The 144,179-nt window shown below is 38.4% G+C and overlaps 7 protein-coding genes and 3 pseudogenes across 17 annotated transcripts; 1 reads left to right on the top strand and 9 right to left on the bottom strand.

Moving 5' to 3' along the window:
- Window positions 1–38,822: 38,822 nt before the first annotated feature.
- Window positions 38,823–38,941, bottom strand: LOC117240749 (annotated as a pseudogene).
- A 3,941-nt stretch (window positions 38,942–42,882) lies between these two features.
- LOC117240737 lies at window positions 42,883–43,413 on the bottom strand. The gene has a single exon (XM_033506778.1). The coding sequence runs from the start codon at window positions 43,411–43,413 to the stop codon at window positions 42,883–42,885; it is 531 nt and encodes a 176-aa protein (XP_033362669.1).
- A 237-nt stretch (window positions 43,414–43,650) lies between these two features.
- On the bottom strand, window positions 43,651–44,249 carry LOC117240736 (annotated as a pseudogene).
- Window positions 44,250–57,939: 13,690 nt separating this feature from the next.
- On the top strand, window positions 57,940–59,375 carry LOC117240735 (annotated as a pseudogene).
- Window positions 59,376–78,964: 19,589 nt separating this feature from the next.
- LOC117240733 lies at window positions 78,965–80,958 on the bottom strand. 2 transcript variants are annotated; one of them, XM_033506773.1, is made up of 3 exons: window positions 79,707–80,958; window positions 79,561–79,632; window positions 78,966–79,482 (listed from the first exon to the last, which is right to left on the bottom strand). In XM_033506773.1, exons 2-3 carry the CDS (start codon window positions 79,606–79,608, stop codon window positions 79,069–79,071), a joined length of 462 nt encoding a protein of 153 aa, XP_033362664.1. In that variant the 5' UTR covers window positions 79,609–79,632; window positions 79,707–80,958; the 3' UTR covers window positions 78,966–79,068. The 2 variants fall into 2 exon arrangements, with proteins under 2 accessions (XP_033362665.1, XP_033362664.1); XM_033506774.1 differs by having other exon boundaries at window positions 78,965–79,482; window positions 79,561–80,958.
- A 3,247-nt stretch (window positions 80,959–84,205) lies between these two features.
- LOC117240727 lies at window positions 84,206–103,939 on the bottom strand. 7 transcript variants are annotated; one of them, XM_033506763.1, is made up of 5 exons: window positions 103,693–103,939; window positions 94,420–94,542; window positions 85,134–85,256; window positions 84,552–84,761; window positions 84,206–84,448 (listed from the first exon to the last, which is right to left on the bottom strand). In XM_033506763.1, the coding sequence occupies exons 1-4, from the start codon at window positions 103,747–103,749 to the stop codon at window positions 84,600–84,602; spliced, it is 465 nt and encodes a 154-aa protein (XP_033362654.1). In that variant the 5' UTR covers window positions 103,750–103,939; the 3' UTR covers window positions 84,206–84,448; window positions 84,552–84,599. The 7 variants fall into 7 exon arrangements, with proteins under 7 accessions (XP_033362654.1, XP_033362657.1, XP_033362655.1 ...); XM_033506766.1 differs by having other exon boundaries at window positions 84,552–84,640; XM_033506764.1 differs by lacking the exon at window positions 84,206–84,448 and having other exon boundaries at window positions 84,510–84,640; window positions 84,716–84,761.
- Window positions 88,247–90,241, bottom strand: LOC117240729. Of its 2 annotated transcripts, XM_033506770.1 has the most exons (3): window positions 88,989–90,241; window positions 88,843–88,914; window positions 88,248–88,764 (listed from the first exon to the last, which is right to left on the bottom strand). In XM_033506770.1, exons 2-3 carry the CDS (start codon window positions 88,888–88,890, stop codon window positions 88,351–88,353), a joined length of 462 nt encoding a protein of 153 aa, XP_033362661.1. In that variant the 5' UTR covers window positions 88,891–88,914; window positions 88,989–90,241; the 3' UTR covers window positions 88,248–88,350. The 2 variants fall into 2 exon arrangements, with proteins under 2 accessions (XP_033362662.1, XP_033362661.1); XM_033506771.1 differs by having other exon boundaries at window positions 88,247–88,764; window positions 88,843–90,241.
- On the bottom strand, window positions 94,944–99,514 carry LOC117240726. Its single transcript, XM_033506761.1, has 5 exons — window positions 98,262–99,514; window positions 98,116–98,187; window positions 97,680–98,037; window positions 95,263–95,604; window positions 94,944–94,997 (listed from the first exon to the last, which is right to left on the bottom strand). The coding sequence occupies exons 2-4, from the start codon at window positions 98,161–98,163 to the stop codon at window positions 95,396–95,398; spliced, it is 615 nt and encodes a 204-aa protein (XP_033362652.1). The 5' UTR covers window positions 98,164–98,187; window positions 98,262–99,514; the 3' UTR covers window positions 94,944–94,997; window positions 95,263–95,395.
- Window positions 103,940–103,961: 22 nt separating the features above from the next.
- Window positions 103,962–108,791, bottom strand: LOC117240725. 3 transcript variants are annotated; one of them, XM_033506758.1, is made up of 5 exons: window positions 107,539–108,791; window positions 107,393–107,464; window positions 106,957–107,314; window positions 104,536–104,877; window positions 103,962–104,107 (listed from the first exon to the last, which is right to left on the bottom strand). In XM_033506758.1, exons 2-4 carry the CDS (start codon window positions 107,438–107,440, stop codon window positions 104,669–104,671), a joined length of 615 nt encoding a protein of 204 aa, XP_033362649.1. In that variant the 5' UTR covers window positions 107,441–107,464; window positions 107,539–108,791; the 3' UTR covers window positions 103,962–104,107; window positions 104,536–104,668. The 3 variants fall into 3 exon arrangements, with proteins under 3 accessions (XP_033362649.1, XP_033362648.1, XP_033362650.1); XM_033506757.1 differs by lacking the exon at window positions 103,962–104,107 and adding an exon at window positions 104,217–104,270; XM_033506759.1 differs by lacking the exon at window positions 103,962–104,107 and adding an exon at window positions 104,217–104,270 and having other exon boundaries at window positions 107,393–108,791.
- Window positions 108,792–113,493: 4,702 nt separating this feature from the next.
- LOC117240730 lies at window positions 113,494–118,076 on the bottom strand. The gene is made up of 5 exons (XM_033506772.1): window positions 116,824–118,076; window positions 116,678–116,749; window positions 116,242–116,599; window positions 113,813–114,154; window positions 113,494–113,547 (listed from the first exon to the last, which is right to left on the bottom strand). Exons 2-4 carry the CDS (start codon window positions 116,723–116,725, stop codon window positions 113,946–113,948), a joined length of 615 nt encoding a protein of 204 aa, XP_033362663.1. The 5' UTR covers window positions 116,726–116,749; window positions 116,824–118,076; the 3' UTR covers window positions 113,494–113,547; window positions 113,813–113,945.
- Window positions 118,077–144,179: the final 26,103 nt, after the last annotated feature.

Below are 144,179 nucleotides of genomic sequence, written 5' to 3'. Positions count from 1 at the left end.
AAAAGTAGAAATACAAACAAACACCCCAGAAAGTTATAGGAAAGTGATAAAAGAATTAAGAGAACAAAATGCTATATACCACACGTACCAGCTCAAAACGGAAAGGAGCTACAAAATAGTTATAAGAGGATTACATCCAAAAATTAACACAAAAAAATTAAATAACGAATTAGCAAAAATTGACCACCAAACAAGAGCAATAAACAATATGACAAGATACGATACGAAGCAACCATTACCATTATTCTTAATAGAATTGGAACCTAGAACCAACAACAAGGAAATTTATGAAATCAAAAGAATTCTAAATAAGATAGTAACATTGGAACCACCACGCCACAAAAAAGATATACCACAATGCATGCGGCGCCAACAATACGGTCACACAAAAAATTGTTGTAACAGAAGCCCGGTGTATTTTCGACCAATCGCGGGGAGACGCAATTGCGAGGAAAGACGTCAACGGGAGTCGTAAATTCCCGTTACGATTATAATAATCGACATCACGAGTTGATCGATCCCCTGATTTCCGTTAAGATAATAGGGGTGATTCAGTTAGTGTAACACTGTGATTCACAGAATTATAAGTTTTTTATTTCCAATTTCTAAGTTACACTGTTGAGTAGATATAATTCCTAGATGACACTTTGTCGCACGAAGATATGGTATATGTACACTAGAGCAAGGCTCTTGGAGTTGAACTTAGTATGTTAGTAGGACGTAGCACTAGAGGATACTTAATAGGAAGTGAATGTTCGTGCCTATACTAAGATGTTAGATTTAGACGTTAGTTGTAAGTTGACCCTTCTAGCGGTGTAGAAGAAGTAGTTGACTTTTCTAGCGATGTAGAAGAAGTTGACCCTTCTAGCGGTGTAGAAGAAGTAAAGTTGACTGACGAGTGTAAATTCGCACGTTTGTGGGGAGACGCGATCTCGGGGAAGCGCGCCAACGGGAGTCGTAAATTCCAGTTACGATCGACTAATCGACGCCACGAATCGTTCGATCCCTTATTTCTTGTGGGATAATAAGGGTAGTTAACTTGAATATAACGCTGCTGTTAACAGGTATTATATATTGGCACAATCCAATAACTTCGGTGTAATACAAGTGAATGGTTGATATAAACTGACTACGAATGAGTACGACCTGAGACTCTGTTCGTGTTGTCGCGTATGTTGTGTCGACTGACTTGAGTGGATCCGTGGTGAAGACTGACTTGCACTGCTGATGTCGCAGTAAAAGTGGTTGACTTGATTCTCCGAAGGATGGGAATTCAGTGCTGTTCGGTGACGATACTGTGTCGAAGGAAAGCTAAGGATGGGTGTGTCCCTTGAACGAAGAACGCGGATTCGTTAGTCACACCTTTCGTCAATGAAGTGAGGGTAACCTTCCGCGATGCCGATTGGGTATGACCCATGCGAATGCAGAAGGAGATGAGGAAGTCTCCCACCAACGTGGGTCGGGGGTGATTTCATTCCTGGGAAAACCCAGTCGTTTTCGGTAGACATGTGTTGAGTTTTCCCAGTCTACCTGCTTTTTCCATGATTTTTAAGAACTTAATAAAATCAAGGACTTTTTCTAAATCCGGACATAAACCGAAAATACTTCTAGACAAATAGATTACTTGACAACATGTGGAAACAATTAAGGTAGAAGTTGATGGTTTATGGTGAGTCCTTGAGTTTATTGAGGGTCGGGAAGAAGGTAGGTCGGCCGCTGGCTGCCAGGTAACGTCGGCTACGGTGCAGATGTTCCATGCGACGTAACAACGATGCTGTTGTCGTGTAAAATTAAGGTAAAAATAAGGAACTTGTTAATTTCCGAAAAGGAGATTAAGTTCTTTTTATTTTTTTACTCAATTTATACAATTTTTTCGGTTCGCGATGATACACTTTCGATACTTGGATTAGTTAAGAATTTTTTTATTAGACTGACTGGATGATTTTGAAGGGAGCATTTATATTCTTCCATTCGTTGGAGTGGGAGAAGGTTTTGTTTATACTTAGTGTAAAATTCGGAGAACGGCTGGAGTGATCGAATGCCACTCAGGCGGCTGAGAACGGGTGCTGACCGGACGGTCACACGCGATAAGGCGTTCGGAATTTCGGTTTGTTATATACAGTTGCTCGAATTTCGTCTGTGACATTCCCCCCTTCTTAGATTGAACTTGATCCCTCAAGTTTTCTTCAGAAGATTTTTGTGGAATCGGACTTGACGTGGCTTGAAAATTACAGCTGATTCCTCCTCTTCATCTGAGTGGTATGTGTTGGTTGGAATATAGATGTTGGGTGTTGAGCCCAGGGTGAGTGGTACTGGTGGGGCTGTCGCATTGTGGCTGTTGATTACAGTTTCATTTCGGCAGCAAAATAAATTGATACATAATTTGTTCGGTATACATTTCCTGATGCATTTGAATACCCCTATTTTGTTTAATCCATATATACCTAGTATGCCTAATGCTATGTACCCTGATATGTGGAGCGTGGTTAGTCCCCAATACTGTATATTTTAAATTCTGTGTTCGAAATTAAGAGTTTCTATCTCGTCGCCTATTTTATCGATCGTTGTTTTATAGCCTTGTAAATTATCTATTATTTTCGGTGCTCGCTCGAGTTTATCTAATAGATGAGTGAAACTATCGTTTGTTTTGAGCGCTAGGGTTTTTGTTTTGATTTCGTATATGACTTCGTTTTTTGTTTCGCCTATACGCATGTGTTCGTCTTTGTACAATATATCGCAAGAAGTGTTAGCTCTTATGATGGAAGGCTTGTCAAGTTTTTGTAAGGTATGTTTCGTTTGGCAAATTGTGTCTATTTCTATCGGATTTGCTGGTATCGCAATGTAACAGTTGCTAGTTTTGAGCGGTATAAAGCTAATGTCTTCAATCTTAAGTACAGTTATTTGACAATGTTCAATGTGTGGTTTGAAATTTATTATTTCGCTGCGACAATCGGTTCTTGAATTTCTGTCATGGATAGGTAGTGTTTGTTTGCATATAGTGGTTCCGGCTCGATTCTTACAAAGTTTGTTGATATACTCGATATCAGCGTTTATAAATGAAAGACCTGAAGTTAAATATATCTGATGTTCGACTACTGGAGCCAAAAATACTCCATTTCTTTTACTCGGGATAGGATATACTTGTAATATGTTCCATTCTGTGTTAGAGACTAAAGGTACTATGATCTTGAAAAATATTTTGTCATCTATTGTGAAGATTTTAAGATCACTGATGTCGAGTATGAATTGAAAATGTTCGGTTTTGGCAGAAATCGCGGTGTTGTACATCTGGCTACCTATTGTCTTGGCGTAATTTTCTATGAATTCATTGGGGTCAAGTATTTGTGGACTAATTATTCCTTGTTTGCCTAATATCATGACGTTAAGTATTTCATCTAATTGGAAGTGTAAAGTTTGCATCGCGGTGTCGACTTTCATGATCATCTTAAGCATAGATCTATCGATATTTGCCTGCTGTTGTAATTTTAATATATCACTATATGATCTCTCTAAGTGGTTTAGGTTTTCTGAGTTTACAATTTTTCTAATAAGTGATGTTTGATTAGCTATTATGGTCTTGATTTTATTATTATCATCGAATAGTTTGTCCATATTTTTGTTTATGAGCGTAAGATCATCATCGTCGAGAGTCCCGAACAGACTTTTCGATACGGAACCTATGATGTTAAGCAAACCTCGTGTGCTCCGGGTATGTGTTAACGCTTTCAAGTGTTTTGCGAGTTGTTTTAGGTTATTGATGCGATTTTGTAATCCGCCTAACTCTTCGACGTATTGTTTGCTGATTGCACGTGAGTCTATTGTTAATTTATATGATTCTATTGCGCTTATCTGTTCGTATATGTCGCTAGTGTCTAATCCTACTATTACATTGGCAGTGTCGCTGTATAAATATCCTTTTCCTATGTTTTCTACGAATACAGAGTTTCCTTCTAATGGTGTAATATTTATTTGCGCGGATACTATTCCGGCAAAGAGGAGCGTCGACCTGGAAAGTAAGGTTTTAAACGATTACCGTGTATCTTTTTGTCTTGAATCAGATAGTATGGAGTACATACTTTATCAATCGTGTACGGTCCTAACCATTCCACATCAAGTTTATGCCTTTTATGATCGTTATGTATTAAAACAGAGTCTCCTTCTTTGAAAACTGATTGAGGTTTTATAATTTTACGTTTTTGATCGCGCTGATATCGCTGTTTACTTTTGATCAATGTTTCGCGAGCGTGTCGGAGTCTAGAGTCCCATTCCTTTTTGCGGAACGTGACTTCGTCTGCGTATGTGCGTTGGGGATTCTTGGATATTGTGGAGGGAAGATTGGCTTGGTGTCCGAATGTGAGTTCGAATGGCGTGTAACCAGTAGAGTCGTGTATCATTGTGTTATATGCAAGGCATACAAAGTTAAGTTGATCGTCCCATTCTTCATCCGAATTTCGCTGTATCGATTTTAACATGTCTGTTATTACTGCGTGTGTCCGTTCTAACGATCCGTTACTTTGTGGGTGGAAGGATGTCGTTTTGATATGTTTGATTTTGAACGCGTCTTCGTACTGTTGCATTAAACTAGATATAAAATTCTGTCCGCGGTCAGTTAATATCTTTTTTGGAGCGGAAAAGATGTAAATGTAATGATTCAAGAGTGCGTTCCAAATTGTTTCCGTTTGCTGAGTTTTTAGTGGTACGAGTATTAAGTATTTTGTCAATTCGTCATGTATGGATAGAATGTACTGATTGCCTTTTTTCGTCTTTTTCAGTGGGCCTAATAAGTCCATAGCAATTTTATCGTTTGGTTCGAGGGGTGTGTCGGTGATACAAGGTTCTTCGCGCGGTCTGATACGTGTAGTTTTAGATGTTTGGCAGGTGTCGCATGATTCTATATGTTGTTGTATACGTTTCATCAAATCTGGTACTCTGTACCGTTCACGAATGCGGTCGTATGTCTTTTGTATACCGGGGTGTCCTACTAAATCGTGATTTTCTTTCAATAATTCGTCTATTTCTTCGTCGCTATATGTTTGAATTGGTTCCCATGCAAAATTTAATTCTTTTACGGTGTCGTTCAGGAATAGTAAAATTTGTTTGATCGCGTTCTTTTCGGTCTCTGTGAAACTGTCGTCGCCTATACCTATCTTTTCGTTTATATGAATAATTTCGTTTAATTTAGTTAACCATTCGATTCTGTCGTAATTTCCTAGCTCTGCTTTGGATAATTGATAGAAAGATTTACGGTTCGGAGTCATTTTGAGAATTTTGGGTAACGCGTCGGTAGATTTTTCCCAATCGTGATATTTTTTATCGAGTTCTATGTTCAAATTTTCGCGTCGTCTGGTCAGAACATGTATTCTAGATAGTGCGTCGGCTGCAGTATTATCTTTTCCTTTCGTGTATTCTATGTCGTATTCGTATTCTTCTAGTTTTAATCGCCATCTCATCAAGCGTGATGAGGGGTCTTTGCAATTCTGTAACCATTTTAGTGCTTGGTGATCGGTTCGGATGAGGAATTTCCGTCCTAACAGATATTGTCGGAGGCGTTTCACGGCCCATACTATTGCTAAAAGTTCTTTTTCTGTAGTGGAATAGTTTCGTTCCGGTGGGTTTAGAGTTCGCGAGATATAACAACATGGATGTCCGTCCTGTGATAAGATTGCACCTATACCTTCGTTACTGGCGTCAGTCGTTAATGTGAATGGTTTCGCAAAGTCTGGGAATTTTAGTACGGGTGATGAACAGAGTTTGTTTTTTAATGTCTGGAATGCTTCCTGGGTTTTATCTGTCCAATGAAATGGTGTCTCCTTTTTTGTAAGTTCGGTCAATGGTTTCGCGATCTTAGAAAAGTTTCTGATGAACTTACGGTAATAACCTGCTAGTCCTAAGAACGATTTGATGTCTGTGGGATTACGTGGCTGTTTGAAATTGCTAACGGCTTCTAATTTTTTGGGATTTGGCTTTACACCTTCGGCGGTTACTATATGTCCAAGATATTCTAATTCTGGTTTGAGAAATTCGCATTTGTCCGGCTGTATTTTGAGTCCGAGTTCGCGTAGGCGTTGCAATACTATCGCGAGGTTGCTATTGTGCTCTTCAATCGACTGTCCGAATATTATAATGTCGTCTAAATATACGAAGCAATGTTTATTTATGAGTCCTCTTAGCGCGGTATCCATCATGCGTTGAAATGTTGCAGGTGCATTCTTTAAACCGAATGGCATCCTATTGTAATGATAGTGTCCTTGTGGTGTGGAGAATGCTGTGTACTTTTTAGAGTCTATGTCCATTGGGATTTGGTGGAATCCGGAGGATAAATCGAGGGCTGAGAAGAATTTTGCGTTGCCTAGTTGGGATAGTATGTCGTCTATGTCAGGTAATGGATATGCGTCCTGGTCAGTTAGTTCGTTTATTTTTCTGAAGTCTATTACAATTCGCCATTTCTGTTTCCCTGAGGCGTCTGCCTTTTTTGGTACTACCCAGACTGGTGAATTGTAAGGAGAATCAGATGGTTCTATAATGTTCTTTTGTAGCATTTCGTCCATTTGTCGTTTGATTTCTTCTTTATGGCATTCAGGCGGTCGGTAAGATTTTGTGTTAATGATTTTATTTTCTTTTAACGTTATTGTGTGTTTAGCAAGATTAGTGCATGGTAATAAGTCGGTCTCTAGATTGAATACGTCGAGGTAGAACAGCAATATCTTTTCGATTGGTTCACGGAGGGTTTTCTCTATATGCGAAAGTCTAACTAAATCTTTAAACGTGGAGACTTGATCATACGTATTTGAATTTTCGATAAAATTAGTCATTTTGGCTGGGCACTCACCACCATTGATAAAGCATATCGTTGTCGGTTTTCCTTCCAGGTAGACTGTTTTTGACACTGCTTGTTTTGGAGGTACGTCGTTTTCCTGTTGCAATAAAAGTATATTATTGTCAAGTTTTAATTGTTGATTCGAGAGTTCAAATTTGAATTTAGATAGAGCTGGCAAACCGAGTATGCCGTCTTCTATAATTGGAAAGTTGTCTTCTACCACAAAAAATTCTAGAGTTTTGCCAAATAGTTTTATCAAAGCGTGTTCGTTGGTTTTAAATTTAGAGTGTCCCATCGAGAATTTCCGTTCTTTTGTTATTCTTGGTCGTAATACGCATCTTCGCTTGAGTATATTAATTCCTGCTCCGCTGTCAATGAGGAATTTATGTCGCTGTCCGTCGGATCGTAAAAGTACTGTGGGTAGTCTTCCTGTTGTGGCGTTAATTCGTAGGTCTGGTCTATTGGTTCCTCTATTTCTTCCTTGTGTGTCTCGAGATTGTGGACTGCTGGTGGTCTCGGAAATTGGCTGGGTGTTCGAAAATTTTTACATTGACTGGAGACATGTCCGATTTGGTTGCATTTGAAGCATTTTAATTGTGTCCTTTGGGCAAGTGGTATTTGTTCGGTTTGTCGGAAGCTTCTTGGCATTGGATTGGGTGTTGGAGTTGGTTTTTTAGTGATCGGATTAGGATTATTGGTTGTTAGTCGTTGCTGCTCAGGAAGTCGTAATCGTTCTATTGGTTTTGGTCGTCGATTTCGATCTTCCCTGAAGAATCGCTCGATGTCGGTGGCTTTCTTTTCGGCTTCAAGGATATTGTATGGTGGATTGGCGAGTAGTAATTGTCCTATTTCGCCTTTCAGGCCTCGGATAAAATCGATCACGGAGTCTTTTAAAATCCTGTCGTTCATAGCTCGTCTAGTAATTTCGTCACGGTATTCGTTCGTTATACTGTATTGTAACTTATTGAGCGCTCTGCGGAACCTGATGATATAATTTTGCACACTTTCGTCGTGACGCTGTCTCGTTTCGCGTAGCTGGTCTTGATGTTCTCTAACAGAGTCTTGGGTGGCTACGTTTCGTCTTAGGGCATCGTACAGGTGTCCGTATTCGTATATCGGTATATTGCAGATGGCCATTGCGGCTTTACCCGCGATTTTCCCGATTTTGATCATTTTTAATAGTAGCGTGGGTTCGCTACACATGGCTCGTAATTCGCGTACTTCGCGTATGAATTCTTCTACTCCGATATTGTCTTCGCCGTTTAATTGCGGAATACATACTATCGCGTCTTTGGCCCGTAAGCTCGGAGAGGCGAATTGCGGTGGACGGTCTTCGTAAGAGGGATGGTTGCCTTCTTCTGTTCGAATTGGAACGCATGGTGGGGAAGTTCTATCTCTCGCGGCAACAGATTCGTCCATAGTAATAAGGGAGCCTAGTTCTGTAGTAGCGTCGCGTCCTATTTTTATTTTAGAGATATTTTTGCCTAATAGTTCTATTTCCGCTGCACGCTTCTTATTTTCACTGTCGGCCGTCCGTTGTGTCTCTTCTACACGTTGCGCAAGAATTTCAATTTGTTTTTGTATCACGTCGAGTATGGCACGAATCGAATTGTCCGTACCTCCGTTTGTAGAAACGGTTTCAATAGTTTCGACTTTGTCTTTTCGTGATGTGGGCATGATTCTAATTGAGCTTATTGAGTCTGAACTACTGTTGCTATTTGGACTCGAAGCGCTTGAGAAACTGGGTTTTCTCACACGGTATCGTGAAAATGAATCCAGATTTTTCAGCTTACCGTAGTAGATATGACCGTTGAGGAGTCTCAGGGATGTTTCCTCTCTGGCTGGTTCTAGATTCCGAATATTATTCGTAGGCTTGCTCTGCGCTGACCGTAGTCCTCTCGTCTAGTTTCACCGTAGTGGAACGTTGAATGTGCTGCAGGGCTTCGTAGTAGCAAAGATTCGCACTGGGTCCGTTGATCCTTCGATCTTCAATGATGCGCGTACGCCGAAATCGTAATTTCGTTTGCACTGAAGTGAATAGATCCTGGCACGGATCGCCAAAAATGTCGTGTAAAATTAAGGTAAAAATAAGGAACTTGTTAATTTCCGAAAAGGAGATTAAGTTCTTTTTATTTTTTTACTCAATTTATACAATTTTTTCGGTTCGCGATGATACACTTTCGATACTTGGATTAGTTAAGAATTTCTTTATTAGACTGACTGGATGATTTTGAAGGGAGCATTTATATTCTTCCATTCGTTGGAGTGGGAGAAGGTTTTGTTTATACTTAGTGTAAAATTCGGAGAACGGCTGGAGTGATCGAATGCCACTCAGGCGGCTGAGAACGGGTGCTGACCGGACGGTCACACGCGATAAGGCGTTCGAAATTTCGGTTTGTTATATACAGTTGCTTGAATTTCGTCTGTGACACTGTGTCGGAGGAAAGCTAGCGATGGGTGTGTCTAGCGCACGGGACTATCGGATTTGTTCATGATGTTTTTGGTCAGGAAGTGAGGGCAGTATACATTGCTTCTGATTGGATAAACGAAGGTTGGTGGACTAGAAAGATCTTAGCCGCCCTCGATAGAAAGTTGCTAGTAGGAAGCATCGTACGTGAGAACTAACTTTCCCTTGTCAAGCCGTAGTAAACCATACTCTTTAAAAATGGTTCGGAAAAAAGATATTTGTTGGGTCTGAAGGACCTAAGCTGGCAAATTACTGGGATTTATGATGGGTCTTTAAGACTATTGAGGGTACGCAGCACCGATGAGCGGACATCTGGTTCCCGTCTGACCCGCGGTGTATGGCCTGGTCTAGGTAGAGGGTCGTCCGACGTAACACCCGGCATATGTTAAATATGCAAAAAATCACTTAACAATACACTGTCCATACATAGGGAAAATAAATGAAGTAAAATACTACAACTGTAATGGAAACCATCCAACCAGCTATAAAGGATGTGAAATCAGGAAACAATTACAACGTGAACTGTGTCCACCACTTCGCAATAGATCAATCAATAACTACCAACCACAACAAAGTATAACGGATAATGAAGCAACATTGAAAGCACAAAATGAACCAAAAGCTGTAAACAGAAATATAGATCCCCAAGGAAACCGAAGCTACGCGCAAGTAACACAAAACATTAGACAAGCAACGCTCACAAACAATCAGAATCAAACCAGCAACAACACCGAAGACGATACAGAAATCAAAGAAACGCTCAAACAATCCATTAAAGGTACGGAGATATTAGGAAAAATAGTAAGTGAGCTAAACACAATACTAAGGCAACAAGTACAACAAACAACAGTCATGTTACAACTACTCACAAACTTGTTAAGTAAAAAATAAAAACAGACATGCTTAAAATAGCAGCCTGGAACTCTAACGGCCTACAACAAAGGGCCCTAGAAACTAAACCATTCCTGTATGACAATAATATCGACTTACTACTCGTATCGGAAACACACTTCACTACAAAAAGTTACATAAAAATACCGTACTACACCATATATGATACCAAGCATCCCTCAGGAAAAGCACATGGGGGGACCGCAGTAGAAATAAGAAACGACATTAAACATCACTTACACAGCCAGGTTAGTAAGGAATATATACAAGCAACCACCGTTACTGTACAAACTAGCAGCAACCATTTACAGTTGCCAGCAGTATATGTACCGCCGCGGCACAAAATTACATCGCAAATGTGGGAAGAGTACTTTCGACACTTGGGTGACAAGTATATTGCAGCTGGAGACTATAACTCAAAGCACACGCTATGGAGATCAAGAATCACTACACCTCGAGGTAGAACCCTGGAAAAATACATTAGAAACAACAACTTCAATATATTATCCACAGGAAGACCGACAGACTGGCCGACAGACCTGAGCAAAATTCCTGGCCTACTCGACTTTGCAGTTACAAAGGGACTAAACGCAAATAAACTAAAAATAACATCCAGCCTCGAGCTTAGATCATACACCCATAATAATTACATACAGAAACAAACCAATACTTTATAGCAGACACCAATCCAGAGACACTATGCAACAAAACCACCAAATGGCAAACTTTTAAAGAAATAATTGAGAGCAAAACCAACTGCAACATTCCATTGAAAACACCTGAACACATCGAACGAGCAGTAACAACATTTACAGAAACTATTCAAGAAGCAGCATGGGCAACCACTATACCTGAATCAATCAAAAGACAAACAAAAATAATTCCATTAGACATCCTCGAAAAAATTAGAGAAAAAGGAAAAGCGAATGCAAAATAGCAAAAACATAGAACAAAAGAAAAAAACACCTAAACAAACTGGCAAAGGAAATAAAAAATAAAATAAAATAACACATTAACAACGAGTTCACAAAGGTTATTGAGTCACCATCTGCGCACAAGAACTACAATTACTCCCTATGGAAAGCCACAAAAGATAAAGAAGACAATAAAACTGGTCCCAGCAATCAGAAGAGCAGATAACACATGGGCAAGAAGTAACGAAGAGCAAGCTGAAGAATTTTCCAACAACCTATGCAACACATTTACACCACATAATATCAACAACAGCAACCACGATAGTCATACGGACGAGGATGCGCTAACCACTAGTACATCAACTGACAAATACTACACCATACCTAAAACAACAGCATAAGAAATTAGAAACATAATCGAGAAAACAAGAAATAATAAAGCACCAGGAATCGACCTAATCAATGGCAAAATCTTGAAAAATCTTCCGCCAAAAGCGATAAGACAAATCACAATAATATTTAACGCAATACTAAGAATTCAATACTTTCCTAAACTTTGGAAACTAGCACAGGTCATAATGTTACCTAAACTAGGCAAAGACTCACATCAAACTACATCATACAGACCAATATCATTACTTCCTATGTTCTCTAAAATACTAGAGAAAGTAATTTACGACCACATAAAACCAATAATAGAGAAGGAAAAATTAATACCGGATCACTAATTCGGATTCAGAAACAAACACTCCACTATAGAGCAAATGCACAGACTGGTCAACGAAATAATACTAGCACTAGAAAACAAGCAATACTGTACAGCCCTCTTTATGGACATAGAGAAAGCATTCGACAAAATAAACCACGAAAGCCTTCTACAATCAATCAGGAAACAATTCCCGGAGCAAATATATCAATTGGTTAAATCCCACTTAAGCAGCAGAACCTTCGTAATAAAAATCAAGGATACATACTCCGAAGTCAAAGACATCAAGGCAGGAGTTCCGCAAGGAAGCGTCTCAGGACCAATACTATACACACTATACACTGCCAACATACCAAAAACTACCAATAGCAAAATACTGACATTTGCGGACGACACAGGGGTACTAGTCAGGCACACTAACCCTGTAACAGCAGTTACATTACTACAAGAACATACCACAAAAATGGAAAGGTAGCTACATGTTAAACAAATAAAAGCAAACCCCAGTGAATGCAACCATATTACATTCACACAGCGAAAACAGATACGCACGCACGCACATATTACAAACAAGGCATGTCAAATACCTAGGACTCCACATAGATACACAACTCACATGGAAACAGCATATCAAATCAATAATAGACAAAATACAGACGGCAAGGAGACAAATGCATTGGTTAACAAGTCGAAAATTCAAACTAAGTATAGAAAATAAATTCAAAATATACAAAATGATCATGAAACCAATCTGCACGTACGGAATACCACTATGGGGAACAACAGCAATGAGCCATATAAGCAAAATGGAGACAATGCAAGCTAAAATTCTTAAAATAATAGTAAACGCGCCATGGTACGTTAGAAACAAGAACATTCGGAAAGACCTGGGAATACCAACGATCAAGGAGGAGATTAGCAGATGTGCAAGAAGGTACAGCGAAAGAATAGCAACGCACCCGAATCGGCTGGCAGCGGAAACTATCAACACACGAAGCATAGAAAGAAGACTAAAAAGGAACACCCAACAGATCTCATAAAGGATATAACCTAACAAACACGAAGATGGTGCTGGGGGTAGCCACCCACATGATAAACAGCCAAAAAATTCTACCAAATGTCCAAATCGGACAAATTGTGAATGTAAACAACTAAATAAAAAAAAATAACAGAGACCAGGCCACACACTGAGGGCAAGATAGCATCCAGATGTCTACGCATCCTTACTGCGTACCCTCAATAGTCTTAAGGACCTACCAATAAATCTTGGCATTTCATAGTTAAGGTCCTTCAAACCAAAAACAAGCATCTTCCATTTCCAGTGTTCTTTTCATTTATGTTTACTACGAAAAGATACGGGAAAGTTAGTTTTCTCACACTCGGTATTTTCCGTTAGCAGCTTTCTCTCAAAGGCGGCTAAGACCCTTCCTAGTTCACCAGGGTTCTTGTGCTCCAATCAAAAGCAATGTCTATCTCCCTCGCTTTCCTAATCAAAATTGTCCTTAATGAATCAGCTCATCTCGTGGCCTCAGACACACCCATCCCTAGCTTTGCTAAGCCACAACATCGTTACTAAACACTACTCAGTCTTTATCTTTAGAATAGTCAATACCTTTCACCGAGTTTCTACACTTAGACCGGTCGCGTACTTAACGTATCAGTCTAACTAACTTCTACATAAAGTTGTGGAGTAAATTGTGATTTATGCGTGTTAATTCAGTGTATATTCCATTATGATTGCTGAATGCATAATAAAGTTTAATAAAAGTAAAATTGATAGTTGTGTTACGACTTAGCTATTTTATTTTATCATCCAACCCTCAAGTTTGGCCAAGTGACAATGGCCACACACCGCTCCATCAAGCGGCGGTATTAGGCACGTGGGGGGCGGTGTATCGCTCACACCGGTTCCCGGGCCCCTTTCAATCGCAGCCGGGACGGTCATTGTGGAGGTTTTAGTCGGTTGGAGTTCGGCACTACCACGCCGCTTTTCCCCAGAAGCGACCTGGTGTCCGTGCGGATTTCCTCCACGTTAATAAAAAAAAAAAGAGGTTGATATGATCACTAGTTCCTACATGCTAAGTTGGTACGACTTCTAACGACGCTCCTTTATCTTAGGCGTCGACTACGTGTTAATTATGTGACGGCACTCGACGACGGAACTTTCCGATGGCTTCACGACACAAAGCGCTATACCATCAAAGCGTAAGGCCGACATGCCTAATGTATCCTACGGTACTTTCGCCGAATATTCAGAAGAATGCATACGCGGCAACCGTCGCGGACATCTAGTAAACGCGTGCATAGTGGAAATATCGAGGGGCAAGAAAGAAAAGAATCCCTTTGGTTTAGAACCAAAGATTGATTCTGCCCCGAGCTGCGAAAGGTTAAGCGCATAGTGAAGCAAACACAATTAGAGATACGTGATTATTGACTCTTCATAGTTAATCGTTAATCGTTAATTGTTAATTGTAAATTGCTGACTGTTGATTGTTAATAGTTTAATGAACTTTCTTGATGAACTTCGAGAGTATTTCTTGTGGGCACCTTCACCAACAACCACCTCAATTATCTAAGTGTATCATATATTGTGTATCATAAGTGTGTTCATATGGCTGTACTTGGTGGTGAAATACAGAAAGTAAAAACTGAATCTGTGTGAATCAATTAAATATCAAACTCCAAAACCTATTTAATAACATAACTTTTGATACATCGTCACTTAGAGGAGGATTTTCATGGTCAAATTTATCGATAGTGTTCTCGGCCACAGCTTTTAACTTTTTGTTCGATTTGTTCCGGTCGGAATAGCCAAAATCACCCCAATCGCTGTGAGTCGGTAAATAATTGAAATTTTGAAAAATCCCTTTAAGGACAAATCCCCCATTAAGAAAAAGTCCCTTGAATGTCTAAACTTTGGAAATATAAAAAAAACTTTCGATTTTTTCAAATTTCCAGATTAGAATACCTCTTAACTCATATCTACACGCACCAAGCCTAACTGTCTATGTCAGCAAGTTGTTGAAATAAAATATCTTATACCTGTTAATTCAGTCTTATAATCCATTAACCGCTCCTATTATCTTAAACGAAATAGGGGATCGATCACTTCGACTCGACTGGCGTCGAGTATATAATCGTAACAGGAATTTACAACTCCTGTTGACGCACTTCCTCGCAATCGCGCCTCTCCACGAACGGTCGAACATCTAGAATAAACAAACTCAAGACAAAAACAGCATCGCCGTTATGAGTAGTCGTCAACTTGAATCAAATACGACTTTTTGTAAGTCCATCCGACAATATAAATAGACGAGCGTCCTCTTTAGGAAGAGAGTCTAGAAAGCGAGCCAGAATAGCGAAGAATACAGAGAATTATCGCAGCGACTCATACGAGCGACAATTACAAGTGTGGCGGCACTTGACAGTAAACTTCCCAACAGTTTGCGTCGCGTGACGCACGACACAAAGACCCTGTACCTGCGGACAAGATGATTGCCAGATATCGATACATTCGTACCGAATATTTCCAGCTAGCCTAAGGACCGCTATAAATCTTAGGATTTATTTTAGCTAAGGTCCTCCAAAGAGACAAACAGTCTTTGTTTATCAGTCTCGAAGTCGACCACCTACCACGGGGACACACGAGAAATCTGCTATCTCTCACATACGACGCTGCCCGCTAGCAACACCCTCTCAAGGGCAGCTAGCACCCTTTTCCAACGACCAATACGAATTAGCCAATAAACATTAACGTACATTTCCCTCACTTTCCGAACCAAAGCTTTTCTCAACGAATCCGATGCCTTCGCATCCTTAGACACATCCCAACGCAGTCTTCCTCCGCAGCAGCATCGTCTATTACCGCGAGTCAACATACCACGATCGTTATACTCACACGGTTCGAGTCGAATAATTATCTAAGCTCTCGACATCTCGCGCAATCATCGTCCGCACTCGTAGCGCATCTCGAATCATAGCTATCCAAGCTCTAACTTGTAACCGCGCATTCGCGAACAGAATATAATCGCGAGTCCTGCGGCAAGTGTACTCATTGACATTACAGTGAATAAACATTTATCGTTGAGTAAATCTGAGTTTTCCTTCCGACCCTATCACGACATAACACCTCACAAGCGACCTACACTATCTCTGTACTTTTACTTGAAGCGTTTTTAATATAATTGACTATTACAAATTTCCACTCGTATCTTTAATAACTAACACGTTTAATACCACCTCATATGTATCCCTTCCCTAATATGTATATGAGCGTCGCATGATGGCCTAGGCCTCCTATGAGAAAAAAGAAAGAAGTCTCGTACCCTAGGCCTCCGGCGAGTAACCACGTGGCGAGTGTCACGTCGGAGACACAAAAAATCACGAAATCGCTAGATCGCCGGTCATCTTCTCGCGTCGCAGTTCGAACGTTTCACGAATAAGGTGAAAAAATTGAACTCCGTATAAGATGATGGAAATTTTATTATATAAATGCAACAGAGTGATAGTTCAAAGTGTTACAACAGAATAATGTGTTGAGCGCTAATTTAGGAGGGTTTTTATATTGAGGTTTTAGTCTCTTTGGAGGGGTTATCGTTGGATGTATATCAGAGGCGACTATTCCGTTACTGTTTGGTTATTATTTCGATAGCTGTGGCATGCAGGATGTTCCGTCTACCTGATTACTGTTTTTGAGCGGGTGGCCTTCTTGAGCGTGTGACACGAACAAAGTTATGTGAGCATTCCAGTAAAGTTATTTGTAATACCTCTCCAATTTCCCTCCATACCTAAACAAATATAGATAAATAGATAAATTAATTAATCAACAATAAGATATGTAATTACAGTAACTTTTCTAAATAGATTCGTCTTATCGGATATCCTGCCACATGTCTCCAGTGATGGAAAAGAATTTACGGCGTGTGATTTCGCAGTGTCGCCGTTATTACACGTGGGCATAACCAGTCGGTGCTTGCGAGATCTAAGTATTTTTATGTAGGCACATTATTCCTGCCTCACCTCCGTCGCCAACTTAGTTTGCGTTTCCCTTCCTAAATTTGTCTTGCTTTCATAATTTTTTTACACGCCTCCTTAAATTTGAACTTGTGAATTTTTAAAAAATAAAATTACTATGTGGGACACGCGATGATATATGAAATGACACGAATGAAAGTAATAGGAAAAAGTCGAATGTATTTAAAGTCGAAAAAAGGGACATAAAGTGCCATGGCTGTGGAAAGTACGGCCACGTGGTGAAAAATTGCACAAACACGTGCAGAGGTACAAACAATGCCGAAAACAATGACGGAGTGCAGTGGCAAGGAGGTGCGTATCAGTCATAGCAGAATAGGGATCGCAGCGGACGAGGTTTTGGCCAAAGAGGACGAGGATATGGTCAACAAGGATTTGGCCAACGAGGACGAAGCAAAGGCTGACAGCAACGCTACGACAGGACCAGTCAACGACAACAGTTATTCATACAACGAGGGTTACGACGGCCAAGGAATTGGCATCCTACCGCAAGTAAAAATAGGAGACGGTAGAATTCTAAAAGGAACAAAAGTTGGAAAAATTTCGACTTACACTGTAATAAACAAAATGAGAATTAGAATCACTATGTCCAATGTATTCTACGTGAATGAAATGGACAAAAACTTGATTAGCTATGCGAGAGTAACGGATGAAGGTAAGATTGTCTCAGTAGGAAACTTAAGTAAAGTAAAGCTTAAAAGCTTTAATGAATTTCTAATAATTTCTAATAATTCTAGAAAATTTAAAGGAAAATTCTAATCAATATTTATATTTAAACACTTTTTCTTTAAAGAACATTGTAAGAGCGACGAAAATGTTACGTACATTCCAAATCATATGTTTATTTATACTTAAGCTTTTCGAATTTTCCTTTTAAGAACTTAATTCGTTCCAATTTTTCATTTTTCTATGTTATCGAATTTTCTGTTTTAGTATCACAGCTTCTCTTTGCAATCCAAAAGTTTCAAAATTTGCCCTCTTATCGTAACATATCTTACAAGTTTCCTTCACTGTTGTTAATAATTTGAATTTTTAAACCTATTTTTAATAATTTCCATGTCGTATCTTATAAGAAATACCATAAACTCTTCAAAAACGATATTGACGAACGCTTAATGTTTAAAAAAAAATTGCAAATTTGATACGAAATGCTGTAAAGGTCGGGGAAGTCGTACGATTTCCAGTAATTTTGTGCTGCTATTTCTAGTTTGTAAAATATTGAGCAACGCTCATAGAAAAGGATGAAACTGTCTCGTTTTAATGAATGCCATGTCTTCATTCAACGTGACGATATTATTTGGAATCTGAATTCGAATCTCGATCAATACGGTAGTTGCTGCCACCAGAAACAGTCTGAAGACTATTTCAACAAATTCGTATTTATTATTATTTCCGAACTAAGGCTTACGACTGAAAGGAATGAATCAAAACTTGTCGCGTTTAGCTAAAGCGCAGCATTATTCGAAGATTCCAACCCGTTGTATTCTGTTAATGTTATAATCAATTAATTTCATGCATATGGGTAGTGTTAACTAGCGTTTAAACGCAAGTGGCAACTAAATTCCAGGGTTCGGCTAACCTGCTATACGCAGGAATACTGACACGGGAGAGGATTAAAGTTGTTCGAAATAAATAAATGTTTTCAATATGCAAAGATTTATTCGATTTAACCCGGTTATATTATTATTAACTAAATCTATCTTTAATCTTCTGGGTATTTAATATAGCAAGGATAACTGTCGTTGTCGTGTCACAGTCAATGCTGTTCAGGACGAAAATGGATGTGGCTCTTCTGGTCGAAGAGCACTATTACGTTCCGGCATCGGAGAATTAGAAGGTGAGAAACTAATTTCGGGATTGCCTCTTATTAATCCTAATTCTTTTCTAACTCTTTCCTCCTCTCCTTTAATTTCGGTCGCTACTAGTCATTTAAACTAGCGCTCAGCATGCTTTCTGCTCTTGCGACCTTGGCATCTATGATTCTTTCTTGCTTTGGGCATCTCATGCGAACAAAGTCGTTTTAATGATTCTCTCTGTGTGTAACCTGTGTGATTGCGCAAGTCTCGCCCAAAGATGAGCTACGTTTGCTGGCAATGGGAAGAGAAATGCGAAAATCCGCAAGAGTTTTCAACAATTGAAAATACCGTAATCCGCGCAACGTTTTCGGCTACGCGGGATCACAGATTAACACAGTGATTATCGTTTTATCGTTAATACTTCAAAGTTTGCAAAATAATCGTTTTATCATTAATACTTTGAATTTAGAAAAAATCGTGAGTGTAGAATAAGCAAGAACGAATACGTCGAATTACGACGGTGTTCTCTGTGGATAATCAGTGTGGCTTCGTAAATCTCGCTCAAAGATGTGCAATATTTGCTACCAGTGGGAAGAGAAACACGAAAACCTGTAGGTGCTTCCGATCATTGAAAACATCGTAATCAGCGCAACATTTTCGGCTGCGTCAGATCACTAGTTAATACAGCGAACGGTTGTTATGAGTTCAATATGTTTTAAAGTAAAATCCGAATTAACTGCATAATTGTTATTCTCGATCGTCGATTATAATTGTCGACGAATAGTTCTATTTCGATGCCGAATGTTGTACCAATACGAAATTAATAGAGAAGAGAATATAGAAAAATTAAAATTCTCACCTTGAATATGTGTTGTCGATCGCACTTAGATGTACAGAACTGTCAGTTAACTGAACTCTGACAATCTAATTTCAACTCACTGATCGGCGTAATTAATAATTATAAACTTTCAACTAACTTGTACTTGACTGAAGAATAACTCCTGAACTAACTATTTGATTGACTATAACTGACCGTGTCAATGATTTACAATAATTATAAACTGACTATCTGTTGGATATTAATTGCGCCGCAGATAAATATTAACTAAGCGATGTACACCAACTGACGAACGTTAATAAACTGACTGCTCTAAGTAGCTACGCTTATATGTAAATCTACCATGGGATAATTGTCACGTGACAGAGGCTACGTGGGAGAATGTCGATGCCGGGATTACTTATGTGTTGCCGACGCTTCGTCTGCTCGGTTATCTTGTTGACGTCGCGTCTTAGTTTCTTAGTTTCCCACCGACACTACGTGAGAGAATGCCGCTGCCGTTATCTTTTGCTGATGTTTCGTCTGTTCGGCTAACTTGTTAACGTTGCGTCTTAATCTCTTAGCTTCCCACCGACATTACGTGAGAGAATGTCAAGGTCTCTTGATATCTGTCACTTGATTAGCTTTCCACCAATGCTACGTGAGAGAATGTCATCTCCCAGCATCTATCGCCTGACTAGCTTCCCACTTACGCTGCGTAAAAGAATATCAAGGTTTCTCACCGTCCGTTGTACGACTGTCACGCCGAGCGTCGTGGTGGAGAATCGCGTACACAAGGTGGTGCGCGTTATCGGACGATTGTTTCGCCGACTCTCGACCGTGCAACACGCATTACTTCGCACTCTCGATAATACAGTTTTTCTCCGAGTGTTCGCGCGTTTTGTAGTGAGTTTGATTTAGTATTTTGTGGAAAGTGGCGTGAAGTGGATTTACTGATCGTAGTGCGTGGTTTTATCGGTTTTGATTGTTTTATCCTTTCGTTATCCATTGTGACGTGCTGAATTATTTCGATTGGGATGCGCAAATTTCGATCAGTATTTCTATGTAATCGTCGCTTTCAGTGTTTTACTTTAATTTTGATTGATTGGTGGTTTATTGTTTCGGACTATAACAGGTTTTTGTAACCTTTGTGGATTTTTAATACGCGTTTCGGTTTTCTTTAATTATGAACATGGAGCCACCTTTATCCTTGATATTTGATCCAGTTAAAAAGGTATGTAATTTTACATTTTGAATTTATTCCTTGCTCGTTCTTCGATTTGTATTTATTTCTCCCCTTCCATTTTCTTGTGTTTTCTTCTAGCGCAAGAAGAGGAAGCGACGCAGGAGATATAAGCCAAACGGTTCAAGGCGGCGCGGTAAACGTGGGAGCCTGAAATGCCCAGAAAAGGAGCGAAGATCACTCATGCGTTGGCAGCTTCTGTCGGCCTGGATCGATGCCGCGAATCTTTTGTCGTCGTCATTTCCTGGTGATCCTCCCGTCGTCGATTTTACGTTATCCGAAAAAGATACCACAGGGCTTCCACCGTGTCCGCCTTCTGTCGAATTTCTCATCACCAACGAATGTGTAGAAGTTCGTCTGCCCGAGGAGATTCCCGCTGAAATGTTAGATGCTCACATACGTCATCATCTTTCCGGTCAGGGAGGAATTTCGCCCATTGTACGTCTCTGGTGTATGAACATGTTCCGTCAGATATATCCCGAGGAAAGTTTCGCTCCTGGAACTGATGCTTCTTGTTTCGATTTTGATTTTATTTCATAATATACATTCGCGTATCTTATATATATATATATATGTCGGAGATGAAAGAACACCGGAGCCTTTGGAATTTTGGATAATCCCGCAACATTGTAGTCTAGAGTCTACTATAGCTGTAATTAAACAATTGTAGTTATTCAATCCAATTGTAATTGTTCGCGAGTTGTGATAATGAGCTTGGGCTCGAGGCGACAGCCAGTCGCCGAACGTAGCCGCGGTCACGGGATGAACGCTTTGACTAACAAAGCTATAGAGTAATTCTATAGCTCTCCTTAAAAGAAATATTTGTGGCGGCACGCGACAGTAAACATTCCAACGGTTTCTGTCCCGTGACTCGCCACACGCAGACCCTATTCTTCGAGCAAGAGGATTGCCAGATGTCGATGCGTCTCCGGAGTACATGTTCAGTTAGCCTGAGGACCCGTCATAAATCTTAGAATTTAGTTGACTAAAGTCCTTCAAACAAACAGTCTTTGTCCCAGCTACGGGAAGATAGGAGAGACCTATTTTTTCAACGAACGGCGTCTCCCACTAGCAACTTTCCCTCGAGGGCGGCTAGCATCTTTTTCTAACCACCGATATGGAGATTGACCAATTAGCAGCAACGCCAAATTCCCTCACCTTCTGAACGAAGGGTATCCTCGACGAATCCGATGATCTCGTGTCCTCAGACACACCCCATCATAGTTTTCCTCTACAGCATTATCGCCACGGAGAGTCATTCTCTCGTGAGGTCGTATTAGCAAGTTACTTAGAGTCTGTACGCTCGGTGGATATTCCACGTTTTCGCAAAGAGTCCGACTTAGATTTTTGTGAGCGCGTACATCTATCATCCCGTCGACCGCGGATTCGTTATTGAACCTAAGACCAACATCACTAGTATCGCGAGTGTCCAACCGCTGCGATTGATTGTCGAGTCGGTAGCATCCGTACTCGTATTAACAGACCGTACCTTCGTTATAACACGACGATGGCCGATTCCAATGAAGATTCATCGAACGCCCACAACCTTATTCCTGACCCTTCTCCGACATATATTTGTTAAAGTAATACTATATAACATTTTATTAAATACAAAATTTATTTAGAACAGAATAACTGTTTCATATATAACATAATAACCTGAAATATTAACGAATATTGCTCTATTCTCTTATACTTCTCAAACAGAAATGAATTTGTTTTATTGCACATTCATTGATTCAACACATAAACGATGCGTTCATCTCATGGCTCTTTCACTCCTCACTCGTACAATACAGTTGTACATACATCTATTTTCTAACACGCCTCCCTACTTTGTCCTGTACACTCTAGTCTTACGTATTTCTTTTCATTTTACATTCGCTAGTTATCTAAATTTTTCATATTTTTCTTTGCATAAAGACTTTGTGGACATGTCCGCAATATTCTCATTAGATCATTTTGATTGCATCGATTGTAATTTCTTCTACATGCTCATGTACTTAATGATAATGAATTTCTATATGTAGTATCGTGGAAATTAAAATATAAATTTTTTCCTGATTACTTACAATTTATTAATAATGAATTGGATATACAACTATTAATTGGACATAAAACGATGTTTGTTTAACTGAAATTAAATGCGATACTCGTATCTACCTCAAATAACTTTACAGTCATTTGGCAACTCTCGTCACAACGAATCTCTCTCTCTCTCTCTCTCACTCTCTCTCACTAGCAACTCTAACAACTCTACAACACTGAGAACTCGATCAACTCTAACGACTCTATTCTTAGACGACTCTCTCAACTCTACTTTTTTCTATTTTCAACTCTAATCAAACTCTTTTACGATATTACACTACTTTAATTTTTTTAATGTTTGTTACTCTTTGTAGTGTCACTTCTTTTATTTTTCCTATCATTTCTTCCATCATTTCGCTTGTTGCTTCTTTTTCGAAGTCTATTCTATTCCTTCTCCCGTCCATACCTTTCTTTCTTTCCACTGCTCTTCACTTTGAATTTTCGTGCTAGTTCTTCTATATCTCTGCACCCCCATCAGTAAGTGATCTGATTCTATACTAGTTCTTTTCTGATACTCTTAATATAGTGTTTTGTCATTGGCCCTATTATTACGTAATCGGTTATTGAACTGTCTTTGCTCATGCTACAAATCAATAAACCATTTGCATATACGAGTAAATAAACAATATCTATTCCTTTCTTAAAAGTATGTAGGCTGTAATCTATATTACTTCTTCTACATCCTAAATTTATCAGAAATTTATTTGAACATTCATACCAAGCTCTCGTCTCTTAAATCTATCTATCTCTTAAATCATATAATGCCTTTTCGAGTTTACATATCCCATTCATACCATCTTCGTATCCTTTCGGTTGATTGACATATATTTCAGAGATTACTTTACCATTTAAGAATACAGTTTCTCTACATCCATTTGTTCAATAACTAGGCCCATTTTACAACAATGAAATAGTAATATCTTTGACGTTTGCCTTTTTTGCTACAGGAGAGTATATGTCATTAATTACATCTGTTTTTAACCTAGCTTTATATCTAACATCTGATTTTCTTGTGTAAATCCACTTTACATCCAGAACCCTTTTCCTTGTATCTCATCAACTAATTTCCATGTTTTATTTTTACTTAGATATTCTACTTCTTTATTCATAGTCCTTTCCCAATTTTTACAGTCATTACTTTCAATCACCTCCTCAAATGTAAAAGGAGTATCTACACTACAATTTGCATAAATATTATTACTATATGTATTTCCTGGATATCTAATTGGTTCTTTCCTTTCGCGTTTTGATTTACGTAGTATACTCTAAAAATTGGTCTCAGATTTCGAATCATTTTTATTTTCTTTAACTTTTCCTTGTTCAATTTCATCAGCGCTTTCGGAGCTATCATCCGACGATTTGTCATTTACACAATCATTATTTTCTTCGTCTGATTCATCTAAACCGATACATTTTACATTTTTTTCTACGGTGTCAACATGTCTCGCAACTATTATTTTATTATTTATAAGAACTCTATAACCGACCCCATTGTATCCCCCGCATAGTACAAATCGCATATCTGTCTTTCTTTCAAATTTAGAAATTCTTTTCTGTTCTGATCTTCTCACAAAAATTTTGCTTCCATATGAACGTTAATTTGTAACATTTGGTTTTCTTTTGAAAAATATTTCAGGTGTTTTCTTTACTATAGTATTTGCTAACGTGCGATTTTTCAAATAAACAGTTGCGCACATTATTTCCGGCCAATATCTTTTGTGTACTTGTGCTTCTACTAATAAATAACGCGCCAAGCCCATTATTGTTTTATTAAATCGTTCCGCGGTTCCATTTAATTCCTGTACATACGCTGGACAATTATTAATAGTTATGCCCGTTTCTTTGGCAAAATTAGAAATATTATTGTTTAAATATTCTTTCCCATTATCGCATCTCTAAAATTTAACCCTTTTAGCGGTTAAATTCTCACTTTCATTTACAAATTGAAATACGTAATCAAAAACTGCTTTAGGCTTTATGCAATAAATCTTTGCAATTTTACTGTAATCTTCAATAAAGGAGACAAAATACATTTCTCCATTTATACCGGTTGTTGTGAGATTACCACACATGTCAGTACCAACTATTTCTAGAATATCTTCGGCCTTCGTTCTACTATTTTTGAATGACAAATTATGAGTTTTATTTTCTATGTACGTCTTATATTTCATAAATTCTGTTTCAAGTTCCATTGGGATAACCGTTAACAACTGTTCTTTATACAAAGTATTTAAATAGCTACAATTTACATGGCCTGATATTCTATGCCACTTTTCTTTCTGATTCGTTTGTTTTACTATTAACAGCATTTATCGAACACACTGTGCGCTTTAATTTGTTTGTCATTGTGTACGTTCTATTTTGTTTAAAAGCTACTGCTGTAACCTTACCATTTTTATCTATAATTTTTGATAAATTTCCTTTAGAAACAATCGTACTGTTCTCAGTTATCTTCCCGTAACTTACTTAATTCGAATGCATATTTTTCGCATAAAACACATTCTTCATTACTATTTCGTTTCTCTTACTAAACGTTCCAAAATAACTAAATACATTTTCCTACTTTCGTTGCTTTAACGACACTATTATCTCCTAAATATATATTTACGTGTTCTCTAAATTCAATGCATTCATCAAAATATTCATCGCTATTGATTATGTGATCAGTACAACCGCTATCTAATAACAAATTTACTTCATCATTATTTAAACTATTTACTTCGCTGTTATATGCTGTATCTACCATTGCCAACCATGAACCCGTTCCTGCGTTATTCTGCTCATCTTGATTACGAAAGCTTCGCAAGTTTCCGCGCCCTCTCTGGTGGTATCCTCTTCCAGCTCTGCCTCAGTCTCGACCACGTGTTGGCCCCCGCCAAGAACCGGCGTTGTTTCCCCTTTGGCCAGTCTGACAATCTCATACGAAATGACCAGTTTTTCCACATTTAAAACAAAATCTCTCCTTCTTAGTTTTACATTCAATCTTCTCCCTGTTCGGTCGTCCTTTTGATTTTTCATTTCTGCCATTTGTATTTTATTTCTAACGTACGCCACACTTTTATCTTCTTCCATTAATGCGCCCATTAAGTCCTATATAGCTGTACGAGTCCGGCAACGCGTTTAGCATGTAACTCAATTTCTCCTTTTCCTTCACAGTAGCACCCGCGCTTTTCAATTCTTTTACCGCCTTTTCAAATTCACTGAAAAATGTCGCTGAATCACTATAGTTGCTAAGTTTCGTTTTTTCCAATCTGTTCCTGTACACAATCTGCAGTGCCGTTGATTCTTTCAAATACATCTCATCGAACTTTCTAATTGTATCATACGCCGTTTCTTCTACGCTAATGTATTCCAATTGCTTATTCGAAATAGCACTATATATATGTCGAGTGCATGTTATGATTAGAGTTAGGGGCGTGAAACGAATCTTCATTTGGATTACACATTGTTATTACGCAATAGAGAAGACATTGACTAGTGCAAATACGATTATTGCAGAATTTAACAAGTAACCGTGGTAATTAGATACTCGAAAAGCTAATGACAATGATCCTAGGTTCAATAATGAATCCGCGGTCAACGGGATAGCAGAATGCGTTCTCTTTCAAAGTCCAAGTTGTACCCAACTTCCTTGTCTACGGTACAAGTATTACTGAACTAACTCTTTGTTAAAACGTGGAATATCCACCGAGCGTACAGACGCTAAGTAACTCGCTAATACGACCTCACGAGAGAATTACTTTCCGTCACGATGCTATTGCAGAAGAAAACTATGATGGGGTGTGTCTAAGGATACGAGATCATCGGATTCGTGGAGAGATGCCTTCGTTCGGAAAGTGAGGGAAGTTGACGTTCCTGTTAATTGGTCAATTTCCATGTTGGTGGTTAGAGAAGGATGCTAGCCGCTCTTGAGTTAAAGTTGCTAGCGGGAAGCATCGTTTGTGAGAAAAATAGATTTCCCCTATCTTCCCGTAGTTGGGACAAAGACTCTTTGTCTGTTTGAAGGATTTTGGTTAGCTAAATCTTAAGATTTATAACGGACCCTCAAGCTAGCTGAACATGTACTGCGGAGATGCATCGACATCTGGTAATCATCTTACCCGAAGAATAGGGTCTGCGTGTGGTAAACCACGGGACAGAAACCGCTGGAATGTTTACTGTCGAGTGCCGCTACAACTATTTCTTTTAAGGAGACATATACTATTACTGCATACCTTTGTTAGACAAAACGTTCATCCCTTGATCGCGGCTACGTTCGGCGACTGGTTATCGCCTCGAGCCCAAGCTCATTATCACAAATCTCGAACAATTATAATCGAGGTAAGTTATAGAGGCAAAATATTGGGGGTTTCTGAAGACACTGCTCATAAATCATTTTCATCCCAATCGGCTTTATCTGTTTCGATCTTTTTCCGTTTTATATCTTTAACGCATTTCTTGAATTTCAAAATCATTTCTATTATATTCAAACTATCATATCGCTTCATAATCTTTCACTTTTCCCAAAACATGCATACAATATATTTTTCGGTATTTAATTTTAGTTTGCTGTTTTATTTTTTGAGAAAAATTTGTACTCTGCCTTGCCTACCGTGAGCGGTCATTTTGACCGTCCGACAAAATATGTTAGTTATTCTTAAAATAAATGCAATCAGGACAGAGAAAAGGCTATCTCAAGGTCAGATGACAAACAACATCCGTCGATCAAGATAGCCACCAGCTGTCAAGGCATATCAACTCAGGCCCATAATAATCCTAAGGAACCGCTACAAAGTTTAGCATTTTTTACAGTCCATTGTCAAAAACATTTTAAAAGTCGAGAAGTTTCTTAGGGTTATTGCTCATTGCGATAAAACACGGGAAAAGCTTTCCCAACTCCACCCTCGAGTAACCGTTGGTGGAGAACGTTAAACGTGTTCAAGATGTTTACTGATCGTTAAGTTGTTAAGAATTGTGGATCGTAATTGGCGAAATAAGTATATAGGGACACTTACATTACACGTAGAGATGATGATAAAATAGTTTTGCATTTATTTAATATGTAATTTACAAGATATTTATATACATCTATTACACGTGTTTCTGCACTCTTCTAGCCTCACTTTTTCTCACCAAGCGCATGTAACAGTGACATTCGCTTATTCTACGAGAAGCTGCACACACACATACTCACACACATACTCGCGCACATATATGTGTATCACTATTGCGCGGTTGATCCAGTGTAGCATATGAAATTACATATATCAATATAAGTAATTAACAGAATTCTGATTAAGAAGAAGGGGCGGCGGAGAAAATTGAACTGCGAACCTATTTGTTTTAATTTTCATTCATGAAAATCATATTTGTTGCAGTTGTAGTTTACCGAACATGTTAATCGAATCGCGAAGTTGGTAAGTAACATATATTTCACGTTTCGTTAACCATAAGCGGCAAAAATTCGACTGACTATTTCAGATGGGTGGTGTCAACCTTCTTTTTTTCCTTTTTTTTTTTTTTTTTTGTACGTGGAGAAATCCTCATGAACACTCCGCTGCTGCAGTAGACGCGTAGCAGCAGACTGGTTTCGGACTCCTACCGACTAAAACTCCACGATGACCATCCTACGCGTGCGACGAGGGTGCTCCAGGAACCTCAATGAATTAACTTCTGTTGCACCCTCTTCTCGCGTCCTCTTGTTCGAGCCAGTTATAGTATCTCCTGTCCATTGAATTGGCGTTAGGGGTCATTGCCTCTAGCGCTGCGCTCCTTCAGGCGTGGTCCGTTGGGACGGCGGTGGGGCGGCTCTAGGTCGTCTGACTGCCATCGTCTTATCCTGCAGGGGTGAGAGTTTTTCTTCCTCTCCCTTTCCGCTCGTTCCTTCGCGAGCATAACTCGCTCGCAGAAGAGGCGGACGGCCTCGTATTCCTGTGGCCCTCTCAGCATCGCCTCTATAATCGCTGGGGGGGGGGCAGTGTTCCTCCTGTGGCGTGCCGCAGGGAGTGTCGGGGCAGCTCCCACGCCGGGCAGAGCTCCAGGGTGTGCTGCGCCGTGTCCCTGTCCTCTCCGCAGTGGTGGCAGATGTCTGTCGTCTTCCGTCCGATTCTCTTCAGGAACTCGCCGAACACGCCGTGTCCGGTGAGCATCTGGGTTATTCTGAATGTGAGCGGGAGGCCGTGGCGGCTTCTCCATGCCTCCCAGTTTGGGAGGACCGCCTCCGCGCCCCGATGTTCACCTCCCTCGTTGATCAGCTGGGATCGCCACCGGTCCCACGTGTCCTCCTCAGCGGTTCCTATGTCGTTCGGGGCCGCCTGCTCGGTCGGATCTTCTCCCAGATGCCATACTCTCCGGTGGGTCTCTTTTTGAGCGCTAACGCCCGGAGCTCCCACGGGGGGGGGGCGGCTAGGGCAGTCGCCGATGCGTGGGACACCGTCCGGTATCCCCTAATGATTCGGATGACGGTTACCCTGTGTAGCCTCCTCAGGAGCAGGATGCTGCGGCGGCTCGCCATCAGGTCGTCCGCCCATACCGGGGCCCCGTAGGGTGGTGTCAACCTACCAGACAAAACGATACTCTCTGCCATTTGCAATTCTTCCAATCTTCCATATCGAGAATATACGAGAATTACAGGTGTGGGATATCTAATCAGTACCGGGGAAAATTTGGTATAAACTCCCTTTATAGTGTCACTTGTAATGATTAAGCTCGTTTCTTTAATTGGTGACTCATCGGTTTATTCTACTTTTGGCGATCTCACACACCCTGTCGCCTAGCGCCGATCGGTGAACTCGTTACTGTACACAGCATACTTGTGCAGATGTTGATCTGTTTTCGCCGATCGATTAAATCTATTTAACTGCTAATGCGGCCAATGCTCAAGAATAACGACGATTAAGGAAAATGAACGGAACAACAGAAACAAAATACTTTAATGGGCTAACAATCATATATACATGTAAATAAGCACACACACATATATAAATATTGTTAGCAAATAGATGTATGTACATCTCTATTGTATGAGCGAGGAATGAAAGAGAGGAAGACAAAAGGAAAACGCCATCAAACGAGCGCATTGCGTATCTGTTGAATGAATGAATGAGCAATAAAACAAACTCATTCCTGTTTGAGAAGTATAAGAAAATAGAGCGCTATTCGTTAATATTCTCAGTTATTTTAATAGTTATTACTATAAAAATTGGAAAATAAAAATTACTATGCAATAAATACAGATTACTATACAATAGTTATTCTTTTCTAAATAAATTTTGTATTTAATAAAACGTTATTATAGTAATACTTTAACATGGTGGCAAAGCGTGGTTGCAATCATAGTGCAAGACTGTGATTATTGTGTAATAGTGAGTGCTGTGAATATATAATTGCCGTTTGAGAACACGAAGGAACATTCGACAACCAGCAAAGAAACAAAATGGCTAAAAACTATATCAAGATACCAGTATGTGATAGAGAAGATTATTGTGTGTGGAAAAAACTTATATAATAGTTAAATTTGTGTAGAAATTCGAGGGCGGTCAATTTGACCGCGCCGGTAGGCTTAGTGTTAAACAAACGGATTGTACCGTTACGTTTTATAGGAGAGGTCATAGTCGTTGATTTGTCATCTATTTTCATAAAATCTTGTCTGATGAATCTGGAGTAAAAGTGAATTGATCCATACTTGGTTATTTTTATCAATATTCATTATTTGAGAAGATTTTTAATATCTAATTCTTTGATTAATAGAAATACTAAATTATATTGCGACAGTTGTGCTAGTGAAGATGGTAGAGTGATTTTTCCTGAATATTATAATACACAGAAACAATAAATTATACAAAAGGAGGTCGCACAAACTATATAAAAAGAATTAAGAAGTAGAAAAAAAACTGCTATCGTAAAAAGCACCAGGGCGTGATCAAATCCAAAACATAATAATAAGTTAGAGCGAGAAAGCTATGGTGCAAATTACATACATAATTAACAAATTACATACATAATTAGCAAATTACATACATAATTAAATTAGGTTATGTTACTTTCCATAGCAGTGAAAAATCGCACACAAAATGTCCATACTAAACTCCATAAGCCAGAAACCGCACCAACCTGCTACAGAATTGAGATGTAGTAAGAGTAGGGTGCCAAAGAAATACTCGATGTTTTATTTAACAATTCGTTTATTAACTCGACTAGCGGCTTCTTTATAACTCTCGACTCGCGATTCGCACTGACGACTGTTCGATCATAACTCCTCTCTTAATCCGTTTTCTTCCCTTTTGTCTTCTTTTGATATCCCCACTACGCATGTATTACGCACGTTGACACTGGCGTGCGTCATGGTGGGTCACACTTGTATTTCACAGAATAGGTAGTACAAAATAGGTTTGTTATTTTATCTCAACATTATAAACAGACTTTCAATAGTAAAAACACAACTATTCAATATTATAAACTTAACATAATTATTTACATTTTTAATGCAATTTTTTAAAACATATTAGACAGAGTGCCGGCTGGCCCTTACAACGATCACATTATGTTGTTACCTTTTTCGCTTCATTCGCGGTATGCTCTCTATTATTTATTCTAGAAATGCGTTTATGACATTGTTTACACCGCCGTCTCGTTTTTCTTGCAGGCCCTTGGTACGATTGCAGAAAATGTGAATGTTTTTTAGGCAGTACTTCATTTTCACTTGGCATTTCTTCTCTGTGGGGATTCATTGCATTTAAAAGGTGATCAATAATTTTTTTGCGAAATTTTAAAATTTTAGTATTTTTGGTACCCGATTTTCCATGTAGATACCACACATTTACGAGGCAAGTATCGCATATTAATTCTATTGCAATTTTTCTATACCATTTTACAGTTCTGCGCAAACTATAATAGGATGACATCTGATCGGATAGATCAACCCCCTTTTTAGCGTCATTATAAAAAAGAAAGAAAACAGTGTCTGGCTTTAATTTACTATTTTCCCCTGAACAATAACAAACCTGTGGTTTTTGAAAGTAGCTAGCATACATACTGGCCTTTTGTCAGTCCATTTTAAAAATTTAACGTAACCTAACACTATTTTCGTCATGCATGTTCCTCACGCGCACCGATGTTCTCCGACGAACATGCATGACTATTCTTTTTTCCTGTACGGAATTGAAAAATTTTTTGATTCGCGTTATGAACGTTTCATATAGAAAAATGTTCACAGAATTGCGTACGATAGTTAGAATTTGCGTTAGACCTCTACTTTTTGTGAAAAATCGAAAAGAGTACTTCATAATTAGGGCCAAAACTGGACCGGTCAGCTTTACTTAACAGTTACAGATATATGCAAATTGATATTGCCGAACTATTGTATATAATGTATTAGGTGAAGTGCACGGAATTTATTGAACTCAACAGAAATCATATAGCTTTTGTAATTTTGCTATGAATTGAGGTCAAAGTTGAAAAATTGCGATTTTTTTTCAAAATTTATTTTCTCAACAACTAAGGGTGATGGACAAACACTGGCTTTAGATTCCTTTTTAGCTCGTCGAGATCTATAAGAATCACCTAGTGGGTATTGCCACGCAAAAAGCGTGTTGAACAGTGTAATCTGAGGCTGTGCCGCCCCACGAAGCAAAGCGTGCATTCGGGCGCCGCCTCATATACAAAAAGTCATGAATATCGGCGCCGGTGTCGCTCAAGAAAGGCCACCCGCTCAGACATAGTAACTAAGTAGACGAAACATCCTGCCTGCCACAGCTATCGAAATAATAACCAAACTGCAACTGAATAGCCGCCTCTGATATACATCCGACGATAACCCCTCCAAAGAGACTAAAACCTCCATATAAAAACCCTCCTAAATTAGCGCTCAACACATTATCCTGTTGTAACACTTTGAACCACCACTCTATTGAAATTTATATAATAAAATTTCCATCATCTTATACGAAGTTCAATTTCTTCGCCTTATTCGAACTGCGACGCAAGGAGATCACTGGCGATCTATCGATTTCGTGATTTCTTGTGTCTTCGATGTGACACCGGCGTCAACGTGTTAAGCGTCTGTCATCGTTGTCACGTACGCCTTCTTCCAAGTATTAGGCGGAAGTATCGTAGGGATATCGATACTTGCCTGTCGGCATTTGCTTGTGTTTTTGATATGATATTTATCGCGGCCTTGCTTATATTTCGTCGATCTCTCATAAATAGTCTTTCAGCAATGATATAGTATGTACCGACGAAACCGTTGAAAAGAGAGTTGTTCCTTGCGGTCTAGTGCCGCTATAGAATCATAAGCTTATTCTTCACGCTAGCAAAACTGGGAGGAAAAATAATACTTAAAAGATCATAGGATCATGAGCATACTTTATGATAAAAAATTACCATTTTGAAAATCGTGCTGCAGGTTAATTTCGCACGAACTTTTTTTACACATGTTTTAATACATTCTGTGCTGGGAGCAAATAGTGGAAAAAATATATTGTTGAAAATTTTTCACTTGCACAATATAGACCATCAAGAACATTACAACTATTAATTTAACTTTTTTCCTACACTTTATGTAGTTTTTAAAATATGATTTATATACTTAATATTTCATATCACGAAAAGCCAAAATTTCTGTAGCGGTGTTTTTATCCTTAACATCGTTTTTCGATAGGAAAGACATTGTTGCGTTATTAGCATCACGTGAACCACATTTGTGAAGTTTCAAAATTGTTTAAGTTTTCAAGTTGCCGAATTTCCCTCGTGAGTCTAACTTCGGTTTAAGTTAGGTTTAGATCAGCTTTAATTCATGTTGTTGACGTCATATTGAAAGAGAGGCCTTTCCTTAGAGCATAGCAAATCGACGAGATGCGCCAGCAGTCTGTTGTGAGTTTAATTAACCGTGAACGAAAATAACGGAAAGCTATCTACCGGCTAGCAGAAGAACTAGCACATAAAATAGAATCTTAATTATAAGTTAATATTAATTATAGGTTAATTACGATGGCCAACTAATAAAATGCAACAATAAATAAATATAGAGATAGAACAATAATAATAAATTGTTTCGATCGTTCGCGGAGAGACGCGATCGCGAGATAGCACGTCAACGAGAGTTGTAAGTTCCCGTTACGATTAACTAATCGACGCCACGAACTGATCGATTCCCTTATTTCGATTAGGATAATAAGGGTAGTTCAATGAATTCCACAGAATTAACACAAATAAATTAACGTTTATTTTAACAAATTATCAACTAGGAAGACATAAAGAGAACAACAAAAAGAAATGTAACTACGTAATGCGCGATATAAGATATGTGTTGACTGTTTGGCTTCTCGAAACGTTCTGCACGCCTTTCGAGTTTTTCCGTTTTTTCTGGAAGGCGACCCCCACTACGTTCGGATCACGCCACATTCTTTTACGCCAGATAAAATAACGGCCACGAATCGACGTTTCTGGAGGTCGCCCTGCTTAATGAAACATGCGCTTGCCACTACAATGTTTGTTTGCCGGGCAGCCGCGACGATCCGTCTGCGACATTATAGTGCCGCGACCGACAGTTAAGAATATGATCTATGGCAAGCCGCATGGCGTAACAAAATAGTTGCTAATAAAATGTAAAAAATAACGCTAATAACTAATACAATAATATATTAACTTAGTATCATCGTAGTAATAGTTACTAAATAGGACAAGCGAAGTATTAAATAATTAATGATAAATTGAAATGGAACAAGAGTAGTCCTCGACATGTAATAGTCAATCATAGAAATTATATTAACACTATGATACTAGATTACACAAGACACGCGCAGAATTCATTAACAGTCGCCATATTGACAGTGTTACCTAACCCAGAGTATAATATAACAAAAATGAGAGCTAGTCATTGGCTACGGGAAGATCTCTTTTAGTAGAGTAGGGAGTAAATGCAAATGGAGGCCCGAATGTCATTTATAGGATAATGGAAGTCAACTGATAAACAGAATATTATAGCAAAAGAATAGAAATAACTGTAGCACAGTTAATATATTGGATTTAAAGCGCAGAGCCGAACACGTACATGAATGTAACGAATGTAAAGATTATAAAGAACATATAGATTATTATTTACGCAACATAAAATAACACATACACACAATCGGAAGTATATAAAGGGGAATCCTGTATGTAAGCAATATGAATGTAAAGGTCTCTTTGGATGTACGATCTATGGAAATTAAGATTGCTAATAGGCAAGATGGTAATCCATTGATCGATGTGATAGTTTCTGAAAATTACTGAAAACAATATTATACAAAAATTCTTCACAGCTTGAAGATACTCCTACAATGTCAGAATGATTACATACAAACACTTCACAACACTGTTACTTGTAAATGATGCTAAATTTACTTATTCAAACGAGGAAATCAAATAAAAGTGCAATATATATAAAGAATGGGAGATACGAATAACGACCTCCCCCTACAATTATGAGATTTACACTAGTTTAGATACATAACTAATGTTTAGTTTATACATTATAGCCACGTTAATTTATACTTTATATACTAACATACTTGACATATTTTATTCATACGACTTCTGTACTTTATTTTACTTTATTCTATATCTTTACACTCATAGGGTAGATTCAATGACGCAACAGATATTAGAATAATCCCCATATGCATTATATTATATATATGTCGGTGATGAAAGGAAAACCGAAACCTTTCCTTGGAAATTTTGGGAACATCCTCTAGTACTTTAGCCTAGATTTTATCATAGCTGTAATTGTTTAAAATTTGCGACAGCGAGATTGGGTTCGAGGTGACAATTAGTCGCCGAACGTAGCCACGGTCACGGGATGGACGTTTTGCCTAACGGAGGTCTGGAGTGGTTGTATGGTTTTTCCGAGAGCGGACCTAGCCACGTGTGATGTTGCCTCGGAGGTGCCAATATAATGGGACATACATTGTATTAATAATCAAACTCCAGGCAGAAACTGCTTAGCTACGGCGTTTGGAACTTTCTCGATGCTTCCAACGAGTATGTATCAAACTTCAGGCAGAAACTGCCTACTGTCACGTAAAATTGATACTTGGGTTGTAAGAGAAAAGAAAGCTGAGTCGTAACCCAACTATTAATTTTCTTTTATCGAACTTTATTATAATTTTGGCACTTACAATAGAATAACACTGAACCGAAGAAAAGGGGTTGTACGAGAACAGCGACTAGAACAAGAACAAGAACTGCCCGAGCTGGGTGAAGTCTCGGCTTATATACGCCTCGGCTTGATGATGTTAAGGGGTTCGGTGTGGGTTCCAAAGGAGTCCGAAGGTCGGGGGTCGAGATCTTATCTCTGATGGGGACTAAGGTGCGTCGCAGCCTTGGCGTCCGACAGCCGGGGATCGATGTCTTTTCTCTGATGGGGACTAAGGTGCGTCGCAGCCTTGGCGTCCAACAGCCGGGGGTCGATGTCTTTTCTCTGATACGGACTAAGATGTGATTGATATCACACTAGGAACGGCGTTTGGAACCTTCTCGATGCTTCCAAACGAGCATAGAAAACAAATGCAATCGTACGGCGAGAAAAATCTCCACGAGGCTGGCATTCGTGCGATTGCCTTGGAGAGTGACACATCGAGCATTTCAACAATCGTATTTTGCGCCTGAAATTAGTTTACGCTTAGTAAAGAGTTATCCCGTTGACCGTAGATTCGTTTGAACCCAAGAACATTGTTAATAGCGTTCATTAAACTTACTATTCGTTAAACTTATGTAGTATCGTGGACGAAAGGCCTAAGAAATATCGGGCGAACTATGAACAATGTCGCGAGAGCCGAGGCGCCGTCGGGCCCATCAATGTGTCATCGGTCTTTTCAAGTGCATAGTTTCGTGGAAAAGACCTACGTGACCCTGGCCACGAGCGCTTGCAGAACACGTGTGCAGTGGGCCTAGGAAAAAGACAACGGAATGCGGCAACGGCCAGAGCGTTAGTCGAAAAGCAGAGTGCGAGTCGAGGAGCCGTGTGCGAGTTGAGCGGAGACAGAGGTTGCGAGTGGCGTTGCCGAGAGAGTGTGGATTGCGCTGTTTTCTGTGCGTTTGGCGTGAATAGTTCAGGTTGAACAACAATCGTCTTTTTCTGTCTGATTAACATCTCTATTGTCCACTCTTTGTAAACACATTATATCACGATATTACACTTATTATTCATTAGACTTATTATTTGTTAAACTTATTATTCGTCCAACTTATTATTCATTAGACTTATTATTTGTTAAACCTATTATTCGTTAAACTCTAATATTCGTTAAACTTTGTAGTAGTCTTGTATATACGTGTAAATATAATCTCGACTTTGTAAAACAATAGCTAATTCACGTGAAGAGTTGTTAGGCGTCCAAAATTCTAACCATAACCCGACATATATATATACTTATATCGTGTATATGCTCATATGTATTTATTCTGATGAAATTTACAAATAACATATTATATTTGCATTATTATAATATTGTATATTATAATAGCGTGATTTATATGTGATTTGTGTTGACATCTTAGCTCTTTGCGGACGAGTGTCGGTAAATAGCTGCCCAAGACTTTTTATCGTTGCGGACGTGTGTCGGCATATAGCCATCCGAATCTGTTTATAGTTTCGCACACTTATTTTGAAGTGTCTGGCGTACGTCTGTTTTTCTGCGCTTATGCGTATTTACGCATGGGTATAGTAAACTAAACAGTACTATGTTTCTGATGAATGAAAATTATAGATCTTTAGAAATCTTTTTTTTTTTTTTATATATGTCGGAAACAAGAGAACGCTGCAGCCTCTGGAATTTTGGATAATCCCGCAATATTGTAATCTAGAGTCTATGACAGCTGTAATTAAACAATTGTAGTTGTTCAATCCGATTGTAATTGTTCGAGATTAGTGATAGTGAGCTTTGGCTCGAGGCGATAGTCCGTCGCCTAACGTAGCCGCGGTCAAGGGATGAACGCTTTGTCTAACAAAGGTACAGAGTAATTCTATAGCCCTCCTTAAAGGAAATATTTGTGACGACACGCGACTGTAAACATTCCAACGGTCTCTGTCCCGTAGTTTGCCACGTGCAGAGCCTATTCTCCGAGTAAGATGATTGCCAGATGTCGATGCGTCTTCGCAGTACATGTTCAGCTAGCCTGAGGGCCCGTTATAAATCTTAAGTCCTTCAAACAAACAGTCTTTGTCCCAACTACGAGAAGATAGAGGAGACCTATTTTTCCAACGAAAAACGTCTCTCACTAGCAACTTTCCCTCGAGGGCGGCTAGCATCTTTTTCTAACCACCGATATGGAGATTGACCAATTAGCAGCGACGCCAATTTCCCTTACTTTCCGAACGAAGGATTTTCTCGACGAATCCGATGATCTCACGTCCTTAGACACACCCCGTGATAGTTTTCCTCTGTGGCATCATCGGAACGGGAAAGGCATTCTTTCTGGCGACCTCATCGACTAAAGAGTAACGTCTTTACAATCAGCAACTATTCAGACTTAGATTTCGTGAGAACGTTCATCTATCATCCCGTTGACCGCGAATTCGTTATCGAACCTGGGATCATTGTCACTAGTGCCGCAAGTGCTTAATCGCCGTGTTTGATCGTCGAACCTGTGTTACCCATACTTGTGTTAATAAACCGTACTGTTACTATACCGCAACAATGGCTAATTTCAATGAAGAATCATCTAACGCTCCCAACCCCATCCTCGACGTTTCTCCGACATATATATTTACGTGGAGGAAATCCGCACGGACACCAGGCCGCTTCTGGGGAAAGCGGCGTGGTAGTGTCGGACTCCAACCGACTAAAACCTCCACGATAACCGTCCCGGCTGCGATCGAGAGAGGCCCGGGAACCTGTGTGAGCGTCGCAACGCGGCCTCCCCCGCGCGCCTAATACCACCGCTGATAGGGCGGTGTGTAATCATTGTCACACCGCGCCTCGTCGCCGGAGCCGTCGCGCCAGGCAGCCCGGTTCCCCCAGCAGACTGCTTGGCGGCCCAGAGGCGCTAAGCCGCCAGCGTCCAAGCCCGAACCTCGCGGTTCCAGCGCGCTTCGCCAACGCCACACGGAGTTCCCAGACGATCACCCATCCAAGTACTATCCGTGCCCGGCGCTGCTTAACTTTCGTGATCTGACGGAAACGAGTGCATTCAGCGCAGCCAGGGCGTTGGCCCAGATCTTTAGAAATCTTATCTTCTGTTTAACGTAAACTTGCGATGTAGGATGGTGGTCGAGTCAGAACGAATTTCAATTTTTCAATGGCATCATCAGACGAATCAGCAAGCTTTTCGTATATTATATATATTTTCTATAATACCTTATACACGATGCCTAAAAGATTCAGAAAGGACATGTTCGATAGTGATAGTTGTGATAAATATTATCTTGAACCTGACAAGGTAAAAGACGATAACAGTGCTTCAGATAGTGAAAACGAACTCCGTTCAACAAGGAATTGGCTCAGACGTTTTAATATTTCTAGTGATAGCGACAGTAATAATGAACTAAATATTGAAGAAAATAATACAAGCCTCAACAATGAATAACGCAAACGTTCAACATGTATATTTTTTCAAATGCGCGCGCCAATACCTCTCGTCCACAGCGACGCTCGCTCGTCGAGAGGCCCCGCCCGCAAACGGTTAGAATGGTATAAACTAAATTTGATTAGGATTGGCAACCCTCGTGGGTACTAATAATACAAGAGTATTAATGACGACCTTGGCAAGGAATATGGTTAATGGAAAGGGAATATCGCTTTTATGACGCCCTGAGAAATGTAATGGATTATGAAAATGGAACGGCGATGTATGACTTACACGGTTACAACCCTGGACAACGAACAATATTAATAATTATAATGGAAAAGTCGAATAAGGGAAAGAAAAGTGAGGCGCAGTGGGTTTTGGAGCCCCCAGGCCCCGTCGGAGACTCGAGTAGCCTACCAGACTCGACCCGACGGTCATCAAACTATTGGAGGAACGACGTGGGGGAGGTTGATCCCAAGGCACTCTCGCTCGGAAATGGCGACTTGGGAAACTGAAGATGACCAAGACGCCAGTGGTAGTGACACTGGTGAGGAAAGTGGTAGCCGAATAAAGGGAATTAACCTCTTAGGTACGGCTGAATTTTGCGCGGAACTATTTCTTTGTACAGCAGAGTTTGGTGCGAATTACGTAAACGATACTGCACTGCAATGTGTGACGGATAATGCTGTTCCCTACGCAAGCACATTGGAACGAAGTTTTTGATAACTAAATTACAATTTTTCTTAAAGATATGATGCATAAAGTTTAACTTTAATAATTTATTTTAATAATTAATAATACGATTGAGCGTGATATATGTTAAAGCACGTTACGACACATAGAACCACGTCTCAATATTCACACTCATAGAGCGATAGTGTCTTTCAAATTGTTCTTAGTTTTCTATTTTGAAGCGACATTTTGAGGTTGAAGATTCTAAAAAATTATAGGGATACGGATCGGCATGTTAAAAGGAGAATCCAATAATTTATTTTAACGAAAAGTAACAATTGATGTCTGACACTGGCGTATGAAAAACAAGGACTATATATTCTGCCTGTATATTGTTAACACTGTTATAAAACATTGCGAGGACAAAAAACGTGTGAAGCAAGACAAATGAAATAGATCATTTAGTTGAAACGGTGAGCGAATGAGTGGGTAGAATGAGCCATTATAGAGGCGCGTCGTAATGTAAGATGGCATCCACGAAAGCCACTATAGTGACACATCATACCTAAGGGTTTAACGGGAGTATTCCGCATTAATCCACTATTTGGTTTAAATAAACGTAAAATTCTTGATTACAATTTGTGTTTATAACAGATAGAAATTTTACTGCAGTACAATGTTTATTCTTTTATCGGGATTTTCCACGTTATCTCACTTCAATTCTCGGAATTTATGTCGAATCTTGGTATTTATCAAATTTTATCGAAGATACAATAGTTGACCGTTAAATGTTTAAAAAGATAAGAAAACTGAATTTATTGCTGCAGACTTCGAGCACACACTTCCTTGTATATAAAGAATTACTGTGTATATAGTGAGAAATACTCAGTGTCTGCAGTGTCACCTTAACGGAAATGACAGCAAGAAAATTAAATAATTATATTTTGCATTATAATCATACATTACACGTGTTGAAAAACAAAATAAAATAGAAAAAGAGAAGGGATCCACAATCCATCAGTTTTAACTTATGGTTTACAAAACAATAATACTGACGTTAGACGTCAATTGGGAAGTCAATTTTGAACAAGTTAAAAAAAAACTTTTTTGAAGTTAATACATTGAGTTGATGCATACAGTTAGAAAAATATGGCGTGAGATATCGGCTGCGTTTTGTGTTCGATTAATTCACGCGCAATCCAATTCAGTGTCACGCAAATGTCATGCAGTCGTCAAATCCAAAGGTTATAGGGGCTACCTAACATCTTATTAGAATATTTTTTTTTAGTTTTTATTAAAAGTAATTATATAATTCCAAATATGTTTAACTTTTGTCATAAACTTTTATTTTGTTCATTTTAGATCCAATATTAATTGTAGAAATTACACGAATATAATCGAAAATAAACATATTGCAATTCCATGTATACATTGTTATCTCCTCATACTATTTTTAATTTCATCTAATATATCTCAGAAAATTAAAAATATGCAGTAATTTCCAAGCAATCATAATGTTTGTTAATTTCTGTCAGGTGTAGGTGTACATAGATATAAACAATGCAAAAGGGATTAATTTACTCATCAATGCCCAGCCTAAGTACTTAGAAAGATGAAATTCGGACAGTACACTTCTTTTATAGCGTAAGCATGAAATAAGTAAGGAGTTTTGGAAATATGGACCTAACGGGTAAAAAGCGGGTCTAATTTTCTTACAAGATAACTATATGCCCACTAAAGTTAGAGATGTGAAATTCGGCATATGAATCTGTGGCTGCACTCGACAGCACAAATACCACCACTCGACACTAACTAGTCGGACGACAGCAGCGCAGTGGTTAGTGCCTTAGGTTACGAACGTTCGGGACCCGGGTTCAAATCCTGGCGACCGGAGTCCGATTTTTCTTCCACGCATCTAAAAATGAGAAGAAAAACAGCAGTACCTCAGCAACGACATCTACATCCAGCAGCTACGATTATCACGGACAACACTCACACCTCAAACATTTCATAAAAAATAAATAAACATATGTTTGAACGTTTTTCGAAATTCAATATTTATGAGGCTGAACGAGGGGCACATTTTTTTCTCAAAGGATAACCACATCTCTATATCCACTGAAGCTGAAGATCAGAGACAATCTTCACGTCTATAATCTCAGTGTCTAAATCGTCGGATAGATTAGTTCGATGGTTAATCAGTAATGGAGCGTTTGGTATATGGTGCTGACTCGTCCGTAATGGCAATTACAGCCCGATGGACATCTAAACTCTACCGCCAAGATTGTTTGTTATCACACCAAAGTATGGTGTATTGCGATAAACTGTCCTTTCCAACTTTATTATAGGGATAGATATTTCTCGAATTCTTGCATTTGCTTTAATTTGCTTTATTACATTATTATACTTGCGAGAAATTTTACTCGATTGATTAAAGAATATTGGTTATTCAATTTGTCTTGCCTTTTCTTTAGATTTATATTCATTTCGTATGTGCTGGAGGTGCTTTCACTGTCGTTCAATTAAAGAATATTGGCGATTTATTTGAATTCTTGATTTTGTTTGAACTGGAATTGTTTTCCTTGTCGATGAATTAACATTAATTAATAATTAAATTAAAATGTGGAGTGTTCTTCTGCCAGCATTTGTTAGCTTTACTCCGTCTTCATCATCAGTGATTTGAACGCTCTGTGCCTGGTCAGCACTACGTCATTCTGTACGTCAATGGAAGCCCGCCACGATCTTTCTAGGCCCGATGAGGCCGCACCATATTTTCGGCGGCGAGCTGGCTGTGCCACCGTTCCCAAGTTTTGAGCTTTGCCACACCCCGGACGTCGTGGACCGAGTGACCGGCAGAGGACTTATTCCCGTCCGAACACAGGCCCTGCAGTTGATGGTATACCCGTGGAAACGCTAGGGCCTGGAGCTAGAACGAAGGAGACGCATCGCCAACGCATATGATATCGTCCGGCATCCCCTTACGGTCCTGGTGGCGGTCGTTCTATGTAGCCTCCTCAACAAGAGTAGACTGCGTCGATTTTTCATCAGATCCTCCGCACACTTCGGAGCCCCGTACAGGACCCAAGAGCGGATGACTCCTTCATACAGTCGGCGCACTCCGACTTGCGCCCTACCGATATTCGGCAGCAGTCCACATAGGGCGTTGGCTGTAGCCGTCACTTTCATAACCAGGAGCTTGAAATGCGGCCCGAACGTCCATTGATTGTCGATGGTGAGGTATTTCATCTGCGGTCCTACCTCATCCTCCTCTCTGCTTATGTGCAGACACTGATCTGGCGGAGTAGTCCCTCTGCGTCGGTAATCATAAAACGATATGATCTCCGACATGGCTGGGGCCACCTTCAGGCCCAGCCTTCGTATAGCCCGTATCACGCAAACGGCGGCAAGCTCTCCGTGGCGCAGGTCTCGTGCCACCAGCGTCATCCGGCCAAGACCAATGTGTCATCTGCGTAACAAACCATGCATGGGTCTGGGGACATGGGGCAAGGAAGCACCGCATCGTATCCAATGATCCATAGAATCGGACCTAAAACCGAACCCTGCAGAACCCCGCGTTCAATGGGCCACCACTCCTCTTCCTCCTTGCCGGTGTAGCCGACCCATCTGTCTTTCAGGTAGGCTCGTATAACACAAATGATGTAGGGAAGCACCTCGAAACATTCAAGGGCCTCTAATATCCTGCCCCAGGGTATGGCGTTGAATGCATTGACTATGTCTAAAAAGACTGCCAGCGCTACCCCACCCGGGGAAACCATGGCCCGTGACATCTCTCGTACCCGGTTCACCGCATCCATCGTTGAGCGGCCTCGCTGGAAGACGTACTCGCTTTCGTACCAAGAGCTTGCCCACTTCATCCACTAGGCATACCGGGCGATATGCCGACGGCGAGTCTGTCGGTCGTCCCTACTTCCGAAACAGGACCAGCCTCGCCTTACGCCATATCCGAGGTATACTCCCTCCCCCAGACACCTTGTAAATAGGTGATGCAGTCTGGAGGCCATGATCGTCATCGTCTCCGCCCATATCTGTTCCGGGATTCCGTCCGGACCAGGCGCCACGTTGCGGGAGGCCATCTTCTTTGTCGCATCCAGCATCACCTTCTCCGCAACCCCTAGTTCCTCTCTCCCCTCCACCGTCCAAGTCGAGGTGGTGCGCGGCTGTCCCGGGCTGTCCTCCTGTGGCGAGAACAGTGTGTGAATGACCTCTTCCGTCACTGCCGTCAGTGGCGGGGCCCTTGGACGCAGTTTCTTCATCACCATCCTGTACGGCCGCACATTCCCGTTCTGTCTGGCTCCAGGCAACATGCCGCTTTCATGTCTCGGCGAAGGTTCTCCGCCTCCTCGTCCACGCCTGTTTCTTCTGTGCGGGCGTCCCAGTTCCAGGCCGCGTCAATGGCTGCTGCCTGGAGCATCTCGTTGTCTCTATCCTTGAGGCGCCACCTCGGTGGCGGGCGGGAGCGCTCCGTTCTCCCAATGCCGCGGATCTCTCTCGCGGGCATTGTCTCCAGGCCGACCTCCATGAATATATACAGGTGGTGTGAGAGAGTCTCAACCCTTTCGGCTACTCTCCAGCCCTTGTTCCCCCGTTGCGAGGAGTGAGCGTTGAAGTCTCCCAGGACAAGGACCTGACGTGAAAGGTATCGTTTCACGCAATCGCCAAGTCTGGGAACTGCTCAAACACGGCCAAGCCACTGTTCGGAGAGACATATACGCCCACCACCACCATGCCAGCCCACTCAATCGCGGCATACCCCTTGCCCTGCTCGAGCAGGTTCCCTGCGGCGGGTGTGCCTGATGCTGACGTCCACGTCCTAGTGATTAAGCCGTCCAGGTCTCCGTCCCAATCAGGGGTGTCGAGTATACAATAGGGCTCGCCTACCACTCATAGGGCAATCTTGCTCTCCCTTATCGTCTGGAAGAGCAGGTCTTCTGCCCGTTTCGATCTTCCCACGTTGGTCTTGAGGAGCCGCATTAATCTGCTTTACTAACTCCATGTCCATGGCCTCCCCCGGCTATCTGCCCTATTCGTGACCTTTTCCTCTTCTTGCGGTAGATATCTCGCGTCGTCGCCCTGTCTTCTGTCCGTAGCAGACTCCCGAATCCGTCTGGTCCCTTAAGTTTTCGGCGGAACGCATGCCACCCCTCCCATTCTGTGTGTGGCGGTTGCACCAAACGACTTACAGAGCGGGCACCAGGACATGGAGGCAGAGCAGCTCTTGGCCTGATGACCGATGCCTCCGCATCTGTAGCATAGCTGCCTCCGGTCTACCGTAGATCCGCAGGTCACTCTCACGTGTCCCAATGGCTTCGACCCTCGCCATTAACAAGCCCACAATAACTCTTCCAGCTCGGCTTAGTTTCCGCGCTGTTGCTGTCGGGCATCTTATCCATGCTGACCCAAGACCACCTCTGGAAGTCCTGAAGTCTCCTACTCGAACTTCCAGTGCCTTGCATCTTCCGGCCCTCGCCAGGTTGTCCCGAAGTTCTTCCTTGCCGACCGAGATATCAATGTTAGTTACCCTTAGCTCCGCCGTTTTCATTGAGGCCGCAACTTTCACCGTTGTCGGATCCAGGGCTTGTGTCAACCGTGTTGCAAGCGCGGGTGCCTCCTCCCTCTCTTTGTACACGGGAACTTCTAAGATGATGCTCCCAGTCACCCCCTTCCTGATTTTAACCTGTTCAATATCGAATTCATCTACCGGGACTTTCTGTCTAGCTATTCGCAGATGACCGCGGAGGGGAAGAGAGCACCACCTTCCTGATCTCCTGCATCGGCCCTTCTGTGGGAGTTCGTTGTGAGGTCCTATGCGCCTTGGCAGTAGCTGGTCTCTTCGCATCCATGCTTATTCTCTTGCGTTCGACCACCTTCCATTCACCACCCTCTTGTCCCTTCGAAAACGATGATATTTGGGTGACACCGGCCCCAACCGTGATTATCTTTCCCTGTCTTTCTTCCAGGCTATAACGCCAGTCCTGTAGGCGTTCTTCCAGGGCCGTGATTAGTGAAGGCCCGAGCTCTTCGAATTTCCTATCGAGGGCAGAAAGACCATCCTTCTGCCCCCCGTCATCCTCCTTAGGGCGCCCCAGCTCTGAAGTGGAGGCGTGTCACCGTGCTTTCTCCTGACGAACACGCTCGACCTTACCTGCTTATTCTTTGCGGAGGACCTCGATCTCCTTTTCCAATTCTTCTACTCGCATCTCCGCCATCGTGGCAGCTTCAGTGCCGTAGGCGGGCCCCGTTCTCCTTGTCATTTCCACCGTGCCCGCGGCAGTGGTGTTTGTTGCTCCCTTTAAGGTCTTAATATACGTATTTTTTAAATTCGACGATGTTGTCGCCACCTTTATTATCTCCTCAACTCGCCAAGTTAGTTCGGCTCCTATGTCCGCTGTGGAGGATGTTCTCATCTCCGAGGTCAGTTCCATAGGTATGTTTGGAACTGTGGGCGTCAGTTTTCTTTTTCTTCCCCTGGACGTCTCTGCTGAGGATGAGGATGGGGCCCCATAGGCCATTAGCTCTTTGACGTCCGAACTTGCACTTCCCTGCGAGTTTCTTGCTTGGTATTCGCTTGGAGCCATCACCAGATCCATATGCCTGAATCCTCTGGTTTATCCGTCATATTTGCATGCCTCGTGGATTTTCTGGTTACTTTTGATGCAGGTTCCATTTCTTCCTCCATATCCTGCTTTGTACTGTTGGCATTCTCCTCGTCGGACGCGGGAGCCCGTCCGGTGTCCTTTAACGCGGTGGGGCTTAGCGCGCACGTACTCTCGGGTAGATTCCGAGGTAGCCCGTGCGGCGGCTCTGCTGTCACGCGTCGGAGAATGTCTCCGTCTGCCCACGTGTGCCGCGAGGCGTACCCGTAGGACGGCGCTGCCGGCGCGCGTCCTAACCTGTCTTCCTTACAGCTTGGTCGACAGGGCTGAGTTTTATCTCTTGCTTTCCTGTCCCACCCAGTCCTTTCCTCACTAATTTTTTTGCGCACTTCGCACTCACGCACTGGCACAACACTCTGGTCCACTTTTTTGTCGCCTTTCCTTGTTCTCAATATGATATAGCCTGCAGAGTACGGAGCGACGTAAACGCGTCCTCTCTGCATGCTGCGATTTTTTCAATCTTAATTGCTCCAGACTATGAGGATTTTGATCTCTCAAAGAATTCACAATCAGAAGTTTTGTAAAAGAGGATTCCTAGAATTCGTTTGATTCAGAAGAATGTTGTGATGTGGAGTTGGAAAAGAAAGAGCTACAAGAAAAGGATGCAGATAAAATTAAACACAATTACATCGGCCAATACCAATTAGCAGGGCTGGAAGCTAGTTAAAACGGGTAATTCTTTTGAGAAATATAATGAGGTACACGAAGTGTTGTCAGAAGTAAATATTGATGATGTGAAGAATGGTATCGTTTCGTACGCGAGGAAGATGGGAGAGGAAATGCCATAAAGAAACCCAAAAAAATCAATACCTATTACTAAATTTATGCAAGCAAATGCACGCTTTCTCTCCCACCTCATTTGAATAAGACCTATTACTTTTAATTATTTACATTGTTCGATAAGAATTTAAGAACAACCTACTTAGTTTTTGTAAAATTAAACTTATTTACATAAATAAGACCATTTTTATAGGCAATACTACATGTTGTTATTTAATCGTCTCCAATAACACTTATATTTTATTCCAGTTTTGGTTAAATTACACTTTTATGAATTAAAATTGGAAATATATGTCGGGTGTGCATTAGAATTAGGGTTAGGGGCGTGAAACGAATCTCCATTTGGATTACACATTGTCGTTATGCAATAGAGAAGACATTGATTAGTACAAATACGATTATCATAGAACTGGACAAATAACCGTGGTAATTAGATACTCGAGAAACTAATGACAATGATTCTAGGTTCAATATCGAATTCGCGGTCGCTGGGATGAACGTGCTCACAAAAGCTAAGCCGGACGCGTAATACTCACTGATCGTAAGGTGTTACACTATTCGTCGATGGGATCGCAAGAATTAAGAAGAAAGAATAAATTTCCGTCCCGATGATGCCACAGTGGAAAACTATGATGGGGTGTGTCTAAGAACACGAGATCATCGGACTCGTCGAGGATATCCTTCGATCAGAAAGTAAGGGGAATTGACGTTGCTGCTAATTGGTCAATCTCCATATCAGTGGTTAGAAAAAGATGATAGCTGCCCTCGAGGGAAAGTTGCTAGTGGGAGACGCCTCTCGTTGAAAAATAGGTCTCCCCTATTTTCCCGTATTTGGGACAAAGAAGGACTTTGGGACATTGAAGGACTTTAGTTAGCCAAATCTTAAGATTTATAACGGGCCCTCGAGCTAGCTGAACATGTACTGCGAAGGCGCATCGACATCTGGCAATCATCTTACTCGAAGAATAGGGTCTGCGTGTAGCGAGCCACGGGACAGGAACCGTTGGAATGTTTACTGTCGCATGCCGCCACGAATACTTCTTCTAAGGAGAGCTATAGAATTACTCCATACCTTTGTTAGACAAAGCGTTCAATCCCGTGACCGCGGCTACATTCGGCGACTGGTTGTCGCCTCGAGCCCAAGCTCATTATCGCAAATCTCGAACAATACAATCGGATCGAATGACGACAACGGTCTTGATACTCCGAGGAAAAACAACAACAGGATTTGAATTGTTCTGACTCGCGTGCCGCTACATGTAATACGTTATAAGGTAATTGTAAATTCGACCGATTGTGTGGAGGCGCGATCGCGAGGAAGCGCGTCAACGGGAGTACCCGTTACGATTCTAAGCATCGGCACCGTGAATAGATCGATCCCCTGATTTCCGTTAAGATAATAGTGGTGGTTGATGTGGCATAACGCTGCAATTAACAGTGTTATAAAATATATATGTAATATCGTGATATAATGTGTTCCCAAAGAGTGGACAATAGAGATGTTAATCAGACAGAAAAAGACGATTGTTGTTCAACCTGAACTATTCACGCCAAACGCACAGAAAACAGCGCAATCCACACTCTCTCGGCAACGCCACTCGCAGCCTCCGTCTCCGCTCAACTCGCACTCGGCTCCTCGACTCGCACTCTGCTTTTCGACTAACGCTCTGGCCGTTGCCGCATTCTGTTGTCTTTTTTCCTAGGCCCACCGCACACGTGTTCTGCAGGCGCTCGTGGCCAGGGTCACGTAGGTCTTTTCCACGAAACTATGCACTTGAAAAGACCGATGACACATTGATGGGCCCGACGACGCCTTGGCTCTCGCGACATTGTTCATAGTTCGCCCGATATTTCTTAGGCCTTTCGTCCACGATACTACATATATTTCCAACAACTTTGTACAACAACACAAGTTAGTAACTCCGCTGCTTATGATATAGGTGACGAAGAAATGGATTGCTATGATATGAGAGAATCCGAGTAGATATGTTGACTGATCTGAAGACCGAGATTGAGTACGGGTAGTTAGGTGGCCTTCGAAGAATTTTTGAGGGTTGAGAGTATTGGAACTGAGATATAACTGCCCGTCCGCACTTATATACTTACGGAGGAAAGCTCGGTATGTATTTAATTTTTAAACGAAGGAAGCTGATTTCGTTATAAAAAGTGAGGACTAGGATTCGCGATACCCATTAGCTACGACCAGCATCGATGAATGAATCCTACCAACATGGTTCATGGGTGACTTTGTCCATGGGAAAATCCAGACATTTCCATTATGTAAATGTCCGGTTTTGCCAATTGTATAATTACCAGGTTTTCCCATTATACAGGGTGGTTGGTAACTGGTGGTACAAGCGGGGAGTGATTCTACGTTAAAAAAAGAAGTCGAAAATATACAATAAAAATTTTTCGTTTGAACATTGTTTTCGAGAAAATCGACTTTGATTTCCGCTCGGTACGCGTGCACTTTATAACGGATCTCACTATACATCGTTGTCTCGAAAGAAAAATTAAAAAAAAAATAAAAAGAAATTTTTTATTGCATTATTTTTTATTTTGAAAGCAATACGCTGCAGGACTTCGCCGCGTACAAATAAAAAGCATAACGCTGCTGGAGTTAGCCAAGTACAAATAGAAAGCAATACGCCGCTGGACTTAGTCGAACATCAATTTTGGAAAAGTCTTCTAATGCTTTAGCCTAGATTTTGTCATAGCTGTCATTAAGCAGTTGTTGTCATTCAATCTGATTGTAATTGTTCGATATTTGTGAAAGCGAAAGTGGGTTCGAGGTGACAACTGGTCGCCGAACGCAGTCACGGTGACAGGATAAACGTTTTGTCTGACGAAGGTGTGGATCGGTTGTATTGTTCTCCCTAGAAATCACATAGAATTGTACTTTGGAGATGTCGATATAATGGGACACACGTTGTATTAGGAATCAAACTCCAGACAGAAACTGCCTAGCGACGGCGTTTGGATCTTTCTCGATGCTTCCAAAGAGTATACAACAAACTTTTGACTGAAACTGCCTAGCAACGACGATTGGAACCTTCTCGATGCCTCCAGCGAGCATATAACAAACAAATGCAGTCGTATAGCGAAAAAGATTTTCATCAGATATTCATTCGTGTGATCGCCTTGGAAAGTGATAAATCGAGCAATTTACCGAGTGTCTCAGCAATCGTATTTTTTTGTGTTTAAAATTATTCTACGCATAGTAAAGAGTTATCCCGTTGATCGTGGATTCGTTTGAACCGAGGAGCATTGTTAATAGCGTTAATTAAATTCATTATTCGTAAAACCTATTAATCGTTAATCTCATTAATCGTTAAATTTATTATTTGTAAGACATATTATTCGTTCCTCTTATTATTCGTTAAACTTATTATTCTTTAATCTAATCATTAGTTAAACTTATCGTTTGTTAATCTTATCATTCATTAAACTCATTATTCATAATATTTTGTAAAATCTTGTATAATCGCGTAAATATAATCTTTGTTTCGTAAAACAATGGCTAATTTAAACGAAGAATCGTTACGCGCCTTAAATTCTAATGATAACCCGACATATATATGTCGGAGATGGAAGGACAGCGGGATTTTCCGTCGGGAATACTGGGACCCGGTCACCATAGTCAAGATTTTAATGTTTAAGCAATAAAAATAATGAAAGTAACTTTTAATGTTCCAACCTGATTTTACGACGATGGGTTCAGGTTTAAGGTGACATAACGGGTCACCAGACGTAGCCACGGTCACGGGAGAGGCCGCGTACCTGACAGAGGTACGGTATGATTTTATGACTACTTAAAACCAAGGATTCACCCGAGAAGCGGGGACAGGAGTATATAAGGGCCGGTTCATCTGGATTGGCAGAGTTTTTAGTTAGTTAGTCGTTGGGCGAATTGCCGAGTGAGTGACGCTGATAATGGTCATCCCGTGGACCGTGGATTCGTTATCGAACCTGAATTCATTGTCACCATCATCTCGAACATCCTATTGCCGTTACTCATAGCCTCTTGTAGTGCCCACACTCGTACTGATAGATACTAGCCACATCCGCGACGGTAAAGTAAGTAAAGGTTCATAGAACGCCCCAAAATGCCAACCTAACTCCGACATATATATTCGTCCTTATTTGTTAGTCTATTAGTCGCCCTTTATTCAATAATATTTTTATGTTAATCTTTTTATTTTGGTTTCGTAATAGTGTGTGTTGATTTGTGTATTCGAATCCTTACTCGCGTTAATTAGCATATAGTAGTTTTTGTTTCTTCGTTACGGCACGTGCGGAGCGCGGGACGTGACATTACATCTAATGGAGCCCGTGATAAATTGCAACGTACGCGACAAAACTTTAAGGAATCGGTACACAGTTATGTAAAGAGATTCTGACACAACCTCCACGAACTGATATACGCACTCCAACACGATATTCGCGATCCAATACGTCGAGCAGTTGCTATAGATCTTGAAACTGGACGAGCCACCAAAATTTTTATTCTAAACTTGAAACCCGAAATAGAAATACGCACATCAGCTACAAGATCGAAGAATCTCCTAGAAGCACAAGATACAGCTTTCGGGGCAGAGTTATTTATAGGGGAAATCGAACGCAATAAAAACATAGTAAGAGGAAGAACAATGAATCAACCAATTGCGAGTGCCAACTCCCAATTTCAAGAAACACCTAATGCAAAAAGAAATATCACGCTTGGCAACACCGCGCGGCCAACTGGCCAATTGGCAACTAACGCCAATAAATCCATCTACGAAGAAAAAAGTGATAATGGAACGATCACCACCCAAATGTTTCAAATGTTATCAAACGGGACATTTAGCCAACGCTTAGACCCAACAGCGAAATTTTCCATCAGCCAGCCAAAGAATCTTCCCACCTCCAAGAAATTACCATATAATGGCGGACGAAGAGGATATGAATCCCGGAGAAGAAGTGGAAGAGAACCAACAATACGAATTGACGCCAACACTGGAAGACTCCTCACGATTACCATCGGATCAAAACTTGGACTAAAGCAATATTTAGTAGACACTGGTGCCGGAACAAACATAGTCAAACGCTCAAAAACCATTTCCACTCCATTAAAAGACGACAAGAAAACATTCTTTATGGGCAATGACAAATACGAGACAGACGAATACGTTTACCTTACAATCTGTGAAAATAGAAACAAATTCTACATAGTACCTGACAACTTCCCACTAATTGAATACAAAATTACAAACGACTAAATCCAACTCAACGATCAGGTGTTCTTATTTCAACAACTAATTTCAGAATTGAAACAATTTATCAGGACAAGAGACCAACGCAAGTATGCTTCTGCAATACTGGTGAGCAACCAATACCTATTTCTAATGATCTCTCTAATGAACTTCAATGATTTCGAATAAATTCAAAAATTCAAAAACATAATTAGAACGAGCCATATTGAAAACAATTTTCGCATTCCTATCGAAAATATCCTCCTACACTACATTGACGTATTCAACTTAGACACAGACACTTTACCATGCACCGATTTAACAAAGCACATCATCACGCTGAAAGAAAACAAAATCATAAACACAAAATCTTACAGACCACCCGAGGCACGCAAATTAGAAATCGAAAAACAAATCAAAGAAATATTAAACAAAAACGTAATCGAAGAATCAGACTTACTGTACAATAGTCCAGTATGGGTCCCCAAGAAATCGGATGCCTTCGGAAAACAAAGATGGCGCATAGTGATAGATTTCCGTAAATTAAACGAATTAACTGATCAAGACGCGTACCCTTTGCCAAACATTAACGATATACTCTCACAATTAGGAAACGCGAAATTCTTTTTCGTACTAGACCTCTCTTTCATCAAATACCAATGGACGTAACATCAAAGAAATATACAGCTTTTAGTACGCCTCAGGGACACTTTCAATACAATCGAATGCCATTTGGATTAAAAATCGTCCCAGCTACACTCCAACGCATGATGGACACAGCATTTCGCGGTTTATTGAATAAATATTGCTTCGTTTATTTAGATGACATCCTAATATTCGGAAGTAAGATTCAAGAACATAACAACAACCTTGTAATTGTATTACAGAGGTGAAGAGAATTAGGACTAAAGATTCAACCAAAGAAATGTGAATTCTTAAAGCCAGAATTAGAATACCTTGGACATATTATCACGCACGAAGGAATAAAACCAAACCCGAAAAAGATATGTAGGAAGTGAAAAGATATGTAGTTGGAGCTAGGTGAAAAAAGAATTCGTGTTTTGTCCCGGGACGACCGGTGAATTCGTCAGTAACGCTATGCCCAATAGTCCCTGCCTTAGACGTAGAGGGAGTCTCGCTAGGTGCGGTATTTGTATCATGACATCGTATATTCGACCGCTAGCGAGATAGACAAACGGGTCGTCGTAGTAGCCCTCTGGTGTTGGCGGTTGGTATCCGCGGATCGCCCGGGAGATGTTACGCCGCGTTGATGCCTCGACCTGTCGGCGTTCTGTTAGTACCGATCCGCCACAGATAGAAGCAGTCAAAGAATTAAAAATTCCCAAAAACTCAACCGACGTAAAATCATTCTTAGGACTAGCAGGATATAATAGAAAATTCATACATAACTTTTCAAAGATAGCCAAACCTCTAACCGACCTAACAAAGAAAGACACACCCTTTCATTGGACAGACAAACAACAAGATAGCTTACAAACTCTGAAAAACGCAGTATGCAAAGCCTCGGTATTGACATATCCCAACTTTAACGAAACATTTACATAAACAACCGACGCATCTAACGAAGGAATAGGCGCTGTACTTTCACAAAACGACCATCCTTGTTGTTACATCTCCAGAACACAAAGTCCCCCGAAAGAAACTACTCAACCACTGAAAAAGAACTTCTTGCAATCGTATGGGCAGTAAAACGTTTGAAACCATATTTGCTAGGAAGACATTTTCTCATAAGAACCGACCATCAAGCTTTAACTTGGCTTAAAAATTGCAAAGACCCCTCATCACGACTAATTAGATAGAGTTTAAAGCTAGAAGAATACGATTACGAAATACAATACTACAAAGGAAAAGATAATACGGCTGCTGACGCACTCTCGAGACAAACTATCAACAATTTGACGACTGAAGACAACCTCCTTGTATGACAGATGGGAACAAGATACCGGCACACTTCCTAAACTACTAAAGATAGTCCCCAACGAAAAATCCTTCTTCCAAATAAGAAAAGAAGTTTTAGGACCCTACGACAAAGAGAAATGGTTAAAACAAAATAAAAACATTTTTGATGTATGTTAACGACAAAATAGAAGAACCTTTGCATACAACCCGATTCAAATTCTAACGAATAAGTTGACGCGATTACAAAAGAAAACGACGTTTTAGGACACTTAGGTATACAGAAATCTTACGCAAAAATAAAAAAACGATTTAAAATCCCACATTTGTTCTCAAAAGTAGAGGAATTTATAAAAAATTGTGTAGCATGTCAAAAACAGAAACTTGTCAGAATCCGCGCGAAAGAAATTCCCATAGTACCTCAAACTCCCACTGAACCAGACGAGAAAGTAGCAATGGACATAAGTGGTCCCATGCCGAAAACTCAATATATACTCTCTATTCATGATGATTTGACTAAATACCTGATATTAACACCTCTCAAGACACAAAGAGCTGAATCCATAATAGATGCCTTATTGAATCATTACATTTACATCTCCTCAGCACCTAAAACTATACTAACAAACCAAGGACAGAACTTTATTAGCGAACTTATGACGAAGTTCGAAGAAGCATTTAAAATAAAACATATAAGAACAACCAGCTTTCACACACAATCTAACGGATCCCTAGAAAGAACACATGCAACGGTAAAAGACATGATACGAACAAGTCTAAACGACTCAGACAAAGAATGGGACAAAGTATTAAACTTCATATGCTTAGGATATAACACAGCGATTCACGACGCAGCCTGCTCGCTCTTTATCACGTCTCGTTATAACGGATCTCACTGTAAATCGTTGTCTCGATGGAAAAATTGAAAAAAAAAATTAAAAAAGAAATTTTTATTCTATATTTTCCACTTCCTTTTTCCCGTAGAATCATCCTTTTTCCGCTTGTACCACCAATTACCAACCACCCTGTATATCCATTGGACTGATATGCTTGTATCTGCTTAATAAGATAGGACTGTCAAAATTATGTATTCACATATTTTGTTGCAAAAATAAGAAAAACACCGTTAATATCACACCTAGCGTTAGTACTGCAATACCCTCCGTCCCTATAAACATATACACATCGATACCTGGAATAAAAAAAGAATCAAGGGTAAGTTTTGAATTATCAATACCGTCCAAGGCCAAATTTCATCCATCGATTCTGAAGAAACGCAAGGACTTAGAGGACTAAGTTCACTCTACGAAGGGGGGAGTGTAACGCCACCCAAAAGCCAGGCATCTGGCGACATCAGATATGCCGATAACACCTAGCCATGCGATAGCAATGAAAAATGACAATAGCCGGACTCCCACCCATAAGATATGTGAATGCAAACAATATTTAAAGTATTAATTTCTAACATTTAAACTATTAATTTGTATTATTTAAGCCATTAATTTAAAACATTTAAATCATTAATTTCGAACATTTAAAACACTAATTTACGACACTTAAGCTATTAATTTATGACATGTAAAAACCACATTAGCGACATCAGCAAATAATACAATAATATATTACATGGTAATAACACATAATGATGTAATATTACGCTATATTATATCGCTTTATATTATATCATAACACGTCATAATATATTACGACATATTTCATTACGATATATTGTATTACAACATATTATATTGCGTTATATTATGTCACATTATATTGTATAACGTTATAATATATTACCTTATATTATGTCATTGTACAAGTAATAAAATGATACAACATAAAATAATATTACGCAATATGATATGACGTAATATAATATAACGTAATACTATATAACATAATACATTACACGCTAATAGCATATAACGAAATACTATATAACGTAACACATTATAACGTAATACATGATAACGTAATATAAAATAACGTTATAAAATATGACGTAATACATTATAATGTAATATTATATAGTGTAATAGTATAACACATAATACATTATAACATAATATAATATAACGTGTTATGATGTACTCTGACAAAATATAATATAACGTAATACATTTTTTGACGTAAATCCATATAACGTAATATATTATAACGTAATACCATATACACATTATACGTTACAGCGTAACGCATAATACACATTATAGCGTAATATATTACAACGAAATACTATATAACATAATACTATATAATGTAATATATCATAACGTAAAACAATATAACGTAATATAATATAACGTAATACTATATGGCGTAATACATTAAAACGCAATACTATGTAACGTGATACTACATAACGTAAGATAATTTGTTAAAGTATATGTCGGGTTAAGATCGGAATTTTGGGCGCGTGACAACTCGCGTGGACTAGCCATCGTTTCACAAGTTTCACATAAATTTGATGAACAATGAAGTTAGTGAATAGTAAATTGTACGAATAATTAAGTTTAACAGATAATAAGTCTAATGAATAATAAGCTTAACGAATAGTAAGTTTAATGAATAATATGATTTACGAATAATAAATTTAATGAACACTTTTAACAATGTTTTTGGGTTCAAACGAATCCACGGCCAACGAGATAACTCTTCACTAAGCGTGAAATAATCTTAGGCGCGAAATACGATTGACGAAAATGCTCGATGTGTCACTCTCCAAAGCAATCGCACGAATGCCAGTGTCACGACCGGCATACTTCAAATCCGACGGACTGGCGATAGAGAGAAAGATGTGGCGGCACTCGGCGACAATGTATATCGCTGAAGTGCCTAATGAACCATCAACATCCCAACGGTCCTTCCACCGAAGGTTCTAGAAGAAAGAGCACGTGGCAACGATCGCGGACGCCTAGCAAATGCATGGACGGTGGGGATGTTGAGGGATGACAAAAGAAAGTAATCGGATCCGATCGAAAGTAAAATCATAAGAGTCAGTCTTAGAAAGTCACGCCTAGAGTTCGGAAGTAGATTCTAAAGTGTATTGATGTTAGAAAAAAAAATAAAGTTTTCTTTTTTTTATTTTTACCACAAATTCCTTTTTTATTTTGTTATTTTACGTGACATTTTGGCGATCCTGCCAGGATAGTGAAAAGTGTTTGTTTGGAAACCAAAAGACATTCATCATCTACGGAAGATCGAATTATTTGGGACTACGGTCATCCGCAACAACAAAGTAACTATCACGAACCAAGTGAAGTAACAATAAAAGGTAAACTGAATTCCTTTGTACGTTACCGTGAAAGAAAATTTAGCTTCAGTAGCCAAGACTCGTCTTCGTCTGAAAATTATAAATCAGCGCAATAATGTCTAAGGCAAACGAATCTCAAACTGACCCAATGTTGCGAGCAATATGGGACAGTATTCAAAAACAGAACGAGAACATTGCCCTTTTACGAGAGGAAATGTTGTCTATGCAAAATGACGAAGAGAACAGACACAGGGCAGCAGAAATCGAGAATCTCGGGAAAACCGTCGCAGCGCTACGGACTGGGTTCGGATCCCCTGCGACCGATGAATTTGCTTCCATTATCACCGAAGACAATGAAAGTGCGTCGACAGCAATCAATCGCACCGTGAATATGGCAAAAGCACGCAAATTGTCAGGGTTAGCAGCTTCAGACACCCCACCTGTCTATCTCGACATCGAACAACCCGAGGTGGAAGAAAGAGGCTATTTTCCGCCCGCTCCTCCCACTCTACGAGCTAAGGATGCAATACGCTACATCCCAACGCTCAACGGAGATGATGATGTAGGAGTTGAAGACTTCATCAAAGAAGTGAGAAGTATGAAGGATCGCTGTATGGAGCAAGATCTATTGCTAAAAGCAATAAAAGTGGAAAAAATCGTGGGGAAAGCAGCCCAAAGTATTCGCAACATTCCTATTGAGTGTTACAGTGATCTGTACGACGCACTGAGAAATAACTTAGCAGCACAAGTGACTTCGAATGAGTACCAAGAACAATTACGAGAGTTGAGACAGGGACGCGAGGAATCAGTGCAAAGTTTTAATATTCGGTTTAAAAGAATACTCAACCGTTTGCTGTACGCAGTAACCAATGAGTACCCACAACCACTAACACGTAAAATTATGACTGAAGAAATCACGAAGAAGACTGTTCGTGTGTACCTAAAGGGACTCAGACGCGACATAGGGCGAATACTATTAAGTAGTGAACCCTTGAATCTTCCGGAAGCTGAAAAAAGGCAGCCGATGTAGAACGCTACTTGCGAGAAGAACGAGAACCTAATTGGTCATATAATCGCTTACCTTCGGTTAGTAATCGCCCCGACAACCAGCATATGCAGGTAAGACGATCTAATGTACCATCAAGATCGCCTAACACGCCAGTAGCTCAGAAACCTGCTACATTTAACCAAGTAGAAAATAGATCACCTGCTGAACGCGCGCAGATGAAGTGCTTCAAGTGCGGAAAGCTGGGACACATTGCCAACAAGTGTCAAAATTTTCTACCACCGAGCCAACGCGATCGACCACCCGCAAGGATTCAGGCAGTCCAGGAATGGGACGAAATACAAGAAACAACATCGAACCAGGAGATGGACGAACCGTACGAGACATACGAGTCAACATCGCCGCGGGAAGACTACTCGCAATACCTTTGTCAACCCGAACCGAAGAGCGAGTATTTCTGGTCGACACAGGAGCAGGGATAAACCTGGTGAAACGTAACAAAACTGTCAACGCGATACAAATAGGGCCTAAAAAAAAATTTTCTATGGGACGAGACAAATACGAAACTAACGAATACATAACGAAACGAATTTTTGGACAAAATCACATTTTTCACATAGTACCGAACAATTTCCCTATTATCGAAGACGGAATCATTGGGCTACCATGTTTAGAGAAATATAACTATTCAATATCCAATGACAAAATCCGATTAAACGACAAAACCATTTTATTTCAGAAACCAATACATTTGACTCCTGGAGAAAACAGAGTTCAAACAATCTATTTGGAAGGCAAACCAACTAAAGTATGTTTTATCAACACTGGTGAGCAAAACATTGAAATTTCTAGCAATATTCAAAATTCTCATGACTTTTCCAACGTACCAAAACTAAAAAGCCTAGTGAGAACAGATCACATTGAAAAACCAATCCGTGAATCCATCGAAAAGATTATCCTCCATTATATTGACATCTTTAATTTAGAAACCGATCTTTTACCCTGTACTAATTTAACTCAGCACACAATTTCGTTAACCAAAGACAAAATTATTAACACACGATCGTATAGACCACCGGAATGTCACCGTGACGAGATTTCGCGACAAGTAGGAGACATGTTGAAGAAAAATATTATAGAAGGATCCGAATCCCCTTATAACTCTCCGGTATGGGTAGTTCCGAAAAAATTAGACGATTTCAGGAAACTAAATGAACTCACAGAACAAGACCCTTTACCTGATATAAACGACATTTTAACACAACTAGGAAACGCAAAATTCTTTTCGGCACTTGATTTATCCTCAGGATTCCATCAAATTCCAATGAACGAGAAATCTAAAAAATATACCGCTTTTTCGACACCGCAAGGGCATTTTCATTTCAATCGAATGCCATTCGGACTTAAAAACGCACCCGCTACCTTTCAAAGATTAATGGACAGAGCCTTAGCTGGACTTGTAGGAAAATACTGCTTTGTTTATTTGGATGACATAGTGATATTCGGAAAAACGATTCAAGAACATAACGAAAACCTCGCGATAGTATTTCAGAGACTCAGAGAATTGGGACTTAAATTGCAACCGGACAAATGTGAATTCGTAAAATCGGAATTAGAAATCTTAGGCCATGTAGTTTCATCCGAAGGAGTCAAACCAAACCCCAAGAAATTAGACGCTGTAAAAAACTTTCGATTACCCCGCAATGCCACGGACGTGAAATCATTCTTAGGTTTAGCAGGTTATTATCGCAAATTTATTCGAAACTTTTCCAAAATCGCGAAAAGCCTTACAGACTTAACAAAAAAGGACACACCATTCCATTGGACTGACAAACACCAGATTAGCTTTGATACTTTAAAAGACAAACTCTGTAATTTCCCAATATTAGCTTATCCAGACTTTAACAAAACCTTTACCTTAACTACCGACGCAAGTAACGAAGGACTAGGAGCAATACTGTCGCAAGACGGTCATCCTTGTTGTTACATTTCAAGAACACTGAATCCACCCGAACGAAACTATACCACGACAGAAAAGGAACTCTTAGCCATCGTATGGGCCGTGAAAAGATTAAGACAATATTTGTTAGGACGACGCTTCATTATTCGAACCGACCACCAAGCTCTTAAGTGGCTACACAATTGCAAAGACCCTTCTAGCAGACTGATTCGTTGGAGACTTAGACTCGAAGAATATGACTATGAAATCGAATATACAAAGGGTAAAGATAACACAGCTGCAGACGCTTTATCTAGAGTTCACGCAGTAACTCGCGACGAAGTAGTTAACCTCGACCTAGTAATCGATCACACTAATTTATTCAACGCATGGAAAGACAACAACGAGAATCCGAAACTCTTAGAAATTAAACCAAATGACCAAACATTTTACCAATTAACTCGAAACGACTTAGGAGAATACGACGAGACACTTTGGATCAGAAGACTTTACAAAATTCTTAAAGATACAACAAAAATCGGCATAGGAAATAGCGATTTCACTGAATTAGAGAAAACACAGATTAAACTCATGCTAATATATTTTAACGACACGTACAAGAAAATTACTTATGCACCTAATCCCATCTTAAAACTAGACGAAAACGAAATAATACAAGCAATAAAGGAAAACCATAACGACACCGTAGGACATTTAGGGATACAGAAAACGTATCAACGGATCAAGGATAAATTCAAAATTTCCGGACTTTTAGAAAGAGTAGAAAACTTTGTGAAAACATGCGACACATGTCAAAAGGAGAAACTAACACGTATCAGACCCAAAGAATCCCCACAAATCTCAGACACGCCACTTAACCCTAAAGACAAAATCGCTATGGACATCATAGGACCGATGACGAAAACCAAACGCGGAAACCAATACATACTTTCAATACACGATGAACTTACGAAATATCTGATACTAGTTCCCCTTAAAACGCAACGAACTGAATCCATAATTAACGCGCTCATTGAACACTATATTTACATATTTTCGGCACCAAAAACGATCCTAACAGATCAGGGACAAAATTTTGTTAGTGATTTAATGACGAAATTTGAAGAAGCTTTTAAAATCAAACACATCAAAACAACTTCATTTCACCCACAAAGTAACGGATCCCTCGAACGAGCGCATGCCTCAGTTAAAGATTTAATTCGTACTGCATTACACGACAATGACAAAGAATGGGATGAAGTACTTAATTTCATTTGTTTAGGGTACAACACCGCGAAACATGAAGGAACAGGATTCTCTCCCTTTGAATTGACCTTTGGGCGAAAAGCTAACTTACCTTCCGCAATATCCAAATTTCCCACACTCACCTATGATGATATGTACTCACTTTGGCAAAAACAGTTGAATAAATATTGGGAAACAGCTCACAAAACACTTATTCAGAATAAGCAACGATACAAGCGAGACCAAGAAAGAAAGATTGTCAAAACTCAGACTGTGTTTAGGAAAGGAGACTTTGTTTTAATTCACAACGACCATAAAAGAGATAAGTTGGACATTGAATGGTTAGGACCCTACAGGATTAACGATGTGAAAACTCCTTATTACATTATTTCTATCGACAATGCTAAGAAAAAGATACATGGTAACCGATTGAAAGCGTACTTTTTTCAGGATAATGCTGACCCTAGCACTAGTAACAATACCCTTAATTAGTTGCCTTAAATTCACGGGATAGGAATTACGCTTTGTAAACAAACCCAACCAATTCACGATCGAAAACTACAACATGATTACGCCTCTGAAATTATTAGCTTCTCGAACACTAACAAATATTGTAAAATTGCTATATTTAAGATTAACGAAATAACTTTTGTACCATCACATGCAGAAAATCAATTCATAGCGGTCCCTGAAAAAAAAAAGCGTAAACATATCCTTTGATCTACATTTAAATAATTCCATTCTACTACGATCTTAGAGGACCAAGATCAATCTAACCAGGGGGGTATGTCACGACCGGCATACTTCAAATCCGACGGACTGGCGATAGAGATAAAGATGTGGCGGCACTCGGCGACAATGTATATCGCTGAAGTGCCTAATGAACCATCAACATCCCAACGGTCCTTCCACCGAAGGTTCTAGAAGAAAGAGCACGTGGCAACGATCGCCGACGCCTAGCAAATGCATGGACGGTGGGGATGTTGAGGGATGACAAAAGAAAGTAATCGGATCCGATCGAAAGTAAAATCATAAGAGTCAGTCTTAGAAAGTCACGCCTAGAGTTCGGAAGTAGATTGTAAAGTGTATTGATGTTAGAAAAAAAATAAAGTTTTCTTTTTTTTATTTTTACCTCAAATTCCTTTTTTATTTTGTTATTTTACGTGACAGCCTCGTCTGGAATTTGATACGCACTCATTGGAAGCATCGAGAAAGTTCCAAACGCCGTTGCTAGGCAGTTTCTTCCTGGAGTTTGATTATTGATACAATGTATGTCCCATTGTATCGGCACCTCCGAGGCAACCTCACACGTGGCTAGGCCCGCTCTCGAGGCCGCATGCCGCCACAACCACACTTCTCGGAAAACCCATACAACCACTCCAGACCTCCGTTAGGCAAAACGTTTATCTCGTGACAGTGGCTATGTTCGGCGACCAATTGTCACCTCGAAACCAATCTCGCTATCACAAATTTTAAACAATTACAGCTATGATAAAATCTAGGCTAAAGTACTAGAGGATGTTCCCAAAATTTCCAAGGAAAGGCTTCGGTTTTCCTTTCATCTCCGACATATAATATAATGAAATACTACATAATACATTATAACGTTATGGTATCTGACGTAATATGATTATAACGTAATATTATATGTCGTGATACAGTATAACGTAATATAATATCACATAATATTATTATATTATACTACGTAATACATTATAACGTAATAATATATATCGTAATACTTTACAACCTAATATATTATAGTGTAATATAACATGACGTAATACAACATAATTAAGATGAGGTACATAGAAGCTATCAGCTGAATACGCGGCGCTTCGTTAGTGTTGATCCACTTGCTTCCCTTTGTCACCTTTAGATATCCTCACTATGCCCGTGTTCATATCCGTCCGCTACCTTGGTAACGTATGCCTTCTGCTCACTATATAAAGAGAGAGCAAAACGTTATACAATACAACTTAATACAATAAAACGTAATACAATATAACGTAATATAATGTAACGCAATAGTATATGACGTAATATATTATAACGTAATTTTTTAATAAAATATTTACGAAACCTAAACCTTAGTAAGTTATTAACTTTTGTTGAGTAATTTTACTTCTGAATGAATTGAATAAGTGAGAATTGAATAAGAATGAATAAAATTTGTCGCTATAGGAGCTCTATGAAAGAAGGGTAGATTATACTCACTATTATGTGTGTTTTTTCTGTCACTAATAAGATCGTATGCATTTTATAAGGATCATTTAGATGAAATATTTAGGAAATGATTATTTGGATAATTTAGCTTTTACTCGCGTAATTTAGCTTTTCTTCGAATTGAGTTTACAGGAATGAAATTTGTCGATCTACGATTTAACAATACGATTTGGAGGCGTCGTCAACCAAACCAATAAATTATTTTTCGAAAGTACTTCCTAGCTACTTTTATTTAGACCAAAATTCTCTTGGTTGTGCTGTGGGTTAAGTTCTTTCTTAAGCTACAGAGAAAGAATAGCAACGCACCCAAACCGGCTGGCAGCGGAAACGGTCGGCACGTCAAGCATAAAAAGAAGATTAAAAAGGAAACACCCAACAGATCTCACAAAGGACATAACCTAACAAACAAACACTCACCACACTAAAGAAATAAATCAATCAAATTCGAAGATGGTATCTCACTTGGGGGTAGCCATCCACATGTTACTTACCAATTAAGTTAGAAAAATTTACCAAATGTTCAGCTGGACAAATTGTAAAGTTTAAATTAAATAATAAAGAAAAAGAAAATTTCTTTCTTATTCTCATTATCGTCATCTTCTTCGTGGCGAGAAGAACCGTTTGTCGCGTTATTCTTTCCTCTTTGCTAGATTGTTATTGTCATTGTAATTGCGCATGTATATTTGCGTCTACTTACAGCGGGCTACACGGCCTTGCATACCATCTCTTTGAAATACCCTTGCCTTGGAAGGATGACAGTAGAAGTAGGTAGGAGTTTCGGGACAGAGAAAGACTGGGGAAATGAGAATTTTTTTTTTTTTTTTTTTATTTATTTGTTGAAATTACAATCAATTCTCGCGTTGAGAATTTTCAGTAATTTTTCTGGCGTGGCGCAGTGACATGGCTATTTATTTACAATAAGTTAATACTATTATAGCTAGGTATAATTTATAAGTATTATAAGTAAGTGCATATGCTTAATTTGGATAATTAAGTGAATCTGACGTTTAGATCTAGCGGGTAGTGCCTCTTCAGCCTGCGAGTCTGGTCCGTCGTATGGAGTAGTCCAGTGATTAGGGGGTTTTGGTGTTTGTTGATTCTTTTGCTGTATCTGTTGCTATATTTTGCTATTTCCTCTTTGACGGTGGGTATCTTGAGGTCGCGGTGTATTGTTTCATTGGTTACATACCAAGGTGCGTCAATTAGGGATCTTAGCGTTTTCGATTGAAAGCGTTGGAGTATTTCAATGTTGGAGTTACTTGCTGTTCCCCATAGTTGGATTCCGTAGGTCCAGACAGGTTTTATTACGGTCTTGTAGAGGGTAATTTTATTCTGTATATTTAGTTTGGAGCGTCGGCCCGTGAGCCAATAGAGTTTTTTTAGTTTGTCCTTTAGTTGCTTCCTTTTATCTGAGATGTGTGTCTTCCACGTTAGTCTCCTGTCCAGGGTCATGCCCAGGTATCGGACTGTGTCCCTGCTAGGAACTGTTGCATTGTTGATGGTGACCTGGGGGCAGGTTTGTTTTCGGAGCGTGAAGGTTACATGTGTGGATTTCTTTTCGTTGACTTTGAAGCCCCATTTGTGAAACCACTTTTCCATGGAGTCGAGACTTCGCTGGAGAGTGGATGAGGCTATTACCGGGTCAGCGTGGGAAGCTAATAGCGCTGTGTCGTCTGCAAATGTCGCTATTGTTATGTCATTTGATATAGGTAGGTCGGCAGTGTAGATGGAGTACAGTAGGGGTCCGAGGACACTACCTTGGGGTATGCCGGCTTCTATTGGGAATGTTGCGGAAGTGGCGTCTAGGTATTTAACCATGAATTGCCTATTGGTTAGGTAAGATTTTAGGATGGAGTAGTAGGGGTGGGGTAGGATCTTTTTAAGTTTGTATAGTAGCCCTTCATGCCATACTTTATCGAATGCCTGTTGGATGTCTAGGAAGACCGCTGAGCAATATTTTTTCTTTTCGAGTGTTTGGCTGATCGTATGAGTTAGGCGGTGGATTTGCTCTACTGTAGAATGATGTTTTCGGAAGCCGAATTGGTGATCTGGGAGTGTTTTCAAGTTCTCCAGGATTGGAAGGAGTCGGTTCGTGAGCATCTTCTCGAATAGTTTGGACAGGGTAGGTAAAAGACTGATTGGGCGATAGGAGCAGGTTTCGTATATCGGTTTACCGGGTTTAGGGATGAGGGTAATCAATGAGATTTTCCAAGCCTTAGGATAGTGTTCCAGGCGAAGGATAGCATTAAAAATCGATGTGATGAGTGCTATCCCTTTTGTGGGAAGTTCCTTGATTGCTCTATTGCCTATTAGGTCGTGTCCTGCTGCTTTCTTGGGGTTTAGGCGACTGATTGTTTCTAGAGTCTCAGCAGAGGAGAAGGGTTCGATAGGAGGGGACATTTGGAAGGGGGTGTGCAGGTATTCAGTAACGTCCGCGGCGGTTTGGGGGAATGGGGTTTGAATACTTTTGACAAGTGATTTGCAAACAGGTCGGCTTTTTCTATGGGGCTTCGCGCCCATCCACCTTGCGGACGGCGGATAGGTGGGATTATTTGTGGGGGGCGTGTGAGTTTCCTGGAGGCCTTCCATAGTGAGTAGTTGGCGTCGGCTGTGGGGGACAAGCTGGCGAGGTATTTATGGAAACAGTCGTTTTTATAGTTTCTTAGGGTTCTGGATAGCTTTCGAGTTGCGTTGTTAAGTTTGCGTTTGTCCTCCGGTGTTCTATGGGTCTGCCATACTCTTCTTAGTCTTCGTTTTTCTGCTATTTTTTTTAGTATGTAATGGGGATATTCTTGTTTGCTGTTAGATGGCTTTGTCGGTGTGGAGAGGCGGATTGCGTTTATTATGCTCGTGTTTAAGTATTCCGTGGCTGCTTCGATATCTTCCTTTGTTTTTAGTGGGGTGAAGGCTGAGGTTGAGTGTGTAAAGACTTCTCTGAAGAGCTGCCAGTTGGTGTGTTGGTTGTGAATGGTGCCATTAGGTGTATTCTCGATGATTGTTGAACTGACTGTTGCTATCACGGGAGAATGATCAGAGGAGAGATCAGCCGAGGAGTTGATCTGGACGTGTCTTGATGGGATATTTTTTAGTTATGAAGAAGTCGAGAAGGTCGGGTATTTTGTTGGTGTCAGTGGGCCAGTATGTGGGTTCGTATGTGGTGAGGTAGTTGAGGTTGTTGTTTGTTATGCTGTTTAAGAGGTTTTTGCCTCTTGCTGTAACCAGTCTGCTGCCCCATTGGATGTGCTTGGCGTTATAGTCTCCTCCAACTATGAATCTGTTGCCCAGGGTGTCCAGGAAGTTATCAAAGTCTTCTTTGGCGATGGAGTGTCTGGGAGGGCAGTATACTGCTGAGGTGGTGATTGAGCCATGACAGTCTTCTATTGCCACGTTTGTTGCTTGGAGGTAGTCTTTCTGGAATGATGGGAGTTCGTAGTGCTTAATACTTGCTTTGATTATTATTCCGGTGCCACCGTGGGCCTTTCCGCTGGGGTGTTGGGTATGGTAGAATTTGTAACCATTTATTTTCAGGTAGCTCTTGTCGGTGAAGTGGGTTTCCGACACGAGCATTACGTCGATTTGCTGGTGTTTTAAGAAGAGTTCTAGTTCAAATTTGTGTTGCGCTAGACCGTTGGCGTTCCAGAGTGCTATGCGCCTTGATTTTATTTTGAGTCGGGGCGTGCTAATTTTTCCACGATGAGTGTTAGTAGCGATAGCAAGTGATTTATTTGCTCAGATTGTTTCTCTATTAGCTTTTCAAGCCTTGAGGAGTTGTCTGTGTTTGGTGGGTTGGGGTCACTGTTTTGGGGAAGGTTCCTTTGGCTGTTCGGGTTGTTTTGGATGCCTTGTACTGCTTGGGCAAAGGAGGTTGAGGTGGAGATGAATTTGGTAGGACTGTGCGTTTGGTTGCTTGAGGGGGTTGGGGTAGTCGTGAATTTCGGCGGGCTGGGTGTTTGGTTGGATACCTCTTTTGCTCTGGGCTTAGGGTACCTGTTCGTGTATAGTGTTTTATATGCTGGGCAGCCTTTGTAGTTGGCAGGGTGGTCCCCTTGGCAGTGGATGCATTTCGCTGGGGTTTCCGGTGATTTGGCGCACTGGTCAGTGGAGTGAGAGCCTGCGCATTTAACGCAGCGGAAAGTATGGTTGCAGTATTTCTGCGTATGACCGTACCTTTGGCACCTTTTGCACTGCACTATTTCTTTTTTCACGAGCGGTGGTTCGATCTTTACTATCGCGTTCATTAGGCGACTGATGTTATATATTTCCTTATTGTTCGGTTTTTGTTTAATGTCTAGGAAGAATAAGGATAACGGGTCTTTCGAGACTCTATGCCTTATATTACTTACGTTGACGACTTCGTGGCCGAGTTTTGAGAGTTCGTATTTTAGTTCGTCTATATCTGCTGAGTGGTGTATGTTTCGTAGGACCACCCGGAAAGGCCTTTCCTGTTTAAGTTGGTAGGTGTGGAAGTTGGCGTTCAGGGTCCTGAGTGTCTTGGTGAGTTTTCTGTAAGCTTCTGGGTTCGTCGGTAGTATTTTCACCTTGTTGTTGCTTATCTTGAGGTTATATTCCTCCTTGCTGGTATCTCTCTCTAGGGACTTGGTCATTGTCTGTATGTCAATGACGTCGTCCACAAAAATTGGTGGGGGACGGGGGATTCTCTGTGAGTGTTGGTTTGATGACGGTTCTACGATTTCCATGGCGTCGTTTGAGGATTCCAATACGGCGAACCTGTTGTGTGTGTTTATTTGCGTTGCTGGTTCTATTTTCCTCTTCTTTGTAGTATTAGCGTCGTTAGTGCGGAAAGTTCTGCTACACTTCTGCCACGGGGGGGGGGTAGCTCGGGGTAGCTGCGAGTCTGCTCCGGAGAGCCTGGTCGCGGTTGCTGGGCCATCATCGAGCTAGTTAATTCGGAATGAACAACTAGTCGTGAGGCTGTGAGGCTAGTATTCGTGTTGGGGTTAGGTGCGTGGGATTTTCTTCTCCCTAGGGGGTAAGGGGCACTTAGCTGTGTTCTCTTTCGACGTTTGGGCGACACGTGTTGTTTTCGAACTACGCTGGGCACTAGAGACACGTCTGCACGCTTCGGCACTCCACAGCGAACTGAATGAGAATTTGAGGGAGAATCGGGAGGATTTGCATCGTATGGCTGTGTAATTATTGGACGACGAAACTTGGTATTCGGTATACAAATTGAAATGTTGAAAAATGTGTAAATGATTGAAATTATTAGATTGTAACATACATTCGTCCTGTTTTTATATTTACCATATAAACGAAGAAGGCGAGACGAATTCATATTACAAACTAATGCCTTCATGATTGAAGAAATAATAACAAGAATAAGAGCAATGGAAAAATTGGGAACTGGGAAAACACGAGATAGCGCGATTAAAAGGATATACAAATATTGGAATCGAAGCTTACTAGACGTGGAATTGGAAACTATAAAAACGTGGAAATGATATAACGTTGAGAAATGAATAATTTTAAGTACACAGAAATCAGAGATATCTCGTACAAAATTTTGGTATCTTCCGTTAGCAACTTTCTCTCGAGGACGGCTAAAACCCTTCCTGGTCCACCAACCTTCCTATTATCCAATCGGAAGCGGTGTCCCGTGCCCTTAGACACACCCACCCGTAGTTTTCCTCAGACACAGTATCGTCAGTAAAACTTACTTATTCTGTATCCTTAGAATAGTCAACATCTTTACCGGTTTCTACCCTTCGACCAGTGTATCAGTATCAGTATCAGTGTATCAGTGTATCAGTGTATATTTATCGAGGAATCCCATTTAACTCATCGTTCCAATCTCTTGAATACAACAATTTTATTATTCATAGATCTTCTATCTTCTAATACGTCGTGTCATTTCAAAAAGAAATTTGTATTTACAAAAACTATTTTAACTAAGCATTTTACAATTATACAAATTACTGATTCAAAAGTGGATCGTTTAAAGCGTTTAGATTTCCGAAAATTGAAACATCTTTTTCGCCTCATGTATTTATTGAATTACCTTCATCGTTAAAGCATGTTCTCAGGAAAGAAATCTATGATTCGTTAATTGATTCACTAAATAATTTCTTAGTTCCTAGACCAAATGTTTGTCTTATTTTATACATTGTGGAGACGTGGATTGTAACCCTACTAAAAATACACATTAAAACATAAATCAAGAGCAGCAACGTGTTAGTAAGTTAAGTGTTAATAATTAAAAATTGTCAATATTAAATTTCCAACAATACATAATTGCAAAATTTATGAGGCATAATTTTTCTATTCAATAAAGCCATTCACAAGATTTGATCCCAATCAACGAACCACTGCATCGCGAATACTCTCCGTAAATCTTAACCGAATGCGCAACAACATCTGCATAATCAAACGCAACTTTTCTCTCATCAACAGTTTTCTGTTGAGTTCCGAAGCGTGCAGACGTTAGTCTAGTGCCCTGTGAAGTTCACAAAAACACGTGACGCCCATCCGTCGAAAGTGATTCGAAACAGACTTGATCCAAGTATTTCTTAACTAACCAATGGGAAATCTAACGCTCCTAATCTCTAATCCGAATCATAGCCTCTCGACTAGTTATTTCTAATTGAATTAACTAGCTCGAAGATGGTCCAAGTAACTAGATCAGGCTCTCGTGAACAAAACTACAACCGCACCGTTCTACCTTCTCCGTGGCAAAAGGATAATATATCCCATCTTTTAAACCACACAAACAACATGAAAAAAACGTAAGCTTGATTCAGTCAACAAAAAATGTGAACATTAGTTAGAACGAACCGTCAACAAGCCATGTTACCACTTACAACAGATTCGCAATATTAAAATCTACAGACGATTCTATGGACGTAATTGAAACATCAACAAATCAACACACATAAAAAAATCCTCCTCCCTCACCAATCTTCATTGATGATGTTATCGACATTCAAGCAATGATAAAGCCCATCAAGAAAGATATAAACAAAGAGGATTCTATTTAAAAATTAAAAATAATCAGGTTAAAATCCTGCTGGCCAATCCAGACTCCTATAGAAAACTAACAAAGTTACTAAAAACCCTGAACGCAAACGTCCATACATATCAACTGAAACAAGGAAGACCTTTTCGTGTGGTATTACGCAACATCCACCACTCAGCTAATTTAGATGAACTGAAACTTGAACTCTTAAATCATGGCCATGAAGTAACCAACATTAGCAATATAAGGCATAGAGTCACAAAAAGCCCATTATCCTTATTCTTTATTGACTTAAAGCAATTGCCAAATAACAAGGAAGCCTGTAATATCAATCGTTTAATGAATTCTGTAGTAAAAATTGAACCAGCTTTTATAAAAAAAGGGTTCAATATAAAAGGTGCCAAAGATACGGGGTCACACGCAGAAATATGGCAACCACAATCACGGCTGCGTTAAATGTGCAGATATTCACCCTACAGATCAGTGCACTAAATTTTCAGAGACTCCTGCGAAGTGCATCCTCTGTCAAGGAGAACATCCTGCGAACTGTAAAGGTTGCACAGCCTACAAGACCTTGTATAAAAATAAATACCCTAAACCTGGAGTTAAGGACCTAACCAACCAAGCACCTAATCCACAAAAATTCACTACTCCTTCAACGTCATATGCACAGGTAGTTCAAGGAAATCAAAGCAGTCCAAAAATTTATAGTGATCAATTAATAATGGAACCACGCTGCCATTGACCGTGAGTAACATCGGGACGCTATTTTATTTAATTACTCTCGTATTCAGTGTTCTATCCGTTTTCTATGTTTTATTCTCCTTATTTTCCGGTGGTTGCCAAATTTGTGCATTCCTGGTCGAGCACACCGGGAACAGATCGGACAACGGTGCGATCGTAGCTTTTGCCTATCCATCACGCCACCCGAGGCACACGTGCAGAAAAGTGCTCTGATTCTATATGGGGCGGAAATTGCCACGCAGTTTTGTTACTAAGTCTCCATAAGTCTCCGAAATCATCAACGAGCGATCGCGCACACGATTACTCTGTGAGTGACAGGAAGCTGCCGCCAAAATCCAAAGACGGGAAGTAACAGAGATATCGAATTTTATATTATTGAAAAAAGATTTCGATGTCTGTAAATAAATATGTATTTGGTTTTGTTTATATTTCTGAGTAGCAGATTTGATTGATTATAGGTTGATAATTATAGGTTTTTAACCACTTGTTTATTGAAAAATTACGAAATAAATTTTTTTTTGGTAGACTTTTTGCAATGAACTGTCATTGAGAATTATAAGTAAATTATTTTGGCGTGGTACTGTAATTTGGATTATAAGAGTTTATAGTATGTTTGATTCTAGTTGAATCTAATGCTTCAATCTAAAGGGTATTGTCTTTTTAGTCTGCGGATCTGATCCGTCGTGTCAAGTAATTGGGTAACTAATGGGTTTTGGTGGTTGTTGACTCTTATGTTATATCTGTTACTGAATTTGGATATTTCTTCTTTAACTGTGGGTATCTTAAGGTCGCAATGTATTGTTTCGTTGATAACATACCAAGGTGCATCTATTAAAGATCTTAGAGTTTTTGATTGGAATCGTTGGAGAATTTCTATGTTGGATCCCATAGGACCAAACAGGTTTTAATATGGCTTTATATAGTATTATTTTACTCTGCACATTTAAGTTGGAGCGTCTGCCAATGAGCCAGTAGAATTTTTTTAGTTTTGATTTCAGTTGTTTAGATTAATCTACGATGTTCCATGTCATTCTTCGGTCTAGAATCATGCCCAGATATTTAACTGTATCTGTTAAGGTATAGAGAGGATTCGGAAAATACAAAAAGTTTACTTTATTTCACACACAACAGCTATACATATATATTACACACTGAAGACCTCGATAACCTTCTTATACGCACGCTTGTTGTCAACAGACCATCTAGATTCTTCTAACAGCTACCAACAACCGTCTTTTGTCTCAACTGACGCCTTTTTTTCTATATTTACGTGGAGGAAATCCGCACGGACGCCAGGACGCTTCTGGGGAAAGCAGCGTGGTAGTGTCGGACTCCAACCAACTAAAACCTCCACGATGACCGTCCCGGCTGCGATCGAGAGAGGCCCGGGAACCGGTGCGAGCGACACACCGGCTCCCTCCTCCGCTCAATACCACTGCTGATGGAGCGGTGTGTGGCCATGTGGCTTTTAACTTTCACTGCTTTTAATTATTTTATTGAATTAACATGTTGTGTATTTAAATGATGGTTAGGACACACACATAATAATTTTCCTTTTTCTTTTACATTTCTACTATCTGCATGATTCGATAAGCACCGTCACACTTCCTTTGGTTTAGGCACAATATTGTTATAACATTTAGTAGTATTATGTTTTGTATTGAAACAATTGAAGTTAATTCTTCCATTTGTTTCAGGTGGCTGTCATACATTATGTTCTACGGATATGGACACATAACCTGTCTTCGCACATACACTTCCTTCTACGATGAGTAATTGTTCACGAGGTACTTTTCATTTCCACTGTTTTGTAATTATTTTATTTAATCATTTTATATTTAAGTAATAGTTAGAACACGCATAGTAATTTTCCTTTTTCCTTTTAGGTTACCACTATCTGCAGTATTCGACAAGCAGTGTTGTTCCGTATACCACCGTACTACGTTGTCTCTTGAAATCGTTCTGATGGTCTGTTTCGATTATGTTAGTTTTAACTTGTTCAAGTGTATTGTTTGTGGAATCCCTTTCACTTCAATCTTGACGTGTCGTGTGTGGATTTTGACAATAGTGCCTGGTTTATTGATGTGTGTTAATATGCCTAGGTGTTTTATATATGTCGGAGATAAGAGGACACCGGTGCCTTCCCTCTGAAACCTCGGGAAAATTCATAAAAACATTGTAATTAAAATCTACAGTTGTAATTAAACGATTTGCCGTCATTCTACCCAATTGTATTTGTTTAAGACTTGTGACAATGAGCTTGGGCTCAAGGCGACAATTAGTCGCCGAACGTAGCCGCGGTCAACGGGACGAACCCTCCGTCTAACAAAGGCATTGAGTAACCCTATAGCTCTCCTTAAAAGAAAGATTTGTAGCGGCACGTGGTAGTAAACATTCCAACGGTTTCTGTCCCGTAGCTCGGCACACGCAGATCCTATTCTCCGGGCAGGATGTTTACGTGATGTTACGTACGTGATCGGCTAGCCCGAGGACCGTTATAAACACTAATATCTAGTTACCTAAAATCCTTCAACAGATAAACAGTCTTTGTCCCAGTTACAGGAAAACAGGAGAGACCTATTTTTCCACGAACGACGTCTCCCACTAGCAACCTTCCCTCGAGAGCAGCTAGCATCTTTTTCTAACTACCGATATGGAGATTGACCAATTAGCAGCAACGTCAATTTCCCTTACTTTCCGAACGTAGGATATCCCCGACGAATCCGATGATCTCGTGTCCTTAGACACACCCCATCATAGTTTTCCTCTGACGTATCACCGGAATGGAAAGTCATTCTCTCTTGCGACCTCACCGACAAAAAGAGATTAACGCCTTACGGTCAGTGAATATCAACACAGAATCCGACTTAGATTTTTGCGAGTGCGTACGATTACCGTCCCGTTGTCCGCGGACTCGTTATCGAACCTAAGACCATTGTCACCAGCGTCGCGAGTGTGTGATCATTGTGAGTTTGTGTCAACTCTGTAACAATTTTGTATGTGTCAATACAAATAACTTCAGTGTAAAAAAATGGATAGCTTCAGTGAGGAATCCTTACCTGTCCCAAGCCCCCGCCACGAGGACGACTCGGGCCCAGATTCGGACTTTGACTCGACATATATTTTATATCTAGTTGTATATAAGATATATTTTGTTATTGTGGTTTTGTATGTCCATATTTGCTATATATTAAATTGTTTGATATTTCGTATTTGTTATAAACGTGTGTATTCCTATCGTTCCATTCCTTTTTCCTTTCCTTTGGATTATTCATGATGTTATGGCAAGATTTGATTAAATTTTCGAATTGTAGGTTATCCTGATTGAATATAGTATTATGTCGTGATTTATTAATTAATTTGGGAGTAACTTAGGTTAATTAGTTCTTCATAGTTTATCCTTAGTGGAATTATGAAATTATAGGTTATGTTGTACTTTTTATATTTACTATTTCGTTAGAGTACCTATTTTAATTTTATTATCTCTTATTTGCCCTCGTACACTAATTCTCTATATATGACTACATTTAATTAATCTTTTATTAAACAGTTTCCATTTTTGTTGTATCGTGCGTCCGTTTTTAATATTCAAATTCTTACTGGCATATCGTCTTTTCGTTACGGCACGTGCGTAGTGCGGGACGTAACAGTATGATTTGGCATTTTGCGCACGATTCGGCTTGTTCCGACAATGAAACAGGAGTGCATTACATTCGGCGCTAAAAATGGAGTGAAAAGAGCGCTTGCACATCGAAATATCTCAAACGGGATCGAAATAACAGCGTTTCATAGGCAAAATCACGGTATGATGGCATTTTGCGCACGATTCAGCTTGTTCCGACAATGAAACAGGCGTGCATTACATTTGCCATGTAAAATAGAGTGAAATGAGCACTTATGCGTCGAAATATCTCCAACGGGAAGGAAATGACGCTTAGTTTTCGTCTAAATCGACGATATTATCGCGATTTACGATCTGTTGGGCTTGATTCGACACTGAAATCTGAGTACATTACTTTTGGCGTGTAGAATGGAGTGAAATGAGCCCCTAAACGTCGAAATATCTCCAACGGGAAGGAAATGACGGCTAATTTTCGTCAATATCGATGAAATTGTCGCGATTTGCGAGCTGTTGTGCTTGTTTCAACGCTGAAACCGGCGTGCAGTACATTTGGCGCGCAAAATGGAAAGAAAAGAGCGTTTGGACGACGAAATATCCGAAACGGGAAGGAAATAACGCTTAGTTTTCGTCAAAATCGACGATATCATAGCGATTTGCGAGCTGTTGGGCGCGTTTCTACGCTAAAGCTGGCGTGCAGTACATTCGGCGTGTGAAATCGAGTGAAATGAGCGCTTAAATGTCGAAATATCTCCAATGGGAAGGAAATGACCGTTGGTTACCGTCAAAATGGAAGAAATCGTCGCGATTTGCGAGCTGTTGTGCTTGTTTCTACGCTGAAATCAGCACGCAGCGCATTCGGCGTGTAAAATGGAGTGAAATGAGCGCTTAAACGTCGAAATATCTCCAACGGGAAGGAAATGACGGCTATTTTTCGTCAAAATCGACGAAATCATCGCGATTTGCGAGCTATTGTGCTTGTTTCGACGCTGAAACGGTAGTGCATTACATTCGCAGTGTAAAACAGAGTGAAATGAGCGCTTAAACGTCGAAATATCTACAAGCGGATAGAAATGACGGCTAGTTTTCGTCAAAATCGACGAAATTGTCACAGACGAAATTCGAGCAGCTGTATATAACAAACCGAAATTCCGAACGCCTTATCGCGTGTGACCGTCCGGTCAGCATCCGTTTTCAGCCGCCTGAGTGGCATTCGATCACTCCAGCCGTTCTCCGAATTTTACACTAAGCATAAACAAAACCTTCTCCCACTCCAACGAATGGAAGAATATAAATGCTCCCTTCAAAATCATCCAGTCAGTCTAAAAAATTCTTAACTAATCCAAGTATCGAAAGTGTATCATCGCGAACCGAAAAATTGTATAAATTGAGTAAAAAATAAAAAGAACTTTATCTCCTTTTCGGAAATTAACAAGTTCCTTATTTTTACCTTAATTTTACACGACAAAATCTTCGCGATTTGCGAGCTATTTTGCTTGTTTCGACTCTTAAACGGTAGTGCATTACATTTGCAGTGTAAAACGGAGTGAAATGAGCGCTTAAACGTCGAAATATCTCCAACGGGAAGGAAATGACGGCTATTGTCACGTCCCGCGCTCCGCACGCGCCGTAACGAGAACAAGAAAACTATTCTATACAAAAAGCGCGAATAAAGATTTGAATACACAAACGAACACACGGCGCTACGAAACTAAAGGAAGGATTAACAAAGCGAGGGCGACTAATAAATCCAATCGGTATAAAATAAAATAAAATAAATAAAACCAGCTAACGGATTGAACGAGTTACGAACCAAACAAATAAATCAGGAAATAAGAATAACTACAAAAGGGGAAATAATTGAAACGCCAGAAATACAAGTATATATAAATATATTTTAATCAATCAACTTGGAGAGTTACATACAAGTATAAACATATATGCTAGGCATGTAATAAATTAGTAAATATTAGAGTTAGCGCTTATAATACTATGCAATAAATACAATATTATCAATTTATGAAATATAAGTATATACAAAGTTAAAAACTAATACATACAATATTGTATTATTAAAGAAATAAAAGTTACATTGTCAGAAACATATATATATGTGTGCACATTCTATTAAACAGATACATATTTGAAAGTAGCCTACGTTCCGGTAAAGATTTATAAAATAAGAACTACATTACGAAACATGCATGTCTATATATATATATACATATATTATATTCTAAACTAAACTACTATTAATGTACGCTCGAATCGACAATCTAAGATACAGGCTACGCTCCGGTAAAGAGTTATAAAATAAGAACTACGCTACGAAACATGCATGTCTCTATATAAACATATAAATAATTTATTTTTCTAAACTAAAACTACTATTAATAATCTACAAAGGAAATAGAACACACAACGCAACACTTGGGACTAAGCGACAACCTGTCGATAGCCCAAACGCTCAAAATAATTAACACCGCAACGACTTGAGGAATTACATACAGAAATTCTATCATCAAACACAAATATGTAAACACACATTAAACGCACAATAATCTAGAAACAAAACCTTCAATACTATGTTGTCACAATACAAGATATATATGTATATATGAAATCAAATGATTGACACATAACCTCAAATACACAAAACTATATCAATAAAGAATCTGAATGAAAATCACTTTGCCAGAAATATATACATATATACGGGTGCGTGTGCGTGTTCTATCTTATTAAAAGAAATTAATATAAAATAAATAATTAACATTTCATTTCGTATGAACATTACATGGGCAAGAGAAATGTGCATATAAATACGTATATATATATATATATATATATATATATATATATATATATATATGTATGTGTGAGTGCATATGTTTTATATTATCGAATACTCTATAAAGTGAACTACTCAAAACAATAAATAACGCAATCGAGGAATTGCAAAGCATTGGCCATACTGAAGTGACACACGACATAAACATATATATATGTACGTATATTCACACGAGTTATACTATTGTCACTTTAAAACAATATTAATAAGTGAATGTTCTGATTGCGGTAGAATAAGGAAAAACGAGCGACAGACAAAAATTACTTCAATATCAAACAAAACTAAAGACCCGTCACTAAAAACTTTACTGATGACATTTATGAGCGGCCATGTTGGATTTACACGCATCATGGCGACAGGAATATTAGGGATTAATGGGAGTCAGGCGCGAGAAACAAATCATGAAAACACATTGTTAACACTTTTCTTTAATAAATTTTATGCGCAACTACAAATGTAAAAATATATATATATATAATTAATTAAAAAGGGGGGCAATATAAAATTAAAAAAAAAAATAGATAATCTAACACTATCACATTTAAAATATATATATATATATATTGAACACAAAACAAAATATATCAAAAAATTAATAATAATAAGGAACATCAAACAGCGAACCAACGAAATTGAAGCAGCTACACTAAATCAAAATCGAAGTAAGGAGCTCCGGGATAAAGTTCGCTGAACTCACGCATACACCAATAGCGCACAACAGGGGAAATTCCCTTTCTCCCAGAAGCATGGTGACGATGATGTGCCTCCAAAACCTCTTCGGGAATTTCATTAGCAAAACGAACTTTCACGCAACGATCGGTATCAACGATTTCAACCAGAGGGGGTTCCCTCTCCAATACGACGATCTCTGCATCGAAGAAATTCTCGTCGAAAGTAACCAAATCGTCAAAGCCCAATTTCGACACGGTCTCGGCATCAATGTTGAATAGTTCCTCCAACCACTCTGATACTCGTGGTTTATCACAGGGCCGCATGCGTTTGATGGATCCTCCCGAGTCGCCCATGGGTTCTTCGGAATCCCTCTTTCGCTTGGGCTGAGAACAACACGGTATATTCTAAATAAAACGAAATAGAACGAATCAAGCAGACTAAAAACAAGACTAAATACGTACCAGGGAAGTCTGGAAAGGAACCTCTGATGGAAATGCCTCCGCAAACATTGTCCGAACGTCGATCACCGAAGCCTAGGGGAACAACAAAAAAGGGAAAAAACATTAAGATCACAAAACAACCATAATATGCGAATATCCAAACTTACGAAAAATAACTCAACGAAGGAGGTCCTTGTTGTGGGAGAGCAGCGGAGTTGCGCGTGTTGCCCGAGCAAACATTGAAATGATAATGATGCTGCAGCCACTAGCCCTTCCACGCGCCGAAGAAACACCGGTAATTCCCACGGTACAGCACGTGGAAGTTTCTCGCGGAACGGACTAGATCAGCGTGGAATGCTTCAAATCTCCTAGACGCTAGCTCAGCAGAAACACAGGACTGATAGAAACTAAGTCGAAATACGGAATTTACATTTTGTCACGTACGATTCCAAGAAGCCCAAACTGCAACATCCCGATTCCCACGGAAGCGTACCCCCAGCGGACCACCACCCCGTGGGGGATGGCATTATAAATAAGCGTAGCAACATAGCGCAGCGTTCATTAGTTTGTTCATAATTCTTGCGATCGTTGTTATTACGGCTCATTATTCTTTGCGTTCGTTATTGCGCTCATCACTGCGTTTAGAAATTTTGTATTGTATTTTGCGTTTCGGGGTCTTTAGTTTTTTCGGTAAAGAAAAGAGAGTCGCGACTAAGTAAAAGAAAATTTTATCTTTGAAGTCCTCATTTCATCGTTTAGACACAAACGCGCATTGTAATTGCGGTATTAATCCAGTTAGTAAATTGCTCAGTCTGTATTAAAATAGATAAATAAAGTAAGAGTTGGTAATAAACTACATTCGAGTTCAAATAATAAATCCAACAAAAATTTCGACGACCACCGGAGCGGCTGAGGTAATGGCACCAGACAGCACCTACTCCTCAAGGTAAGAAAATTAATTTTGAAAATTTCCTTCTTCTCTGATAATCTCGTTGTCCTCGAGAACTGAATTAGAACTTCCTATCATTGATCTCGTTTTATTTTCGTGAACGGTTTTGAAGATAGAATCATTGTTTAAACTTTAAACAAAGGAGTTGTCCGCTGTGTCGGCTTGTGCGAACGGTGTTTTCAACTACTGAAACATCCGCTGATCTTCGCATTCCTCCTCCCACTGTTGGTAAAATATTACCCGTCTTTGGGCAAGGCTTGCGAAATCACACGAGTTCCACGCAGAGAGGATCGTTAGAATCATCCTCGATTATTAAACTCAAAAGGCAAGAAAATCGTGGTAACAGAATCCATCGTAGTAAATGAATTGCGCTTCGGTTCTAACGGCAAACTACTACAGCGAAATTAAAAGAGAAAAAGAAGTCAAACGTAAAAATAAATTTATATAAAACAACGAAAAATCTTACGTTCCTATCCAATCCAGCAACGCTAAAATATAAATATCCAGCTAATAAAATATATATACAATAACCTAAGCAATTCAACGTCGAAATAAAAATCCGTTCAACGAGGAAAAATATTCATTGTACCCAGCTTTAATCCTCTCCCGTGCTAGTATCCCTGCGCATAGCAGGTTAGCCGAAAAGTGAAATTCATTTACCAGTTGCATTAAGCGTCAGTTAACGCTACCCATTAAACGTAAAAGAAAATAATAAAAGTAAAATATTTTGAAATAGTCCTTAGACTATTTCTGGTGGCAGCAACTACCGTATTAATTAGAAATCTAAATCAGTATTAAATACACAGAAATATCATTTCAATTTATTTCCCTTCAGATTAAATTCAAACTCAAACTATAAAAAAAAAAAAAAAATTTTCAGTAAAATTTAAACTTAAGATTTGATCGATTTAAACAAATAGATACGTAACAGATTAGTAGTTATAAATTTTTGGTGGCAGCGGTGGGATACGCTCCACGGAGGATTAAAGTTGGTTTAAACGGTTCGATTCGCTCCACAAAGGATTAAAGTTGTTACGATTATCGATAAAATATATACCTAAGAAATAATGTCGACTAAATTAGAATCGTTGGACAAAGACATGATCTTGATGTTATCGGAAAAACTTAAAGCATGGGATGCGAATTTTCGCGACATGAGTACAACAATGAATAAATTACAAGACGATGTGCGTTCACTGAAAATAAAAAAAGAAAGCAAGACACCCGTATCATCGCCGATAATTTCCCAAGCGACAATACCGATAAAAGTTAATCCCCAATCAATTAAGTTAAAAGATGCCATAGAGACAGTACCAGTGTTCGACGGACATCGACCCTCGGTATTTCGATTTTTAAGAGCATGCGAGCGCGCACGAAACATGGTTCCTAAGCATCAAGAATCTCAGTTAGTAAAATTATTAACGAATAAACTTCGCGGACACGCATTTCTCGCCATAGAAGACACAGAAATAATAAGTTTAAACGATTTCGGGAATAAATTAAAAGATATGTTCGGTCCGGGAAAAACGGTTAACGAATATAAAGGGGAATTAGCTACAATATTTCAACGACCGGGAGAAGATATTTTGGACTACGTAGAACGCGTCAAAGATCTCAGGCTGGCGATAATGAACGGGGAAAGGTACGAGTACGGCACCGTATTTCAAGATAGGATAGATCGAGACACGAGGGAAGCTTTCGTTAAGGGGCTCCCAAACGAGGTGTATTTACGAGTAAAGATAGCAGGATACCAATCCTTAGACGATGCGTACCGCCAAGCCGTGAAAGCAACACGAGAATTAAAACAAGTGAACAATAGAATTCGATACCAACATCCGACACCTTCGGATAATTATAACCAAAATAACGTTCATCCACCATACAATAGTATCTATACTGGAAACAACCGCCAGGACTGGAGATTTGTACCGCCGTCGCGGAAACATCTAAACAACCCGAGAATAGAAGAAAATGTTAGAAAAGAAACAAGAGCAATAATTTGGGAAGAAAAATGCATAAATAAATACCTCGATAGAGATCTAAATCAAAAGAGAGATGTTGATCATTTCAACCAATCAACTTTTCAATGCAAACACCATTCCGTTACTGTGATAAGGGATAATGTCACGTTAAATAATAAGAGGACGCACGGTGCCATAGACAGGATCATGAGTGAGAAATTTTCTGAGTTACCAAACAAGATAAATAATATTAGTGCCAAAGAACTTTCAGACGAAGCAGGAACTAGGAAATTGAACAACGAGACGACAGGCAATGCTCATCCACTGCCTAACATCACAGAGATATTGGACCCGCTGGGAAGTGCAAATTGCCCCTCCACGTTCGACTTGGCAAAGATACAAAAGCAAGACTCCACGAATTTCGTGAATGTTTCAACCATAATAGGAAAAGAGATAGCGAGTGCATCTCACTCAAAAACCTCTATAAAACCATCAGAAGGAAACTTTATCGAACTCAAAGCCAAATCATTAAATTGCAAGGAAGATCACACTATAGAGAATAAAAATATAGCTATCCATAATTCCAAAACAGAATCTATAAGCAAAAAGGTTTGTAATAAAAATTCAAAGACTAATTCCAAATCTACCAAAAATATTCCTAAACGTTCCTTACAAATAAATAATAATTTAATTACAATAAGCACTTCCAGTGAAACTATTCATCCTGAAAAGGTAGAAGAAAACAAAGGTGTTGTGAATAAAGTAAATAAAGAAGAAAAAGGGGTAACTAAGGAAAAGGATTCTAAACATTTTCAAGCTGAAGAAACACAAGTCCAACGAGCTCGAAGAAATCAAAAGGGAGAAAATAGGGAATCACCAGTCGAAGATATATATAAAAACTTGAATAAATACGCTAGCCATTGGATTATAATTGGATTAAAAATACTTTATTGGTTACTACATCTAATATTTGACCTAGGTAACATAGTAGGTAGTGCTGATCTTATGATTTCCCTAGGAAAATATAGATGGTATCACACTATACTATATACAAAATATTTTTGGGTTAACATGGCTGCGGCACTTTCAATAATTTGTATCTTGAATGCTATTAGCAAGCAATTGGGTAATTGGATCGATGTCAGTAAACTTGCGTCTTGGCGCAAAATAAAAACTAAAATGAAGGAAAGGAACGAAATTCTCCCCGCACAAATTAATTTCGGACATCTAGCCAGAGAACCCATTGGTGAAGTAACAATCGAAGGGAACATGGAACCAACATACTCAGAATATCTCGAAGATCTGTTCAATAAAATTTACACCGTACAACGAATGGCAAGAGAAAATTTGATAAAACCCAAACTAAGATCAAAGGAATATTACGACCAACGAATCAACCCTCAAGATTTTAAAATAGGAGATTCGATATATCTACTAAAAGAACCTAGTAAGGAAAATTCTCCGATCAATATATTAGACGACACAAAGTGCTAGAAATCTTGCAGAGCAAAACGTCAAGATTGAAGAAAAAGGGATTCCGCGAACGGTGCACTTAAACAAGTTAAAACTAGCGCATAATCGAAATAAACAATGAATAAAGTGATTTCAGTGGGCAACGTAGTGCAGTAGTGTATGTTGTAGTGCTGTTCGTCGAATGACACAGATAGCGAAAACATAAAAGAAAAAAAAAGGAAAATTATTATATGTGCTTCAATTATTGTTTAAATATAAAACGAGTTAACTCAATGAATAATTAACTAGTGAAAGTGAAAGTTACCTTGTGAACAAGTGATCAACATACAAGAAAATGTACGTGCAAATATAGGTTATGGATCGTTGCTCATGGAACATAATGTATGACAGCTACCTAAAGTAAGTGAATAAATTAGTTTCAATTGTCTCAGTGCAAAATACAAGGTTACTAAATGTTATAACTATATTGTGGATAAATCTAAAGGAGGTGTGACACTGTTCGTCGAATAATACAGATAGCGAAAACCTAAAAGAAAAAAAAAGAAAATTATCAGGTGTACTCCAATTATTGTTTGAATATACAACATGTTGATTCAATAAATAATTAAAAGAGTGGAAGTGAAAATTACCTTGTGAACAAGTGATCATAATACAAGAAGGTTTACGTGCAAAATAGGTTATGGCTCCCTGTTTGCGGAACACCATGTACAACAGCCAGCTGAAGAATAAATGAACAAATTAACTTCAACTGCCTTAATGCAAGTTACAACAGTACTAAATGTCATAACAATACTGTGGAAGCATGCCACTGTTCGTCGAACAACACAGATAGCGGAACCCTGAAAAGGAAAAGAAGTTTATTACGAGTGCTCCGATTACTGTTTGAACGTGAAACGTGTTAGTTCAACGAATAACTAAAACGGTGAAGGTGCAACTTACCTCATGAACAATTAATCACCATACAAGGAAGCGTACATGCATGAATTTCACAGATTAACAAGAAGAAATAAAATAGCTGATAAAGTATAGAAAGCGGTTAGAAAATAATCAAGATAGATTAATTGAGAGTTAGTAATAAATGTAACCGGAGTAAAGGGATATTTGGTTATGTATTAATCTACGTAGTATTGTTATGTTATTTTGAAATGCACAACAGCGATCGTACATACAATGCATTATACATATATTAAATTAAATAAATTAAACACCACCTTTATGACCACAGATATAAGACGATTGAAGGCAGCCGTAGTAAGTATCCAAGGCATATCAAAGAATCGGATGATGTTGCGGGAACGATCCAAGTAAGTGATGCAGCATCGAAAGAATAGAATCTGAAGAATTACAGACAATGTTAATCTAACAAATAAATTTAAATCATTAATAGGGGAACTAATTCATATCATGCATAGAATAATAGCAAATAGGAAGTACATGCAATAATAAATTAATAGGGAAAATAATATAATTTCCACCTATACTTACCAATATATATATACATGCATATTATAAAGTAGGCGATATTTTAACACTCACTTGACTAATAATGCGAATAACTTACAAGGTAAACCGTCATAATCACCAATTACACGCACATATATATATATACTCGAAGACAAGCTACATCTGTAATATATATATATCCCTATTGATAATATATACTTATATATATATTTATAGCAACAAAACAGATCTTATTTATATTACTTACCAATACCTACGCATATATGTATTATAACTCAAGTAGTATTCATAATATTTGCTTTCACTGATAACAAATGTTTAAAACCTAAAATAAAACAAAGGTTTCAACAATAAAAAAAAAGAAGGGGGGAAGAAAAAAAAAAGAGAGAAAGAAGAAAAAGGAGGGAAGGAAAAATAATATATATATAAAAAAAAATATTTTAAATATAAAAAAAAAAAAAAATTTTTCTTTTCCTATAAAAGGTTATTCTTATTTCTGATAAACTCGAGAAATGACAACACCATACTGACACAAAGACGCAACACACAGAAGAAACTAATAGAGAATGCTTTAAGCTTGGCAAACTTACCGCCCGACGAATTTGCATACGCTATAACCAAAACCCAGGACACATGGATTTGATCGCAGAAGAAGCGGTCCATATAGTCAAATACATTCCGGTACAAGTAAAAGTACGACATACAACAAAATGCTACTCGGAGCTACCCGTTTGGCAAGGGAATCGCACCACACAAACTCCGCCCGGACGTACGCCAAACGTGGCAATATTCAGCACCATCGTCGTTGGCCACGAGCGGAATATACACCCAAAAAGACCTCGATGCACTACGGGACCACGTCATGTTCCCGGCAGAAAAAACTGCAGTCTTAAACACATTGGCCAGAGGAGCGACAGGAAAAACAATCATCCCTGGAACAGTAAACATCCTGGGAATGAAGGACGATAACATCGGTAGTCACTCAACAACAAGCGACATCTACGTCCGCCTTGAGCAAACTCAGAGACACCATCAGTCAAATTTCCTTTGGAAATTTGAACTCCAAGGGCGGGGGTGTCACGTCCCGCGCTCCGCACGCGTGGTAACGAGAACAAGAAAACTATTCTATACAAAACGCGCGAATAAAGATTTGAATACACAAACGAACACACGGCGCTACGAAACTAAAGGAAGGATTAACAAAGCGAGGGCGACTAATAAATCCAATCGGTATAAAATAAAATAAAATAAATAAAACCAGCTAACGGATTGAACGAGTTACGAACCAAACAAATAAATCAGGAAATAAGAATAACTACAAAAGGGGAAATAATTGAAACGCCAGAAATACAAGTATATATAAATATATTTTAATCAATCAACTTGGAGAGTTACATACAAGTATAAACATATATGCTAGGCATGTAATAAATTAGTAAATATTAGAGTTAGCGCTTATAATACTATGCAATAAATACAATATTATCAATTTATGAAATATAAGTATATACAAAGTTAAAAACTAATACATACAATATTGTATTATTAAAGAAATAAAAGTTACATTGTCAGAAACATATATATATGTGTGCGCATTCTATTAAACAGATACATATTTGAAAGTAGCCTACGTTCCGGTAAAGATTTATAAAATAAGAACTACATTACGAAACATGCATGTCTATATATATATATACATATATTATATTCTAAACTAAACTACTATTAATGTACGCTCGAATCGACAATCTAAGATACAGGCTACGCTCCGGTAAAGAGTTATAAAATAAGAACTACGCTACGAAACATGCATGTCTCTATATAAACATATAAATAATTTATTTTTCTAAACTAAAACTACTATTAATAATCTACAAAGGAAATAGAACACACAACGCAACACTTGGGACTAAGCGACAACCTGTCGATAGCCCAAACGCTCAAAATAATTAACACCGCAACGACTTGAGGAATTACATACAGAAATTCTATCATCAAACACAAATATGTAAACACACATTAAACGCACAATAATCTAGAAACAAAACCTTCAATACTATGTTGTCACAATACAAGATATATATGTATATATGAAATCAAATGATTGACACATAACCTCAAATACACAAAACTATATCAATAAAGAATCTGAATGAAAATCACTTTGCCAGAAATATATACATATATACGGGTGCGTGTGCGTGTTCTATCTTATTAAAAGAAATTAATATAAAATAAATAATTAACATTTCATTTCGTATGAACATTACATGGGCAAGAGAAATGTGCATATAAATACGTATATATATATATATATATATATATATATATATATATATATATATGTATGTGTGAGTGCATATGTTTTATATTATCGAATACTCTATAAAGTGAACTACTCAAAACAATAAATAACGCAATCGAGGAATTGCAAAGCATTGGCCATACTGAAGTGACACACGACATAAACATATATATATGTACGTATATTCACACGAGTTATACTATTGTCACTTTAAAACAATATTAATAAGTGAATGTTCTGATTGCGGTAGAATAAGGAAAAACGAGCGACAGACAAAAATTACTTCAATATCAAACAAAACTAAAGACCCGTCACTAAAAACTTTACTGATGACATTTATGAGCGGCCATGTTGGATTTACACGCATCATGGCGACAGGAATATTAGGGATTAATGGGAGTCAGGCGCGAGAAACAAATCATGAAAACACATTGTTAACACTTTTCTTTAATAAATTTTATGCGCAACTACAAATGTAAATATATATATATATATAATTAATTAAAAAGGGGGGCAATATAAAATTAAAAAAAAAATAGATAATCTAACACTATCACATTTAAAATATATATATATATATATTGAACACAAAACAAAATATATCAAAAAATTAATAATAATAAGGAACATCAAACAGCGAACCAACGAAATTGAAGCAGCTACACTAAATCAAAATCGAAGCAAGGAGCTCCGGGATAAAGTTCGCTGAACTCACGCATACACCAATAGCGCGCAACAGGGGAAATTCCCTTTCTCCCAGAAGCATGGTGACGATGATGTGCCTCCAAAACCTCTTCGGGAATTTCATTAGCAAAACGAACTTTCACGCAACGATCGGTATCAACGATTTCAACCAGAGGGGGTTCCCTCTCCAATACGACGATCTCTGCATCGAAGAAATTCTCGTCGAAAGTAACCAAATCGTCAAAGCCCAATTTCGACACGGTCTCGGCATCAATGTTGAATAGTTCCTCCAACCACTCTGATACTCGTGGTTTATCACAGGGCCGCATGCGTTTGATGGATCCTCCCGAGTCGCCCATGGGTTCTTCGGAATCCCTCTTTCGCTTGGGCTGAGAACAACACGGTATATTCTAAATAAAACGAAACAGAACGAATCAAGCAGACTAAAAACAAGACTAAATACGTACCAGGGAAGTCTGGAAAGGAACCTCTGATGGAAATGCCTCCGCAAACATTGTCCGAACGTCGATCACCGAAGCCTAGGGGAACAACAAAAAAGGGAAAAAACATTAAGATCACAAAACAACCATAATATGCGAATATCCAAACTTACGAAAAATAACTCAACGAAGGAGGTCCTTGTTGTGGGAGAGCAGCGGAGTTGCGCGTGTTGCCCGAGCAAACATTGAAATGATAATGATGCTGCAGCCACTAGCCCTTCCACGCGCCGAAGAAACACCGGTAATTCCCACGGTACAGCACGTGGAAGTTTCTCGCGGAACGCACTAGATCAGCGTGGAATGCTTCAAATCTCCTAGACGCTAGCTCAGCAGAAACACAGGACTGATAGAAACTAAGTCGAAATACGGAATTTACATTTTGTCACGTACGATTCCAAGAAGCCCAAACTGCAACATCCCGATTCCCACGGAAGCGTACCCCCAGCGGACCACCACCCCGTGGGGGATGGCATTATAAATAAGCGTACCAACATAGCGCAGCGTTCATTAGTTTGTTCATAATTCTTGCGATCGTTTGTTATTACTGCTCATTATTCTTTGCGTTCGTTATTGCGCTCATCACTGCGTTTAGAAATTTTGTATTGTATTTTGCGTTTCGGGGTCTTTAGTTTTTTCGGTAAAGAAAAGAGAGTCGCGACTAAGTAAAAGAAAATTTTATCTTTGAAGTCCTCATTTCATCGTTTAGACACAAACGCGCATTGTAATTGCGGTATTAATCCAGTTAGTAAATTGCTCAGTCTGTATTAAAATAGATAAATAAAGTAAGAGTTGGTAATAAACTACATTCGAGTTCAAATAATAAATCCAACAAAAACTTCGACGACCACCGGAGCGGCTGAGGTAATGGCACCAGACAGCACCTACTCCTCAAGGTAAGAAAATTAATTTTGAAAATTTCCTTCTTCTCTGATAATCTCGTTGTCCTCGAGAACTGAATTAGAACTTCCTATCATTGATCTCGTTTTATTTTCGTGAACGGTTTTGAAGATAGAATCATTGTTTAAACTTTAAACAAAGGAGTTGTCCGCTGTGTCGGCTTGTGCGAACGGTGTTTTCAGCTACTGAAACATCCGCTGATCTTCGCATTCCTCCTCCCACTGTTGGTAAAATATTACCCGTCTTTGGGCAAGGCTTGCGAAATCACACGAGTTCCACGCAGAGAGGATCGTTAGAATCATCCTCGATTATTAAACTCAAAAGGCAAGAAAATCGTGGTAACAGAATCCATCGTAGTAAATGAATTGCGCTTCGGTTCTAACGGCAAACTACTACAGCGAAATTAAAAGAGAAGAAGAAATCAAACGTAAAAATAAATTTATATAAAACAACGAAAAATCTTACGTTCCTATCCAATCCAGCAACGCTAAAATATAAATGTCCAGCTAATAAAATATATATACAATAACCTAAGCAATTCAACGTCGAAATAAAAATCCGTTCAACGAGGAAAAATATTCATTGTACCCAGCTTTAATCCTCTCCCGTGCTAGTATCCCTGCGCATAGCAGGTTAGCCGAAAAGTGAAATTCATTTACCAGTTGCATTAAGCGTCAGTTAACGCTACCCATTAAACGTAAAAGAAAATAATAAAAGTAAAATATTTTGAAATAGTCCTTAGACTATTTCTGGTGGCAGCAACTACCGTATTAATTAGAAATCTAAATCAGTATTAAATACACAGAAATATCATTTCAATTTATTTCCCTTCAGATTAAATTCAAACTCAAACTATAAAAAAAAAAAAAAAATTTTCAGTAAAATTTAAACTTAAGATTTGATCGATTTAAACAAATAGATACGTAACAGATTAGTAGTTATAAATTTTTGGTGGCAGCGGTGGGATACGCTCCACGGAGGATTAAAGTTGGTTTAAACGGTTCGATTCGCTCCACAAAGGATTAAAGTTGTTACGATTATCGATAAAATATATACCTAAGAAATAATGTCGACTAAATTAGAATCGTTGGACAAAGACATGATCTTGATGTTATCGGAAAAACTTAAAGCATGGGATGCGAATTTTCGCGACATGAGTACAACAATGAATAAATTACAAGACGATGTGCGTTCACTGAAAATAAAAAAAGAAAGCAAGACACCCGTATCATCGCCGATAATTTCCCAAGCGACAATACCGATAAAAGTTAATCCCCAATCAATTAAGTTAAAAGATGCCATAGAGACAGTACCAGTGTTCGACGGACATCGACCCTCGGTATTTCGATTTTTAAGAGCATGCGAGCGCGCACGAAACATGGTTCCTAAGCATCAAGAATCTCAGTTAGTAAAATTATTAACGAATAAACTTCGCGGACACGCATTTCTCGCCATAGAAGACACAGAAATAATAAGTTTAAACGATTTCGGGAATAAATTAAAAGATATGTTCGGTCCGGGAAAAACGGTTAACGAATATAAAGGGGAATTAGCTACAATATTTCAACGACCGGGAGAAGATATTTTGGACTACGTAGAACGCGTCAAAGATCTCAGGCTGGCGATAATGAACGGGGAAAGGTACGAGTACGGCACCGTATTTCAAGATAGGATAGATCGAGACACGAGGGAAGCTTTCGTTAAGGGGCTCCCAAACGAGGTGTATTTACGAGTAAAGATAGCAGGATACCAATCCTTAGACGATGCGTACCGCCAAGCCGTGAAAGCAACACGAGAATTAAAACAAGTGAACAATAGAATTCGATACCAACATCCGACACCTTCGGATAATTATAACCAAAATAACGTTCATCCACCATACAATAGTATCTATACTGGAAACAACCGCCAGGACTGGAGATTTGTACCGCCGTCGCGGAAACATCTAAACAACCCGAGAATAGAAGAAAATGTTAGAAAAGAAACAAGAGCAATAATTTGGGAAGAAAAATGCATAAATAAATACCTCGATAGAGATCTAAATCAAAAGAGAGATGTTGATCATTTCAACCAATCAACTTTTCAATGCAAACACCATTCCGTTACTGTGATAAGGGATAATGTCACGTTAAATAATAAGAGGACGCACGGTGCCATAGACAGGATCATGAGTGAGAAATTTTCTGAGTTACCAAACAAGATAAATAATATTAGTGCCAAAGAACTTTCAGACGAAGCAGGAACTAGGAAATTGAACAACGAGACGACAGGCAATGCTCATCCACTGCCTAACATCACAGAGATATTGGACCCGCTGGGAAGTGCAAATTGCCCCTCCACGTTCGACTTGGCAAAGATACAAAAGCAAGACTCCACGAATTTCGTGAATGTTTCAACCATAATAGGAAAAGAGATAGCGAGTGCATCTCACTCAAAAACCTCTATAAAACCATCAGAAGGAAACTTTATCGAACTCAAAGCCAAATCATTAAATTGCAAGGAAGATCACACTATAGAGAATAAAAATATAGCTATCCATAATTCCAAAACAGAATCTATAAGCAAAAAGGTTTGTAATAAAAATTCAAAGACTAATTCCAAATCTACCAAAAATATTCCTAAACGTTCCTTACAAATAAATAATAATTTAATTACAATAAGCACTTCCAGTGAAACTATTCATCCTGAAAAGGTAGAAGAAAACAAAGGTGTTGTGAATAAAGTAAATAAAGAAGAAAAAGGGGTAACTAAGGAAAAGGATTCTAAACATTTTCAAGCTGAAGAAACACAAGTCCAACGAGCTCGAAGAAATCAAAAGGGAGAAAATAGGGAATCACCAGTCGAAGATATATATAAAAACTTGAATAAATACGCTAGCCATTGGATTATAATTGGATTAAAAATACTTTATTGGTTACTACATCTAATATTTGACCTAGGTAACATAGTAGGTAGTGCTGATCTTATGATTTCCCTAGGAAAATATAGATGGTATCACACTATACTATATACAAAATATTTTTGGGTTAACATGGCTGCGGCACTTTCAATAATTTGTATCTTGAATGCTATTAGCAAGCAATTGGGTAATTGGATCGATGTCAGTAAACTTGCGTCTTGGCGCAAAATAAAAACTAAAATGAAGGAAAGGAACGAAATTCTCCCCGCACAAATTAATTTCGGACATCTAGCCAGAGAACCCATTGGTGAAGTAACAATCGAAGGGAACATGGAACCAACATACTCAGAATATCTCGAAGATCTGTTCAATAAAATTTACACCGTACAACGAATGGCAAGAGAAAATTTGATAAAACCCAAACTAAGATCAAAGGAATATTACGACCAACGAATCAACCCTCAAGATTTTAAAATAGGAGATTCGATATATCTACTAAAAGAACCTAGTAAGGAAAATTCTCCGATCAATATATTAGACGACACAAAGTGCTAGAAATCTTGCAGAGCAAAACGTCAAGATTGAAGAAAAAGGGATTCCGCGAACGGTGCACTTAAACAAGTTAAAACTAGCGCATAATCGAAATAAACAATGAATAAAGTGATTTCAGTGGGCAACGTAGTGCAGTAGTGTATGTTGTAGTGCTGTTCGTCGAATGACACAGATAGCGAAAACATAAAAAAAGAAAAAAAAAGGAAAATTATTATATGTGCTTCAATTATTGTTTAAATATAAAACGAGTTAACTCAATGAATAATTAACTAGTGAAAGTGAAAGTTACCTTGTGAACAAGTGATCAACATACAAGAAAATGTACGTGCAAATATAGGTTATGGATCGTTGCTCATGGAACATAATGTATGACAGCTACCTAAAGTAAGTGAATAAATTAGTTTCAATTGTCTCAGTGCAAAATACAAGGTTACTAAATGTTATAACTATATTGTGGATAAATCTAAAGGAGGTGTGACACTGTTCGTCGAATAATACAGATAGCGAAAACCTAAAAGAAAAAAAAAGAAAATTATCAGGTGTACTCCAATTATTGTTTGAATATACAACATGTTGATTCAATAAATAATTAAAAGAGTGGAAGTGAAAATTACCTTGTGAACAAGTGATCATAATACAAGAAGGTTTACGTGCAAAATAGGTTATGGCTCCCTGTTTGCGGAACACCATGTACAACAGCCAGCTGAAGAATAAATGAACAAATTAACTTCAACTGCCTTAATGCAAGTTACAACAGTACTAAATGTCATAACAATACTGTGGAAGCATGCCACTGTTCGTCGAACAACACAGATAGCGGAACCCTGAAAAGGAAAAGAAGTTTATTACGAGTGCTCCGATTACTGTTTGAACGTGAAACGTGTTAGTTCAACGAATAACTAAAACGGTGAAGGTGCAACTTACCTCATGAACAATTAATCACCATACAAGGAAGCGTACATGCATGAATTTCACAGATTAACAAGAAGAAATAAAATAGCTGATAAAGTATAGAAAGCGGTTAGAAAATAATCAAGATAGATTAATTGAGAGTTAGTAATAAATGTAACCGGAGTAAAGGGATATTTGGTTATGTATTAATCTACGTAGTATTGTTATGTTATTTTGAAATGCACAACAGCGATCGTACATACAATGCATTATACATATATTAAATTAAATAAATTAAACACCACCTTTATGACCACAGATATAAGACGATTGAAGGCAGCCGTAGTAAGTATCCAAGGCATATCAAAGAATCGGATGATGTTGCGGGAACGATCCAAGTAAGTGATGCAGCATCGAAAGAATAGAATCTGAAGAATTACAGACAATGTTAATCTAACAAATAAATTTAAATCATTAATAGGGGAACTAATTCATATCATGCATAGAATAATAGCAAATAGGAAGTACATGCAATAATAAATTAATAGGGAAAATAATATAATTTCCACCTATACTTACCAATATATATATACATGCATATTATAAAGTAGGCGATATTTTAACACTCACTTGACTAATAATGCGAATAACTTACAAGGTAAACCGTCATAATCACCAATTACACGCACATATATATATATACTCGAAGACAAGCTACATCTGTAATATATATATATCCCTATTGATAATATATACTTATATATATATTTATAGCAACAAAACAGATCTTATTTATATTACTTACCAATACCTACGCATATATGTATTATAACTCAAGTAGTATTCATAATATTTGCTTTCACTGATAACAAATGTTTAAAACCTAAAATAAAACAAAGGTTTCAACAATAAAAAAAAAGAAGGGGGGAAGAAAAAAAAAAGAGAGAAAGAAGAAAAAGGAGGGAAGGAAAAATAATATATATATAAAAAAAAATATTTTAAATATAAAAAAAAAAAAAAATTTTTCTTTTCCTATAAAAGGTTATTCTTATTTCTGATAAACTCGAGAAATGACAACACCATACTGACACAAAGACGCAACACACAGAAGAAACTAATAGAGAATGCTTTAAGCTTGGCAAACTTACCGCCCGACGAATTTGCATACGCTATAACCAAAACCCAGGACACATGGATTTGATCGCAGAAGAAGCGGTCCATATAGTCAAATACATTCCGGTACAAGTAAAAGTACGACATACAACAAAATGCTACTCGGAGCTACCCGTTTGGCAAGGGAATCGCACCACACAAACTCCGCCCGGACGTACGCCAAACGTGGCAATATTCAGCACCATCGTCGTTGGCCACGAGCGGAATATACACCCAAAAAGACCTCGATGCACTACGGGACCACGTCATGTTCCCGGCAGAAAAAACTGCAGTCTTAAACACATTGGCCAGAGGAGCGACAGGAAAAACAATCATCCCTGGAACAGTAAACATCCTGGGAATGAAGGACGATAACATCGGTAGTCACTCAACAACAAGCGACATCTACGTCCGCCTTGAGCAAACTCAGAGACACCATCAGTCAAATTTCCTTTGGAAATTTGAACTCCAAGGGCGGGGGTGTCACGTCCCGCGCTCCGCACGCGTGGTAACGAGAACAAGAAAACTATTCTATACAAAACGCGCGAATAAAGATTTGAATACACAAACGAACACACGGCGCTACGAAACTAAAGGAAGGATTAACAAAGCGAGGGCGACTAATAAATCCAATCGGTATAAAATAAAATAAAATAAATAAAACCAGCTAACGGATTGAACGAGTTACGAACCAAACAAATAAATCAGGAAATAAGAATAACTACAAAAGGGGAAATAATTGAAACGCCAGAAATACAAGTATATATAAATATATTTTAATCAATCAACTTGGAGAGTTACATACAAGTATAAACATATATGCTAGGCATGTAATAAATTAGTAAATATTAGAGTTAGCGCTTATAATACTATGCAATAAATACAATATTATCAATTTATGAAATATAAGTATATACAAAGTTAAAAACTAATACATACAATATTGTATTATTAAAGAAATAAAAGTTACATTGTCAGAAACATATATATATGTGTGCGCATTCTATTAAACAGATACATATTTGAAAGTAGCCTACGTTCCGGTAAAGATTTATAAAATAAGAACTACATTACGAAACATGCATGTCTATATATATATACATATATTATATTCTAAACTAAACTACTATTAATGTACGCTCGAATCGACAATCTAAGATACAGGCTACGCTCCGGTAAAGAGTTATAAAATAAGAACTACGCTACGAAACATGCATGTCTCTATATAAACATATAAATAATTTATTTTTCTAAACTAAAACTACTATTAATAATCTACAAAGGAAATAGAACACACAACGCAACACTTGGGACTAAGCGACAACCTGTCGATAGCCCAAACGCTCAAAATAATTAACACCGCAACGACTTGAGGAATTACATACAGAAATTCTATCATCAAACACAAATATGTAAACACACATTAAACGCACAATAATCTAGAAACAAAACCTTCAATACTATGTTGTCACAATACAAGATATATATGTATATATGAAATCAAATGATTGACACATAACCTCAAATACACAAAACTATATCAATAAAGAATCTGAATGAAAATCACTTTGCCAGAAATATATACATATATACGGGTGCGTGTGCGTGTTCTATCTTATTAAAAGAAATTAATATAAAATAAATAATTAACATTTCATTTCGTATGAACATTACATGGGCAAGAGAAATGTGCATATAAATACGTATATATATATATATATATATATATATATATATGTATGTGTGAGTGCATATGTTTTATATTATCGAATACTCTATAAAGTGAACTACTCAAAACAATAAATAACGCAATCGAGGAATTGCAAAGCATTGGCCATACTGAAGTGACACACGACATAAACATATATATATGTACGTATATTCACACGAGTTATACTATTGTCACTTTAAAACAATATTAATAAGTGAATGTTCTGATTGCGGTAGAATAAGGAAAAACGAGCGACAGACAAAAATTACTTCAATATCAAACAAAACTAAAGACCCGTCACTAAAAACTTTACTGATGACATTTATGAGCGGCCATGTTGGATTTACACGCATCATGGCGACAGGAATATTAGGGATTAATGGGAGTCAGGCGCGAGAAACAAATCATGAAAACACATTGTTAACACTTTTCTTTAATAAATTTTATGCGCAACTACAAATGTAAAAATATATATATATATAATTAATTAAAAAGGGGGGCAATATAAAATTAAAAAAAAAAATAGATAATCTAACACTATCACATTTAAAATATATATATATATATATTGAACACAAAACAAAATATATCAAAAAATTAATAATAATAAGGAACATCAAACAGCGAACCAACGAAATTGAAGCAGCTACACTAAATCAAAATCGAAGTAAGGAGCTCCGGGATAAAGTTCGCTGAACTCACGCATACACCAATAGCGCACAACAGGGGAAATTCCCTTTCTCCCAGAAGCATGGTGACGATGATGTGCCTCCAAAACCTCTTCGGGAATTTCATTAGCAAAACGAACTTTCACGCAACGATCGGTATCAACGATTTCAACCAGAGGGGGTTCCCTCTCCAATACGACGATCTCTGCATCGAAGAAATTCTCGTCGAAAGTAACCAAATCGTCAAAGCCCAATTTCGACACGGTCTCGGCATCAATGTTGAATAGTTCCTCCAACCACTCTGATACTCGTGGTTTATCACAGGGCCGCATGCGTTTGATGGATCCTCCCGAGTCGCCCATGGGTTCTTCGGAATCCCTCTTTCGCTTGGGCTGAGAACAACACGGTATATTCTAAATAAAACGAAACAGAACGAATCAAGCAGACTAAAAACAAGACTAAATACGTACCAGGGAAGTCTGGAAAGGAACCTCTGATGGAAATGCCTCCGCAAACATTGTCCGAACGTCGATCACCGAAGCCTAGGGGAACAACAAAAAAGGGAAAAAACATTAAGATCACAAAACAACCATAATATGCGAATATCCAAACTTACGAAAAATAACTCAACGAAGGAGGTCCTTGTTGTGGGAGAGCAGCGGAGTTGCGCGTGTTGCCCGAGCAAACATTGAAATGATAATGATGCTGCAGCCACTAGCCCTTCCACGCGCCGAAGAAACACCGGTAATTCCCACGGTACAGCACGTGGAAGTTTCTCGCGGAACGGACTAGATCAGCGTGGAATGCTTCAAATCTCCTAGACGCTAGCTCAGCAGAAACACAGGACTGATAGAAACTAAGTCGAAATACGGAATTTACATTTTGTCACGTACGATTCCAAGAAGCCCAAACTGCAACATCCCGATTCCCACGGAAGCGTACCCCCAGCGGACCACCACCCCGTGGGGGATGGCATTATAAATAAGCGTACCAACATAGCGCAGCGTTCATTAGTTTGTTCATAATTCTTGCGATCGTTTGTTATTACTGCTCATTATTCTTTGCGTTCGTTATTGCGCTCATCACTGCGTTTAGAAATTTTGTATTGTATTTTGCGTTTCGGGGTCTTTAGTTTTTTCGGTAAAGAAAAGAGAGTCGCGACTAAGTAAAAGAAAATTTTATCTTTGAAGTCCTCATTTCATCGTTTAGACACAAACGCGCATTGTAATTGCGGTATTAATCCAGTTAGTAAATTGCTCAGTCTGTATTAAAATAGATAAATAAAGTAAGAGTTGGTAATAAACTACATTCGAGTTCAAATAATAAATCCAACAAAAACTTCGACGACCACCGGAGCGGCTGAGGTAATGGCACCAGACAGCACCTACTCCTCAAGGTAAGAAAATTAATTTTGAAAATTTCCTTCTTCTCTGATAATCTCGTTGTCCTCGAGAACTGAATTAGAACTTCCTATCATTGATCTCGTTTTATTTTCGTGAACGGTTTTGAAGATAGAATCATTGTTTAAACTTTAAACAAAGGAGTTGTCCGCTGTGTCGGCTTGTGCGAACGGTGTTTTCAGCTACTGAAACATCCGCTGATCTTCGCATTCCTCCTCCCACTGTTGGTAAAATATTACCCGTCTTTGGGCAAGGCTTGCGAAATCACACGAGTTCCACGCAGAGAGGATCGTTAGAATCATCCTCGATTATTAAACTCAAAAGGCAAGAAAATCGTGGTAACAGAATCCATCGTAGTAAATGAATTGCGCTTCGGTTCTAACGGCAAACTACTACAGCGAAATTAAAAGAGAAGAAGAAATCAAACGTAAAAATAAATTTATATAAAACAACGAAAAATCTTACGTTCCTATCCAATCCAGCAACGCTAAAATATAAATGTCCAGCTAATAAAATATATATACAATAACCTAAGCAATTCAACGTCGAAATAAAAATCCGTTCAACGAGGAAAAATATTCATTGTACCCAGCTTTAATCCTCTCCCGTGCTAGTATCCCTGCGCATAGCAGGTTAGCCGAAAAGTGAAATTCATTTACCAGTTGCATTAAGCGTCAGTTAACGCTACCCATTAAACGTAAAAGAAAATAATAAAAGTAAAATATTTTGAAATAGTCCTTAGACTATTTCTGGTGGCAGCAACTACCGTATTAATTAGAAATCTAAATCAGTATTAAATACACAGAAATATCATTTCAATTTATTTCCCTTCAGATTAAATTCAAACTCAAACTATAAAAAAAAAAAAAAAATTTTCAGTAAAATTTAAACTTAAGATTTGATCGATTTAAACAAATAGATACGTAACAGATTAGTAGTTATAAATTTTTGGTGGCAGCGGTGGGATACGCTCCACGGAGGATTAAAGTTGGTTTAAACGGTTCGATTCGCTCCACAAAGGATTAAAGTTGTTACGATTATCGATAAAATATATACCTAAGAAATAATGTCGACTAAATTAGAATCGTTGGACAAAGACATGATCTTGATGTTATCGGAAAAACTTAAAGCATGGGATGCGAATTTTCGCGACATGAGTACAACAATGAATAAATTACAAGACGATGTGCGTTCACTGAAAATAAAAAAAGAAAGCAAGACACCCGTATCATCGCCGATAATTTCCCAAGCGACAATACCGATAAAAGTTAATCCCCAATCAATTAAGTTAAAAGATGCCATAGAGACAGTACCAGTGTTCGACGGACATCGACCCTCGGTATTTCGATTTTTAAGAGCATGCGAGCGCGCACGAAACATGGTTCCTAAGCATCAAGAATCTCAGTTAGTAAAATTATTAACGAATAAACTTCGCGGACACGCATTTCTCGCCATAGAAGACACAGAAATAATAAGTTTAAACGATTTCGGGAATAAATTAAAAGATATGTTCGGTCCGGGAAAAACGGTTAACGAATATAAAGGGGAATTAGCTACAATATTTCAACGACCGGGAGAAGATATTTTGGACTACGTAGAACGCGTCAAAGATCTCAGGCTGGCGATAATGAACGGGGAAAGGTACGAGTACGGCACCGTATTTCAAGATAGGATAGATCGAGACACGAGGGAAGCTTTCGTTAAGGGGCTCCCAAACGAGGTGTATTTACGAGTAAAGATAGCAGGATACCAATCCTTAGACGATGCGTACCGCCAAGCCGTGAAAGCAACACGAGAATTAAAACAAGTGAACAATAGAATTCGATACCAACATCCGACACCTTCGGATAATTATAACCAAAATAACGTTCATCCACCATACAATAGTATCTATACTGGAAACAACCGCCAGGACTGGAGATTTGTACCGCCGTCGCGGAAACATCTAAACAACCCGAGAATAGAAGAAAATGTTAGAAAAGAAACAAGAGCAATAATTTGGGAAGAAAAATGCATAAATAAATACCTCGATAGAGATCTAAATCAAAAGAGAGATGTTGATCATTTCAACCAATCAACTTTTCAATGCAAACACCATTCCGTTACTGTGATAAGGGATAATGTCACGTTAAATAATAAGAGGACGCACGGTGCCATAGACAGGATCATGAGTGAGAAATTTTCTGAGTTACCAAACAAGATAAATAATATTAGTGCCAAAGAACTTTCAGACGAAGCAGGAACTAGGAAATTGAACAACGAGACGACAGGCAATGCTCATCCACTGCCTAACATCACAGAGATATTGGACCCGCTGGGAAGTGCAAATTGCCCCTCCACGTTCGACTTGGCAAAGATACAAAAGCAAGACTCCACGAATTTCGTGAATGTTTCAACCATAATAGGAAAAGAGATAGCGAGTGCATCTCACTCAAAAACCTCTATAAAACCATCAGAAGGAAACTTTATCGAACTCAAAGCCAAATCATTAAATTGCAAGGAAGATCACACTATAGAGAATAAAAATATAGCTATCCATAATTCCAAAACAGAATCTATAAGCAAAAAGGTTTGTAATAAAAATTCAAAGACTAATTCCAAATCTACCAAAAATATTCCTAAACGTTCCTTACAAATAAATAATAATTTAATTACAATAAGCACTTCCAGTGAAACTATTCATCCTGAAAAGGTAGAAGAAAACAAAGGTGTTGTGAATAAAGTAAATAAAGAAGAAAAAGGGGTAACTAAGGAAAAGGATTCTAAACATTTTCAAGCTGAAGAAACACAAGTCCAACGAGCTCGAAGAAATCAAAAGGGAGAAAATAGGGAATCACCAGTCGAAGATATATATAAAAACTTGAATAAATACGCTAGCCATTGGATTATAATTGGATTAAAAATACTTTATTGGTTACTACATCTAATATTTGACCTAGGTAACATAGTAGGTAGTGCTGATCTTATGATTTCCCTAGGAAAATATAGATGGTATCACACTATACTATATACAAAATATTTTTGGGTTAACATGGCTGCGGCACTTTCAATAATTTGTATCTTGAATGCTATTAGCAAGCAATTGGGTAATTGGATCGATGTCAGTAAACTTGCGTCTTGGCGCAAAATAAAAACTAAAATGAAGGAAAGGAACGAAATTCTCCCCGCACAAATTAATTTCGGACATCTAGCCAGAGAACCCATTGGTGAAGTAACAATCGAAGGGAACATGGAACCAACATACTCAGAATATCTCGAAGATCTGTTCAATAAAATTTACACCGTACAACGAATGGCAAGAGAAAATTTGATAAAACCCAAACTAAGATCAAAGGAATATTACGACCAACGAATCAACCCTCAAGATTTTAAAATAGGAGATTCGATATATCTACTAAAAGAACCTAGTAAGGAAAATTCTCCGATCAATATATTAGACGACACAAAGTGCTAGAAATCTTGCAGAGCAAAACGTCAAGATTGAAGAAAAAGGGATTCCGCGAACGGTGCACTTAAACAAGTTAAAACTAGCGCATAATCGAAATAAACAATGAATAAAGTGATTTCAGTGGGCAACGTAGTGCAGTAGTGTATGTTGTAGTGCTGTTCGTCGAATGACACAGATAGCGAAAACATAAAAAAAGAAAAAAAAAGGAAAATTATTATATGTGCTTCAATTATTGTTTAAATATAAAACGAGTTAACTCAATGAATAATTAACTAGTGAAAGTGAAAGTTACCTTGTGAACAAGTGATCAACATACAAGAAAATGTACGTGCAAATATAGGTTATGGATCGTTGCTCATGGAACATAATGTATGACAGCTACCTAAAGTAAGTGAATAAATTAGTTTCAATTGTCTCAGTGCAAAATACAAGGTTACTAAATGTTATAACTATATTGTGGATAAATCTAAAGGAGGTGTGACACTGTTCGTCGAATAATACAGATAGCGAAAACCTAAAAGAAAAAAAAAGAAAATTATCAGGTGTACTCCAATTATTGTTTGAATATACAACATGTTGATTCAATAAATAATTAAAAGAGTGGAAGTGAAAATTACCTTGTGAACAAGTGATCATAATACAAGAAGGTTTACGTGCAAAATAGGTTATGGCTCCCTGTTTGCGGAACACCATGTACAACAGCCAGCTGAAGAATAAATGAACAAATTAACTTCAACTGCCTTAATGCAAGTTACAACAGTACTAAATGTCATAACAATACTGTGGAAGCATGCCACTGTTCGTCGAACAACACAGATAGCGGAACCCTGAAAAGGAAAAGAAGTTTATTACGAGTGCTCCGATTACTGTTTGAACGTGAAACGTGCTAGTTCAACGAATAACTAAAACAGTGAAAGTGCAACCTACCTCGTGAACAATTAATCACTATACAAGGAAGTGTACATGCATGAATTTCGCAGGTTAATAAGAAGAAATAAAATAGCTGATAAAGTATAGAAAGCGGTTAGAAAATAATCAAGATAGATTAATTGAGAGTTAGTAATAAATATAACCGGAGTAAAAGGATATTTTGTTATGCATTAATCTACGTAGTATTGTTATGTTATTTTGTAATGCCCAATAGCGGTCGCACATACAATGCATTATACACATATTGAATTAAATAAATTAAACACCACCTTTATGACCACAGATATAAGACGATTGAAGGCAGCCGTAGTAAGTATCCAAGGCATATCAAAGAATCGAATGATGTTGTGGGAACGATCCAGGTAAGTGACGCAGCATCGAAAAAGCAGAATCTGAAGAATTACAGACAATGTTAATCTAACAAATAAATTTAAATCATTAATAGGGGAACTAATTCATATCATGCATAGAATAATAGCAAATAGGAAGTACATGCAATAATAAATTAATAGGGAAAATAATATAATTTCCACCTATACTTACCAATATATATATACATGCATATTATAAAGTAGGCGATATTTTAACACTCACTTGACTAATAATGCGAATAACTTACAAGGTAAACCGTCATAATCACCAATTACACGCACATATATATATATACTCGAAGACAAGCTACATCTGTAATATATATATATCCCTATTGATAATATATACTTATATATATATTTATAGCAACAAAACAGATCTTATTTATATTACTTACCAATACCTACGCATATATGTATTATAACTCAAGTAGTATTCATAATATTTGCTTTCACTGATAACAAATGTTTAAAACCTAAAATAAAACAAAGGTTTCAACAATAAAAAAAAAGAAGGGGGGAAGAAAAAAAAAAGAGAGAAAGAAGAAAAAGGAGGGAAGGAAAAATAATATATATATAAAAAAAAATATTTTAAATATAAAAAAAAAAAAAAATTTTTCTTTTCCTATAAAAGGTTATTCTTATTTCTGATAAACTCGAGAAATGACAACACCATACTGACACAAAGACGCAACACACAGAAGAAACTAATAGAGAATGCTTTAAGCTTGGCAAACTTACCGCCCGACGAATTTGCATACGCTATAACCAAAACCCAGGACACATGGATTTGATCGCAGAAGAAGCGGTCCATATAGTCAAATACATTCCGGTACAAGTAAAAGTACGACATACAACAAAATGCTACTCGGAGCTACCCGTTTGGCAAGGGAATCGCACCACACAAACTCCGCCCGGACGTACGCCAAACGTGGCAATATTCAGCACCATCGTCGTTGGCCACGAGCGGAATATACACCCAAAAAGACCTCGATGCACTACGGGACCACGTCATGTTCCCGGCAGAAAAAACTGCAGTCTTAAACACATTGGCCAGAGGAGCGACAGGAAAAACAATCATCCCTGGAACAGTAAACATCCTGGGAATGAAGGACGATAACATCGGTAGTCACTCAACAACAAGCGACATCTACGTCCGCCTTGAGCAAACTCAGAGACACCATCAGTCAAATTTCCTTTGGAAATTTGAACTCCAAGGGCGGGGGTGTCACGTCCCGCGCTCCGCACGCGTGGTAACGAGAACAAGAAAACTATTCTATACAAAACGCGCGAATAAAGATTTGAATACACAAACGAACACACGGCGCTACGAAACTAAAGGAAGGATTAACAAAGCGAGGGCGACTAATAAATCCAATCGGTATAAAATAAAATAAAATAAATAAAACCAGCTAACGGATTGAACGAGTTACGAACCAAACAAATAAATCAGGAAATAAGAATAACTACAAAAGGGGAAATAATTGAAACGCCAGAAATACAAGTATATATAAATATATTTTAATCAATCAACTTGGAGAGTTACATACAAGTATAAACATATATGCTAGGCATGTAATAAATTAGTAAATATTAGAGTTAGCGCTTATAATACTATGCAATAAATACAATATTATCAATTTATGAAATATAAGTATATACAAAGTTAAAAACTAATACATACAATATTGTATTATTAAAGAAATAAAAGTTACATTGTCAGAAACATATATATATGTGTGCGCATTCTATTAAACAGATACATATTTGAAAGTAGCCTACGTTCCGGTAAAGATTTATAAAATAAGAACTACATTACGAAACATGCATGTCTATATATATATACATATATTATATTCTAAACTAAACTACTATTAATGTACGCTCGAATCGACAATCTAAGATACAGGCTACGCTCCGGTAAAGAGTTATAAAATAAGAACTACGCTACGAAACATGCATGTCTCTATATAAACATATAAATAATTTATTTTTCTAAACTAAAACTACTATTAATAATCTACAAAGGAAATAGAACACACAACGCAACACTTGGGACTAAGCGACAACCTGTCGATAGCCCAAACGCTCAAAATAATTAACACCGCAACGACTTGAGGAATTACATACAGAAATTCTATCATCAAACACAAATATGTAAACACACATTAAACGCACAATAATCTAGAAACAAAACCTTCAATACTATGTTGTCACAATACAAGATATATATGTATATATGAAATCAAATGATTGACACATAACCTCAAATACACAAAACTATATCACTAAAGAATCTGAATGAAAATCACTTTGCCAGAAATATATACATATATACGGGTGCGTGTGCGTGTTCTATCTTATTAAAAGAAATTAATATAAAATAAATAATTAACATTTCATTTCGTATGAACATTACATGGGCAAGAGAAATGTGCATATAAATACGTATATATATATATATATGCATATATATATATATATATGTATGTGTGAGTGCATATGTTTTATATTATCGAATACTCTATAAAGTGAACTACTCAAAACAATAAATAACGCAATCGAGGAATTGCAAAGCATTGGCCATACTGAAGTGACACACGACATAAACATATATATATGTACGTATATTCATACGAGTTATACTATTGTCACTTTAAAACAATATTAATAAGTGAATGTTCTGATTGCGGTAGAATAAGGAAAAACGAGCGATAGACAAAAATTACTTCAATATCAAACAAAACTAAAGACCCGTCACTAAAAACTTTACTGATGACATTTATGAGCGGCCATGTTGGATTTACACGCGTCATGGCGACAGGAATGTTAGGGATTAATGGAAGTCAGGCGCGAGAAACAAATCATGAAAACACATTGTTAACACTTTTCTTTAATAAATTTTATGCGCAACTACAAATGTAAAAATATATATATATATAATTAATTAAAAAGGGGGGCAATATAAAATTAAAAAAAAAAATAGATAATCTAACACTATCACATTTAAAATATATATATATATATATTGAACACAAAACAAAATATATCAAAAAATTAATAATAATAAGGAACATCAAACAGCGAACCAACGAAATTGAAGCAGCTACACTAAATCAAAATCGAAGTAAGGAGCTCCGGGATAAAGTTCGCTGAACTCACGCATACACCAATAGCGCACAACAGGGGAAATTCCCTTTCTCCCAGAAGCATGGTGACGATGATGTGCCTCCAAAACCTCTTCGGGAATTTCATTAGCAAAACGAACTTTCACGCAACGATCGGTATCAACGATTTCAACCAGAGGGGGTTCCCTCTCCAATACGACGATCTCTGCATCGAAGAAATTCTCGTCGAAAGTAACCAAATCGTCAAAGCCCAATTTCGACACGGTCTCGGCATCAATGTTGAATAGTTCCTCCAACCACTCTGATACTCGTGGTTTATCACAGGGCCGCATGCGTTTGATGGATCCTCCCGAGTCGCCCATGGGTTCTTCGGAATCCCTCTTTCGCTTGGGCTGAGAACAACACGGTATATTCTAAATAAAACGAAACAGAACGAATCAAGCAGACTAAAAACAAGACTAAATACGTACCAGGGAAGTCTGGAAAGGAACCTCTGATGGAAATGCCTCCGCAAACATTGTCCGAACGTCGATCACCGAAGCCTAGGGGAACAACAAAAAAGGGAAAAAACATTAAGATCACAAAACAACCATAATATGCGAATATCCAAACTTACGAAAAATAACTCAACGAAGGAGGTCCTTGTTGTGGGAGAGCAGCGGAGTTGCGCGTGTTGCCCGAGCAAACATTGAAATGATAATGATGCTGCAGCCACTAGCCCTTCCACGCGCCGAAGAAACACCGGTAATTCCCACGGTACAGCACGTGGAAGTTTCTCGCGGAACGCACTAGATCAGCGTGGAATGCTTCAAATCTCCTAGACGCTAGCTCAGCAGAAACACAGGACTGATAGAAACTAAGTCGAAATACGGAATTTACATTTTGTCACGTACGATTCCAAGAAGCCCAAACTGCAACATCCCGATTCCCACGGAAGCGTACCCCCAGCGGACCACCACCCCGTGGGGGATGGCATTATAAATAAGCGTACCAACATAGCGCAGCGTTCATTAGTTTGTTCATAATTCTTGCGATCGTTTGTTATTACTGCTCATTATTCTTTGCGTTCGTTATTGCGCTCATCACTGCGTTTAGAAATTTTGTATTGTATTTTGCGTTTCGGGGTCTTTAGTTTTTTCGGTAAAGAAAAGAGAGTCGCGACTAAGTAAAAGAAAATTTTATCTTTGAAGTCCTCATTTCATCGTTTAGACACAAACGCGCATTGTAATTGCGGTATTAATCCAGTTAGTAAATTGCTCAGTCTGTATTAAAATAGATAAATAAAGTAAGAGTTGGTAATAAACTACATTCGAGTTCAAATAATAAATCCAACAAAAACTTCGACGACCACCGGAGCGGCTGAGGTAATGGCACCAGACAGCACCTACTCCTCAAGGTAAGAAAATTAATTTTGAAAATTTCCTTCTTCTCTGATAATCTCGTTGTCCTCGAGAACTGAATTAGAACTTCCTATCATTGATCTCGTTTTATTTTCGTGAACGGTTTTGAAGATAGAATCATTGTTTAAACTTTAAACAAAGGAGTTGTCCGCTGTGTCGGCTTGTGCGAACGGTGTTTTCAGCTACTGAAACATCCGCTGATCTTCGCATTCCTCCTCCCACTGTTGGTAAAATATTACCCGTCTTTGGGCAAGGCTTGCGAAATCACACGAGTTCCACGCAGAGAGGATCGTTAGAATCATCCTCGATTATTAAACTCAAAAGGCAAGAAAATCGTGGTAACAGAATCCATCGTAGTAAATGAATTGCGCTTCGGTTCTAACGGCAAACTACTACAGCGAAATTAAAAGAGAAGAAGAAATCAAACGTAAAAATAAATTTATATAAAACAACGAAAAATCTTACGTTCCTATCCAATCCAGCAACGCTAAAATATAAATGTCCAGCTAATAAAATATATATACAATAACCTAAGCAATTCAACGTCGAAATAAAAATCCGTTCAACGAGGAAAAATATTCATTGTACCCAGCTTTAATCCTCTCCCGTGCTAGTATCCCTGCGCATAGCAGGTTAGCCGAAAAGTGAAATTCATTTACCAGTTGCATTAAGCGTCAGTTAACGCTACCCATTAAACGTAAAAGAAAATAATAAAAGTAAAATATTTTGAAATAGTCCTTAGACTATTTCTGGTGGCAGCAACTACCGTATTAATTAGAAATCTAAATCAGTATTAAATACACAGAAATATCATTTCAATTTATTTCCCTTCAGATTAAATTCAAACTCAAACTATAAAAAAAAAAAAAAAATTTTCAGTAAAATTTAAACTTAAGATTTGATCGATTTAAACAAATAGATACGTAACAGATTAGTAGTTATAAATTTTTGGTGGCAGCGGTGGGATACGCTCCACGGAGGATTAAAGTTGGTTTAAACGGTTCGATTCGCTCCACAAAGGATTAAAGTTGTTACGATTATCGATAAAATATATACCTAAGAAATAATGTCGACTAAATTAGAATCGTTGGACAAAGACATGATCTTGATGTTATCGGAAAAACTTAAAGCATGGGATGCGAATTTTCGCGACATGAGTACAACAATGAATAAATTACAAGACGATGTGCGTTCACTGAAAATAAAAAAAGAAAGCAAGACACCCGTATCATCGCCGATAATTTCCCAAGCGACAATACCGATAAAAGTTAATCCCCAATCAATTAAGTTAAAAGATGCCATAGAGACAGTACCAGTGTTCGACGGACATCGACCCTCGGTATTTCGATTTTTAAGAGCATGCGAGCGCGCACGAAACATGGTTCCTAAGCATCAAGAATCTCAGTTAGTAAAATTATTAACGAATAAACTTCGCGGACACGCATTTCTCGCCATAGAAGACACAGAAATAATAAGTTTAAACGATTTCGGGAATAAATTAAAAGATATGTTCGGTCCGGGAAAAACGGTTAACGAATATAAAGGGGAATTAGCTACAATATTTCAACGACCGGGAGAAGATATTTTGGACTACGTAGAACGCGTCAAAGATCTCAGGCTGGCGATAATGAACGGGGAAAGGTACGAGTACGGCACCGTATTTCAAGATAGGATAGATCGAGACACGAGGGAAGCTTTCGTTAAGGGGCTCCCAAACGAGGTGTATTTACGAGTAAAGATAGCAGGATACCAATCCTTAGACGATGCGTACCGCCAAGCCGTGAAAGCAACACGAGAATTAAAACAAGTGAACAATAGAATTCGATACCAACATCCGACACCTTCGGATAATTATAACCAAAATAACGTTCATCCACCATACAATAGTATCTATACTGGAAACAACCGCCAGGACTGGAGATTTGTACCGCCGTCGCGGAAACATCTAAACAACCCGAGAATAGAAGAAAATGTTAGAAAAGAAACAAGAGCAATAATTTGGGAAGAAAAATGCATAAATAAATACCTCGATAGAGATCTAAATCAAAAGAGAGATGTTGATCATTTCAACCAATCAACTTTTCAATGCAAACACCATTCCGTTACTGTGATAAGGGATAATGTCACGTTAAATAATAAGAGGACGCACGGTGCCATAGACAGGATCATGAGTGAGAAATTTTCTGAGTTACCAAACAAGATAAATAATATTAGTGCCAAAGAACTTTCAGACGAAGCAGGAACTAGGAAATTGAACAACGAGACGACAGGCAATGCTCATCCACTGCCTAACATCACAGAGATATTGGACCCGCTGGGAAGTGCAAATTGCCCCTCCACGTTCGACTTGGCAAAGATACAAAAGCAAGACTCCACGAATTTCGTGAATGTTTCAACCATAATAGGAAAAGAGATAGCGAGTGCATCTCACTCAAAAACCTCTATAAAACCATCAGAAGGAAACTTTATCGAACTCAAAGCCAAATCATTAAATTGCAAGGAAGATCACACTATAGAGAATAAAAATATAGCTATCCATAATTCCAAAACAGAATCTATAAGCAAAAAGGTTTGTAATAAAAATTCAAAGACTAATTCCAAATCTACCAAAAATATTCCTAAACGTTCCTTACAAATAAATAATAATTTAATTACAATAAGCACTTCCAGTGAAACTATTCATCCTGAAAAGGTAGAAGAAAACAAAGGTGTTGTGAATAAAGTAAATAAAGAAGAAAAAGGGGTAACTAAGGAAAAGGATTCTAAACATTTTCAAGCTGAAGAAACACAAGTCCAACGAGCTCGAAGAAATCAAAAGGGAGAAAATAGGGAATCACCAGTCGAAGATATATATAAAAACTTGAATAAATACGCTAGCCATTGGATTATAATTGGATTAAAAATACTTTATTGGTTACTACATCTAATATTTGACCTAGGTAACATAGTAGGTAGTGCTGATCTTATGATTTCCCTAGGAAAATATAGATGGTATCACACTATACTATATACAAAATATTTTTGGGTTAACATGGCTGCGGCACTTTCAATAATTTGTATCTTGAATGCTATTAGCAAGCAATTGGGTAATTGGATCGATGTCAGTAAACTTGCGTCTTGGCGCAAAATAAAAACTAAAATGAAGGAAAGGAACGAAATTCTCCCCGCACAAATTAATTTCGGACATCTAGCCAGAGAACCCATTGGTGAAGTAACAATCGAAGGGAACATGGAACCAACATACTCAGAATATCTCGAAGATCTGTTCAATAAAATTTACACCGTACAACGAATGGCAAGAGAAAATTTGATAAAACCCAAACTAAGATCAAAGGAATATTACGACCAACGAATCAACCCTCAAGATTTTAAAATAGGAGATTCGATATATCTACTAAAAGAACCTAGTAAGGAAAATTCTCCGATCAATATATTAGACGACACAAAGTGCTAGAAATCTTGCAGAGCAAAACGTCAAGATTGAAGAAAAAGGGATTCCGCGAACGGTGCACTTAAACAAGTTAAAACTAGCGCATAATCGAAATAAACAATGAATAAAGTGATTTCAGTGGGCAACGTAGTGCAGTAGTGTATGTTGTAGTGCTGTTCGTCGAATGACACAGATAGCGAAAACATAAAAAAAGAAAAAAAAAGGAAAATTATTATATGTGCTTCAATTATTGTTTAAATATAAAACGAGTTAACTCAATGAATAATTAACTAGTGAAAGTGAAAGTTACCTTGTGAACAAGTGATCAACATACAAGAAAATGTACGTGCAAATATAGGTTATGGATCGTTGCTCATGGAACATAATGTATGACAGCTACCTAAAGTAAGTGAATAAATTAGTTTCAATTGTCTCAGTGCAAAATACAAGGTTACTAAATGTTATAACTATATTGTGGATAAATCTAAAGGAGGTGTGACACTGTTCGTCGAATAATACAGATAGCGAAAACCTAAAAGAAAAAAAAAGAAAATTATCAGGTGTACTCCAATTATTGTTTGAATATACAACATGTTGATTCAATAAATAATTAAAAGAGTGGAAGTGAAAATTACCTTGTGAACAAGTGATCATAATACAAGAAGGTTTACGTGCAAAATAGGTTATGGCTCCCTGTTTGCGGAACACCATGTACAACAGCCAGCTGAAGAATAAATGAACAAATTAACTTCAACTGCCTTAATGCAAGTTACAACAGTACTAAATGTCATAACAATACTGTGGAAGCATGCCACTGTTCGTCGAACAACACAGATAGCGGAACCCTGAAAAGGAAAAGAAGTTTATTACGAGTGCTCCGATTACTGTTTGAACGTGAAACGTGTTAGTTCAACGAATAACTAAAACGGTGAAGGTGCAACTTACCTCATGAACAATTAATCACCATACAAGGAAGCGTACATGCATGAATTTCACAGATTAACAAGAAGAAATAAAATAGCTGATAAAGTATAGAAAGCGGTTAGAAAATAATCAAGATAGATTAATTGAGAGTTAGTAATAAATGTAACCGGAGTAAAGGGATATTTGGTTATGTATTAATCTACGTAGTATTGTTATGTTATTTTGAAATGCACAACAGCGATCGTACATACAATGCATTATACATATATTAAATTAAATAAATTAAACACCACCTTTATGACCACAGATATAAGACGATTGAAGGCAGCCGTAGTAAGTATCCAAGGCATATCAAAGAATCGGATGATGTTGCGGGAACGATCCAAGTAAGTGATGCAGCATCGAAAGAATAGAATCTGAAGAATTACAGACAATGTTAATCTAACAAATAAATTTAAATCATTAATAGGGGAACTAATTCATATCATGCATAGAATAATAGCAAATAGGAAGTACATGCAATAATAAATTAATAGGGAAAATAATATAATTTCCACCTATACTTACCAATATATATATACATGCATATTATAAAGTAGGCGATATTTTAACACTCACTTGACTAATAATGCGAATAACTTACAAGGTAAACCGTCATAATCACCAATTACACGCACATATATATATATACTCGAAGACAAGCTACATCTGTAATATATATATATCCCTATTGATAATATATACTTATATATATATTTATAGCAACAAAACAGATCTTATTTATATTACTTACCAATACCTACGCATATATGTATTATAACTCAAGTAGTATTCATAATATTTGCTTTCACTGATAACAAATGTTTAAAACCTAAAATAAAACAAAGGTTTCAACAATAAAAAAAAAGAAGGGGGGAAGAAAAAAAAAAGAGAGAAAGAAGAAAAAGGAGGGAAGGAAAAATAATATATATATAAAAAAAAATATTTTAAATATAAAAAAAAAAAAAAATTTTTCTTTTCCTATAAAAGGTTATTCTTATTTCTGATAAACTCGAGAAATGACAACACCATACTGACACAAAGACGCAACACACAGAAGAAACTAATAGAGAATGCTTTAAGCTTGGCAAACTTACCGCCCGACGAATTTGCATACGCTATAACCAAAACCCAGGACACATGGATTTGATCGCAGAAGAAGCGGTCCATATAGTCAAATACATTCCGGTACAAGTAAAAGTACGACATACAACAAAATGCTACTCGGAGCTACCCGTTTGGCAAGGGAATCGCACCACACAAACTCCGCCCGGACGTACGCCAAACGTGGCAATATTCAGCACCATCGTCGTTGGCCACGAGCGGAATATACACCCAAAAAGACCTCGATGCACTACGGGACCACGTCATGTTCCCGGCAGAAAAAACTGCAGTCTTAAACACATTGGCCAGAGGAGCGACAGGAAAAACAATCATCCCTGGAACAGTAAACATCCTGGGAATGAAGGACGATAACATCGGTAGTCACTCAACAACAAGCGACATCTACGTCCGCCTTGAGCAAACTCAGAGACACCATCAGTCAAATTTCCTTTGGAAATTTGAACTCCAAGGGCGGGGGTGTCACGTCCCGCGCTCCGCACGCGTGGTAACGAGAACAAGAAAACTATTCTATACAAAACGCGCGAATAAAGATTTGAATACACAAACGAACACACGGCGCTACGAAACTAAAGGAAGGATTAACAAAGCGAGGGCGACTAATAAATCCAATCGGTATAAAATAAAATAAAATAAATAAAACCAGCTAACGGATTGAACGAGTTACGAACCAAACAAATAAATCAGGAAATAAGAATAACTACAAAAGGGGAAATAATTGAAACGCCAGAAATACAAGTATATATAAATATATTTTAATCAATCAACTTGGAGAGTTACATACAAGTATAAACATATATGCTAGGCATGTAATAAATTAGTAAATATTAGAGTTAGCGCTTATAATACTATGCAATAAATACAATATTATCAATTTATGAAATATAAGTATATACAAAGTTAAAAACTAATACATACAATATTGTATTATTAAAGAAATAAAAGTTACATTGTCAGAAACATATATATATGTGTGCGCATTCTATTAAACAGATACATATTTGAAAGTAGCCTACGTTCCGGTAAAGATTTATAAAATAAGAACTACATTACGAAACATGCATGTCTATATATATATATACATATATTATATTCTAAACTAAACTACTATTAATGTACGCTCGGATCGACAATCTAAGATACAGGCTACGCTCCGGTAAAGAGATATAAAATAAGAACTACGCTACGAAACATGCATGTCTCTATATAAACATATAAATAATTTATTTTTCTAAACTAAAACTACTATTAATAATCTACAAAAGAAATAGAACACACAACGCAACACTTGGGACTAAGCGACAACCTGTCGATAGCCCAAACGCTCAAAATAATTAACACCGCAACGACTTGAGGAATTACATACAGAAATTCTATCATCAAACACAAATATGTAAACACACATTAAACGCACAATAATCTAGAAACAAAACCTTCAATACTATGTTGTCACAATACAAGATATATATGTATATATGAAATCAAATGATTGACACATAACCTCAAATACACAAAACTATATCACTAAAGAATCTGAATGAAAATCACTTTGCCAGAAATATATACATATATACGGGTGCGTGTGCGTGTTCTATCTTATTAAAAGAAATTAATATAAAATAAATAATTAACATTTCATTTCGTATGAACATTACATGGGCAAGAGAAATGTGCATATAAATACGTATATATATATATATATATATATATATATATATGTATGTGTGAGTGCATATGTTTTATATTATCGAATACTCTATAAAGTGAACTACTCAAAGCAATAAATAACGCAATCGAGGAATTGCAAAGCATTGGCCATACTGAAGTGACACACGACATAAACATATATATATGTACGTATATTCACACGAGTTATACTATTGTCACTTTAAAACAATATTAATAAGTGAATGTTCTGATTGCGGTAGAATAAGGAAAAACGAGCGACAGACAAAAATTACTTCAATATCAAACAAAACTAAAGACCCGTCACTAAAAACTTTACTGATGACATTTATGAGCGGCCATGTTGGATTTACACGCATCATGGCGACAGGAATATTAGGGATTAATGGGAGTCAGGCGCGAGAAACAAATCATGAAAACACATTGTTAACACTTTTCTTTAATAAATTTTATGCGCAACTACAAATGTAAAAATATATATATATATAATTAATTAAAAAGGGGGGCAATATAAAATTAAAAAAAAAAATAGATAATCTAACACTATCACATTTAAAATATATATATATATATATTGAACACAAAACAAAATATATCAAAAAATTAATAATAATTAATAATAATAAGGAACATCAAACAGCGAACCAACGAAATTGAAGCAGCTACACTAAATCAAAATCGAAGTAAGGAGCTCCGGGATAAAGTTCGCTGAACTCACGCATACACCAATAGCGCACAACAGGGGAAATTCCCTTTCTCCCAGAAGCATGGTGACGATGATGTGCCTCCAAAACCTCTTCGGGAATTTCATTAGCAAAACGAACTTTCACGCAACGATCGGTATCAACGATTTCAACCAGAGGGGGTTCCCTCTCCAATACGACGATCTCTGCATCGAAGAAATTCTCGTCGAAAGTAACCAAATCGTCAAAGCCCAATTTCGACACGGTCTCGGCATCAATGTTGAATAGTTCCTCCAACCACTCTGATACTCGTGGTTTATCACAGGGCCGCATGCGTTTGATGGATCCTCCCGAGTCGCCCATGGGTTCTTCGGAATCCCTCTTTCGCTTGGGCTGAGAACAACACGGTATATTCTAAATAAAACGAAATAGAACGAATCAAGCAGACTAAAAACAAGACTAAATACGTACCAGGGAAGTCTGGAAAGGAACCTCTGATGGAAATGCCTCCGCAAACATTGTCCGAACGTCGATCACCGAAGCCTAGGGGAACAACAAAAAAGGGAAAAAACATTAAGATCACAAAACAACCATAATATGCGAATATCCAAACTTACGAAAAATAACTCAACGAAGGAGGTCCTTGTTGTGGGAGAGCAGCGGAGTTGCGCGTGTTGCCCGAGCAAACATTGAAATGATAATGATGCTGCAGCCACTAGCCCTTCCACGCGCCGAAGAAACACCGGTAATTCCCACGGTACAGCACGTGGAAGTTTCTCGCGGAACGCACTAGATCAGCGTGGAATGCTTCAAATCTCCTAGACGCTAGCTCAGCAGAAACACAGGACTGATAGAAACTAAGTCGAAATACGGAATTTACATTTTGTCACGTACGATTCCAAGAAGCCCAAACTGCAACATCCCGATTCCCACGGAAGCGTACCCCCAGCGGACCACCACCCCGTGGGGGATGGCATTATAAATAAGCGTACCAACATAGCGCAGCGTTCATTAGTTTGTTCATAATTCTTGCGATCGTTTGTTATTACTGCTCATTATTCTTTGCGTTCGTTATTGCGCTCATCACTGCGTTTAGAAATTTTGTATTGTATTTTGCGTTTCGGGGTCTTTAGTTTTTTCGGTAAAGAAAAGAGAGTCGCGACTAAGTAAAAGAAAATTTTATCTTTGAAGTCCTCATTTCATCGTTTAGACACAAACGCGCATTGTAATTGCGGTATTAATCCAGTTAGTAAATTGCTCAGTCTGTATTAAAATAGATAAATAAAGTAAGAGTTGGTAATAAACTACATTCGAGTTCAAATAATAAATCCAACAAAAACTTCGACGACCACCGGAGCGGCTGAGGTAATGGCACCAGACAGCACCTACTCCTCAAGGTAAGAAAATTAATTTTGAAAATTTCCTTCTTCTCTGATAATCTCGTTGTCCTCGAGAACTGAATTAGAACTTCCTATCATTGATCTCGTTTTATTTTCGTGAACGGTTTTGAAGATAGAATCATTGTTTAAACTTTAAACAAAGGAGTTGTCCGCTGTGTCGGCTTGTGCGAACGGTGTTTTCAGCTACTGAAACATCCGCTGATCTTCGCATTCCTCCTCCCACTGTTGGTAAAATATTACCCGTCTTTGGGCAAGGCTTGCGAAATCACACGAGTTCCACGCAGAGAGGATCGTTAGAATCATCCTCGATTATTAAACTCAAAAGGCAAGAAAATCGTGGTAACAGAATCCATCGTAGTAAATGAATTGCGCTTCGGTTCTAACGGCAAACTACTACAGCGAAATTAAAAGAGAAGAAGAAATCAAACGTAAAAATAAATTTATATAAAACAACGAAAAATCTTACGTTCCTATCCAATCCAGCAACGCTAAAATATAAATGTCCAGCTAATAAAATATATATACAATAACCTAAGCAATTCAACGTCGAAATAAAAATCCGTTCAACGAGGAAAAATATTCATTGTACCCAGCTTTAATCCTCTCCCGTGCTAGTATCCCTGCGCATAGCAGGTTAGCCGAAAAGTGAAATTCATTTACCAGTTGCATTAAGCGTCAGTTAACGCTACCCATTAAACGTAAAAGAAAATAATAAAAGTAAAATATTTTGAAATAGTCCTTAGACTATTTCTGGTGGCAGCAACTACCGTATTAATTAGAAATCTAAATCAGTATTAAATACACAGAAATATCATTTCAATTTATTTCCCTTCAGATTAAATTCAAACTCAAACTATAAAAAAAAAAAAAAAATTTTCAGTAAAATTTAAACTTAAGATTTGATCGATTTAAACAAATAGATACGTAACACGAGATATTTTGATTGTTTCGACGCTCGAATGGTTGTGCATTGAATTAGCACTGTGAAATGGAGTTCAACGAGTGCTTAAACGTCGAAATATCTCCAACGGGAAGGAAATGACGGCTATTTTTCGTCATAATTTTTGAAATCTTCGCGATTTGCGAGATATTTTGATCGTCTCGACGCTCAAATGGTTGTACATTGAATTAGCACTGTGAAATGGAGTTCAACGGAAGTGGTTAAACGTCGAAATATCTCTCAACAGAGGAAATGACAGCTATTTTCTTCAAAATCGCGGTTGCGAGATATTTTGATTGTTTCGACGCTTAAATGGTTGTGCATTGAATTAGCACTGTGAAATGGAGTTCTACGAGTGCTTAAACGTCGAAATATCTCCAACGGGATGGAAATGACGGCTATTTTTCGTCAAAATTTTTGAAATTTTCGCGATTTGCGAGATATTTTGATTGTTTCGACGCTCAAACGGTTGTGCATTGAATTAGCACTGTGAAATGGAGTTCAACGAGTGCTTAAACGTCGAAATATCTCCAACGGGAAGGAAATGACGGCTATTTTTCGTCAAAATTTTGAAATTTTCGCGATTTGCGAGATATTTTGATTGTTTCGACGCTCAAATGGTTGTGCATTGAATTAGCACTGTGAAATGGAGTTCAACGAGTGCTTAAACGTCGAAATATCTCCAACGGGAAGGAAATGACGGCTATTTTTCGTCAAAATTTTTGAAATTTTCACGATTTGCGAGATATTTTGATTGTTTCGACGCTCAAATGGTTGTGCATTGAATTAGCACTGTGAAATGGAGTTCAACGAGTGCTTAAACGTCGAAATATCTCCAACGGGAAGGAAATGACGGCTATTTTTCGTCAAAATTTTTGAAATTTTCGCGATTTGCGAGATATTTTGATTGTTTCGACGCTCAAATGGTTGTGCATTGAATTAGCACTGTGAAATGGAGTTCAACGAGTGCTTAAACGTCGAAATATCTCCAACGGGAAGGAAATGACGGCTATTTTTCGTTAAAATCGCGATTTGCGAGATATTTTGATTGTTTCGACGCTCAAATGGTTGTGCATTGAATTAGCACTGTGAAATGGAGTTCAACGAGTGCTTAAACGTCGAAATATCTCCAACGGGAAGGAAATGACGGCTATTTTTCGTCAAAATTTTTGAAATTTTCGCGATTTGCGAGATATTTTGATTGTTTCGACGCTTAAATGGTTGTGCATTGAATTAGCACTGTGAAATGGAGTTCAACGAGTGCTTAAACGTCGAAATATCTCCAACGGGAAGGAAATGACGGCTATTTTTCGTCAAAATTTTTGAAATTTTCGCGATTTGCGAGATATTTTGATTGTTTCGACGCTCAAATGGTTGTGCATTGAATTAGCACTGTGAAATGGAGTTCAACGAGTGCTTAAACGTCGAAATATCTCCAACGGGAAGGAAATGACGGCTATTTTTCGTCAAAATTTTTGAAATTTTCGCGATTTGCGAGATATTTTGATTGTTTCGACGCTCAAATGGTTGTGCATTGAATTAGCACTGTGAAATGGAGTTCAACGAGTGCTTAAACGTCGAAATATCTCCAACGGGAAGGAAATGACGGCTATTTTTCGTCAAAATTTTTGATATTTTCGCGATTTGCGAGATATTTTGATTGTTTCGACGCTCAAATGGTTGTGCATTGAATTAGCACTGTGAAATGGAGTTCAACGAGTGCTTAAACGTCGAAATATCTCCAACGGGAAGGAAATGACGGCTATTTTTCGTCAAAATTTTTGAAATTTTCGCGATTTGCGAGATATTTTGATTGTTTCGACGCTCAAATGGTTGTGCATTGAATTAGCACTGTGAAATGGCTCAACGAGTGCTTAAACGTCGAAATATCTCCAACGGGAAGGAAATGACGGCTATTTTTCGTCAAAATTTTTGAAATTTTCGCGATTTGCGAGATATTTTGATTGTTTCGACGCTCAAATGGTTGTGCATTGAATTAGCACTGTGAAATGGAGTTCAACGAGTGCTTAAACGTCGAAATATCTCCAACGGGAAGGAAATGACGGCTATTTTTCGTCAAAATTTTTGAAATTTTCGCGATTTGCGAGATATTTTGATTGTTTCGACGCTCAAATGGTTGTGCATTGAATTAGCACTGTGAAATGGAGTTCAACGAGTGCTTAAACGTCGAAATATCTCCAACGGGAAGGAAATGACGGTTATTTTTCGTCAAAATCGCGATTTGCGCGATATTTTGATTGTTTCGACGCTCAAATGGTTGTGCATTGAATTAGCACTGTGAAATGGAGTTCAACGAGTGCTTTAACGTCGAAATATCTCCAACGGGAAGGAAATGACGGTTATTTTTCGTCAAAATTTTTGAAATTTTCGCGATTTGCGAGATATTTTGATTGTTTCGACGCTCAAATGGTTGTGCATTGAATTAGCACTGTGAAATGGAGTTCAACGAGTGCTTAAACGTCGAAATATCTCCAACGGGAAGGAAATGACGGCTATTTTTCGTCAAAATCGCGTTGCGAGATATTTTGATTGTTTCGACGCTCAAATGGTTGTGCATTGAATTAGCACTGTGAAATGGAGTTCAACGAGTGCTTAAACGTCGAAATATCTCCAACGGGAAGGAAATGACGGCTATTTTTCGTCAAAATTTTTGAAATTTTCGCGATTTGCGAGATATTTTGATTGTTTCGACGCTCAAATGGTTGTGCATTGAATTAGCACTGTGAAATGGAGTTCAACGAGTGCTTAAACGTCGAAATATCTCCAACGGGAAGGAAATGACGGCTATTTTTCGTCAAAATTTTTGAAATTTTCGCGATTTGCGAGATATTTTGATTGTTTCGACGCTCAAATGGTTGTGCATTGAATTAGCACTGTGAAATGGAGTTCAACGAGTGCTTAAACGTCGAAATATCTCCAACGGGAAGGAAATGACGGCTATTTTTCGTCTAAATTTGTGAAATTTTCGCGATTTGCGAGATATCTTGATTGTTTCGACGCTCAAGTGGTTGTGCATTGAATTAGCACTGTGAAATGGAGTTCAACGAGTGCTTAAACGTCGAAATATCTCCAACGGGAAGGAAATGACGGCTATTTTTCGTCAAAATTTTTGAAATTTTCGCGATTTGCGAGATATTTTGATTGTTTCGACGCTCAAATGGTTGTGCATTGAATTAGCACTGTGAAATGGAGTTCAACGAGTGCTTAAACGTCGAAATATCTCCAACGGGAAGGAAATGACGGCTATTTTTCGTTAAAATCGCGATTTGCGAGATGTTTTGATTGTTTCGACGCTCAAATGGATGTGCATTGAATTAGCACTGTGAAATGGAGTTCAACGAGTGCTTAAACGTCGAAATATCTCCAACGGGAAGGAAATGACGGCTATTTTTCGACAAAATTTTTGAAATTTTCGCGATTTGCGAGATATTTTGATTGTTTCGACGCTCAAATGGTTGTGCATTGAATTAGCACTGTGAAATGGAGTTCAACGAGTGCTTAAACGTCGAAATATCTCCAACGGGAAGGAAATGACGGCTATTTTTCGTCAAAATTTTTGAAATTTTCGCGATTTGCGAGATATTTTGATTGTTTCGGCGCTCAAATGGTTGTGCATTGAATTAGCACTGTGAAATGGAGTTCAACGGAGTGCTTAAACGTCGAAATATATCTCAACGGGGAAGGAAATGACTATTTTCGTTAAAATCGCGATTTGCGAGATATTTAATTGTTTCGACGCTCAAATGGATGTGCGATAGATGCTTGCATGAAATGGAGTTCAACGAGTGCTTAAACGTCGAAATATCTCCAACGGGAAGGGAAATGACGGCTATTTTTCGTCAAAATTTTTGAAATTTTCGCGATTTGCGAGAGATATTTTTGATTGTTTTCGACTTGCTCAAATGGTTTATTACATTGGATAGCACTGTGAAATGAGTTCAACTGAGTGCTTAAACGTCGAAATATTTCCAACGGGAAGGAAATTACGGCTATTTTTCGTTAAAATCGCGATTTACGAGATATTTTGATTGTTTCGACGCTCAAATGGATGTGCATTGAATTAGCACTGTGAAATGGAGTTCAACGAGTGCTTAAACGTCGAAATATCTCCAACGGGAAGGAAATGACGGCTATTTTTCGTCAAAATTTTTGAAATTTCCGCGATTTGCGAGATATTTTGATTGTTTCGACGCTTAAATGGTTGTGCATTGAATTAGCACTGTGAAATGGAGTTCAACGAGTCCTTAAACGTCGAAATATCTCCAACGGGAAGGAAATGACGGCTATTTTTCGCCCAAAATTTACGAAATCTTCGCGATTTGCGAGATATTTTGATTGTTTCGGCGCTCAAATGCGTTTGTTGCATTGAATTAGCACTGTGAAATGGGGAGTTCAACAGTGCCAACGTCAAAGAAATATCTCAACGGAAGGAAATGACGTATTTTCGTTAAATCGCGATTTGCGAGATATTTTGATTGTTTCGACGCTTAAATGGTTGTACATTGAATTAGCACTGTGAAATGGAGTTCAACGAGTGCTTAAACGTCGAAATATCTCCAACGGGAAGGAAATGACGGCTATTTTTCGTCAAAATTTTTGAAATTTTCGCGATTTGCGAGATATTTTGATTGTTTCGACGCTCAAATGGTTGTGCATTGAATTAGCACTGTGAAATGGAGTACAACGAGTGCTTAAACGTCGAAATATCTCCAACGGGAAGGAAATGACGGCTATTTCTCGTCAAAATTTTTGAAATTCTCGCGATTTGCGAGATATTTGGATTGTTTCGACGCTCAAATGGTTGTGCATTGAATTAGCACTGTGAAATGGAGTTCAACGAGTGCTTAAACGTCGAAATATCTCCAACGGGAAGGAAATGACGGCTATTTTTCGTCAAAATTTTTGAAATTTTCGCGATTTGCCAGATATTTTGATTGTTTCGACGCTCAAATGGTTGTGCATTGAATTAGCACTGTGAAATGGAGTTCAACGAGTGCTTAAACGTCGAAATATCTCCAACGGGAAGGAAATGACGGCTATTTTTCGCCAAAATTTTTGAAATTTTCGCGATTTGCGAGATATTTTGATTGTTTCGACGCTCAAATGGTTGTGCATTAAATTAGCACTGTGAAATGGAGTTCAACGAGTGCTTAAACGTCGAAATATCTCCAACGGGAAGGAAATGACGGCTATTTTTCGTTAAAATCGCGATTTGCGAGATATTTTGATTGTTTCGACGCTCAAATGGATGTGCATTGAATTAGCACTGTAAAATGGAGTTCAACGAGTGCTTAAACGTCGAAATATCTCCAACGGGAAGGAAATGACGGCTATTTTTCGTCAAAATTTTTGAAATTTTCGCGATTTGCGAGATATTTTGATTGTTTCGACGCTCAAATGGTTGTACATTGAATTAGCACTATGAAATGGAGTTCAACGAGTGCTTAAACGTCGAAATATCTCCAACGGCAAGGAAATGACGGCTATTTTTGTCAAAATTTTGAAATTTTCGCGATTTGCAAGAGATATTTTGATTGTTTCGGCGCTCAAATGGTTTATTACATTAGATTAGCACTGTAGAAATGGAGTTCAACAGAGTGCTTAAACGTCGAAATATCCAACGGGAAGGAAATGACAGCTATTTTCGTTAAAATCGCGATTTGCGAGATATTTTGATCGTTTCGACGCTCAAATGGATGTGCATTGAATTAGCACTGTGAAATGGAGTTCAACAGTGCTTAAACGTCGAAATATATCTCTCCAACAGGAGAGGAAGGAAATGACGTATTTTCGTCAAAATTTTTTGAAATTTTCGCGATTTGCGAGATATTTTGATTGTTTCGACGCTCAAATGGTTGTGCATTGAATTAGCACTGTGAAATGGAGTTCAACGAGTGCTTAAACGTCGAAATATCTCCAACGGGAAGGAAATGACGGCTATTTTTCGTTAAAATCGCGATTTGCAGAGATATTTTGGTGTTTCGTAACTCAAATGGATGTGCATTGAATTAGCACTGTGAAGTAAGGTTCAACAGTGCTTAAACTGATAAATATCTCAACAGGAAAGGAAATGACGGCAATTTTCGTCAAAATTTTTGAAATTTTCTTGATTGCGAGATATTTGATTGATTCGACGCTCAAATGGTTTATTACATTGGAATTAGCACTGTGAAATGGAGTTCAACGGTGTAGAAACGTCAATACTCCAACGGAAGGAAATGACGTATTTTCGTCAAAATCGCGATTTGCGAGATATTTTGATTGTTTCGACGCTCAAATGGTTGTGCATTGAATTAGCACTGTGAAATGGAGTTCAACGAGTGCTTAAACGTCGAAATATCCCCAACGGGAAGGAAATGACGGCTATTTTTCGTCAAAATTTTTGAAATTTTCGCGATTTGCGAGATATTTTGATTGTTTAGACGCTTAAATGGTTGTGCATTGAATTAGCACTGTGAAATGGAGTTCAACGAGTGCTTAAACGTCAAAATATCTCCAACGGGAAGGAAATGACGGCTATTTTTCGTCAAAATTTTTGAAATTTTCGCGATTTGCGAGATATTTTGATTGTTTCGACGCTCAAATGGTTGTGCATTGAATTAGCACTGTGAAATGGAGTTCAACGAATGCTTAAACGTCGAAATATCTCCAACGGGACGGAAATGACGGCTATTTTTCGTTAAAATCACGATTTGCGAGATATTTTGATTGTTTGTTTCGGCAACTCAAATGGATGTGCATTGAATTAGCACTGTGAAATGGAGTTCAACGGTGTTCTTAAACGTCGAAAATATCTCCAACGGGAAGGGAAATGACGGCTATTTTTTTTCGTCAAAATTTTTGAAATTTTGCAGTTGCGAGATATTTTTGATTGTTTCGACGCTCAAATGGTTGTGCATTGAATTAGCACAATGAAATGGAGTTTAAACGAGTGCCAGAAAGCAGTCGAAATATCTCCAACGGAAGGAAATGACGGCTATTTTTCGTTAAAATCACGATTTGCGAGATATTTTGATTGTTTCGACACTCAAATGGATATTGCATTGAATTAGCACTGCGAAATGGAGTTCAACGAGTGCTTAAACGTCGAAATATCTCCAACGGGAAGGAAATGACGGCTATTTTTCGTCAAAATTTTTGAAATTTTGCGATTTGCGAGATATTTTGATTGTTTCGACGCTCAAATGGTTGTGCATTGAATTAGCACTGTGAAATGGAGTTCAACGAGTGCTTAAACGTCGAAATATCTCCAACGGGAAGGAAATGGCGGCTATTTTTCGTTAAAATCGCGATTTGCGAGATATTTTGATTGTTTCGACGCTCAAATGGATGTGCATTGAATTAGCACTGTGAAATGGAGTTCGTCGAGTACTTAAACGTCGAAATATCTCCAACGGGAATGAAATGACGGCTATTTTTCGTCAAAATTTTTGAAATTTTCGCGATTTGCGAGATATTTTGTTTGTTTCGACGCTCAAATGGTTGTGCATTGAATTAGCACTGTGAAATGGAGTTCAACGAGTGCTTAAACGTCGAAATATCTCCTACGGGAAGGAAATGACGGCTATTTTTCTTTAAAATCGCGATTTGCGAGATATTTTGATTGTTTCAACGCTCAAATGGTTGTGTATTGAATTAGCACTGTGAAATGGAGTTCAACGAGTGCTTAAACGTCGAAATATCTCCAACGGGAAGGAAATGACGGCTATTTTTCGACAAAATTTTTGAAATTTTCGCGATTTGCGAGATATTTTGTTTGTTTCGACGCTCAAATGGTTGTGCATTGAATTAGCACTGTGAAATGGAGTTCAACGAGTGCCTAAACGTCGAAATATCTCCAACGGGAAGGAAATGACGACTATTTTTCGTCAAAATTTTTGAAATTTTCGCGATTTGCGAGATATTTTGATTGTTTCGACGCTCAAATGGTTGTGCATTGAATTAGCACTGTGAAATGGAGTTCAACGAGTGCTTAAACGTCGAAATATCTCCAACGGGAAGGAAATGACGGCTATTTTTCGTCAAAATTTTTGAAATTTTCGCGATTTGCGAGATATTTTGATTGTTTCGACGCTCAAATGGTTGTGCATTGAATTAGCACTGTGAAATGGAGTTCAACGAGTGCTTAAACGTCGAAATATCTCCAACGGGAAGGAAATGACGGCTATTTTTCGTCAAAATTTTTGCAATTTTCGCGATTTGCGAGATATTTTGATTGTTTCGACGCTCAAATGGTTGTGCATTGAATTAGCACTGTGAAATGGAGTTCAACGAGTGCTTAAACGTCGAAATATCTCCAACGGGAAGGAAATGACGGCTATTTTTCGTCAAAATTTTTGAAATTTTCGCGATTTGCGAGATATTTTGATTGTTTCGACGCTCAAATGGTTGTGCATTGAATTAGCACTGTGAAATGGAGTTCAACGAGTGCTTAAACGTCGAAATATCTCCAACGGGAAGGAAATGACGGCTATTTTTCGTCTAAATTTTTGAAATTTTCGCGATTTGCGAGATATTTTGATTGTTTCGACGCTCAAATGGTTGTGCATTGAATTAGCACTGTGAAATGGAGTTCAACGAGTGCTTAAACGTCGAAATATCTCCAAATGGGAAGGAAATGACGGCTATTTTTCGTCAAAATTTTTGAAATTTTCGCGATTTGCGAGATATTTTGATTGTTTCGACGCTTAAATGGTTGTGCATTGAATTAGCACTGTGAAATGGAGTTCAACGAGTGCTTAAACGTCGAAATATCTCCAACGGGAAGGAAATGACGGCTATTTTTCGTCAAAATTTTTGAAATTTTCGCGATTTGCGAGATATTTTGATTGTTTCGACGCTCAAATGGATGTGCATTGAATTAGCACTGTGAAATGGAGTTCAACGAGTGCTTAAACGTCGAAATATCTCCAACGGGAAGGAAATGACGGCTATTTTTCGTCAAAATTTTTGAAATTTTCGCGATTTGCGAGATATTTTGATTGTTTCGACGCTCAAATGGTTTTGCATTGAATTAGCACTATGAAATGGAGTTCAGCGAGTGCTTAAACGTCGAAATATCTCCAACGGGAAGGAAATGACGGCTATTTTTCGTCAAAATTTTTGAAATTTTCGCGATTTGCGAGATATTTTGATTGTTTCGACGCTTAAATGGTTGTGCATTGAATTAGCACTGTGAAATGGAGTTCAACGAGTGCTTAAACGTCGAAATATCTCCAACGGGAAGGAAATGACGGCTATTTTTCGTCAAAATTTTTGAAATTTTCGCGATTTGCGAGATATTTTGATTGTTTCGACGCTTAAATGGTTGTGCATTGAATTAGCACTGTGAAATGGAGTTCAACGAGTGCTTAAACGTCGAAATATCTCCAACGGGAAGGAAATGACGGCTATTTTTCGTCAAAATTTTTGAAATTTTCGCGATTTGCGAGATATTTTGATTGTTTCGACGCTCAAATGGTTGTGCATTGAATTAGCACTGTGAAATGGAGTTCAACGAGTGCTTAAACGTCGAAATATATCCAACGGGAAGGAAATGACTGCTATTTTTCGTTAAAATCGCGATTTGCGAGATATTTTGATTGTTTCGACGCTCAAATGGTTGTGCATTGAATTAGCACTGTGAGATGGAGTTCAACGAGTGCTTAAACGTCGAAATATCTCCAACGGGAAGGAAATGACGGCTATTTTTCGTCAAAATCGCGATTTGCGAGATATTTTGATTGTTTCGACGCTCAAATGGTTGTGCATTGAATTAGCACTGTGAAATGGAGTTCAAGGAGTGCTTAAACGTCGAAATATCTCCAACGGGAAGGAAATGACGGCTATTTTTCGTCAAAATCGCGATTTGCGAGATATTTTGATTGTTTCGACGCTCAAATGGTTGTGCATTTAATTAGCACTGTGATATGGAGTTCAACGAGTGCTTAAACGTCGAAATATCTCCAACGGGAAGGAAATGACGGCTATTTTTCGTCAAAATTTTTGAAATTTTCGCGATTTGCGAGATATTTTGATTGTTTCGACGCTTAAATGGTTGTGCGTTGAATTAGCACTGTGAAATGGAGTTCAACGAGTGCTTAAACGTCGAAATATCTCCAACGGGAAGGAAATGACGGCTATTTTTCGTCAAAATTTTTGAAATTTTCGCGATTTGCGAGATATTTTGATTGTTTTGACGCTCAAATGGTTGTGCATTGAATTAGCACTGTGAAATGGAGTTCAACGAGTGCTTAAACGTCGAAATATCTCCAACGGGAAGGAAATGACGGCTATTTTTCGTCAAAATTTTTGAAATTTTCGCGATTTATGAGATATTTTGATTGTTTCGACGCTCAAATGGTTGTGCATTGAATTAGCACTGTGAAATGGAGTTCAACGAGTGCTTAAACGTCGAAATATCTCCAACGGGAAGGAAATGACGGCTATTTTTCGTCAAAATTTTTGCAATTTTCGCGATCTGCGAGATATTTTGATTGTTTCGACGCTCAAATGGTTGTGCATTGAATTAGCACTGTGAAATGGAGTTCAACGAGTGCTTAAACGCCGAAATATCTCCAACGGGAAGGAAATGACGGCTATTTTTCGTCTAAATTTTTGAAATTTTCGCGATTTGCGAGATATTTTGATTGTTTCGACGCTCAAATGGTTGTGCATTGAATTAGCACTGTGAAATGGAGTTCAACGAGTGCTTAAACGTCGAAATATCTCCAACGGGAAGGAAATGACGGCTATTTTTCGTCAAAATCGCGATTTGCGAGATATTTTGATTGTTTCGGCGCTCAAATGGTTGTGCATTGAATTAGCACTGTGAAATGGAGTTCAACGAGTGCTTAAACGTCGAAATATCTCCAACGGGAAGGAAATGACGGCTATTTTTCGTCAAAATTTTTGAAATTTTCGCGATTTGCGAGATATTCTTTTTTGATTGTTCGACGCTCAAATGGTTGTGTGATTGGAATTAGTACCGGTGAAATGGAGTTCAACGAGTGCTTAAACTGCCGAAATATTTCCCGTAACGGGAAGGAAATGATTTTGCTATTTTTCGGTCAAAAATCAAGTGATTTGCGAGATATTTGATTGTTTCCTGACGCTCAAATTGTTGGGTGTAATTGAATTAGCACTGTGTAATTGAGTTCAACGAGTGCTTAAACGTCGAAATATCTCCAACGGGAAGGAAATGACGGTTATTTTTCGTCAAAATTTTTGAAATTTTCGCGATTTGCGAGATATTTGGATTGTTTCGACGCTTAAATGGATGTGCATTGAATTAGCACTGTGAAATGGAGTTCAACGAGTGCTTAAACGTCGAAATATCTCCAACGGGAAGGAAATGACGGCTATTTTTCGTCAAAATTTTTGAAATTTTCGCGATTTGCGAGATATTTTGATTGTTTCGACGCTCAAATGGTTGTGCATTGAACTAGCACTGTGAAACGGAGTTCAACGAGTGCTTAAATGTCGAACATTCCAACGTGGAAGGGAAATGACGCATATTTTTCAGTCGTACTTTTTGAAATTTTCGTGATTTGCGAGATATTTTGATTGTTTCGACGCTCAAATGGTTGTGCATTGAATTAGCACTGTGAAATGGAGTTCAACGAGTACTTAAACGTCGAAATATCTCCAACGGGAAGGAAATGACGGCTATTTTTCGTCAAAATCGCGATTTGCGAGATATTTTGATTGTTTCGACGCTCGAATGGTTGTGCATTGAATTAGCACTGCGAAATGGAGTTCAACGAGTGCTTAAACGTCGAAATATCTCCAAACAGCGAAATGACGGGCTATTTTCGTCAAAATTTTGAAATTTTCAAGGATTTATAGTTATTTTTGTTTCGACGTCGTTGGTTGTGCATTGAATTACACCGTGAAATGAGTTCAAAACGAGTGCTTAAACGTCGAAATATTCCGCAACGGGAAGGAAATGACAGCCATTTTTTCGTCGTAAAATTTTGAAATTGTCGCGATTTTGCGAGGATATCTTTGATTGTTTCTGACGCCTCAAATGGATGTGCATTGAATTAGCACTGTGAAATGGAGTTCAACGAGTGTTTAAACGTCGAAATATCTCCAACGGGAAGGAAATGACGGCTATTTTTCGTCAAAATTTTTGAAATTTTCGCGATTTGCGAGATATTTTGATTGTTTCGACGCTCAAATGGATGTGCATTGAATTAGCACTGTGAAATGGAGTTCAACGAGTGCTTAAACGTCGAAATATCTCCAACGGGAAGGAAATGACGGCTGTTTTTCGTCAAAATTTTTGAAATTTTCGCGATTTGCGAGATATTTTGATTGTTTCGACGCTCAAATGGTTGTGCATTGAATTAGCACTCTGAAATGGAGTTCAACGAGTGCTTAAACGTCGAAATATCTCCAACGGGAAGGAAATGACTGCTATTTTTCGTCAAAATTTTTGAAATTTTCGCGATTTATGAGATATTTTGATTGTTTTGACGCTCAAATGGTTGTGCATTGAATTAGCACTGTGAAATGGAGTTCAACGAGTGCTAAAACGTCGAAATATCTCCAACGGGAAGGAAATGACGGCTATATTTCGTCTAAATTTTTGAAATTTTCGCGATTTGCGAGATATTTTGATTGTTTCGACGCTCAAATGGTTGTGCATTGAATTAGCACTGTGAAATGGAGTTCAACGAGTGGTTAAACGTCGAAATATCTCCAACGGGAAGGAAATGACGGCTATTTTTCTTCAAAATCGCGATTTGCGAGATATTTTGATTGTTTCGACGCTCGAATGGTTGTGCATTGAATTAGCACTGTGAAATGGAGTTCAACGAGTGCTTAAACGTCGAAATATCTCCAACGGGAAGGAAATGACGGCTATTTTTCGTCTAAATTTTTGAAATTTTCGCGATTTGCGAGATATTTTGATTGTTTCGACGCTCAAATGGTTGTGCATTGAATTAGCACTGTGAAATGGAGTTCAACGAGCGCTTAAACGTCGAAATATCTCCAACGGGAAGGAAATGACGGCTATTTTTCGTCAAAATCGCGATTTGCGAGATATTTTGATTGTTTCGACGCTCAAATGGTTGTGCATTGAATTAGCACTGTGAAATGGAGTTCAAGGAGTGCTTAAACGTTGAAATATCTCCAACGGGAAGGAAATGACGGCTATTTTTCGTCAAAATTTTTGAAATTTTCGCGATTTGCGAGATATTTTGATTGTTTCGACGCTCAAATGGTTGTGCATTGAATTAGCACTGTGAAATGGAGTTCAACGAGTGCTTAAACGTCGAAATATCTCCAACGGGAAGGAAATGACGGCTATTTTTCGTCAAAATTTTTGAAATTTTCGCGATTTGCGAGATATTTTGATTGTTTCGACGCTCAAATGGTTGTGCATTGAATTAGCACTGTGAAATGGAGTTCAACGAGTGCTTAAACGTCGAAATATCTCCAACGGGAAGGAAATGACGGCTATTTTTCGTCAAAATTTTTGAAATTTTCGCGATTTGCGAGATATTTTGATTGTTTCGACGCTCAAATGGTTGTGCATTGAATTGGCACTGTGAAATGGAGGTCAACGAGTGCTTAAACGTCGAAATATCTCCAACGGGAAGGAAATGACGGCTATTTTTCGTCAAAATCGCGATTTGCGAGATAGTTTGATTGTTTCGACGCGCAAATGGTTGTGCATTGAATTAGCACTGCGAAATGGAATTCAACGAGTGCTTAAACGTCGAAATATCCCAACGGGAAGGAAATGACGGCTATTTTTCGTCAAAATTTTTGAAATTTTCGCGATTTGCGAGATATTTTGATTGTTTCGACGCTTAAATGGTGGTGCATTGCATTAGCACTGTGAAATGGAGTTCAACGAGCGCTTAAACGTCGAAATATCACCAACGGGAAGGAAATGACGGCTATTTTTCGTCAAAATCGCGATTTGCGAGATATTTTGATTGTTTCGACGCTCAAATGGTTGTGCATTGAATTAGCACTGTGAAATGGAGTTCAACGAGTGCTTAAACGACGAAATATCTCCTACGGGAAGGAAATGACGGCTATTTTTCGTCAAAATTTTTGAAATTTTCGCGATTTGCGTGATATTTTGATTGTTTCGACGCTCAAATGGTTGTGCATTTAATTAGCACTGTGAAATGGAGTTCAACGAGTGCTTAAACGTCGAAATATCTCCAACGGGAAGGAAATGACGGCTATTTTTCGTCAAAATTTTCGAAATTTTCGCGATTTGCGAGATATTTTGATTGTTTCGACGCTTAAATGGTTGTGCATTGAATTAGCACTGTGAAATGGAGTTCAACGAGGGCTTAAACGTCGAAATATCTCCAACGGGAAGGAAATGACGGCTATTTCTCGTCAAAATTTTTGAAATTTTCGCGATTTGCGAGATATTTTGATTGTTTCGACGCTCAAATGGGATGTGCATTGAATTAGCACTGTGAAATGGAGTTCAACGAGTGCTTAAACGTCGAAATATCTCCAACGGGAAGGAAATGACAGCTATTTTTCGTCAAAATTTTTGAAATTTTCGCGATTTGCGAGATATTTTGATTGTTTCGACGCTTAAATGGTTGTGCATTGCATTAGCACTGTGAAATGGAGTTCAACGAGCGCTTAAACGTCGAAATATCTCCAACGGGAAGGAAATGACGGCTATTTTTCGTCAAAGTTTACGAAATCTTCGCGATTTGCGAGATATTTTGATTGTTTCGACACTTAAATGGTTGTGCATTGAATTAGCACTGTGAAATGGAGTTCAACGAGTGCTTAAACGTCGAAATATCTCCAACGGGAAGGAAATGACGGCTATTTTTCGTCAAAATCGCGATTTGCGAGATATTTTGATTGTTTCGACGCTCAAATGGTTGTGCATTGAATTAGCACTGTGAAATGGAGTTCAACGAGTGCTTAAACGTTGAAATATCTCCAACGGGAAGGAAATGACGGCTATTTTTCGTCTAAATTTTTGAAATTTTCGCGATTTGCGAGATATTTTGATTGTTTCGACGCTCAAATGGTTGTGCATTGAATTGGCACTGTGAAATGGAGTTCAACGAGTGCTTAAACGTCGAAATATCTCCAACGGGAAGGAAATGACGGCTATTTTTCTTCAAAATTTTCGAAATTTTCGCGATTTGCGAGATATTTTGATTGTTTCGACGCTCAAATGGTTGTGCATTGAATTAGCACTGTGAAATGGAGTCCAACGAGTGCTTAAACGTCGAAATATCTCCAACGGGAAGGAAATGACGGCTATTTTTCGTCAAAATTTTTGAAATTTTCGCGATTTGCGAGATATTTGGATTGTTTCGACGCTTAAGTGGTTGTGCATTGAATTAGCACTGTGAAATGGAGTTCAACGAGTGCTTAAACGTCGAAATATCTCCAACGGGAAGGAAATGACGGCTACTTTTCGTCAAAATTTTTGAAATTTTCGCGATTTGCGAGATATTTTGATTGTTTCGACGCTCAAATGGTTGTGCATTGAATTAGCACTGTGAAATGGAGTTCAACGAGTGCTTTAACGTCGAAATATCTCCAACGGGAAGGAAATGACGGTTATTTTTCGTCAAAATTTTTGAAATTTTCGCGATTTGCGAGATATTTTGATTGTTTCGACGCTCAAATGGTTGTGTATTGAATTAGCACTGTGAAATGGAGTTCAACGAGTGCTTAAACGTCGAAATATCTCCAACGGGAAGGAAATGACGGCTATTTTTCGTCAAAAATCGCGATTTGCGAGATATTATTTTGATTGTTTCTGATGCTTTAAATGACAGGCATTGAATTAGCACTGTGAAATGGAGTTCAACGAGTGCTTAAAACGTCGAAATATTCAACGGAAGGAAATGACGGCTATTTTTCGTCAAAATCGCGATTTGCGAGATATTTTGATTGTTTCGACGCTCAGATGGTTGTGCATTGAATTAGCACTGTGAAATGGAGTTCAACGAGTGCATAAACGTCGAAATATCTCCAACGGGAAGGAAATGACGGCTATTTTTCGTCAAAATTTTTGAAATTTTCGCGATTTGCGAGATATTTTGATTGTTTCGACGCTCAAATGGTTGTGCATTGAATTAGCACTGTGAAATGGAGTTCAACGTGTGCTTAAACGTCGAAATATCTCCAACGGGAAGGAAATGACGGCTATTTTTCGTTAAAATCGCGATTTGCGAGATATTTTGATTGTTTCGGACGCTTAAAATGGTTGTATTGAATTACACCAGAAATGGAGTTCAACGGAGGCTTAAACGTCGAAATATCTCCAACGGGAAGGAAATGACGGCTATTTTTCGTCAAAATTTTTGCAATTTCCGCGATTTGCGAGATATTTTGATTGTTTCGACGCTCAAATGGTTGTGCATTGAATTAGCACTGTGAAATGGAGTTCAACGAGTGCTTAAACGTCGAGATAGCTCCAACGGGGAGGAAATGACGGCTGTTGTTCGTCAAACCGCGATTTGCGAGATATTTTGATTGTTTCGATGCTTAAATGGTTGTGCATTGAATTTAGCACTGTGAAATGGAGTTCAACGAGTGCTTAAACGTCGAAATATCTCCAACGGGAAGGAAATGACGGCTATTTTTCGTCAAAATTTTTGAAATTTTCGCGATTTGCGAGATATTTTGATTGTTTCGACGCTCAAATGGTTGTGCAGTGAATTAGCACTGTGAAATGGAGTTCAACGAGTGCTTAAACGTCGAAATATCTCCAACGGGAAGGAAATGACGGCTATTTTTCGTCTAAATTTTTGAAATTTTCGCGATTTGCGAGATATTTTGATTGTTTCGACGCTCAAATGGTTGTGCATTGAATTGGCACTGTGAAATGGAGTTCAACGAGTGCTTAAACGTCGAAATATCTCCAACGGGAAGGAAATGGCGGCTATTTTTCGTCAAACTTTTCGAAATTTTCGCGATTTGCGAGATATTTTGATTGTTTCGACGCTTAAGTGGTTGTGCATTGCATTAGCACTGTGAAGTGGAGTTCAACGAGCGCTTAAACGTCGAAATATCTTCAACGGGAAGGAAATGACGGCTATTTTTCGTCAAAAATCGGCATTCTGCGAGATATTTTGATTGTTTCTGACGCTTAAATGGTTGTGGCATTGAATTAGCACTGTGAAATGGAGTTCAACGAGTGCATAAACGTCCAAATATCTCCAACGGGAAGGAAATGACGGCTATTTTCGTCAAAATTTTTGGAAATTTTCGCGATTTGTTATGATATTTTGATTGCTCGACGCTTTCAGATGGTTGTGCATTGAATTAGCACTTGAAATGGAGTTCAACGTGTGTTAAAACGTCGAAATATCTCCAACGGGAAGGGAAATGACGGCTATTTTTCGTCAAAAATCGCGATTTGCGAGATATTTTGATTGTTTTGACGCTTAAATGGTTGTGCATTGCATTAGCACTCTGAAATGGAGTTCAACGAGTGCTTAAACGTCGAAATATCTCCAACGGGAAGGAAATAACGGCTATTTTTCGTCAAAATTTTTGAAATCTTCGCGATTTGCGAGATATTTTGATTGTTTCGACGCTTAAATGGTTGTGCATTGAATTAGCACTTGAAATGGAGTTCAACGTGTGCTTAAACGTCGAAATATCTCCAACGGGAAGGAAATGACGGCTATTTTTCGTCAAAATTTTTGAAATTTTCGCGATTTGCGAGATATTTTGATTGTTTCGATGCTCAAATGGTTGTGCATTGAATTAGCACTGTGAAATGGAGTTCAACGAGTGCTTAAACGTCGAAATATTTCCAACGGGAAGGAAATTACGGCTATTTTTCGTTAAAATCGCGATTTACGAGATATTTTGATTGTTTCGACGCTCAAATGGATGTGCATTGAATTAGCACTGTGAAATGGAGTTCAACGAGTGCTTAAACGTCGAAATATCTCCAACGGGAAGGAAATGATGGCTATTTTTCGTCAAAATTTTTGAAATTTTCGCGATTTGCGAAATATTTTGATTGTTTCGACGCTTAAATGGTTGTGCATTGCATTAGCACCGTGAAATGGAGTTCAACGAGCGCTTATACGTCGAAATATCTCCAACGGGAAGGAAATGACGGCTATTTTTCGTCAAAATCGCGATTTGCGAGATATTTTGATTGTTTCGACGCTCAAATGGTTGTGCATTGAATTAGCACTGTGAAATGGAGTTCAACGAGTGCTTAAACGTCGAAATATCTCCAACGGGAAGGAAATGACGGCTATTTTTCGTCTAAATTTTTGAAATTTTCGCGATTTGCGAGAGATTTTGATTGTTTCGACGCTCAAATGGTTGTGCATTGAATTAGCACTGTGAAATGGAGTTCAACGAGTGCTTAAACGTCGAAATATCTCCAACGGGACGGAAATGACGGCTATTTTTCGTTAAAATCGCGATTTGCGAGATATTTTGATTGTTTCGACGCTCAAATGGATGTGCATTGAATTAGCACTGTGAAATGGAGTTCAACGAGTGCTTAAACGTCGAAATATCTCCAACGGGAAGGAAATGACGGCTATTTTTCGTCAAAATTTTTGAAATTTTCGCGATTTGCGAGATATTTTGATTGTTTCGACGCATAAATGGTTGTGCATTCAATTAGCACTGTGAAATGGAGTTCAACGAGTGCTTAAACGTCGAAATATCTCCAAGGGGAAGGAAATGACGGCTATTTTTCGTCAAAATTTTTGAAATTTTCGCGATTTGCGAGATATTTTGATTGTTTCGACGCTTAAATGGTTGTGTGCATTGAATTAGCACTGTGAAATGGAGTTCAACGAGTGCTTGAAACGTCGAAATATCTCCAACGGGCAGGAAATGACGGCTATTTTTCGTCAAAAATCGCGATTTGCGAGATATTTTGATTGTTTCGACGCTTAAATGGTTGTGCATTGAATTAGCACTGTGAAATGGAGTTCAACGAGTGCTTAAACGTCGAGATATCTCCAACGGGAAGGAAATGACGGCTATTTTTCGTCAAAATTTTTGAAATTTTCGCGATTTGCGAGATATTTTGATTGTTTCGACGCTTAAATGGTTGTGCATTGAATTAGCACTGTGAAATGGAGTTCAACGAGTGCTTAAACGTCCAAATATCTCCAACGGGAAGGAAATGACGGCTATTTTTCGTCAAAATTTTTGAAATTTTCGCGATTTGCGAGATATTTGGATTGTTTCGACGCTTAAGTGGTTGTGCATTGAATTAGCACTGTGAAATGGAGTTCAACGAGTGCTTAAACGTCGAAATATCTCCAACGGGAAGGAAATGACGGCTATTTTTCGTCAAAATTTTTGAAATTTCCGCGATTTGCGAGATATTTTGATTGTTTCGACGCTTAAATGGTTGTGCATTGAATTAGCACTGTGAAATGGAGTTCAACGAGTGCTTAAACGTCGAAATATCTCCAACGGGAAGGAAATGACGGCTATTTTTCGTTAAAATCGCGAATTGCGAGATATTTTGATTGTTTCGACGCTCAAATGGATGTGCATTGAATTAGCACTGTGAAATGGAGTTCAACGAGTGCTTAAACGTCGAAATATCTCCAACGGGAAGGAAATGGCTGCTATTTTTCGTCAAAATTTTCGAAATTTTCGCGATTTGCGAGATATTTTGACTGTTTCGACGCTTAGATGGTTGTGCATTGAATTAGCACTGTGAAATGGAGTTCAACGAGTGCTTAAACGTCGAAATATCTCCAACGGGAAGGAAATGACGGCTATTTTTCGTCAAAATCGCGATTTGCGAGATATTTTGATTGTTTCGACGCTCCAATGGTTGTACATTGAATTAGCACTGTGAAATGGAGTTCAACGAGTGCTTAAACGTCGAAATATCTCCAACGGGAAGGAAATGACGGCTATTTTTCGTCATAATTTTTGAAATTTTCGCGAATTGCGAGATATTTTGATTGTTTCGACGCTCAAATGGTTGTTACATTGAATTAGCACTGGCGAAATGGAGTTCAACGAGTGCTTAAACGTGAAAATATCTCCAACGGGAAAGAAGCCGGCAGCTTTTTCGTTAAAATCGCGATTTGCGAGATATTTTGATTGTTTCGACGCTCAAATGGTTGTGCATTGAATTAGCACTGTGAAATGGAGTTCAACGAGTGCTTAAACGTCGAAATATCTCCAACGGGAAGGAAATGACGGCTATTTTCCGTCAAAATTTTTGAAATTTTCGCGATTTGCGAGATATTTTGATTGTTTCTGCGCTCACATGGTTGTGCATTGAATTAGCACTGTGAAATGGAGTTCAACGAGTGCTTAAACGTCGAAATATCTCTAACGGGAAGGAAATGACGGCTATTTTTCGTTAAAATCGCGATTTGCGAGATATTTTGATTGTTTCGACGCTCAAATGGATGTGCATTGAATTAGCACTGTGAAATGGAGTGCAACGAGTGCTTAAACGTCAAAATATCTCCAACGGGAAGGAAATGACGGCTATTTTTCGTCAAAATTTTTGAAATTTTCGCGATTTGCGAGATATTTTGATTGTTTCGACGCTCAAATGGTTGTACATTGAATTAGCACTGTGAAATGGAGTTCAACGAGTGCTTAAACGTCGAAATATCTCCAACGGGAAGGAAATGACGGCTATTTTTCGTTAAAATCGCGATTTGCGAGATATTTTGATTGTTTCGACGCTCAAATGGTTGTGCATTGAATTAGCACTATGAAATGGAGTTCAACGAGTGCTTAAACGTCGAAATATCTCCAACGGGAAGGAAATGACGGCTATTTTTCGTCAAAATTTTTGAAATTTTCGCGATTTGCGAGATATTTTGATTGTTTCGACACTCAAATGGTTGTGCATTGAATTAGCACTGTGAAATGGAGTTCAGCGAGCGCTTAAACGTCGAAATATCTCCAACGGGAAGGAAATGACGGCTATTTTTCGTTAAAATCGCGATTTGCGAGATATTTTGATTGTTTCGACGCTCAAATGGATGTGCATTGAATTAGCACTGTGAAATGGAGTTCAACGAGTGCTTAAACGTCGAAATATCTCCAACGGGAAGGAAATGACGGCTATTTTTCGTCAAAATTTTGGAAATTTTCGCGATTTGCGAGATATTTTGATTGTTTCGACGCTCAAATGGTTGTGCATTGAATTAGCACTGTGAAATGGAGTTCAAAGAGTGCTTAAACGTCGAAATATCTCCAACGGGAAGGAAATGACGGCTATTTTTCGTCAAAATTTTTGGAATTTTCGCGATTTGCAAGATATTTTGATTGTTTCGACGCTCAAATGGTTGTGCATTGAATTAGCACTGTGAAATGGAGTTCAACGAGTGCTTAAACGTCGAAATATTTCCAACGGGAAGGAAATGACGGCTATTTTTCGTTAAAATCGCGATTTGCGAGATATTTTGATTCTTTCGACGCTCAAATGGATGTGCATTGAATTAGCACTGTGAAATGGAGTTCAACGAGTGCTTAAACGTCGAAATATCTCCAACGGGAAGGAAATGATCGGCTATTTTTCGTCAAAATCGCGATTTGCGAGATATTTTGATTGTTTCGACTCTCAAATGGTTGTGCATTGAATTAGCACTATGAAATGGAGTTCAACGAGTGCTTAAACGTCGAAATATCTCCAACGGGAAGGAAATGACGGCTATTTTTCGTCAAAATCGCGATTTGCGAGAGATTTTGATTGTTTCGACGCTCAAATGGATGTGCATTGAATTAGCACTGTGAAATGGAGTTCAACAGGTGCTAAACGTCGAGAAACTCTTCTCAACGGGAAGGAAATGACAGCTGGCCACTGGTAAAATTTTGAAATTTTTCGCGATTTGCGAGATATTTTGATTGTTTCGACGCTTAAATGGTTGTGTATTGAATTAGCACTGTGAAATGGAGTTCAACGAGTGCTTAAACGTCGAAATATCTCCAACGGGAAGGAAATGACGGCTATTTTTCGTTAAAATCGCGATTTGCGAGATATTTTGATTGTTTCGACGCTCAAATGGATGTGCATTGAATTAGCACTGTGAAATGGAGTTTAACGAGTGCTTAAACGTCGAAATATCTCCAACGGGAAGGAAATGACGGCTATTTTTCGTCAAAATTTTTGAAATTTTCGCGATTTGCGAGATATTTTGATTGTTTCGACACTCAAATGGTTGTGCATTGAATTAGCACTGTGAAATGGAGTTCAACGAGTGCTTAAACGTCGAAATATCTCCAACGGGAAGGAAATGACGGCTATTTTTCGTCAAAATTTTCGAAATTTTCGCGATTTGCGAGATATTTTGATTGTTTCGACGCTCAAATGGTTATGCATTGAATTAGCACTGTGAAATGGAGTTCAACGAGTGCTTAAACGTCGAAATATCTCCAACGGGAAGGAAATGACGGCTATTTTTCGTTAAAATCGCGATTTGCGAGATATTTTGATTGTTTCGACGCTCAAATGGATGTACATTGAATTAGCACTGTGAAATGGAGTTCAACGAGTGCTTAAACGTCGAAATATCTCCAACGGGAAGGAAATGACGGCTATTTTTCGTCAAAATTTTTGAAATTTTCGCGATTTACGAGATATTTTGATTGTTTCGACGCTTAAACGTTTGTGCATTGAATTATCACTGTGAAATTGAGTTCAACGAGTGCGTAAACGTCGAAATATCTCCAACGGGAAGGAAATGACGGCTATTTTTCGATTCAAAATCGCGATTTGCGAGATATTTTGATTCTTTCGACGCACAAATGGATGTGCATTGAATTGCTGTGAAATGGAGTTCAACGAGTGCTTAAATGTCGAAATATCTCCAACGGGAAGGAAATGACGGCTATTTTTCGTCAAAATTTTTGAAATTTTCGCGATTTGCGAGATATTTTGATTGTTTCGACGCTCAAATGGTTGTGCGTTGAATTAGCACTGTGAAATGGAGTTCAACGAGTGCTTAAACGTCGAAATATCTCCAACGGAAAGGAAATGACGGCTATTTTTCGTCAAAATTTTTGAAATTTTCGCGATTTGCGAGATATTTTGATTGTTGCGGCGCTCAAATGGTTGTGCATTGAATTAGCACTGTGAAATGGAGTTCAACGAGTGCTTAAACGTCGAAATATCACCAACGGGAAGGAAATGACGGCTATTTTTCGTCAAAATTTTTTGAAATTTTCGCGATTTGCGAGGTATTTTGATTGTTTCGACGCTCAAATGGTTGTGCATTGAATTAGCACTGTGAAATGGAGTTCAACGAGTGCTTAAACGTCGAAATATCTCCAGCAGGAAGGAAATGACGGCTATTTTTCGTTAAATCACTGATTTGCGAGATATTTTGATAGTTTCGACGCTCAAATGGATGTGCATTGAATTAGCACTGTGAAATGAGTTCAACGAGTGCTTAAACGTCGAAAATATCTCAACGGGAAGGAAGCTGGCTATTTTTTCGTGCAAATTTTGAAATTTTCGCGATTTGCGAGATATTTTGTTGTTTCGACGCTCAAATGGTTGTGCATTAGATTAGCACTGTGAAATGGAGTTCAACGAAGTGCTTAAACGTCCGAAATATCTCCAACGGGAAGGAAATGACGGCTATTTTTTCGTTAAAATCACTTGATTTGCAGAATATTTTGATTCTTTCGACGCTCAAATGGATGCATTGAATTAGCACTGTGAAATGGAGTTCAACGGAGTGCTAAACGTCGAAAATATCTCCAACGAGGAAGAAATGACGGCTATTTTTTCGTCAAAATTTTCGCTATTTTCGCGATTTGCGAGATATTTTGATTGTTTCGACGCTCAAATGGTTGTGCATTGAATTAGCACTGTGAAATGGAGTTCAACGAGTGCTTAAACGTCGAAATATCTCCAACGGGAAGGAAATGACGGCTATTTTCGTTAAAATCGCGATTTGCGAGATATTTTGATTGTTTCGACGCTCAAATGGTTGTGCATTGAATTAGCACTGTGAAATGGAGTTCGACGAGTGCTTAAACGTCGAAATAACTCTCCAACGGGAAGGGAAATGACAGCTATTTTCGATAAAATTTTTGGGGAAATTTTTCACTTGATTGCGAGATATTTTTTGATTGTTTCGACGCTCAAATGGATGTGCATTGAATTAGCACTGAGAAATGGAGTTCAACGAGTGCTTAAACGTCGAAATATCTCCTACGGGAAGGAAATGACGGCTATTTTTCGTCAAAATTTTTGAAATTTTCGCGATTTGCGAGATATTTTGATTGTTTCGACGCTCAAATGGTTGTGCATTGAATTAGCACTGTGAAATGGAGTTCAACGAGTGCTTAAACGTCGAAATATCTCCAACGGGAAGGAAATGACGGCTTTTTTTCGTCAAAATTTTTGAACTTTTCGCGATTTGCGAGATATTTTGATTGTTTCGACGCTCAAATGGTTGTGCATTGAATTAGCACTGTGAAATGGAGTTCAACGAGTGCTTAAACGTCGAAATATCTCCAACGGGAAGGAAATGACTGCTATTTTTCGTTAAAATCGCGATTTGCGAGATATTTTGATTGTTTCGACGCACAAATGGTAGTGCACTGAATTAGCACTGTGAAATGGAGTTCAACGAGTGCTTAAACGTCGAAATATCTCCAACGGGAAGGAAATGACGGCTATTTTTCGTCTAAATTTTTGAAATTTTCGCGATTTGCGAGATATTTTGATTGTTTCGACGCTCAAATGGTTGTGCGTTGAATTAGCTCTGTGAAATGGAGTTCAACGAGCGGTTAAACGTCGAAATATCTCCAACGGGAAGGAAATGACGGCTATTTTTCGTCAAAATTTTTGCAATTTTCGCGATTTGCGAGATATTTTGATTGTTTCGACGCTCAAATGTTTGTGCATTGAATTAGCACTGTGAAATGGAGTTCAACGAGTGCTTAAACGTCGAAATATCTCCAACGGGAAGGAAATGACGGCTATTTTTCGTCAAAATTTTTGAAATTTTCGCGATTTGCGAGATATTTTGATTGTTTCGACGCTCAAATGGTTGTGCATTGAACTAGCACTGTGAAATGGAGTTCAACGAGTGCTTAAACGTCGAAATATCTCCAACGGGAAGGAAATGACGGCTATTTTTCGTCAAAATTTTTGAAATTTTCGCGATTTGCGAGATATTTTGATTGTTTCGACGCTGAAATGGTTGTGCATTGAATTAGCACTGGCGAGGATAAGGTTCAAAAGTGCTTAAACGTCGAAGAATATCTCCAACGGGAAGGAAATGACGGCTATTTTCGTCAGGGTTCCCGAAATTTTCGCGATTTGCGAAGAATATTTTGATTGTTTCGACGCTCAAATGGTTGTGCATTGAATTAGCACTGTGAAATGGAGTTCAACGAGTCTTAAACGTCGAAAATATCTCCAACGGGAAGGGAAATGACGGCATTTTTCGTCAAATCACTTGTTGATTTGCGAGAGAGATATTTTGATTGTTTCGACGCTTAAATGGTTGTGCATTGCATTAGCACTGTGAAATGGAGTTCAACGAGTGCTTAAACGTCGAAATATCTACAACGGGAAGGAAATGACGGCTATTTTTCGTCAAAATTTTTGAAATTTTCGCGATTTGCGAGATATTTTGATTGTTTCGGCGCTTAAATGGTTGTGCATTGAATTAGCACTGTGAAA

This window comes from Bombus vosnesenskii, unplaced genomic scaffold, assembly GCF_011952255.1.
Source record: "Bombus vosnesenskii isolate JDL3184/JDL3185 unplaced genomic scaffold, Bvos_JDL3184-5_v1.1 scf7180000014854, whole genome shotgun sequence".
NCBI classification, from domain to species: Eukaryota; Metazoa; Arthropoda; class Insecta; order Hymenoptera; family Apidae; genus Bombus; species Bombus vosnesenskii.
The sequence above is the reverse complement of the archived record's forward strand: the minus strand, read 5'-3'. Positions and strand labels throughout refer to the sequence as shown.

Coding starts and splice junctions, on each gene's coding strand:
- LOC117240737 (XM_033506778.1), bottom strand. CDS start 43,413: ATGACGCTGGTGGCACGAGACCTGCGCCACGGAGAGCTTGCCGCCGTT.
- LOC117240733 (XM_033506774.1), bottom strand. CDS start 79,608: ATGTTTGCGGAGGCATTTCCATCAGAGGTTCCTTTCCAGACTTCCCTG. Junction 79,483..79,560: donor TTCCTTTCCAGACTTCCCTG/GTACGTATTTAG, acceptor TGTTGTTCTCAG/CCCAAGCGAAAGAGGGATTC.
- LOC117240729 (XM_033506771.1), bottom strand. CDS start 88,890: ATGTTTGCGGAGGCATTTCCATCAGAGGTTCCTTTCCAGACTTCCCTG. Junction 88,765..88,842: donor TTCCTTTCCAGACTTCCCTG/GTACGTATTTAG, acceptor TGTTGTTCTCAG/CCCAAGCGAAAGAGGGATTC.
- LOC117240726 (XM_033506761.1), bottom strand. CDS start 98,163: ATGTTTGCGGAGGCATTTCCATCAGAGGTTCCTTTCCAGACTTCCCTG. Junction 98,038..98,115: donor TTCCTTTCCAGACTTCCCTG/GTACGTATTTAG, acceptor TGTTGTTCTCAG/CCCAAGCGAAAGAGGGATTC. Junction 95,605..97,679: donor TGTGCGCTATTGGTGTATGC/GTGAGTTCAGCG, acceptor TTACTGTTCCAG/GGATGATTGTTTTTCCTGTC.
- LOC117240727 (XM_033506763.1), bottom strand. CDS start 103,749: ATGCCTTGGATACTTACTACGGCTGCCTTCAATCGTCTTATATCTGTG. Junction 94,543..103,692: donor TTATATCTGTGGTCATAAAG/GTGGTGTTTAAT, acceptor GTAATTCTTCAG/ATTCTATTCTTTCGATGCTG. Junction 85,257..94,419: donor TTATATCTGTGGTCATAAAG/GTGGTGTTTAAT, acceptor GTAATTCTTCAG/ATTCTATTCTTTCGATGCTG.
- LOC117240725 (XM_033506758.1), bottom strand. CDS start 107,440: ATGTTTGCGGAGGCATTTCCATCAGAGGTTCCTTTCCAGACTTCCCTG. Junction 107,315..107,392: donor TTCCTTTCCAGACTTCCCTG/GTACGTATTTAG, acceptor TGTTGTTCTCAG/CCCAAGCGAAAGAGGGATTC. Junction 104,878..106,956: donor TGTGCGCTATTGGTGTATGC/GTGAGTTCAGCG, acceptor TTACTGTTCCAG/GGATGATTGTTTTTCCTGTC.
- LOC117240730 (XM_033506772.1), bottom strand. CDS start 116,725: ATGTTTGCGGAGGCATTTCCATCAGAGGTTCCTTTCCAGACTTCCCTG. Junction 116,600..116,677: donor TTCCTTTCCAGACTTCCCTG/GTACGTATTTAG, acceptor TGTTGTTCTCAG/CCCAAGCGAAAGAGGGATTC. Junction 114,155..116,241: donor TGTGCGCTATTGGTGTATGC/GTGAGTTCAGCG, acceptor TTACTGTTCCAG/GGATGATTGTTTTTCCTGTC.